This window comes from Colletotrichum chrysophilum, assembly GCF_026319265.1.
Source record: "Colletotrichum chrysophilum strain AFK26 chromosome Unknown scaffold_150, whole genome shotgun sequence".
Taxonomy (NCBI): Eukaryota; Fungi; Ascomycota; class Sordariomycetes; order Glomerellales; family Glomerellaceae; genus Colletotrichum; species Colletotrichum chrysophilum.
In genome coordinates, this window is record NW_026517437.1 from 1 (window position 1) to 112,862 (window position 112,862).

A 112,862-nucleotide genomic window follows, 5' to 3' on the forward strand; every position below is an offset into this window, starting at 1 on the left:
CCCCTTCCCCACCGCCGGCGTCGCAACCTACCACTCCCTCACCGGTCCCTCCATCTCCCTCACCCCCTTCCTCCTACGCCTCCACCGCCTCCTCTCCGACTACGAGTCCGCCCAGCCCCTCCTCTCGCCCACCGACCTCTCCCGCGACTGGGACGCCACCTTCAACCCCGCCGCCCTCCCGCGGCCACCCCATCAGCCCCTCCGCGTCGCGCAGGCCGACATTGACGCGGAGTGGGACCCGTGGAAGCTCCGCGCCATGATCGCCGCGACATGCCAGGATATAGAGAGATTACAGGCGCACCTGATCGAGGTAGAGAGACGTGTCCATGATGTGAACCGTGATATCGAGGATGCGAAGCGGCGTGAGAGGGGGCGATGGGGCGGCGTGGATGCCGGCGCGGGCTTTCTTGATTTGTATGCGCCGCGGGTTGATGGCTACCGGAGGCGAAGGAGGAAACTGTTGGAGGTTGACAAGTATGAAGTCTGCTCGGACTGGGATTTGTTCAAGCTCCGGGACGTGTTCTCTGAAGCTCAGACGGATATCGACAAGCTGCTGGATACGTTGGAGGACTTGGAGACTGAGATACGGGAAAAGAGGCGACTACTGGGCAGTCTGCGAAAGTATAGGTAAGTTCTCAGCAGATGAAGAAAGCTGACATTGTTTAGGAAATGAACGACAGGTTGATTCGATGCGTACAGAGGTAACCTCTGGGTTTCATTACAAGTGGTATCTATGTGCTCCTAGCAGAATGTGGTATCATAATCTCATGACCTGAGCAACACAACTCCGTGAGCTTTTCCTTCCGAGAACCGTGACCTACCTGCTGAAATTCATAGTCATAGTTCTTCCAAAGCCAATCAGTCCATGTTACTCCGTGCCATGATGTGCAAGTGTTCGCCCCGGTCGAGATCAGATACAACGCCCCCTTTTTCACCCAATCTTTCAAAGCTCGTCATCATCGTCGCCCTCCATCTCGAGAAGCTCCAACAAACTAGGATGGGGCTCTCCGCAGCAAGGGCAGACACCAAGCTCGTCGTCACTCATGTACTCCTCGACGTCCTCCATGGGGTAGCCGCTGCTACGACAGAACTCAGTCCACTGGCGCTCGTCTCCGTCTCTAGTCTTAGGGACTCGCTTCCAGATCGTGAGATCCTTGCGGCTAGGAGTTGACTTTGGGTGACCCGTTTCCCGTGGCGCAGGAGGCATGATGGGCTCACGGGGGTGATGGTGGTCGTCAAAGTCCAAGTCCGAGTCCGAGTCGTGATCGTCAGCGTCTCCTTCAGTCTTCTTGGGCTTCAGCGTCTTCCAAGCCCTCACAACACGCGCGCAGCTGGAGATGCCAGAGAGGGCCTTGAAGTTGTTCTTCAGCTGGACGAATGAAGGCAAGCCGGCCAAGAAAAGACCCTCGTCTCTGAGCAGTCCGGTAAGCTCCGCTGTCGCCTTGCTGCCCGCGTCATCTATCGGCAATCCAGTCACTTGCAACTCGTTGAGCGAGCATCCCAGCTCATGCGACGCCATGTCGTGGAGGTCGCTACCAGGCATTGGCAGAAAGTCGTCCATGAAGTTGACGAGGTCGATGCGGAGCGATTCGAGGTTGGGGAACAGCCGAGGTCGAACAAGCTTCTTGTCGTGCTTGGGGTCGTACGGGGCGCGAAGGGCACGCAAGAAATCTGTCACCTGGCCCCATGTGTAGCAGCGGAAGCCGGCACGGGCGTAGGTGTGCTCGTTGACACGGGGAATAGTCCGAAGAGTTACGTCATTCTTGAGAGACGGATGGTAGGACCGGTCGAGCTTATGCTTCCGCCTCTTGTCGTCAAAGTACTGTGCTATGATGCGGAAATTGACGTGCTTCACGTTCTTGCGGTAGGCGAAGTCGAGGTCTGCGAAGTTGCGGACTGCATCGGGGTTGGTGAAGACAAAGCTGTTTTGGTTCCACAGAATGCGGCTTCCCTCCTCGTACATGGCCTTACAGGTAGCCAAGAAGTGAATGGCGATTTGATTGTCGCGGGTACGCTCCACAGCAGTGAGGTTCTCGGGCTTGAGCTTGGACAAGGGATCAATGATGGGGTTGTTAGACGTCAAGGAGTACTTCAGAATTCGCAGCAGCACTTCGGTCGGCAGGTATGGATACGCGTGAGACTCGGAGCAGATGGAAGACCGGGTGCGCCGACCGTTGGGGCGGTGATGCTTCTGGTAGTTGGCTGAAACGGGCGACCAGGAGATTCCGTTCTCGCGAAGCAGCTTCTTGAGCCTGGCATTCTCGTCTGTAAGTGCCTTGTTCTTGCTGCGCAGGGGTGCATTGAAGTGAGCTTCGGCCTGGTCCTCCACATCACGACACTCCCAAGGCATGACGACATCCTGTAGCCAGGTCAATAAACTGCAGAATCATTGCAAAAATAGAGGATAAACTAACCATGTCGCGATGCGCCATCGTGAAGGGCTGGCGCAGTCACTGGTATGAAGTTGGAATGACGTTGAATTGGTTAGTCAGCTTGCGGGTCCAATGCAAGCGGAACTCGTCCGACAAAAGTGACGAATGAGACGTTTGTGGAAATTTGGCAGTTGATTGAGAGGAGCCGACGCAGGCAGGTTGGGCGTCGCTGCAGGTTTTCAGGTCAAATAAGCGGCGTCGAATTCAATCGCCGAAAAAGCTCATCGGGAAGTGAAAAAAATTCGCAGCGATGAAAGCTCGGGGCAGAGTTTCGATGAGGCAGGGTATGACCGCTGAATGAACAAAGTCGTGTTTGCGATACAACCGACGGCTCAATGAAGAAAGGTGAAACGAAGGTTTTGGGAGGGATGTGGGATGGGGCGTTCGTCCTGACGTTCGTGGAGGGGCCGATTGGGGGTCAGGGTCAGACAAGCAGAGTCAAGATGGAGGAAACGGAGAGGCGAGAGTGAAGGATAAGAAGGAAAGAAAGTCGAGACTAGGCGTATGAGTCGTGAAAATGGAAAAAAATCGAGCGGCAGTTGCGGATGACGATTCCAGGTGACCGACGACGGTCGTGGATGGAGTCGGACAAAAAGCCAACGGGAGGCAATTAGTGCGGAAAGATGGCGAGGAGAGAGCGGATTGAAGTGTGAGGTGCTCTCTCGCTCTCCTGAGTCGGCGCGGCGTCGTATCGGTCGTGGAATTTCCGTCAGCGCGCTGTCCCGGGTAAACTCCGTGAATCAGTCGACAGGGGCGAGAGATTGCGGGCAGAGCGAAGACGGACTGGGGCAGTTCAGTCCTGGACTTTTCTGCATCGAAAGGTGGGATGAGGTGGAAAAGATAAAGGTGGTGAGAAAGACAACGTTTGCTGCAAGGCGGGCAATCACGAGGAAAAAAAGACTGTGACTGACTGTTGGCAGAGGAGGGGAGGGAGGCAATGGAAGGCAGGAAGGCAGGAAGCGACAAGCGACGGAAGGTCTGGCTGCAGGCAATGAATGATGAATGGGCAGGTGGGCAGTGGACGGAACGGTGGGCAGTGGACGGTGGTGGTCAGTGGCAGGCGCTGGTGCTGGCCGGATCTGCATGCATGGGCAAAGAAAGAGCAAGAGCCCGCCCAATGCCTTCCTTCCTCCACTGGCTGAAGTGCTGGCACCTACCTGAAGTGTACAGTGCCCGTCCAGTGAAAAGCCGTCTCAGCTTTGACGGTGCCGACGTCCGCCGAAACCCCGACATGAGAGCTTCTTTCGCATTTAGGCTCCTTCCCTTGCTCTGCCGCTGGGAGGGAAGCTGCAAGCACTGGCGATGCGGGAGGGCAGGTGCAGGAGCTGGAGCAGGAGCAGGAGCATCTACCTCAGTCCTGCCGTCCACCTGCCTTGATGCTCCCTTCACCCACGGCATCTACGGCTAAGACTGTCTTCTCCTGCCTCATGGCTCCTGCCTTGTGCCTCCTGCCAATGCGTCCTGCCTGAGGTGCAAATGCAGATTCTGGTGCAGAGAGAAGGAACGAGCCTGGAGGGACTGCCACGAATTGACAATGCATCGGGGCAGGCAAGGGCAGCGGTGCACCAATTGTGTTGGCGACCTCCCGACAATGTGGGGCGGCTGCACCTGCCCGAAGATTACTCGCATCACAGCTGCATTGATGACTCTGAAGATTTCGATGCCCAGCGGGATGGGGGAATGACGATGCGTGTCCACGGATGCGCGAAGGGAAGGGGCCTGGACCTGGACCTGGCCGGGACCTGGAGCCCGGAGCGGGACAGTCTGGACGGATGGTGACGAGGGAGGGGGCGGGGAGGGGCAGCCCAGCCCGCCATCCATCAGGCAGGTCGGCAGGCAGGGGTGCGTGGGTGCGTGGGTGAGGCGTCTTATCTGACGACTTGTTGTTTGGTGCTGGTGTCTTCTCTCGCCTGTCGTCCTCACAGTCGGCGCCGGTCGTGTGGTACGTGGATGCTGCAGGATCGCGGAAGGCTCAATATAGTTGCACCTCTGCAAACTCTCCATATCAAAGGCTCCGGTCGCGTATTGGCGGACAGCGTGCCACTTCTGCTCGTTGGTCCAGCGGGAAGCTCCTTTTTAGACTCAAGTTGCTGCCGCGCCAGACTACTTACTACAAAGTGCGAGAGCTTGAACTGACCCTGGCACGCCTGGCATCCGAAATTCAATGGGCATGACAATTGCGGGGGAGAGACCCAATTATGTACAACCTCTTTTCTATGGATGTAGCTTCCCGTAATGCCTTACGATCGCTGTTTGATCGCAAGATCGGATCGCGGAGCTGTCACGGCGGACATGGGCGTCGCGTCCAGTCTGGTCTTCGCTTCGTCTGCGCTTCGTCTTCGCAGACGACCCCTCTCGTCCATAAAATCCGGAAGCTGAAGCTCGGCCGAATTGCCTAGCCTGCTGGCTGTCACTGTCTCTGGCTTGTCTTGTGTCTCATGTCCGTGCGAAGGCATGCACAAAATGATTGGCATGAGCAATGAGAGGGCAGAAAAAGAAACAGAAGGGAAAAAAAAAAACAAAAAAAGACGAGAGGCACAGACCCCGACAAGCTGAGTGTCACTCCCCCAAATGGGCAATTCCTGTACCACGCGACGGTGAACGGCTCCCTGTCATTGGGCACAGGAAAACTGCATCCATAGGAAGGTAGCTCAGACCTCTCAATGTGATGCTGCTTTCCCCTCAAAATCATCACCCCCAAATGTCACCCACTTGTGGCCACTGCCCAAACATCGACCGGCGCACGTTCTGGACCAGCGCCTAGAAGACGTACTACAGACGATCAATGATGAATTATCCCCATAAAATGCGTCCATCGCGGTGCCCCCATCGTGCCACGTCCCGCTACGATTTGTGCACGTTGTGCAGCTTGTGCAGGAACCGCAGGTGCTCCCTCCGCTCTTGACGTCATGATGTCTTGCCCATTGCAGCTCAAGCTCCCCAACGCCGGGGCAGCAGTCACGTAACGCGCGCCCTTCTATGATGAAATGGCCGTTCCTTCTGCAGCTATGGTAGCTATGGCAATGAGGTCAGCTTGGCCATTGGGGTTCAAATAGGAGGAGCTGTCCAAAGGGCGGCTTGTCAATCTTGCTCTCACATACAACCCTTCACGACACCAGCAAACGAAGCTTCATCTGCGAACGACTGTTCAATCGACCTCGTCTGCAAACAAATTCAACAAACACCACAAACTAGTCACAATGTCTTTCTCCAACACCTCCACTGGCGACAAGCCCGCCGACCCCTACAAGGCCACCAACAAGGACACCAATGTCTCTGTCAAGGATAAGGTCGAGGACCTCGTCAACTTCGCCAACAAGAGCAAGTTCGGCATGATGACGACCAGAGATGCGAAGTCGGGCGCCCTCGTCTCCCGCTGCATGGGTGTTGCAGCTACAGTAAGCTTATTTTTTCCCCATGCTCCTGCGTGGCGCCAGAAATACTAACGCCACCCAGGAAAACGGTGGCATCGACCTGCTCTTCTTCACCAACACAGAGTCCCACAAGACGGATGAGATTGACAGCGATCCCCATGTCAACATCGCCTTCTACAACAGCTCCGGCGACTGGGCCTCCATCTCAGGCGTCTCCAGCGTCCTCACCGACCGATCCATCGTCAAGAAGCACTACAGCTCTTCGCTGAAGGCATGGCTCGGTGACCTCGGCGATGGCAAGCACGACGGATCTGAGAACGACCCCCGTATCGGCGTCATCCGCGTCAAGACGGTCAGTGCCACGTATGCCATCAGCAACACCAACATCGTTGGCAAGGTTGCCCAGGTCGCCGAGGGCATCGTGACCGGTAGCCCTGCCCACGTCAACAAGCTTCGCGAGATCTCGTCCTCCGAGATCGAGCAGTACCGCTCGGCTTCCTCTTAATTGCGTTAATCAGGGTCAATGAAAAGCATGTACATTAGAAGCGTCATTTGGGGGAATGAGGGAAAAGAATCAGCACCAACCAACCCGTATAACGGGACATGAATGATGACTATTGCTTCCCATAATCCGCCTCCCAGCTCTTGTCAAAGGTCTCCTTGTTGAACGCAAACTCGCGAATGTAGTCCCTCTCAAGCTCATGCGCCCTCCTTCCAAGCAGGACCATGCTGTGCAGCGGTCCTCCCAGAATATCATCCGTGTCGCACAGCTCCTTCAGCGTGCCCGCCACAAACTTCTCCGTCTTGCCGCCTACCCTCGCCGCGCCGACTGCCAGACTATCCGGCCCGTACACGCCCTCGCCCTTCTCCTCCTCAATTTCAAGCATCTGCGCCGCGCACTGCCCGACCGTCATGTACCGCGGCGGCTCGTAGATCTTGCGGCCGCGCGCCATGTTCTCGAGGCTCTGCTCCTTGACCTTGATGTCGAGCAGCACGAGCGTGTGCAGGCCGATGCTGCGGTTCTCGCGGATGCGGTCGTAGAACGACGCCGGCTTCCAGTTGTCGAGGAAGAAGACCATGGAGACGGTCTGGCCGAAGTTGTAGAGCTGCAGGCCCGTGGCGCCGATGCCGGACATGATGGAGGCGTTGGGGACGGTCGAGACGGGGATGGCGAGCTCGCGCGCGCGCAGGACGAGGTCGGTGTGCGTGGTCGCGCCGAAGGGGTCGCCGACGACGAGGAAGGCGACGTCGACGGTCTGGGCGTCGCGGAGGATCTCGTCGCTGTTGGACTCGACCATTTCGCGGTCGGCGATGACGACTTCGCGGCCGTAGTAGCTCTCCTGTGCCGGTGATTGACGTGTTAGCCGGTCTGACGATCCCAAGGAGTGGAACATAGGTGAAATTGGAGTAGGACATACCAAGATGGCCTTGTCCACGAGCAGGATGCTAGTGTAGGCTTCCAGGTAGACCCTGGAGGCCTTCTTGACGACCTCGAGGCCCTTGACGGTGATGTCTGTCTCGTCAGAGAGACCGAGGCCGACGAGATACAGCATATTGGCGGTTGTATAAGGGTACGAAGCGGAAGGGATACAGCTGTGTTGCACTCGAAGTCGCAAAAGCAGAAGTATGAGTCGACGCCTTCTAGACCGAGCGCATGCCCATTTACTTTTTTTTTTCTCTGCGGCTTTGGAGGGGGAGGGGTTGGAGGGGTAGGTATTTTTTAGCGCTGTAACCCCACCACCGAGACGCCCCTGGACCATGTCTCGTCCGCCCCTCCCAATTTTCCCTGGCCTGAATCCCTGCAGCCTCGTCCGCTAATCAGGTCCCCAGTCAAGTCATATCTCCCAGACACCAAATTTCATCATCGACGCGTCTTGGGACTGTTGGCCGCGCTCTTCGAACTTCAGCCATCCTACATCGACCATCGAACACCATCGATCTCCCCACATCATTCCATCGAAACTTGCGACTGGCGAGGAGACAAAGTCCCGACCGAAACGACGCGTCCACGCACCAAAGCACCACAAACACACACAATGGCCGACAAGAACGGCAGCGCGTACGGCGCGCCCGCAGGCGACACCGACTTCCGCAAGACGTGGGACCTAGACGAGTACGCCGCCAAGGCCAAAGACCGCGAGGCCAAGGAGAAGGAGGAGTCCAAGGCGCGCTACGAGGCGAAGCTCGCGGGCAAGAAGTACCACAAGCCGCTGACGGGCAACGAGACGATGACCTCTGCGCGGCGGACCGTGCTGGACCTCAGCGCGCAGGTGGGCAAGACGCAGCTCGTCCCGGCGGGCGCGGGCGTGGGCAAGCGCGGGCGCGGCGCGGGCTTCTACTGCGAGGCGTGCGACCTGACGTTCAAGGACAACAAGCAGTTCGTGGAGCACCTCAACACGCCGCAGCACCTGGCGAACACGGGGCAGACGACGGAGGTGCGGCGCGCGACGGCGGAGGAGGTAAGGGAGCGGATTGAGATGCTGTGGCAGCGCAAGGTGGACTTTGAGAAGGAGAAGGCGACGAGTTTGGAGGAGAGGCTGGCGCTGCGGGAGGAGGAGAGCTTGAAGGAGGCGGAGGAGAGGAGGAGGAAGCGGAAGGAGGCGGATGAGAGGAGGAGGGTGAAGGCGGAGGAGGCGGAGAAGGTGAAGACGGAGTATGGGGAGGACGTGAGGATTGAGGGGGAGCACGACGAGGATGATATGATGGCTGCGATGGGGATTAGCGGGTTTGGGACGTCGAAGAAGAAGTGATTGGTGGTGGATGGTTGGTTCAGGATGCAACAAAAGAATGATACCCCCTCCCTCCAGTCTGGTAAGGGTTTAGAGTTGAGGATATGACAATGCAAGTAGGTGAAATCTGGTTATGGGTTCTGGAATTGGTGATGGCGGTATCGGTGGTCTGTCAGGCATTCGGGTGCCTTCACCGAAGCTACTCGGTGAGCATCGGTGAAGACGCCACCCCCGGCCCCCTGCAGTTCGGGTAACCCCACACGCATTGGCTCCGATTTCGACGACCTCACCACACGACAGCTGCGTTTGCCATCTTTCTCCTCCCCGCCATCCACAGCAAAGCTGTCGTCGAAACGCGTCCTCGAGCCTGCGAAAGCACGGGCAAACCCAACTTACTGCCAGAACTCCTCCCGTCGAGTCGTCCATTCTACGCGTTACCTCAGCTTCCTCTCCGATCGGACCAGAGTTCCTCGCCTGGCCCCGCGACACAAGCTACCTTACCTTGACGAATCGAGGTGAGAAACCCCGAAATCGGGTTTGCACACCAAACGAGCACACATACACAGACACGGCATTCTGCACCGATGGCCTCGTCGTCCGCAGCGGCGGCCTCGTTGCTGCGCCGCCAGCTCAAGGAGATGCAGACGGGGAAGGACATCCCCGGCATCTCGTGCGGCCTGGTCAACGACAACAACATTTTCGAGTGGGAGGTCATGCTCATGATCAGCGACGACTGCAAGTACTACGGTGGTACGTTCTCCTCTAGCCCTCTCCCCCAATCACTGCTGACGCATCCCGCCCCAACAGGAGGAAACTTCCGCGCCCGCCTCACCTTCCCGCAGACCTACCCCCTGATGCCGCCGTCCCTCACCTTCCAGACCCCGATCCCGTTCCACCCGAATATCTACTCGGACGGCCGGCTGTGCATCTCGATCCTGCACCCGCCGGAGGAGGACCAGTACGGCTACGAGGCGGCCTCGGAGCGCTGGAGCCCCGTGCAGAGCCCTGAGACGATCCTGCTGAGCACGATCAGCCTGTTCCACGGGCCTAATGACGAGTCGCCGGCCAATGTTGAGGCTGCGCGTATGTTCCGCGAGGAAAGGGAGGGCAAGAATAAGGATTTCCGCAGGAGGTGTAGGGCCTGTGTGCGGGAGAGTCTGGGTGAGGACTGATGACTCAAAGTCGGCTTGAGAGAAGTTTGCTACGTGATGGGGAAACACGGCTGCATCGTGGCGTTTGGTGGTGGTGAAAGCATTTTCTGAGCTGGGTTGGCACTGAAATTGACTCCTGTTTTTGCGCTCTTAGCCCGCTGTGATCCGTTCAAAGTAGACTCATGAGGCGCGCATGGCACATGCTCATGTTCATGGTTATGGTGAGCCTTATCTCTCTGGTGTACTCTTCCAGGCTTACTCGAAAGATCGAAGGATGCACATGGAGTGGTTTGTCCTCCAAGTCACAAGATCTAATGTAGTCAACAAGTCCATTCAGATGAACAGGAAGCCACGCCAATCTCTAGGTAAAGCCTGGTTGAAGCTTGAGAAAATGAAAAACTGATTGTAATATTCACAGTGCCCGTGACTGACGACCCCTACGAGATTACATGAAAAGTAAGTCACAACAACTTCTCTAAGGAGAACATTAGGTCTCCTATCCCATCGAGTGCTGAATGGCGCCAGTACATAGGTGTGCGGGGTAGCAGCAAGTCGATTATTTTTCCGAGAGATCGATAGTTTTTTTAGACTAATTAAGAAGTTCAATAAGGAGCTATTTAGAGAAATTGTGGGTACTATATGTACTGGCGTTATTCAGCACTCGATGGGATAGATTCTACTTTCTCCCCTTGCGAAACGCACGCTTTCTCCTTTTCTTCTTCGAAGACCCGTGACTGGCGGATATATCTAGCGGGAATAATGTTTCAAGTGTTCCTATCTTGTCCTCTGTGAATGTGTTGTTGTCCCTGAGGTACTGAATCACGTCAACATTTCCTTCGTCAGGGGCCATATCTGCGATCCTTTTGATAAAAGTCTTCCAAACGCTGTGCAGACGAGGAGTCTCACTATGCGGCGCTTGGATGATTTGTCTCTTGAATTTGTCCATCTGGAGTAACCTTCCTAGTAATTCCAAGTCGATAGAGTCTGACAGAACCTCCCGAGGGCGATCCCCGACTTCAATGTGGCCCGATCCTTGGAGAACGTGTCGCATGAGAAAATGTCCATAAAAGTCTGGATAGAACTCAAAGTAAGCCGAATGAGAATTCTCAAGTTTGGCCTGGCATTTTTGGACTAGTATGCGTGCCTGGGAAATTGCCAACAATCGAGTAATTGCGTTCTCATATTCAGGGCTGTTTCTAAAGAGCGATTTCTCTTGGGTTTCTTATGCAAGTATCTGTCTGATCTCGTTGCATCGATCGAAAAGCACATAGCCATCATCGTGAGGGAGATCACCGGCAGGAGCATGGGTTTCTTGAAGAACATACAAAAACCATAGTATGAGGCCCCTGTTGACAGCTTTGTCGGCTCTGTCGTAGAAAAGACCGCAAAGGCAAGATCTCGCGAAATAATATCGATCAAGGTAAATTTCATCATCAAACGAGAGTCGCTTCTCTTTGCGTTGGAGGAACTCGACGACTGTTCGGTGGAGATAGCCAATACGAATGTCGTCGGTGAATGGTCCGACTTGCCAATCCTGAATAAGATCACGACATCGTGACAGCAGCTGATCTTTGAACACTACGAGATGTTCTGGGGCAAAGTAAAGGCTGCTGGGGGCTTTGATCGCTTCCTTGATGCCAGGATCAACAGTGAGTAGCTCGTCATCATGGAGGATTGACTGCTGGTCCTTGGCTGCCTTAGAGGTTTCTCGCAGTCGCGTTTTCCTGTGCTCGGAGGATTTTAGTGCCGCAAGCGTCCTGAAGTTGACAGAGCTTTTAGACTCCATGTTCTTGATCAAGGCAGAGTTCCGAGCACTGAACATAATTAGAGGCAATGGTGCATCAACCATTAGTAACATCGAGAAAACTCGATAAACCTGGTCCTTGTACACATCTTCAATCGAGTCAACCATTCTTTTGAAGAATTGTTCAAGGTCTGGAGGAAACTCAAAGAGTCTTCTTTGCAGGATCTCGAGTCCGTCGTCGTTATTAAGGCCCCGCAAAAGTGACTTCACCACTAGCGATGTCCAGAAGAACACTTCTTCAGATTTCGTGCAAATAGATTTGATAAGTAAGTCGACTTGAGCCTCTTATGACGACAAAAGGCTTTTGAATCGTTCATGCTGCGTCAGGGTGCTGTGGACGTAGACCCGCATATCATCAGAAGTGAGATCATGCATGTGAATTCTGCCAGATGCATCACTGAATCCGTTGCGAAACTCCTGCCAAGGCCTACTTGCACAACAGATCTTAATCTCGGGCGAAGTCGTGATAGCTCGGAGAAATCCCGTTAACTCTGTACCCTGGCCACTGTACTCATCAAGTCTATCCACAAACATGAAGATGCGGCAAGGAATTTCCGGAAGGGCTTGAAGACGCTGAAATGCGTCAGAAAGTTCTTCTAAGCTCCATGATTCGAGGTATTTGAATTGTCCTAACATTCGACCAGGTAACACCTTGCTAATAAGCCTTGAGGCGTTAGACAAGATCTGAAATAATAACGTTCTCAGCAGGCCCTCCTGGGATTTTTGGAGTTTTATTCCCCCAAACCAAAAGAAGTGACTAGCGACGACGAGTAGTTTAGGGTTGGCCCAAGTACTTGCGAGGTTCTTCGTCATCTCATGGCCTAAGTTGAATTTCATCAACGTTGACTTTCCGGACCCGGGCTTTCCTGTGATCCAAAAGATGCTGCTTGACTCTTCAAGCCAAATCGAAAAGCTTCCTGGGGAGCTTTCACCAAATATACACTCGAAGGTGTCTTTGTGCGCTTTTGGAATCTCGTTCTGCCGCTCCTTGATCTAGGCAAAATGGAGACTTTCTAGAATGGCCCTGGTGATACTGTGACTGCTAGCGTCCTCGGCGAATGCTACCAAGCTTGGACTAGTTTATTGATCCCACCAGACACCGTTTTAGACTCCGATTTCAGGAGGTCCTTGACCTGCTGGGTCATCGTGTCTAACTTCTGTTCTGTGACACTATTCTACTCCTTTGACGTATCTCCCCAAACTTCCACTGATTTGACGAGGGATCTTTGATGTTCGCTGAAGAGCACTCAGATGAGATTACGGAATACTTGCCATATTAGAGACATCATGCGTACTGGATAAGCCCTTGAAGCCTGAAACAAATTTGCGCTGTGATGTCGGCCAAATCGGCTTGGAGGCCGTCTCTCGTGTTGCTCTTCCAGTCTTCAACCTAGAGCAATGCTCCTTGAAATCGGAGCATGTCAGGGCAATTTAAGCGTTGTGCTGAGATAGTCCGTCAATATCCGTGTTGCGATAGGTCGAAGCGATCGTCTGCGTGGCTTTGAAACCAAGTTCGAGAAATTGAAAGATATTGGCCGCGATACCGAGCGCTGCGAATGCCTCGGCCGTGACGGGGCCGACTGTGTGCGAAACTTAATGAAGTTTGATCGCAATTCACTAACGCTGTCCTCTACAATCAAGGACCTGTCGAGGTGTCGGGCATAAGACGAAGAGGTGCTGGGAGCGGTGACGAACAGGAGGAGTACGGCCAGGAAGAAAGAGGTAGAGCCTGATGGTGCGCACCGCATGATTGGTGATACAATTCGGTCAGCTGTTGAGGGCTTCTGTGCCACACGTCCCCTCGCCTTTGTATATAACATACAACCATTGGCTCGGTTATGAAGAGTCCGCACGAGGTAATTAGCGAGAAATTTCTCGTCGACAACCTAGATATTCACCGGTTAGGTGGCGGAAATTGCCGCCTGGTTTGTGCTTCGAGGAGATAGCTTCGCAAAGAAGATTATTCGCGCATGAGACGGAGGAATACTTTAAAGAAAATCATTGACACCACCAGCTCCGTAATTCCAGAGATCAATATGACAATCCATTAGCCTTCCACCTGTGACCCACCATTGAAAAGATACGCATTGTCCTCTCTAGCTCTCTCCAGGATCTTTCCAAGTCGATCGCACAATACCCTGGCTTCAACTCTATCTTGAACTTCAACCTTGATAAGATCGCATTCAACGATATCCAGTAAATGCCCGAATGCCGTGCCTTGGCTACACTGTGTGAGACCCCTCAGTCCTTTGATGACATTGTTTACTTCGTGGTGTACGACGGTCTTGTCCCCCACTTTCTCGTAGAAGTGTGGCCACGGCTGCATCCCTGGAGTCTTTGGCTTCCTTGCTGCATCGAAAATAATGACATTGTGATTGCTTTGTACGGTCCACACTGTAAACTCCAAAAGGATACACCCTAGTGACCAGATGTCGTATTTCCGAGATCTCGTGTTAGAGGAGTCACCTTCGGGAGCTTGGTAAGAAGGCGTTGTTGCTCTCGTTGTTGTTGGGTCCCGCCTCTGCAACGTTCCGAGACTGTGAATCTTGGAAATGCCAAAGTCAGCAATCTTCAAGGTGCCGTAGCCTTCAATTGTAAAATGAAGAATATTTCCCGGCTTGAGATCTCCGTGTCGGCAGTTTTCCTGGTCTCTCATCTCGTCGTGAAGGGCCTGAAGAGCCTGGGCGAGCCCGAGCATCTGTTCGAGAACCCATAGTGCCAGTTTGGGAGATCGTGCCTCGACATCCATCTTCTCCCAGAAGTTGACAAGATCTCCGCCATCTGCCCAAGGGAAGATGATGTAGTTTTTGCTCCCTCGCTTGAAAGAGTCGAGCTTCTGCGTAATGTGTTTAGATTGCTGCAAATTACGTATCTTCAGAAGATTCTCAAACTCCTGATCAAAGTCTTGTTTGAACTTGAATTCCTTGAGTGCAACCTTATAGGTGGGAGTTTCAACCTGCAAGTCTTGTTAGCTGCTTTTAAAGCAGAAAGCCATCATTGATGGCGGAGAGACCCACTGCAAACCCCTTTTGGTGAGATTCATGAATCATAGCCTGAAACACAACATTGTTCATACCATGTTGCTCCTCTTCTACCTTCAGGAAAGGAAGAGGGCACATTGTGTCAAGGCTTTGATGAGTGCCTGTGGCGCTGAAGATAGGCGCCAGAAATAACCACTGTTTATCGATGAACACGTCCAACTTTGGCAGCTCCCACGCTGCAGGCCAATCGAACTGCTTTTCGGAGCTCTTCAAGGACTTAGCATTCTTGGTCACAGGAAGATCATCGTCGGTAAAGTTGGCGTCGAGAAGAAGCTTGACATCCCAAGGCTGGCTGAGGTATACGCATGTCGCAAACAGCTTCTGTCCAGATTCCATCACTCTTTCCGCCAGATTCTCCCTTAATGATCTCTTTGCCCGGAACAAATTACGCACCCCCCTCTTTTGTGTTCGCCGAAGTTCCTGCTCCACGGTGTCTCTGGTGATGAGCCGCTCAAGCTCATTTCTCGGAATGTACTTACGATTCCCCAATTCGTCTTGGCTGTAGACGTTGTCCAACTGATCAAATAGAGCCATGAGAATTAATCTCAGTTTGACGTATTTACGCAGAGTTTGGTCCGATCTCTTGGCTCAACTGGGGATTGCTGAAATCCAATGTCCAAACTCTGTTAGTCGACTAGACGGAAGATATATTTGTAGTTCGTGCAATGCCAGAAAAGAAAGGCCTTTGAATCAAGTAAATCAGCTACATGACTGACACGCGAGAGGCGAGTTCCAAATACTCTTTACAATCTCGTCTCGCAGCCTTGCGTAGATAGAAGTGCCCCGACGGGAGTGGTATCGAGCGGTAAATGCCTCACCACAGTATCAGGCTGCGCCATATCAGTCTAGTGCAGTCCGTTGGGATCGAGAGTATGGTTGCCTACAAGTCGCTGCGCCATGTGACGGTCACTATGCATGCATAGGTCTGCATACTTGGGAACCACTGCATACACCCCCGCAGCCCAGACTGCGTTGGCATGCCGAGAGCCCCGAGGCCTCACGTAATGGTTGTTTCCTGCACGCGCAACCATTCAGAGCCCTCGCTTTTACTAATGCAAGTACAGGTCTGCAGTATGCATGCCATGATTCCCGTATCCCACATGATGGCTGAGTGTCATGCCACCAAGCCGCAATGATTACTTGCAGCGAGTTCCAATCGCTGGCAATCATATTTCAGACACCCTCCCTTGAATGGAGCCACGATAGAGTGCCTTGTTTCGCTTCTCGGACACGGTTCGCCCGCGCTTCAAAATCGGTGCAGCCTAGGTTATCTTCCACCAAATGAGCTCTTGGAAGTGGGCGCATGATTTGACATGTGGCTGCTTTGGAAAAGAGCCACATCAAGTCATATCATTTCATGGGGATCGGCCACAGGAGAAAGACCTAGCTCAGACTATATCTTTTGAACACTCTTCAATGACGGGCACCCAATCTATGACCTTGAATACGACTCCAAGCTGCATCAGAACACACTCTTCGACCAGCACATTTGGCGGACTCCTTCCCCACAGCCTGTCTCGGCCTTCACGCACATCTGGAATCCGGAGCTGGAGCATACTCCAGACGATGGACATCATGTCAATCAGCGATCTACAGGAGCATATATTCGATGTCATTGTCCGAAAGCAGAACCAAGAGAAGTCCATCCAGGAAGAGAGCCAACGGCACAGTGACTCGAAAGCGTACTTCACTCCGGGTAACCAGGGTCCAGAATACGAGTGGATTCCCCTGTCGGAAATTCAATCTGTTGTGGATGCAGCAAAGAATGTCTTAGAAAATCTTCCACTCTCGCGAGTGGATCGATTTAGATTGCAAACATTCGTCAAGAAGGCACAACGACTGTGCGCACTTCTCATCCACATCAACCGGTTGCACTGGATCGAAGACTTCTGCGAACAGGATTTCGGAGATAGAATGTTCCCTGTCAAAATTGAGAAGAAGGACAAACAGACTTGGACAGTTAGCTCATCAAGGCCAGCAGTCTCATCTGACTCGTCATCTGAACGATCAGTCGAGATACACACTGCAACGCTAGATGATAGAACAGCCATCCTTGCGATTGCTGATCCTCATCAGTGGCTGTTTTTCTCGCCTGTATTCACAAAAGATGGCTCTCCCTATGTATTCGATTATCCCTGTAGGTTGCCATTTCTCAAGGAGATCACGCGCAGAGAGTCGAACTTTAGTGCTGTGACCGAACGGGTCATTCACAAAAGCCACTTGGGAGAGGGGTTCAAAGTGTTCCCAGAAGATGAGCAAATTGTAAGTGGTGTCATCTCTTTTAGGCTTCTAAGCTGAGAGCTCACTTGTATGCAGGGCACCGTGGTCGACAAGAATGGGAATCCCCACGTTGCTGTCAAGGAAATCACTTCGGAAAAGTGGTTTGGGCCACGGTTTGCTGAAGTCGTCAAGAACGAAGAGACAGTTCTGCTTCACTTCCAAGAGAAGAACAAACACTTCATCAAAGCCATTGCGAGGTACACCCATGACAACAAGCATTTCTTCGTATTTCCATGGGCGAAAGCCGGGAATCTACACGAGTTCTGGATCAAGCAACCCAGCCTGGGGGATAATTGCCTCAGTTTCAGCTCTGGGAACTGGAACGAATACATCAAATGGTTCTTCCAGCAACTAATTGGTATTTCGGAGGCCATGGAAAGTCTTCATTTCTCGGACAAAGTTCCAGGCGGTTCATGCCGGCCTGGCGATCTGAAACCAGAGAACATTCTCTGCTTTTGCGACGAGATTCCCGGCCCGGGCAAGGTCCCGACTAACGTGACATTGGTGATTGCCGATGCGGGACATGCCAAAATCCATGTTCAAGCAACAGAATTCCGCCCTGACCCTACAAGGACCCCCCGTGGGACGCAAAGGTACACTCCTCCGGAGGCTGATGACCCAGTTGGAAACCACAAGCCAACATCTAGGAGATACGACATCTGGTCCCTCGGCTGTATGTATCTTGAGTTTCTCGTCTGGATTCTTTATGGTTACGAAGGACTACGAGCTTTCTCTCGCGACGTTGGCAATGAGTTCTTCACAGGTTCAGGTGCGGACGTTCAGGTGAAATCACAAGTGCGGGATTGGATCAAGGCCGTTAAGACTGATCCAAGATGTGCACCCATCACATCCACAGCGGTAGGAAGACTGGTTCACCTGATCGAAACGAGGCTATTGGTTGTCAATATTGAGGCTGAAACAACCGGCGAAACCGTCGCGCAAGACGACAACGAGTCTGTACGACCGGAAGGTGGGCTCAGACTTGTTGTTCGGGCCCCCACCATTAACATCAACGCAGAGCCAAAGCTGGTGAGGGCTGATGCAAAAGAAATGCTCGACGAGATTGTGACGATCAAAGCGGCAGCAGTGAGAGAGGGCCCAGGTTCTATTCTGTGGATCAAGTGGGATGGTATGGAGGAAGCATCCAAACTCGGAATACCGAACGTATCCGACAAGCTTCTCTCTGGGAGACAACCGGAACAAACGAAAGAGCGTCATCATATGTCAACGGCGGTCTGTAGATCTCTCTCTTAGACCTCTTACAATAATGATACGCATTAGCTGACGGCATGTGCAGATGCAGAAAAGTGAGGTACGGAACATTCCAACCGCGGCATCCCAATTAGATTAATTCTTGTTCCACGCTGACATCCATCTCTTGTAAAGAGAGTAAGTACTATTTCATCCAAAGTGTAAGCTGTGCTTCGTCGTGTTTCTAATAGGAAGTCTAGTACGTGCGTAAAAGACTCTGATGTGTAGCAAGCTGGCATTGGGCTGACGATTACTATTGAACCCAATATAGATGGTAATCATTGACCCCTATTGATCTTTTGCATTGACGTAGCTAATATCTTTGTCTACCGAACTGAAGTTTGTAAGTCACTCACATCTATATTTCAACCTTCACCTCTCTCAGCTAATTACAAGCTGACTGACGCACTTTCAGACGGTGGGTCCAAAAGCACCCTTGTGATTGGCATGTGGGGGAAAGTATGAAGAGCTGATATCTGACAATGCATGCATTCGCCAATAGCCGGTAAGAAGCATCTAATGGTGTTGGCATGTTCATGACACTCAGCCTTTCTGAATTTCTAGCTTAACAATAACTGGACGTACATTCCAGACGATGGGCTTGCCAGTTTCATTGTTCGTCAAAGTCCGGCCACGCTCCACCGTTACAAAGTTTCCAAGCTCTGCGAGAAGTGCCAGCAACATCAGCTTTGGCTCCCCGACTATGAGTTCTCCGTCAAATTACTTGACTTGGCGGGAAGATCTCAGGAGTGCGACTTTTGCCGACTGTTACACCGATCTATGAAGGAACGTGCAGCGCTCAGCCAGGACACAATCACGTTCTTGAGATCAGAGTCCAACTCCGCGTTGACTTTCTACGAGAGAAACCTTCGTCCAATCTTCTCCTTGTGTTCCACTTCGGGTAAGAAGGATCACGTAACCCTCGTAGAGTCTCTAAACCTATTATCAAAGAGTATGAACTTCGCTGATCTATGAAGTATCAGAAAGACTCTCGGGAAATGGAATCCAGATGGGCTTTCCCACTCTATTGGAGCCAGGTAGCGAGACGCATACTCAAATACTGGCCGAGTGGCTCAGAACTTGTGATGAAAAGCATGGACATCACTTTCCGACAGGCGACTTTGCGCCTTCGCGGCTGTTGGACGTTGGAGACAGGGAATCTAAGGGGGTTCGACTAATGTCGAGTTTCAAGCACAAGGCCCCTTTGCAGTATGCGGCTTTATCGCACAGGTGGGGATCGCCCAACGAAATGAAACCGGACGCAAAGACATTCTATCTTACTACAAGTGAGAATCGACACCTCATTGAGTGCACCCAGGGTTTAGATGACAAGCTACTACCCAAGACCTTCCAGGACGCAGTTCGGGTGACCAGAAAACTTGGTCTACGATATGTTTGGATCGATTCCTTGTGCATCCTTCAGAAGACTGGCAAGGGCGACGACTCGGAACATGTAAAGGATTGGAGAAGGGAGTCTCAACGCATGGAAAAGGTGTTCAGTTTCGCCTATTTCACGATTGCAGCAAGTTGTGCCGATCACATGTTTGATGGGTTTTTGAAAATGCGAAGGCCGAGAGAGGTTGTCACTATGACTACGGATGATGATGATGAGACATTCCATATCTGCGAAGACATCAACGATTTCGACCATGACGTGGAGCAAGGCGAACTTAACAAGAGGGGCTGGGTCTTGCAGGAACGCGCTCTATCACGCCGAACGGTTCACTTCACTAAGACCCAGACGTACTGGGAGTGCGGTAGTGGCATCAGATGTGAGACATTTGCTCGAACGACAAAGTAAGTTCGATGGACACCAAAATCTAAGGAAGCCAATTCCCCGTTAATCATCTCACTCAGCCGTAAATCAGCTTTCCTTGGTGATTCGGACTTTCCTAATGCTGTCAAGTCAGATAAGCAAGGCAAACAACTCGCGCTTTATCACGGGCTTTATGAACGATACTCTTCCTTGGGTCTTTCGAACCAAACGGACAGGCCTGTGGCAATTGCAGGACTCGAAAGGCGACTCGTCTCCGCTCTGAGATCTCCAGGTGGTTACGGCGTCATGCACCTGAACTTTTCGAGAGACCTGTTGTGGCAACGTCAAGATCAGAGCCGCTCCTTAGAGCGCATTAGCTACGATAATTTATCCACCGTGCCGTCGTGGTCATGGATGGCCTTCCATGGAGAAATAAGGTACTTGAACGTCCCGCTGGGAAATGTCATCTGGGAGGACAGAGTTGTATCTCCGTTTGAATCCAGCAACCAGGCGGCGAGCGGAGTCTTTGATATCCAGCATCCGCACGAGTTCGTTGCTCCGATATCAACCTTGAACACGGAAAGGATATCCTCCTTGACGACAGAAAGGCCAAGACTGCTCATACAAGATGATTTGAACGTACTACTACAAGCACCACTCAAGTGTGTTGTGGTCGCAAGGAACACAAAAGAGCCACAAATATACGCTATTCTTCTGAAACCGGTCAAGGAAGAAGATGGGGTTGAAACCTTTGAGAGATCAGGTGTGGCTTACTTGACGGAGGACGATCTCTTAGTTAACAACAGTGAAGGGGGGCCCCAAATTGGAAGAATTTGCTAGCGTCGGGTATGCCTGTTGTTTGGGGAGCGTTTACGTTGCGTCTCTATGTCGGAACATCTAAAGGGTCCATCGGAAGTGACTTTCAACAAGCCGCATTCCATCCACCCATTTTCTTGATTGATTTGGGAAGTGCTGGTGTTGATATTGACTTCACACAGATTGACTAGAAATTGGATTCCATTCTGCTGAGCAGCAAATTTAAGCTTTTTTTGGTCGTCTCCAATTCCATGCACCGCCTTCTCCAGATCCTTGCATATCATAGAGGGTCAGCTCTTTCTCGGAAGAACCCGTAATGGTACACACGCAATCGGTACAGTATCCCAGGTGACCTGGGCTTGAGATCTCTATGATTTCGGTCGTGACCTGTCACATGTACCCACTGTTGGTCTGTATTTCCTAAGGTATATGTGTCTCAACACCATGAACTTGACTTGGGACTACCTTTGGTTCATTATGATAATTTTGATATCCTTCTTCGCATGCTGCGCCTCGAATGCCTGTGCAGCATCTGTCAGAGGGTACGTTGATGTAACCAGAGGCTTGAGATCTACGAGCTTCCTCTCCAGAAGACTGATCGCGTCTGTGAAACAGCCTGGTGTATATCGCACGGTACCTATTTCACTATTAGAACAATTTGGGCGGCAGCGGAAGGTGTTGACTTACCCCTGATATTGAGCTCCTTGGCCGTGACCAAGAACAGAGGCACAGATGCAAGGGGCTTTCCTAACCCAGCCTGAATGCAAGTTCCACCCGATTTCAGCATGGCGACTGCCATTTGGATACAGGACTCTGCTCCACTGGCCTCAACTGTGACGTCGAAACCGTCGCCAAGTTCGTGTTTGGAGTTGAGTTCCTCGGCGTATTGCTGATAGAATGAGAGGGAATCTACAGATGGGTCTTCGTTCTTCGGAGGGACAATACCGACGGTCGCGCCGTACGTCTCTGCAAATTGCGTCCGAGATGATTCAATGTCAAACATGATGACCTTCTTGACACCGTATGCCTTTGCGACAGCAAGCACCAGGAGACCCAGAGGGCCACATCCACTGAAAGAGAAAAGCGTCAGCATGGCTAGCCCTCGTGTATACAGGCAGAAGACCATACAAGATAGCCATCGTTTGGTGAGCGTTTAGAGAGGCTCTCCTGGCAAGTTGAACCGCAATGGCGAGCGGTTGGATCGCGCCCGCCTCCTCCCAGGAGATTGAGTCCGGGATGGGCACCGTCATTGAGGCCGTGCAGGTGAAGTACTGGCAAAGTGTGCCATCGGTGGGGTCGAGGCCGCAGTACTTCAAGTTCGCGCAGATGTTCGGGTTCCCCTTGACACAAAACTCGCAACTATTTCAACTATCGTCAACACTCTTCGTAATTGAAAACTAAGACAGATGAAACCTGAAGCCATACTTCATGCACGCGAAACCCGGCTCTACAGCCACTCTCTGTCCGACAAACCGGTCCTTGACACTCTTTCCGGTTTGGATGATGACACCCGAAGACTCGTGCCCAAGGACGAGTTGGCGAGATACCTTGTCGCTTTCCCAGTTGTGGCAGTCTGAACCGCAGATACCTGTCGCAACTATTTCAACGAGCACTTCATTGTCGCCTGGTGGGCGTACAGGACGTTCTTGGATCTCTAGTTTCTTAGGTCCAGCCGAGACCACGGCCTTGTTGGATGTGGGAAGGCTTGTCTCCGTCATTCTTCCAGGTGATTCACTCTAAAATCAGAATGATGAAGCCTTCGTTGCGGTGCGCTGCTTGACGATGGGAATGAGGGTCTAGATGACGAAAAGAAGGGATGGCACTCAGATCGAGGCGGAAAATGGTTGGTCGAGCCTGGAAAAGCCCAACGACAGGGGGCCTTTGCTGATCTGTAGATTGCGGCTGAACTACTCTCTGAGAGCGGGATAAATCTTCACGCCTTCAACGTAGACCCGTCTTCCTGTCAACATATAACTTCCCCTCACCTTCGGCATGGATCCCGGGCCGAAAGTCGGTACGGAGCTCGGCGCTGCGGTACGGCTCCCGGGCCGCGAGGGATGCAATTAGTCAGCTGAAGGCTCTTTTGGCTTCATATGCCCTGCTATTCCCCGTGCCCGACAATCAAAGCCTTGTTGGGATGTGTTGTGCGACGCGAGATAGCCCAGGTGTTGGTGTAAGGACCCTTGCTCCGAGATATGAGGGGTAGCGTACCAGGCAAACATTAACCATTCTGCCGCTACATCGAGAGGTTGGCTGCAGATAGCAAGCAGAGTCTGGGCATCAACCTGCGATAACGTATCAGTCAGATATACTACCTAGCAAACGTCTAGGAATTCGAGTTTACCGTTCATCTTTTTAAGAGGCTAGAGCTCGCCGCCCTTTGTGACCTTGTTCCTCAATTTCATGTTTTCTGCCGTAGTTTCAAGGTCAAATTTCGACCAGAATGGCTTCCGATCCAAAGCAGTCAAGCCTCAGGGCGAATACTTCTACCATGATCCCAAATTGGGACCCAGCTACAGAGAAAGCCATCGTACGAAAGATCGACCTACGCATCTTCCCCGTCATGATCGTTCTCTTCATCCTCAATTTCATCGACCGCAACAACTTCGCCAACGCCCGCCTCAGCGGCCTCGAAAAGGACCTCAAGCTCACTGACGTCCAGTACCAGACCTGCATCTCTGTGCTGCTCAGCGGCTACGTCGCAATGCAGATCCCCTCCAACATGATTCTGAACAAGCTTAAGCGACCAAGCTGGTATCTATGCGGCTGCGTCGCCGTCTGGGGCGTCATATCGGCGGCAACCGGTGCCGTGAGAGGCTTCTCCAGTGCTGTGGCCTGCCGTTTTCTTTTGGGTTGCGTCGAAGCCAGCTTCTTCCCCGGGAGTTTGCTATTCCTGTCGCGTTGGTACAATCGGAGAGAAATGCAGCTCCGTGTCACGATATTGAACAGTGGAAACCTGGCAGCGCAAGGGTTCGGTGGATTGATCGCTGCTGGAATTCTTGCTGACCTGGAAGGTGCCGCTGGATTACGCGCCTGGAGGTGGCTCTTCATCGTCGAAGGTGCTGTCACCGTTGCTCTCGCTGGGGTCGCACTCTTCATTCTGCCGGACTACCCCAAAACAACAAGTTGGTTGACGGAAGAAGAGAGGCGAGTGGCGCAGGATCGTCTGGCTCTTGACGAGGGGTTGGCTGGAGGATCTGCCGAAGATGAAGATGTTACAGCCATACAAGGACTAATCATGGCGTGCAAGGATGTCAAGGTGTGGCTTTTGGGGCTGGCATACCATGCGACAATCATGGGTTTAAGCGTAAGATCAGCTTTCTTAGCCATGGGATATTTTCTTGACTTCAGAGAATGCTGATCGTGGTCCCTGTGCAGTTTGTCTTCTTCTTTCCGACCATCACGGAAGGACTTGGGTACGGCCAAACAGTGACACTGCTGCTGACAGCGCCGCCTTGGATTTTCGCTGTGTTGGTGTCGCTGCCAAATGCCTGGCATGCTGATAAGACGGGAGAACGATTCTTTCACTACTTTGTGCCGCTCTTGACGTGTATGGTCGGATACATCATATCTGCCACGACGACGACCACGGCCCCGCGCTATGTCTCTTTGTTTCTTATGACCGGTAGGTTTTTGATCTTTATGCCATGCTGAAGGTAGAGCGACTAACAAAACCTCTTACTCAGTGGGATTTGCATCCGGATTCGTCATTCTTGCGTGGATATCCAACACAATACCCCGCCCAGCAGCCAAGAAAGCCGCGGCGATCGCAATGGTCAACGCGATGGGCAACATCGGAAGCATTCCTGGTTCATATATCTGGCCGGCTAAGTACGGTCCGTACTACGTTGAGTCGTTTGGTGCAGAGATCGCATTGCTTGGCTTCGCTGCGATTGCTGCTCTTGGGCTACGGTTCTACCTCCGTGCGCAGAACAAGAAGCTTGATCGTGAAGAAGCAATGCAAGACTCTGTTGAGGCTGGTGCCAAGGACTTTGTGGGATATGATGGCATGACTGAGGTCAAGAGCTTTCGTTATTTGTATTAGGACGAATGCAATTTGATAGCAAGAGCGAGCACAAACTTTTGTAAGTGCGTCTTAGTCGGGTAATCTCTAGAAAAACACTTGGACATATGTTAGAATAAGACCGCTGTTGCGACAACTTTATCAATCTGGGCTACTCAAACTTCCCTCTGATCTGCAAAGCTCCGTACCGTCTGCTATCAATACCGAAAGCTGCAACGAGACAGAAAACATCGGCGATTGGTCATTTCTTCCACGTGCAGTACATATCTACTGCCGATATCTACTGCTGATAACGGGACATTTTGGACAAACTCGGCGAAGGCTCCCCATGCCGGATAATTCCTATCGTACCGCCCATTGTACAGTAAAAGGTGCAGCTTATCTGCCGCTCATCCAGCTCCCGATCGAACCAACAGGGGCCTTGAATGGCACAGTTACCCCTACGGACCCCTTTCCAACAACCGCCGGCCCGAGGTCCGTACCGCAGGCCAAGAGATGCACGACACCCACAATCGTGACTTTCATTGGATACGTGACATGCTGACTGGTTCCCTCTTCAAGCTCTACGTACAAATAATACAAAGCTCAGGTTATTGAAGTTGAAGGAAGTCTGTACTTGAGACGCAAACTGACAATTATTGGGTTTTTAAAGACATACCACTCAAGAACATTCGCGCAGGAAATCAATTGTGCAGCGAAGGAGAATCAAGTTCCTATAAACTAAATTCCCATTTGCCCGGCCTCAAGACTCGAGAGATCCTCTTGAACCGTATATCGACCTGGGTCCTGAATCTAACGATATAGCAAATGATTTTCTTAAGTCTATTTACCCATCTCAATTCGATACTAAACAGATCCATGTTATGGAAACCTTTTTCGTTTCCATCATGATTTCCTAAATCGATGGATGCCAGGAAGCTTTCCACGCGACCGGCGAGCGAAGCCCCACAATGCTCATGAGAACACGCCCTTTGGCACGAATTACCCCACATGGGCGCGCCTTTCGACATGATTACTTTGTCTTGAGCTTGACAAGAGCGGAATTAGGAAAGTCTCTCGAATCAGGCACATTTGTATCCCAGAATACAAACGTCGCAATGGTTCTCCCTCTTGGATAACTTACTTGGCCAAACATAACGTAGCGACACCACGCCGAACATGGAACGCCCCTCGGAACCCATTAAACTCCGAAACCACCGCCCAGGAGACATGACTTACATCGCCCACCGTCACGCAGTGGTGTATTATGCGGACTACGGTTTCGAAAACTTATTCGAGTCGCATATGTCTAGATATACGGCTCATTTTCTCGACAACTTTGACCCATCGTCAGAACGTTGCTGGATCGCTGAGAGAGAGGGGCAGTTTCTGGGCTGTATTATGCTTACCAAGGACCGAGAGGTGCCAGGGCGTGCGAGGGTTAGGTGTTTCTTTGTTGAAAAGACCACGCGAGGTCTTGGGATCGGCACAATGTTGGTCGAAACGTGTCTTGCCTTTGCTAGAGAAGTTGGGTACGAGCGCGTTGGGCTCCAGACGTACGAAGAACTCAGTAGTGCGAGGCGGCTGTACGCTAAATTTGGGTTTCGGATCATGAAGACGGAGGAAGAGCGTGAAGAATGGGGAAGAAAACAGGTTTCAGAGATTTGGGAGAGACTCCTGTAAATGTGTCGATTTCGCCGCGGTAAGCAGAACCACCTCCGTTTCAAGAAATTACATTGACCAAACGCCACAAAGAATTTCAACTGGACATCCATATTATCGGGGCTCATATGGCAAGCCATGCATGATGGTCATACCAGCAAGACTTTCAACGTAGTATGGTCGATGGAAACCAACCCATTCTCTCGTCCTCTTCCATTACCTCAAGTTATGAATAGAAGCGCGACATCACGCCCGAATCAGCCCGACGTACGGCTGCCATGTCTAAGCGTAGTGTGGACAAAGTTGAACGATCTTATAATTCACTAGTCTTAAGGTGGCCCGTGAGGCTTCCTTCCTGTGATGAAGCGATAACTTGTGATGAGCCTGTAGTCTTTGCTCCTGAACTCCCTCTTTACGCCTTCCATGAGAACTCGTGCTTGATCCTCACTGAATCCCAATACCCGCGTGAATAGGGCGGGTGTGTGTGATTCAACTGACATCTGCATGTGCGCCAGCTCATAACGACCCAGCTCTTTCAAAGCAGGGTCTTTTGCCCATGGGCCAATCGGTATCTGCAACGGAGTTAATAGGATCCCAATGAATAAGAAGAGTAGGTTGACTTACCCTGTAAACCAATTCTTGAACATCCTCAAAACCGGCGTCAATCATCCACTGCTTGTGAAACCTCGCAACGTTGATCTGTTTGCCGTATGTCTTGCTCGCGTCGTCGAGCTTCGTGACCCACTCCTTCGTCCAAATCGCCCGATCGAAGCTGTCGTCGTCACTAAAGATCCAAGCATCATACTCTTGCATCTCCACCCAACCACCTGGTTTCAACCCGCCCATGACCCTGTCATAGAATCTCGCCCAGTTTGATGATGTACCACTCAGCGCACGGCCATGAATGTAGTCGAATTTTTCATCCTCACGATACGTCCAGTCGTCCTCGTAGTCATCGACATGAAACTTGCAATTCGTGGGAACCCACTCAGGCTGGATCGGGGATAAGTCAACGCCAAAAACATCCGCCGTGGGAAACTCGTCCGCCAGATCGATCGCCCAAATTCCCGTGCCCGTGCCGAGGTCGAGCACCCTCAGCCCCTCAGCCGCTTCGCTCGCCGGATCCGGTAGAGGCGCCGTGTAGGTTCGGCCACCCAACAGCAGGCGCCAGATGTGATGCTGAAGGTCCAGGCGCTCCTGCTCCTGGTCGTCGTTCGGGAGGACATACTGCCCCTCGCGGTACGCGTGATACCGCCGGCCGTTCTCATACTGGTAATGATAGATGGACGATGTGATGGACGACGTGTACGCGGACCCAGCGTCGGAGCCGTAGGTCGAGTCATGGTCATCCCGGCGGATGTCGTTCTGTCCGATATTCACGTCAGCCTGCAAACGTCCTCTTCGGTCCGGTGGAAGTCTGGTGTGCGGCGTACGTCAACCTGCAGCGGCGCGACGGCCTCGTTCTCAACGGGGTTGAGAAGGAACTGGATGCTCGTCGGACCCGTGTTCCGCGGAGGCGAGGGTGTCCTCGGCGTCACAGTAGTCGCGGGTGTCGGCGTTCCAGTCGACGCTGGGTCGGCACTAGGGTGCAGTCGCTGACCCGGGCCCGAGTACCCGGAACTGGAACCGCCGGTACTTGAGTGATTCGACGTCATTGGAGCGGTGTCAAAAGATCGGCAGAGTGTTTTTGGCCTGTGCGACGCGCCGTGTTGCTTTTCCAATTCAGTTGCAGCTTCAAACAGCCGCGAAAAGCCTAAAAAGATCGCGGGCGGAAGCGTTGAGAACGAGATCAATCAAATCATCAGCCCACGTCAGAGTATCATTTGATTCCCCGGTTGCAGAGAAAGGATGAGAGGGAAGGGGGGAAGTGCGGATCGGCCGGGAACCCAGCTTGAAGAATTTCCTGGGAGGAGCCTTGCTCATAAACCCCTGGGCACCCCATCCCTGAGCCGACTTGAAAGCGTGGCAATGAGTCGAAAATATCCCCTAGTCCTCATTCAGCTCAACGTCCGTGCCTCCCCATGTTCAGCTCGCCAGTCGGTGTCCACTAGCGGAACTGTTCCATTGATATGCAATAAAGCAGATCAATATTTGCGAGAAATATCGCTTGAAGACTACCGACAGGAAAGTAACAATTGAGGGGGCCAAGTCTCTGTTGGTGGTAATAACATGAACCTCTGAACAGATCTAACCAGACTGGATTTGTCTCATGTCACAGAAGTTACTCATCCATCCGATTTGATACAAGCAAAGTTTCGATTTCCATTTACTAATATGGTTTTCGTTATGTTAATATATTATGTTTAAGTCATTCAAAGTATGATAAATTCATGTTTCTGGGACAGCATGTGGTCACTGACTCACTCAATGAAGGTCGTCTCATGAGGCTAATCCTCTGACGTGGTTCGTCCGACTTCTTAAGTTCTGCAACACAAGACCCTTGAGAATCTCGAAATTACAAACTGGAACTCAACGCAAGTTCTGTCCAAAGTTCTATCGCAACGTGAGACCTTGGCCGCTTTGCTCATTTTCGCTCTAACACAATTAACGATATCGTAAAGGTCGGAATTATATCCGATGTACAATAAGTGAGATTAAGCGAGGTCAATCTCTAAAGGCTAGAAACAAGATGTCATAACGTCGTGACTGAGCTCAGAAGTGAGATATCACCTGATTTTCCTCCGTCGGGGATTCTCAGCGTCGCCTAGCCGCCTTCCTCCATTGACCTCATCATCCAAGCAGGCGGCATGTCTATTTTCAAGGTCGTCTCTTCCGCCACATCGTGAAGACTCTCCGTTCGCGGGGGCACCGCAACACCGACAGCCTTCCAATAATCATTCAATATCCTCCAATCCAGCTCCATTCCTACTACAAGATCATCAGCCCACACAGGCTCTGCCTTTACGCCTTGAAAGATAACTTTCAGCTCGAGCCGAAAATAACGCTTCTTCCGATGCCCGAGTACGGCCAGCACCTTCCTGCAAAGCCGAGATAAACCTGGGCTGGCGGCGTCTATGGCTCCGTCACGACCACCGGGAAATTGGGACCAGTAGTTCCGCACCGCATCCAAGGCCAACCAGCTCAGCTCGAACTCCGTCTTCCAGCCTGACTTTGATGGGAGGTAGTTGATAGTTGGCGGTGCGTCGATGATTGCATACAGCTGAATGTTATAGACGCCACCACCGCTGTAAACGATGACGTGTTTTGTAATAGATAGTATAACTGGTGTCCAAGTGTTCAAAACTTCCTCTAAGCAACGCAACGGTTTTTGAGGCTGCGGGGCTGGACTCTCTGCAGACTACCAAAAATTAGCGCAACTCCGGGCGTGGGCAAGAATCAATTGGTACTCTTACACTAGGCGTCGGAGAATGAAATAGTGCTTTCTTGTCATCGGCATCGCTTTCGCTTGGTAAAACAGTTTCCAAATCGCTTTCAAAATCGGTGTCCAAGTCGCTGTCCCAGTCGTTCTCCGAGTCACTTTCCAACACGACACGCCGGTGCGATGGAGGTATTGGGATGATCTTGGGGCAGATCTTAGGACGCGGATAACGCAGGGTGACGATCAATCGCTCCGGTGGCTCCGGCGATCGACTTAATCTTGAATGAGGCTTCGTGCAAACATAGATGCAGTCTTCGGCTTCTTTGCGCAGTCTAATGGTCACGAGGAGTTGCTTCTGTTTGCTTCGGGGGTGACGCCGGCGATCCACGCGAACTCTCGGTAGCATCGGCGAGCAGTGTCGCTGCACTGCCATCGCGACGAATGAACATAACTTATGGCGGAATGAAAGTGCTATCAGATAATGGCAAGCCTACTAAGCTTATACATGGAGGCGAGGTGGCTGAGACTAAGTATGGTTGATGGGTGTTGCGGCGTCCTTCTTGTTGATGTTTGTCGCGTCGTTGTCGGGGTCCGTGTTGCGGACTTGTTGGCCTGATGCAAGCGAAATGAAGACAAACGGCTGCCGCGGAGAATTTTTTTCCAGTGTTCTGTTTGCTGCCAGCGCCGTTGTAAATGGCCCTCCGCTGTATTCATACGGCCCGTGCCGTGATACGCGTTTGTCAGCGGGTCCCTGCATTTCTTTTTTCTCAGCATGCAGCATTCATCATGTGGACGCTCTCGTCAACATCTAGCGCCTTTCGTTCACCGTTAGGCATCTACTGTCACGCAATCTTGTCTGTAGAGCGAGAATGAACCATGATATGAAAGCCTATATCGCGCCCTGACTGCTTAATGATGACCGTGCCGACGGAAGACCCGCCAGGACGCGTGGTGGCATCGAGGATGATGGATTGTTCAGAGAGAGAATTAGAGCCGCCCTGAGCAGCGACGTTGACGTACCAAAGGTTCTTTAGAGATGATTTAGTATGATCCTGACGTCTACCTCTTGCAAAGGCCGACCAAACATTTTCAATGTACCCTGGTCTGAACCCCCACTCCCTATCCCAATGCGCTAGTCGTATTCACCAGACGCAAAAGTATTGGTGTCTCCCGAAGGAGCCTCAGAGAAATCCGAAGTCCGACTACGTGAAGCCCCCAAAAGACCACTTAAATGCGAGAAACAAAGCACTCCTCTAAGTGCTTGCCTCCGTTGATCGACCTCTCAAAAAGCTTCCAAGCCTTATCCACAGAATAGAACGGGTCAGGCTAAAAGGGGCTTTTTCTGAACACCTAAAGGCAATTAATTAAGTTTAGCCTCTAAGATTGAGTTTAATTGACCGCTGATGGCTTTGTAATTACTTGATTAAACTTAGTAAGTTTGCTGCGGTGCTGCTTAGTGAAGGTATTGTACTGGATAGGGATGACGATGGTGTTCTAGTGCGAACGTGGGGTATTGACCTCGAGGGTAACATCTGCGAAAACTGATCGACGCGCGGTGGGTCGGGTGGATGGATAGATGGATCGAGCAGCGCAGGGCCGACTGTTTGCTTCTAAGCCGGAATATCACATCCCATAGTGTCTGCGGCTCCAGATAACACTAGCCATAAGTCTTTGAGCTGGTGTTGAGGTACTTTATTGTCGGTTCTCAGGTGAGGCCAGCGGTACTTGAGACGGTAAAGTCTTCACGTCCCTCAATCTCTGGGGTAAAGGAAGCGCCGCTTTCTCCTCCGAACAGATGCGCGTAGTACATACTAGCCTGGCCTCGACTTTCAATATCGATACGCCGCTGGTGCGAGGACGTAATTCGCTCAGTTCAAGTGCTACAGCACATGACTCATCACCGAACATGTTCACACCTGACTTGGCTTTTTCCCTTTAATACAGGCCGTACCGTTTCCTCTTCATACCGAGACTCGATATTCTGGTCGCAAACATGCACGCGCAGCTCCCAGATATCGATTACGCCACTGAGACTGAATACCGAATGCCGTGGTGGAAGTTTCATCTCCCTCCTGAGGTTTTGTTCACCTTGTTTCACGATGGCTTTAACACCTGGTTGAGTGCTGTGCAAAATCTTCAGGCATTCCATCATAACGTTGTTGAATATTCTAAAACCGCAGCTATAGAAAACGAGTCACACGATCGACTTGCTACGTGGAAGTATGAGCGTATTAACGAGATAAATGATACTTAGGCTGAAATTAGCTGTTTGCTTAGAGGAACACTGGCGATATGGTTATGCCCTCGCTTTGGAGGGCATCAGTAAGACTATAATATGGATAGAGACTCCTTGGCACTTTATTAAAAAGCGTTTTGCATTTCTGTTGGGGTATATTATTTGATTGCATAGTAACTTTCTTTGATGAGTATGCTAGGTAAGTATAAGCGAAAGTATCAGGATAGAGTGGGAGCAGAGGCATTAAGAAACCTGAATAAGTTGTGCCATCTGAGCCATGTGAACACAAGTGCATCCGTATATGACACCAAATTCATAGTTGGTACGGTGATTCATTTGGTGCTCAACGTCAGTCCAACAAGTACAGGCGATCACCCGACCATTGTCCACGCTGCTATATTGCGAATTCTCCTGGATGGTGTACCAGCGAGTTTAAGGTCACCTAAATCCATCTGCATCATCCATCTCGTCCAAAACTTTGTCGATAAGAGGGAGAAAGAGCAGAGCCGCGAAACTGCAAGTAGTTCGGTAGACAGGACTCGACTGTAGGAGGATGAGAAAGAGCACAACACAGAGCATACGGACACCGAACTCATTGACCTATGTTGGCTAGACAAGACGACCCCCGTCGAAACCAGGATCCTGCGTCCCCATCAACCCAGACTCTATCCATAACGAGGCTGTCCAAGAAGAAGAGGTTGCTGACTATAGAGGTGATGATACTCAACAGCATCCCAGATTTCGCGCATCCTCACGGGTTTTCAAAAGTTGACCTCCCCAGAGCGCCCCTGCTCTACTACCAGCAGCATCTTTGCCGAGTTTACTTTGCAACAACAGTGTCGTCGGAGAATCGATTCCTCTATCCTCGTCTGCTACCACTTCCCGCCCCTCTCCCCAGTTGACGAAGAGGAAGAGCCGAAACAACGAGAGAGACAATGGAGATCCTGTATCTCCATAGCAAATGATGAAGAGACGACGATTCATGTAGGGCTAAGTTCCAGCCTTCAGTGCTACAGCGCCGGAACTCGTCCGGTATTGCTCACCCACCTGAAGATGCTATTGCGGGAGGTTCAATTTACTGCTGAAGACGACGGGAGGGTCAGCAGCATCCACCATTGATGGTTTAAAAAACAGGAAAAAAAGTAGGAAACCAGAAGAATAGTGAGGCAGAACCAAGAGCCAGATGGTGGTCCTATGAGCGCAGTGTTGTTGTAAGCGACCGACAATTGCCACGCATTCGGTAGGGAGTTCAGCAACAAGGCTAAGAGCATCGAATGCACTCTGGATTGGCAGGTATCACTGAAGATTGACTACGACGCGTGGTTAGGCGAATTTGGCAGCCGTCTGAAGTCGGAAATAGCGCTCGAACAGAAAGCAGCAACCTTGAACAGTTTCATCGTGAAGGAATGGCGCATGCTGATCAATAATAACGAAGGAAAACTGATGGGAATTGGTAAACTTGAAGTATGAAGTGCAGAGGGGGGCAAGGATTGCGGTAGGCGGCATGTGGAAGGGCGGCTGCTGAGGTTGCGAGCGAGGGATGGAGAAGAGTGCAAGCACTCCTCCAACACAGGTCATTCCATGTGATGCAGGGCTTGCTGGTGAAGTGCAGCGACGAATGTTATCACGTTCCTGGCCAAGTACTAGACTCGAAAGCGATGCACTAAAATATGCTCCCTGCGCTCCGCCTACGGTTCACTCGCGCCACGGTAGAGATCTCGCTGGAGGGAGAAGCTTATGGCGAGACACAGCGTGGCGAACCAGGTCCACCATAATTCCTAGGCCCCTTCCTAGATTCCTTCCGAGATTCCTTTGCTGCTTCCTCACGCATTCTTTCCTTGATTTGAATGCGGGCCAGCTCTGAGTGGGCGTGATGTGATGAAGGGAGACACATCGCCACGGATAGACAATGTTAGCACGTATACTTCGTGCTGCACGCTTTCGCCGTGGCATTGATGTGCGAGTTGACGCCACTTTTGCTAAGGTGCGGAAAATGCCAATCAGTAGTTAACTAAAAAACGGCACTAACTCTTTTTTTAAGCCACTCAGCAGCAGTCCACATGGAATTTGGAGGAAAAGCGGGCTTGTATCTTTTGGCGTCAACTCGCACTCAATGGGATATAACATCCCGGGAACATCACTGTAGATTCCATGCTTTGGCTGAGGTTACTTCTCCTACTCTCCAGCAGGTGTTGAATCTGTATTTCTTACTTTAATCAATCCTCATTATGCACTTCTCAAACCCATTCTCGCACGCACCACAAGACACGTACGAACAATACTCTCTCATTGCGGAGCACAATGGCCAATTTTCACAATCAACAGAGCCGGTGGACGAGACCAGCGATAACACAAATCATAAATACGCCTCCTTCGTTTTGCTAAGATCTGCGAAAGACTCAGTTTTATCTTTCCTTGACAAGCATCAATACTCCACTGGTACCCTCACATGGAAAGATCGCTTTCTTTCCGCCTTGGAGCTCTCTGCCCTTCTCCTTCCTGCTTTCGTCGTCAGCCCATTCATATACTTCACCAGGGCCCCTAGCAACAGACCTCGGCGCCGAAAGCTTGGCCAAACAGCATATCTCGATGGCCTCCGCGGTGTCGCAGCATTTGTCGTTTACATCTTCCATTATTCTTACCTCTGGTTTCCAGACCTTCGCTGGGGATACGGCTTCGATGTTCATCACATGTTCTGGCAGTTGCCTATCATCCGGGCTCTGCACTCCGGACGAGCTAGTGTCACTGTCTTCTTCGTCATCTCGGGCTTCGTTCTCACCCTCAAGACCCTGGCGATGATCCACAACGGCAAGATGGACCAGGCTCTGAGTGCACTAGCTGGATCCGCGTTCCGCCGCCCTTTCCGACTGTACCTTCCCATCTTTGCTTCGACATTCATCATCGCTCTGCTGGTCTATGGGGGGGACTATGTGAGGGATCCGTCGGGAGCACCTGTCCCGCCGAGAGGGGAGACCTTGGACCAACAGCTGCAACACTGGTTCTGGAGCACGATCGATCTAATGAACCCGTTTCGACCCATTGTCAACAGAGAGAACATGAAAGGAAGCGAGTATGACGGGCATCTATGGACAATCCCTGTCGAGTTCAAAGGTTCGCTGCTCGTATTCTTCCTTCTCCTTATCTTTGCTCGGGCAAAACGGTGGATTCACATGGTCGGCGTCGTGGGCACAGCCTTCTGGCTGGTTCGCATCGGCGACTGGGACCAGGCTCTTTTTTGTGTAGGCCTGTTACTTGCAGAGATCTCCATCATCCTTCCCAACGGCAGCCCGCCGTCAGAGACACCCGAAGATGAGACCCTCGGCTACAGAAAAACGATCATTACGAATTTTGGTCCCACCATTGGCCATGTCTTTCGCCACGCGGGTACTTTGGCTCTCTTCTTCCTCGGCATGCACCTTTTCTCATACCCCGAGCTTTCCGGCTCGTCGACTCCGGGTTTCATTACACTTTCCCAGTGGGTGCCTGCCTACTATCAAGCTACGGCAGACCGGACTCAGCTCTTCTGGAACTCCGTTGGCGCCATTGCGTTCATCTTTGCCATGATGTACTCGCCGGCCGTATCTTTTGATCTCCAACTTCCGCTCCCGAAGCTTTGCAACTTCCGCCTGCCTTGGCACCAAACCAGTGCTAGCCTCAACGATGGAGACAAGGAAGAATTCGCAGCAGCAACGTTTTCGGATCGTGAGGCAGCCAGGCCCGAACCTCTTCTCCAGCGGCCTTTCACCACGAACTTCGCCCAATACCTAGGGCGCATCTCGTACTCTCTGTATCTATGGCATGGTGCCATAAACCACATGGTCGGAGTGAGATGGCTGTCTCCGGCGTTTGCCGCGCTGCAGCTAGCTCAAAGCCAGGCAAAGGAACTCACAGAGAGCGGCAACGACACCGCCGCATTAGACCTAACGCAATCAGCTTGGGGTACGTACAAGCTTGCGTTCTTCTACGGTACCCTGGTCAACACACTCGCGCTCTTATGGGCAAGCGATGTATTCAATGCATTGGTGGATGTAAACGCTGTCAAGTTGACTCGTTGGCTCGGTGAAAAGTCTTGGAGGAGGGATTGAGCAACCTTATTATCTTTTCCTTTGTTCCTGCATTACAAGCCTCAGAAGCGTGCACATTGTTTTTGAAAATGTCCCCGTTAGATGAAAACTGCAAATTACATCCTCCAAATGAAAGCCGGGAAGGCATCTGTCGTAGCACACAGTACACACCGCAAAGGTCGGCCCTCTTTCAGTATTCTTGACTCTACGACAGCACTAGTGAAAGCATGGTAATCATGCTCATAGACGTGTTCAAGGTTCGTCACCTAAAAAACCATAAACCGCTGTAACGCTATAAATACTATCATTCTCAAAAACATCATGGGAGTAACGCGCCCTCATCAATAGCTACCGGTCCTGAAATTCCGGTAAAGAGCTGAACAGAGAATAGTTGTAACAGATAGGATCAATGAAACTGGGGTCTAGCTCGGGCACTAGCTGAACTTGCGCAACCGCTGGTACGGCTTCCGCCGTGGGGCTGTTGTTCTCTTCAGACTCACGCGGCGTTGACTGTGTCAACACCGCAGACTTTGACAGAGGTTCAGAGTTGAGCTTGTCCATCAAGTCTGAGATCAACCTCGCGGCACATGATCGCACCCGGTGGTATGCAGGCTCGGCCAGGTGCCACGTCCGCTTCATCTTCTTCAAGCAGCCCAGTACTAATGTCACTCTGTTGTAGTGATGGTCGAAGCATTCTTCAGAGTGGTTTTTGGACGTGGCGAGTTGAGTGAGGCCAGCCATTGCGAGCGCCGGGATGATGAATGGTGTGTGTTTCTGAATGTTTGGACATAATGAGATGTAGTCCGATAGCCGTCTTGAAGCGTTCATAGCCTTGATGCTCTGTACGAGCCGCGTTGATGCTGATGAAGAGTGAAGATGCGTGTAGGGCATGAAGTCGTCTTGGGGGCTCGATAACAGAGGGTAGAAGCGGCTTCGTGGTAAGTGGAGAAGCATACTTGCATGAGCGATGATGACATGCGCCTGGAACATCATCTCATCCATGTTTCCGTATGGGTCCACGATTTCCATCTTCTCCATCGGCAGGTGATTTGACCAACTGACGAGCGCGTTTTCGATGGCCTGCAAATGGTCGCGGTGGTAATCTTTCAGGCGGTTGAGAACCAGCACCCGGCCAAGAATGGTTGCAGCTTCAATGCGGTAGCTGAACGAAGAGAACACAACGTCTTCTTCGAGCAAGATCCTCCTCTTGAACTCGAGAACTTTGCGTGGCTCAGGGAGCTCGCAATTTCCGGTATATAACGACTCTTCGCATGGCAAAGGAACCTCCGGCGACACAGCACTGCACCGAAAGGAGATAGTCTTCAGAGGGATCGCCATCAAAACATCCGCGACGAAGAGCTCCCACCATGTTCTCCTCAAGCTTTCGGCCTCGACTGAGTTCTCTGGGTGCCTCGAAGAAGCAAAATCTGCACGGTTCATGCCAATTTCCAGGGCGATTTCAGCACACCGGCCAAACGCGATGTGAGCATCCTCGATTTCATCTCGGGAGAACAAAACGATGGAGTAAATCAATAGCGCCTGGACTGCGCAGGTCGAAAGTTCTGTGTTGGCAGCCAGCGCTGCTTCAACGTCACTTCTCAAGTTTTCGCTGGGAGTCGTCTGAGAATAGTGGGAACCGGCAAAGTCGACGGCAAGGTGAAGATAGTGAGGGTAGGCTCGAGAAGCGTACATCGACGCGGGTACGAGAATTGGATGCGCAGTATGGAAGTTTTCGTAGTAGAGCCGGCGATATCGATCGCTTTCAGAAGAGGGCCGGTGTGAAGTGTTTGTGTGAGATCGGGTACCATTGGACGTATCCCTCGGAGTTGGCATAAACCACGATAAGTGATCGGTCGTCATGTCTGAGAGGTATGAAAGTAGATCACCATCGGGATTGACTGGAGGAGGCCCATCTCTTGAGTTAGGTGCCGCCGGATGAAATCCGATGTTTCGGCGTTCCGATGCTGGAGCCTGCAACTGTCCTCTCTCGGTCACCGCACTATCAGTAACAGCAGTCGTTGTTGGGGAGCCATCGCCAGATAAGGAAACACATGTTGAGGCTTCTCTGGATGTTGAGGTCGGCGCAACAGTTGCATTGATGCTCGACCCATCCCGCATCTGACGATCACCGGACATCAAGGTGCCTTGTCCCTCCGATGCAATTGATTGTGGGCGAGGTTTCCTTCGTCCGCCTCTCCTAGAGGGCTCATAGTAGCAAGTCTCTCCGTTCTGGATGCATCTCGAGCACACCGGCTTCTTCGCATCGCATTTCAGGTGCTGCTTTCTGCATCCAGTGCAAGCGAGAGCGGCCAGGCCTGTCTGCCTGGTGCTTCTCGCTGGAGGCACGGTCATGATAAAGAAAGACTTCAAGAAACGCAAGTCTCAGCAAAAGATGCGCACGTTTAGCTTGACCTCGGTCGGCGATGGCTAGACGTCGTCCTGACAAAGGAAAAAGAGTACAGATGAACTTCTCATTTTCTCCTGGACGTCGGCTGAGTCGCCGATTGACTGCTCATGGGGTCCATCCAGGTCATGACTCGACATCTGTGATTGGCTAGTAATCTTATCGCGCAGGCTAAGACCCTGTAGCGTCAGCCAAGCTGATGCTGTCCCTCGGGGATCGCCGGGCCACGTTGAGCGCGGTCGGGCTTTGATCGTGGTAACGGCTGCTTCGCTGTGTGATGTAAGGTGTTTATCATGGGACGTCCAGGTCCCATTTATGTGACACTAAAGCTTAATATTGTCTTATCATCTGACATTCATTTTCGTGCAGGTGGTCTTGTTAGTTATTGCGGTCTGTATGATGCTGCTTGTTACTTGGCTTGCGTTGATCGGCGATTGACTGGCGGTCGGCGAATGCGCCCCCAACAGACACAATCGACCGCGAGATAAGAGGTAGACACAGCGGCTCTTATATCAAACCCATCCAATTGCAATGACACCTATTGTTCAGAGGTGTTCACTTGGAAGTGAAACTCAATTTTCTCGTCATTCAATCCTCTTTTTAACAAGAAAGACAAACCAATTCTTTACGGAAGCAGCTCCACACATTCAACCCCTAAGCTTATTCTTAGCATCATGTCCGCTGCCACACTATTCGCCCCACTGCCTCTGATGCAGGCCGGTCCGCGAGATCAGCCATTATCACACCCAAGCCCCGAACCTGCTTACAGTCTTGAAGACCTTGTAAATGACATCAAAGAACATTTGGGAACTTCCTCTGGCATTGGTTCGGAAGATGTTGATGAAGATTACTTAATGTCTCTCGTCAAGAGATATGCGACAAACCCCAACGATTGGGCCCGATACTACTATAATTGCCCGGGAAAGAACTATACCCGCAATGCCATTGAGAATATTAACCACAAGGCAAATATAGTAAGTCTTAAATAACTTGATAAATTTCAATGCGTTTTCTTACCGAACTTGGCAGCTCCTGTTGGTGTGGAATCCTCTCAAGGGTTCTCCAATTCACGACCATGCCAATGCCCACTGCATCATGAAGGTCCTAGCCGGGGAATTGACGGAGACGGTCTATTATACCCCTTCAAGCACGGATAAAGAGAATGTCCCTCTCAAAGTCAAGAGTGAGAGGACATATCAAGCGGATCAAGTGACCTATATATCCGACGACATCGGTCTTCATCGCGTACACAACCCGCATCCCCAGAACGTTGCGGTTTCGCTGCACTGTAAGTTTCCTTCAAAGGCCAGGACAGTGACGATTTCTGACCGTTGATGCACAGTGTACACCCCACCTAATGCTGCGGACATTGGGTACAATATCTTCGACGAGTCGACAGGACGTGCAAGCTTTGTTTCGCAGGCCAAGGCTTTCAAGCCATCCTCATGAAGTCCAGATTTATTGTTCTTCACTTGTGGAGCATTTCGCGTGGAGAGTTTCTTGATTGCATTATTTTTACAGAGCATATAGCTAGCTGGCTGGGATTGTTTTTCAGTGATACCAAATCGAATTGATACATTTCGACTCATATCGAAAACGGGAAACGCTTGGACCTAATTATGTCGTCTTCAATCTTCTAGTCTACTCTGGACTTCAGATTGTTCAGACTACAACCTAAGGTTCGGTGCTGCTTGCATCTGCGTGACGGCTAGTGACTCTTAGGCTCTTGGACATCCACGTGTCAATTATCTGGGAACTCGTTAGGCGCCTTCCATGTCTGTTAGACCATGGCTCATGAGACTAAGTGTTATCAACCCGGTCATGAAGGGGACCAAGTTCAAACTTCAGACGCGCCAACCGTACCGGAGCTGCTATTAGCGGGAGAGCTTACCCAAGAAGGCAAGGTCAAGCCCAAAAATCATCGCACCGTGCATTGAATGTGTGCCAGCGAAGCCTTGAGCATCTCGTGAAAGCTGCGAATTCACATATTTTTGACGGATGACTAGACATGCAGCATGTCACGGAAGGCATCCAATGGTAGTGGGGTAATATTCGCAACATCGGAAGTACTAAGGTAGATACCCCACGTCAGCAAGCTCGCTGACCCCCATCCCACACGCCCTTCCTGTCGATGGAGCGGGGGCTCAGAGCGCAATTTAACTAGCTAGATCCCATGCAAGAATGGAGACATCAATCCCGACGCACTTAGTCTGTCCACTCTGCCATCGATTCTAACGATACTCAGTCACTTTCACAAGTGACAACATGCCAGAGCAACCATTGTCTCTATCGGGTTTCCCGAGCTACAGGCTTCGGTACGACACCCCGTCGCCGATTCATCAACTCACTACACTGTCAGCCACGGCAGCATCCAATGACAAGATCTCGATCCAGACATGGATCAAGCGCGACGATCAGTCGTCGCCTATGCTGTGCTGCGGTAACAAGTATCGCAAGCTGGAATACATCATCCCGGATATCCTCGCGAAGCCTGGCGTCACCACTATCGTCACCGAAGGTGGCCTGCAGAGTAATCATGCAGCCCAGACTGCTGTTGTGGCAGCAAAGCTCGGCCTCGAGTGCGTGCTTCTGCTGAACGAAGAAGCCGGCGGCCTGAAAACTGCCGAAAACCAGACAATCTTCAGATCGACAGGGAATGTGCCAGTGTTCGATCTCCTTGGCGTAAATGTTCATATTCAGCGTGATCCTCACGATAAAATTGCGGTTCTGCAGGCGCTCAAGGCTGAAGGCAAGGTGCCTTACTGGATACCGATGGGTTCTAGCCAACACCCCCTGGGCGGACTCGGGTATACCAACTGCGCGTTGGAGATACAAGAGCAAGAAAAGACCCTCAAACTCGGAGGCACGGGTCGTTATGATTACATTTTTGTCGCTTGCGGAAGTGGGAGTACACTTGCCGGCTTGGTCACTGGATTTAAACTCCTCGAATCGTCGCTGCCCGACCAGCTATCTGTGCCCGAAAGACAGCTGATCGGAGTCATGGTGGCACCCATAACAGGCCAGGAAGAAGTGGTGTTGCAGATTGCCAGGAATGCCGGCAAGTTGGTTGGGCTGGATCCGGAACGCGACATCGCGGCTGAGGATATCCGCCTTGACCATCGTTTCGCTGGTCCCGGATACGGTGTGCTGGATGAAGAGACCCGAAAGACTTTGAAGACTTTGGCTTGCCGCGAAGGAATCTTGATGGATCCTGTGTACTCCGGAAAGGCTGCCAAAGGGCTGATTCACTGGGTCAACAGTGGCGAACTTCAGAGCGACGCCACAAAAGTCGGACATCAACCGGGTGAAACGGTCAATGTTCTGTTCATTCATACTGGCGGCCAGAATGTTTCTTCTGCGTATGCTGCTTGATTTAAGAGGAGTATAATGTGTATGGTCAAGCTGTCCCCAGGTGTTCACGAAGAGTCCCGAGATTTATGTCCGTTGTCCAGCATACGAGATAGCGACATCTGTACTTTCCCTCACCAATTTCGGCAAGGTCTCAAAACATAGCGGCCACTACAAGATATTTCGAGGTCGTACAGCATAAGGTCTGTTTAGCGTGTAGACGACTGCTAGCCTTGCGCGCAAAAGGGCCTCTCTGAAGCGACACGCATGACCAGAAAGATATGGGTGTGGGTGGCATCCATCATGGTTGCTAAATTTTGTATTTGCTGGAGACGCAAGAAAAGCTCATGTGAAGTAATCAGCCGCAACAGGCTGGGCGTAATACGATAATTCCACTCTGCATTGTTACGAGCACAACCACCTTTACCAATTAACATAAAAAACCTCAGAGTGCTATTGTAGTATTTGACCACAAATGTGATAAATATTTCCATCGATGCCCTTTTCTGACTCTGATCTCTAATCATCAATTTGACCCTCCATCTTGGTAATACTCAAGTTTACCGCTCGTTTGAAATACTCCGAAGATGAAGGTTATAAGCATTCTCCAAGTCCTTTTCGTTGTTGCGTTGGCCATTTGTGTCAAAGCTGCTCGAGCTCAGAGTGAAGGCAAAGCTCCGTCGCCCGTGATTGAAACTTCCACCGACTCAGAAGTCGATAGCAGTATTGATCAGGGGTTTGGCGAGTCTGGCAATCAGAAGCGATGGAGGTTTAAGTACACGGGTGCCGCGCGTAAGATCGAGAGAGATGTCCCTGGTCAGTCTGAGGATTCTACCTAGTTGTTTAACTAATGCTGAAGACACATCTTCAGGTGCAAGGTTCTACTATCCGTCTATCAAGAAGCGACAAAATCTGAACAGCGACATGGATACGGAGACAGAAGATTCCTGGAAGATCTTCCAGCGATCCGAAGACAGGCAGATGGATTATTGCAAGTGGCATGTCCATCTTTGAGAGAATCGGAAACACTGACTTCTGTAGATTCAACTGGTCAGAAGGCTAATTCCAATGCGGAGGCTGGGAGCATTCGCGGTCGCAGTCGTGGTCGCGGTGGTCGCGGTAGTCCTCGGAGGGTGACCTGAGCCTACATATCAGGAACTGGCAGGACTGCTGAGATTCACCAGCAAGATTTGGAAACGATGGAGTAGTTGGAAATTTCGGTGGCAGCCAGTCTCGGAAATGGATGGCGAGAGTCGTGTCGTATGGAATTGAACTGGGGCATTTCCTTCTTGAATTCCTTTGTCACTCACTTTGCAACCATGAAATGGCCTGGACATTGAGCTTTTTGGCCGCATATATTATGTACGATGGCATACATGAAAAGCCACATCTTGATTGAATACACTCGTTTGCTACATCAAATCCGTCATCGGCGGAGCTGAATCTTTCAAGCGCCTCATGGTTAATCCTTCTTCGTGAAGTCAGCGAACGGTTTGTCTCTAGACTACCTTAATCCAAAGTAATCTCTTCAATCTGTCAGGCTCTTCTTCCGACCGATTCATCAACTACGGAATCATTCTGCTGGTGAAGACCGTGACCCTCGTAAATCGGACTGGGGGGGGGGGGCTCCCTTCAAGGCCTAAGCGAGAAATAAAAAATTCACTCCTTCTCCTAGCGTCTGGTTTATCCCAGCATGATCAAAGTGGCTGCCGGCGTCTGGAGCATCATCATGTTTATCGCTCAATCATCACCCAAGTTCACCAGTCTTCACACCCCTCCAAACACAGTGGTGCTAACTTATGCCAGACTTAGGCTGTACAGCCACCCTTCTAGGCGTAGTTGTCTCATTTACTTGGCAATTGCAGCTTTTGGAAAGTGGGCCAATAGGATCTTACAAAAGACTGCCCAATTTTCAGCTGTGTCTCTAGCTGCTTGTTCATCACAAAGCGCCTTCCCTGTCATTGGGCGAAACACAAGATCTATCGCCTCGGCTAATGCCGTAGCAAAGCATGAACGAGGCAACCACCAGAAACTTTGCCGTCTTCATCACAGCCTGATTTCTATTTTCTAGCTCTCACGCACTTGCGTGTTTTCTGTGTCACTCTCGCCCCTCTTTCCTACCCATCGAAGGATTAATTGCTTGTTGGTGTCTTGGCTGCGTCTGCAGACATTGGATACATTCAGCTGACAGCTTTTGTGCAGAATGTGCGTCTTGCTTCCCGTGATGAGTGAAATATGCATCACCTGAAAGGAGACTACATGTGGCATGAATGTTGCTATTCAGAATAATGAACTTTGACTTAATTCCTGGAGGTTGTGACGGCCTGAGTCTTGCGGCCTGTCTCCAAACCTCAGCTTGTAAATTTGAGGGTGTGATTAAGTTCTAAAGCGGGAGCTGGGCATGAGGTCTTCTTCTTTGTCTGTTTGGTGGTATCGACTGATGATTTGCAAAATCGTGAGCGTAGTTATGCAGGGGCTCGCCCGTGGTACTAGCGCTGAGAACACCAACGAATTATGAGAAGATATAAGACTATGCATGCGGGGACAGTATGGTATTTGTGCTGCTTGAGTGGTGACTTCTGCTTTCTCTTTTCAGCGAATCTGTGTGCCTGATGGTGAATATTGTGACTGCGCCCAGTATCGTCCCACGGTGCAGCCAAGGGGTTGTTTACTTCCAGACAACACACCCAAGTAGATATGCGCGCCGCATGCCTTGGTCGTTTTCGTCTCTGTGGATGCGACTTTCATGATGGATTTTGAAGACTGCGCCACGCCATAGTGGAACCGAAAGTCTGTACGGCATCATAATCGCAGCAATACTAGGCTAGTGAACACCTATTTCATGATAGTGCTTGATCATCGCTTATATCGAATTGGTGTGATTCTCCTTTGTATCTATTTTACGTCTTCAAACGTAACACACATCGCATTCAGGAGTTCTGACCACTCATTCCTGGAATCCCGGATTCGCCGAGGAGCCTTAAGTTCACCAACTAGGTGAAATCCAAACCGACGTGGGAGCAGTCGCTGATTAATCTGATAGATACGGTGGAGCTTGATGACTTGGGCCTTCTCAGGAGACAACACCCACCTGCAGGATTTGTGAATATAAATATGGAGTGTGATTTCTTCTCATTGACAGTTTTCATTCTCACCAACAAAAATCCGAAGCCATCTCAAGTCCTGTTTTAAGCTTCGATACCACCTTCACGAGCGAGCCAACTGATCGTTCGTAACAAACATGAAGTCTTTTCTTATCATCCATCTAATCTCCTTCATTTTCTGGTCGATCAATGTGGAAGCTGCTGCAATTAACCCCGGACACGTCCTTGCTGCATTTAAGGTCGATTCTCGAGACCTGCATTACCCCGTGAGACCTCCTCCTTGGCCATCTTCTCAGCTTTCAGAGGCGCCGTTGGATTCTGCAAAAGTCGAGCAGTCCACTTCCGACCTCGAAGCCAGACAGGCAAACCATTTGACCGGGCCAGAATACAGCGTTGCGTACAACTACAAAGAGCACGTAGCTAGGTCCACTGAGATAGACCCAGCCCCAGACAACTCAGCAGGCATACTAGTAGACGAAGTAACAAGAAGCCTATTGCAAGATGAGAAACGGGCTGAAGGTAAGAATTTCAAGGTTTTGCTCTCGATTCTCCGAGATATCATTGACCTGTTTTTCCAGATCTCTTGGAACGGAATTGGCTGCCTCCCAGTCGAAACCCGAGATCTATTTGTAATGGGAGGGTTTGCGTCCCAAACAGACCCACCAACAAGCCTCGTGCTATCGCCGTGTCCGACGGCGAAGTTTCAGTTCACAACAATGCCGAGCATTCGGTTGAGCCGTCTGATATTCACCCACTCCATGCTTCATGGGACAGTGACAAGGCACGAAGAACCGTTCCCAACGGGTGGAGTAGGTACTGTCACATCTGTTTGTCTGCTGAACTATGGATGCTAATAGAACAGTTGTCACATTGAGGAAAGGAAAGTCGCCTTGATTTTATTCCATTGCCGTCGGTAGCGGAGACTTTCTACACATCATGCTGTTCTGAAATTCCTGACGCTCGTTTGATCATATCATCACAGGTTTGCGAGGTTTACGCAGTCTATCTTTATTGAATTCCATCCATTACATATGTGGGAGCACACACAACTACTCATATTTAGAAACAATTACATTCTTTTAGCACATGTCATAATTTCGTATCGTCAAATAGGTTAATGAGTTGTCTTGAGAGTGAATCTTGAACACTACTCAAAATCCTTTCAAGGGGCACCTTCATCTTGGACTTACTTTGAGGGATGCGGTGGAAATCATAGGCGCCACATTCCACGTACGGACTTCTCAACCTATCGCTGGAGATCGTGGTGATCTGGGTCTGGTTGTCCAGCTTTGTTTCATCTCGGCAAAGTGCTGATGCAGCCCTATACAAGGTAGATATGAAGCCTCACAAGTTGTACATTCAAAGATCTAGTACGATCAGCAGACTTTGAAGAGCAAGTCAAGTGAAATGGAAGTTGATACGCCGAGCGATCTAAATCTTTCAAGGAGGTTGAAGATGGCATCATTTGTCGAAGACAGCAGAATCATGGCACTATGCCATGCAAGTAAGTCGCTCGATTAATTTCGTACCCATACGTAAAATGCAGGTGTACATGTATTACTTTGTAGCGGAGGTCGCCGCTTCAACCACCAGATTGACGACATCTGACTATCATGGCTGATGGAACAGCTCCCGGCCAATCACTACGGCGTGGAGCTATGTACGAATGCGATTCCATCAAACAACAAACCTGCAAACCCCCGCCGCGCAATTTAGACACTTGAAATAAATGCCTCGCCCTCTTTGCCACATCATCAAAGACAACGTTTGAGGGGCCACTGAAGCAAGAGACAACTGGTAAGGCAAACATCGGCCTTAGATTTCATCTGCAGGTGTGCAGCGTGTTGCCCCAAAACAGTGAGACATGCATCTGACTAAACTTGGACAATATCCTGGCATTATGAGACCCACGCGGCAGATCAGCCCTGATGATGTGTCGAAACTGATAAAAGTTTGATCCATGAAGAAGTGCTTGGAATATTTGCCGTCAATAACCGACCATCTTTGCCCTTCCCAGTTGCCCCCCAATGAGTTTTCTCTACGTCTTATCACACCTACTCATTTCAATTGCCATTGCTAGAACATAATGTGTCTTGGAGCGCACTGGGTGCATTGAACTTTGACAAATAACAACATCAGAAGGAACCCCTGGAAGCCACTTCATTATGCTGGACCTGTCTGCGTGGGAATCTGTTCTCCTTGAGCTTGATCCACTGGAGGTGCCTGAAATATGATTGTGACGAACGCTGAAGTATCTAAAAACATGGGAACAAGCGTTTGTCTTCTTGTTGCCCCCTCTGAAAGATCGTCCCCGTCCGAAGTACATCTTGAAGATTGGCAGGTTCTTGAGCCAGTCCCAGGATGACTTTGAGCCTTCGCACACAGGGGGGGCTGCTGCATTCGAAAAGACTGAAACACTTGGAACTTTGTGAGCGGCGTCCAAAATGATTGCTGGGGACCACTCGAAACAAACCAGGTCATCAAACAATGGTCTTCAGCCTAGCGCCCTCCCTCTCGCCTCCATTCTGTGAAAACACGGTCCGTGAATAGCTAATGGCGAAAGCCAGCACGCTCAAAGCTTGCCTTTCCAAGATAGTCTGACCACCCTTTCAAGATAAAATGGCCAGCCAGCCTGGGCCGGACCAGCGAATTCACTGCGCATATGACTGTGAACTGCAGATGACTCCTATCCTATGTTTAGCAAGAAAATGACGATGCTTACAGTGTCGATGAAGAGCTGGAAAAATCGATAGTTCTCATCTTCATGGCATGGAAAACTACAAAAGGCAAGAATTTGTCTCCTCCAATCCTGGCAAATTCTTGATTTAAAGATTACAACCGTGACAAAGGTGTCTTTTTTCACGTCTTTAATACACTCCTCGTATCAAGGACTTTGGCTTCATTGCGCTCTACTGAATATGAAGCTTGCAAAAATTCTCCACATTATCCTCACCGTTGCGGAGGCTGCTGCCTGGTGCACGAAGCCCGGCCAGCGTTGCTGGAAGCGCGCGGTCGAGACAACGGAGACGCGCCAGTCTGCTCCGGTCCCCACTGTCAACCAAGACTCCTGGTCACAGATGCAAGATAGTCAACATCAACGCAGGTGGAATACTTGGCCTCGCCAATCTGGCTTCTCGTCTCAGGAGCTGCCCGACTTCTCCGAGGTCTCTACGAGCCCAAATCAATTGCACGAGCTCCCGAACAACTGGAATCGCCGAAGCGGTCAATGTGAGCAGTGCAGCTGGATCAAAACTCGAAGCTTTCCGTCGGATACTCTTGATGAATCAGACGAGAAGCAACAACTCAAACAGCTCAAGCCGCAGCCATCAGCGGATGTTCTCACCCGGGTTTTCATAGACACGCCGAACACTCAAACTCCCGGCGTCCATGGTGAGTAATGACTATGGAAAATGGACTTTATCACGTTAACAAAAGAAGTCGAAGGTATGCCATACCAAGAGGCCAGTGGTGCTGGTTGGCGTGATTCTGCTCCAGCTCCTGCAGATTGTTTGTTAAAAAGTGCAAACTGGTGCGGAGTATCACACAGCTCCCGCTCTGTTCTTAGGCAGCGAGACTTCGATATAACTCCCCTTGAAACAGGAATCAAGAGTCATGTAACAGACATGCCAGTCGCAAATCCCGCTGCCGTTGAGCGCCGGGGAGATCGTAAGGTCAAAAAAACGTGTAAGCTGAGAATACCGCACGAAATAATTGATTGAAGTGTGCTGACGGCGTATTTGTAAAGATTGGTAAAGGAAGGGAGACACCACAGGGCAAGCAGACGAGAATATCACCATTCATGATAGTGATTGTTGATGTTGGATTACAAGTTCCCTTCGAAACTTGAATACAATGCCGCTCATTTGCTTATATACGTACATGCAAGGGGAATTGGGATGCTGATATGCGTTTTTCTTCTTCTTTCTTCTTATTATTTTTTACCTTCCTTCTTATCATGTCTTTCCTATCTGAATCCATACTTGATACGTGCACGATGGCATGTGCGGTCCATAGTTTTGATCAAGACTATCACGCTCTTTTGACTCACATTTTATCTCATCTCAATTATTGCGAGTGATCCTACAGCCATTCTTCAATATTATTCGAAACCATTCTAGGGGACATCCTTATCGTGGACTTGCAATAAAACAGAGATAAAACTTTAACCGAGGCGCCGGAAATCATACGCGCCCTATTCCGCGTACGGATTGGCGTCTGTGCCGCCCCCGTACTTCGGCGCTTTAGTGTCAACATGCTAAACCCACATAGGGATCCGCTCCCGATGCGTCTCTGCATCGATGGGCAGATGGTATGACGAGATCCACTCATATCACATTCCAGTATTTTTTCTCCCTTGGGCGCCACTGATACCGTCCACACTAGCAATTAGTGTTTCCGACGGAGGCGGCGTCCAGGCCTTGAGCATGTCGTGAAGCGGCGGGGACGGGACCGCAATGGAGGAGGGGCTTCCGCGAACTTTCTCCAGAAGTTGAAGAACTCTTCATCCGCCAGCGCGAACACTTCGTTCACACCTTTCCATCGGGTTCAAAAATAGCGGCAAATAAGAAAACCGTTTCTCAAATTCAGTTCTTGAACCTTCCCATTCCGACCCCATCCCAGCCGCCAGATCAGCCCACGATTTGCTCGAGCTCCTCGAACTCTTGGACCCCACCTCTCACCGCCTCACAACTCTGTTTCCCACCATCACGGACCTGTCGACGGGGTCGCACTGCAGACAATGCCCGAGAAGCTCATCGCCGTCGTCGGCGCCACTGGAAACCAAGGTGGCTCCGTCGCTCGCCGCTTCCTCGCCGCGGGGTACCGCGTCCGAGGGCTCACCCGCAACTTCTCCTCTCCCGCGGCCACGGCGCTAGCATCACTCGGTGTGGAGGTTGTGCAGGCGGATCTGGAAGATGTAGACTCGATGAAGGAGGCCCTTCGTGACGCCAACGTCATCTTCAGTGTGACGAACTACTGGGAACCCTTTTTCCGGCCGGACTGTCGCGCAAAGGCCCAGGAGCTTGGCATCTCGTGCCGCAAGTACGCGTATGATGTCGAGTATCGTCAGGGACGGAACATTGCTGATGCCGCGGCGGCAACGGTGGACACACTCGACGAGAACGGCTTCTTGGTGTCGACGCTGAGTCATGCGGAGAAGTGCAGCGGTGGAAAGTTCAAGGAGCTGTACCATTTCGATGCCAAGGCCGACATCTTCCCTGGCTACGTGAACGAAAAGTATCCTGGTCTGGCTGCAAAGATGTCGTGCATCCACACGGGCTATTTCTTCACGAGTTACAATATCCTGCCAAACTCCTACTTCGGAAAGGTGAGCCACTCTTGCGCGGCTATTATTATCTGAGTTTCCTGCTAATGCCTCATCAGAACCCTGACGGCACGTTCACAATGGCATTCACCACATCCCCGGAGAAGCCCGTGCCTCACTTCGACCCATCCGGAGATATGGGCAACTTCACGTACGCCGTCTCTCAAATACCACCCGGCAAAGCCTACATGGCTGAGGGATCAACCTGCACTTGGCCCGAGTTTCTTGAAACATGGGCTCAGGTGACGGGAAAGACGGCAACTTACAAGCAGATCACCCCTGAGGAGATGATTGAGGCCACAGGGGAGCGCGATACCGGCATCGAAGTTGCGTACATGTTCTCGTATTCCTCGGACCCTGGATACGATGGCGGCATGGACCTGTTGACGGCCGCTGATATCAGAAAGGTGAGATCTATCAGATTCTACATTAGTGATACATTCTTGTGGCTAACACTCTTTAGGCGGGCATCGACTGCCAGTTGACTAGTTGGCGAGACTGGGCAGCTAAGAACGACTGGTCTTCTGTATTAAACAAGTAACAGCTGTATCTGATAGGGGCTGTGAGTCACGTTGGTGGGTAACTTATGGCCAGTGTTAGGCGAGGTATTTCACCATATTTAGCTGAAGGACTTCAGGGAACGCTCAACACGGGCGTCTTACGGCTACAACATGAGCATGTTATGCGCGTATATCATTATATTTCAATCCCATTATGCGGGATCGTTGACTATACACGCCCTTTGGGATAGCGAGTCTCCCACGTTGGATAATAGTCCGTCCCATCTTTTCAATAACCGTAGGTACTCAAGAGTCTAGCCGATGGCCTCTTACTAGATGCCTAGCATGAACGTCACGAAGGCCGCGAACCCAAACGCAAATACCGCTTGCCCACTTCCTGGGCCCGTTGCAAAACTGCTGCTGTTTTTCGGCACCGGCTGGTTGGACAAGACCCCTCTTCCAGGCTCCATTGACTGCGGGAACATGATAACAGTTCCGTTTCCAACGTCACCGACGGGCATGGACGCGTTTTGGTCAATGGTCAGCGGAGTCGTCGATTCGAACCCGTCTCTCCTGCCAACCAACACCTCAACGCTACGGAATGCGACTGAGGGCATATCCGCGGCAACAAAGTGGCCTGCCTGGGAAACAGCGATGTATGTCAGTCCTCGTTCCGAGTGCACTGTACCCATGACACCAGCCCCAGCAATGTTCTCCGGATTGTCGTTGGAGTGGTAAGGAACGTAGAGCGGGGCTGTCGGCTTCATCTGGAATCCCATCTGCCCACCCCACGTGAGGTTCTGAATCGTCAACAACGTGCCGTCGTCGATGAGAACATAGTCCCTGGTGCCATGGGCGAGGATGACGTTGCGGGTTTTGTCAATGACGTTGGGAAGAACAGGCTGGCTTCCAGGCCCATCCAAGATTGAGTTGTCCGTGCTATTCTGGAACACTGGAACGTCGGTGCAGAATTTCCACTCCTTGTCCATTGGCGCGTTGATAGCTTTCTTAACATCATCGCGGTTGAAGTAGGGTTGTCCGGAGCCCCTGGGTCGGTAATTCGCACCATCACTGAAGCCGAGCGGGTCATACTTCAGTGGGCACCCATCAGTGATCGTGTACACGCTGAAGCAGGGGTTTGTCTGCTCCGCAGCTTCCCCGATCATTGTCCAAATGTCGCACTCCGTCTTGACCTCGCCGTTACCGTCGACGCCCGGAGGTACAGCAGGCTGTAGACCGGAGGGAGGGTAGACAAGGTACTTGCGCATGTAATCGGCGTAGCCACATTTATCGTTGACGTCTCGCAACGTCTTGCGGAAGGTGTCGTTGAAGGCGAAAACGTGCTCCCAACGGTCTGCAAAGGCTAGAGCGGGAATCTCCTCTCCGATGCTGTCAACTGAGTACGTCCCGTCGAAGATCTGCATACCGCCGACGTTGAAGTAGTCTTTGTCGTTGGAGTCGATCATGGCGCTGGCAATGTATGGGCAGTACATGCCGCTGTATGAAGATCCTGTAACATATATCTTGAATCCCTTCAAGTCAAAAGTATCGATGAAGTTACGCCACCAGCTGAGAAATTGGCGTGAGACGTCGAACTCGTCCTTTGCCGTGGGCGTGCCCGTTGAGAATCCAGCACCAACAGGTTGGTCTATCCAGACCACGTTCGTGATGCGATGCCAGCTCCATTTGTTCCTGATGGGCCTAAACATTCCTGGCTGCCAGAGCATAGGACCATTTTCCGAGAGAAGCTCGCCAGTCGAAGAGCAGCCGGGCTGTGACAACAGAGTCAGCACCATTAAATTTCCCGCGAACATCCTAACCTACACCACCAGTGAGCCAGATTACGATCTCCTTCTCGGTCTCTTGATTCTCAGACGGGAAGAACCAAAAGTACAACTTCTCGCTCGTGTCATTATTGGCGTGAATCGGAATCAATCCTGCGTAGGACTCGCCGACATCCCAGTCCACTTCGGGGATCTTGGTGCCGTTCACGACGAATTCTGTACGATGCGTCAGTATCTACGGCAATCATATCATGTCGTGAGTATTTACTTCGGGTCTTATCAGTGAGAAACTTCGGCTCCCTCGCCGCCTTAGAATTGGAAATGACATTTTGCACCACGTTCTGCTGGCCTCCCGCCGGTTCCGGAAACAGTTTCTTCGCCGCTGCAGGGCGGTACTGCTGCAGATTCAACGTCGCAGTGACGGCCGAAGGCAACAATAGAAGCGTCTGAAGCCAGTGCATCTTGGCGGATCTGTGGTTTCGTCGTTCAAGCTTCGTCGTGACTTCTTCCCGTGCTACATCAACATCTGCAACCCCCTTAACTATCTCACCCAAAAGACAAAGAAAGCCACTGGGGCTCCGCGGGGACTTTTATGAAAGGCAGCACCCCAGGAACCTTAATCATCTTCGGAAGGGTGCGATGCGCGTTTCAAAACAGCCGATGAAGGGTTTAAGCTCGGACGTAGGAGCCCGGAAGAGACACATATCAGTGTCACCTCAACTTGCGTTTCGACCGAGCTTATCTCACATGGCGTCGGATCGTCGAGCGGGGGTGCCTGCCAAGAGCCGTGATTTGGGTAAATACTTTCACTGTTTTCGGGAGCGATTTGATGGATCACCCTTGATCGCGGCCTTCGAAACGCCGTCATTCTGTGGGATTTGGCGGGCAGTTGGGCCCTGGGGGGCAACCATCACAATTTAGCTTATTTGGACCCCAAACCCGCAACGTTTCGATAGACGGCAGACGCCGCTTTTCACCGAGGGGACATTTGACAGAACTAGCGGACACGGGTTGCTCCCGGTGAAGTCGGGATGAAGGTTCGCGGGGATTTAGCGTGGAAGCCAATTGCCGCCGCCCGCAGTCCCGTAGTCTGAATTTCTCACGATAACCATCACGACGGGTTTCACTAACCCAAGCTTGCCTATCTTGGCTATGGGAATCAGCATTCTATTGCAAGTGCCGGCGGGAGGAGTCAAAGTTCGGTTCCGATGACCTCGACCAAAGCAAGCCTCGACAAGACTTGCAGCGACTGAGCTACCGTCCGATCGGGTTCTGCATAGTCGCCACCTGCGTTATCCGAGGGTGGACAACTCGTCCCATGATTCTTCCATGTGCACACCTTCCCATCCAACTCCCGATAACACGCTTTTCGGAATGCGAGATGTAAACCGCCTCGTTTTACTCTAATTGAAAGCACCTAGCCGCTGATCACGTATGCGATTCAAAAGGCAGAGGAAGTCTAGACTCAACACGATTTCTGTCCAATAACTTCACGATAGTACCTGCATGTCCTGTCTATCCCCACGTCACATCGAGATCGACCCAGGGGCTGTTGGTATCCGAGGCTGATTATTATTCAAGGCCCGAGCCGTTGGATCAACGAGCTTAATCATATTTGGGTTTCATCGCGTGCCTCAAGGAAGACGATCTGTGTGGACAGAAAACCTGATGAGAGAATGAAGCCCAACATAAGGTTTTGGCGATAGAAAGGCCGCAAGGGTGACTACTCTACCATACAACATGAAGATAATGCAGTGATTTTGATAGGTTGGCGCTTTTCGTACGATGATCACTAATTGAACCACATGACTCTATGCAAGCCGAGATCAGTATCAAGTAGAGTTTTACTACGCGGTAAACACCCCTTTTAGTGTCCCCGTTGGGCGTAAGACGTTCTTCTACGATTCGAGCTGGCCAATGACAGGGATTAAAGAAAGGTATTACAATATGTTTGCACCTATATGTACTTACAAACAGATTCCCCGAAACTTCAATCATTGGATAATGACCATGGGTGTAGGAGGGGGCTTTCGTGGTGTTAGACAACAGACACTGCTACCACAACACCACATGAATCAATGTGTCACCCAGCAACCGTAAAAGAAAATAGTCTGCAAGTTTCAAATGGCAAGATCAGTGGTCTGAGGATGTTTCGCGCATGAAAGGAAGAGAATGAAAGATGGATTCGTCATTCATATTTGCATTCTAGCCAAGTACTGTCAGTTGCATGGTTTTGCTAGTCAGGCCCTTCTAACAGTACCGGCCCTATTACCAGGCCAACACTGTCACAGCAACGAATACATAGCCTTCTCAAAGGTGTGTACAAGCCCCTCTTCGATAGGAGTGCTGTATGGCGAAGTCTGGAATGCCACGATGGTGCACAGTCCCGCTGCAGGGTCGATTTGCTGTTCGTCGATGTAAGCCTTCCAAACCTATGCTCACGAAAGGAAGAGCAGTACTTACCAGTCCAACGTTCCATCCGCAGTTGATGGACATAGACCCCTTACGGCGCCACTTGTCTCCGTCCAGATCCTGCATGATTACAATGGCTCCGAATCCGAAGTTGCGGCGCAGAGTAGGCCACTGCGGCAGCGGATAGCCATAGTTGATAAAGCGGATGACCTTGTTGAAGTGCTCATTCATCCCGCGCTCCATCTTCTCGTTGAGCGCAGGCACAAACATCTGGTCAACTGTTTCGGGCTTCAGGAGGACGCCGTCGCGCTTCAGAAGGGAGTGCATCACGGCCATGAAGGCGGCCGGGCTGGCGAACATACCCGAGCCGGCATAACACTCGTCCGGGAACTTGCGGAAGAAGATGGTGTCGTCGTAGTACAACTTGCCGTCCTCGGGGCTGCGCTTCGTTAGGTCCGCCCGTCTCGCGAGCATGTCGGGCCGCTGGTGGAGCTTGAACGTGATGTCGGTGATGCCCAGCGGCGCGCAGATGTTTTGCTGCATGTAGCTCTCCAGGTCCATTCCCGTTGCGCGCTCGACCAGCTTACCGGCCCAGTCGATGTTGGTGCCGTGGACCCACTCGGCGCCCGGGTCGCCGACGGGGGGCGCGGCCAACGGGTCGGGAATGTCGGTCTCACCACCGATAGGCAACGGGTACGTTGAGTACCCCTTGGCGCAGTACTCACGCAGGAGAGGGCTGATAGGCACGTGTGAGATGCCCGAGGTGTCTGTGAGCATGTGCCTTTTTGATCGCAAGAAGTCAGTAATGGTCGGGCGATGAGTATCAATCATGGGTGAATTCACCTGAGAGTGATGATTCCGTTCCTCTCCCTCATGATGGGCTTACCCTCAGCATCAAAGCCAGCCAAGACCTTCATGCTGGTCAGGTCGGGGAGGTACTTTTCCACGCTCTCATCTAAGCCAATGAGACCGCGCTCGACGCACTGCAGCGCCATGACCGTGCCGACGAGCACGCTAGCCTGACCCATTCTCATGATTGTGTCTGCTTGCATCGGGGGCAACGCCCCGTTCTCATCCGGCCGGACGGACCTGGCTCCGAAGGAGCGGACATAGTCAATTTTGCCTGAGAGCAACGACTCGATTGTCAGCTAACTTGCCATGGTCTCAGACTCTTGTCCACGAGTCGGGTGTGATAATTTCGCTAAGTGAGTACATTTATGGGGAGCCTACCGGTCACGTCCTTCGCAATCACCACAGCACCCGGAATCTTGCCTGATTCTACACTCGACTTGAAGGCTGACTCCATTTCTGAGACCATGTTCCCGCCTGCAGTTGCGGCAATTGCCTGGTCTGCAGGTAGGGTAGTTGTAGAAGCCATTCTGGAAACTGATCGCAGCAGCTACTCGCTTCTAGTCGATCAATGTGATAAGCCTGAGAATGACGGTGTTGAGTTGAGTTGCGTGTGCGACGGTTAGAGAGCTGCGGTTTGAGGCAATCGAGTTCCAAGCAATGCTAGTTGCTTTGACGCTCTTATGCGGGGAACTCGCAATACATCGTAAACCTCGCTCCACAGATCTACGAATACATTGAGCCTCTGACCGCACTTTCCGAGCCAAGGTTGCTGCCCGTCCCGATGCGCCCACCTTCTCCATGCCAATCTGTAGCAAATGAGGGCTTTGAACTCATGTAGATAGTAGTGAGTCAAGTCCCTTGCATGTGCTTGTAAATGCCTCTGTAACCCAGTGCGAGCCAAATGTCATAACTCAGTCGTACGGTTCCTCATACAGACCCAACGATACCCCTGATGTTTGTGGTTGTGGACTTACGAAAGCGAGGCTCTTGCACGTGCTTACACAGTGGCTGTCATTTGAACGAGTCAATCACAGAGACAGCTGTTGTACCGGTACATCTTTCGGGTTGTATGGGTCCTGGAGAGACTAAGTGCAGGGGACCCTCCGCACTTGAAGATCTGCAGTCGCTCTCCCCGGTGAGGGGCTCTTGGGGTACTGAATTTCTACCGACTATTTGTCCGTGCCTCAGTGCACCGCGAGGCAGTTCCCGATTTTTCATATCGAGGAATCTACTCCCGAGAAACATACTAGGTATTGTCAGCATGTACAAGTTTCTATGACGAGAAGGGATTTTCGAAAATTAAGACTGCTGATATCAATGTTTCAAGGCTTGTGGCCTTGACAGGAAAACATATTCCGCGAGGTTGACCCATAAGTTGACATGGGTGAATGATGTACTTCATTCTTTCTCGATGCAGTTTGGGTATGGCAGAACTCCTCGATAAAGACTTATATGTTATAGCCATTGAGCCCCTGACTCGCTGTGCACCACTACCTTGAACACATGGGGCCGGGGTCTCGGTCTCCGAGAAGACCGGGAAGGAAATACAAAGAAGTCGGCCAGCCTTGATAGAGGCCACTCACCGTATGTCTTACGATTAGTGTATCTCGACGCTGTTCTTGTTTCTTTGACCGTGAGATTCCTTGGTGTTTTCACGCAATTCATCACAAAATGGGCCAAGGTCACTCGAGGCCCAAGCCGGGCACAAAGTTCCGTGTCATTGGTGCCGGCATGTACGTATTTCATCTTCATTATCAATCTAAAAGATGCCATGGCCAGGAAAGATCATACATGAGCTAAGACGGTGAACTTGGTGATATCTCAGGTCACGAACTGGCACCAAGACCTTTGCACAAGCCCTGGAGACGCTCATCGGCCCTGTTCATGACGGCGGCGCCGAGGGACTCGTGGGCACCGCGGAGGTGCGGAAGCGGTGGCTCGAGGTCATGGAATTAGCGACCAAGAAGGATAAGACGCTGCCCGAGAAGAAGCGCCTGGAATGGCTGCTTGCCGAACTCATGGAAGGTTACTCCGCGGTAAGTTACTGCAAACTTGAGGCAAATCACTACTTAAGATGACTGAATCTTGCTGACCATTCCTCGGGGCCAAAAGACTGTTGATGCTCCATGCATCTGGCTTGTGCCGGAGATTCTCGAGCTGTATCCAGATGCCGTCGTAATCGCAACGACCCGAGACAAAGAGTCTTGGTGGAAGAGCGCTCAAACAATCTCCAGCCTGGTCGACTGGCCGTGGCTGCCCTTCTTCGCTCGGCCACTTCCAGTGCTGAACTCATTCGTCACGTATGTGCCTCTGTCCAACTAAGAGTCGAATCTTGCTGACCATTTCCGACAAGATGGGGCCCGCTCGTCGAGAAGACGTGTGTCTCCCGCCTGGGTTTTAAGGGCTTCCAGTGCGCTGAGGTACTCGAAACGCACGAAGCATTCTTGCGTAGGGTTGTGCCGCCGGAGAAGCTCTTCTTCTACCGCGTCCGCGACGGCTGGGGCCCGTTGTGCGAGATGCTCAAGCTGCCGGTGCCCGCGCAGCCGTTCCCGCATAATAACAAGCCCGAGGACGTCAAGATGGTTGGTCGCATCGTGGTTGCGGTCGGATCGGTGGCGTGGGGAGTTGTCCTCGGGGGTGCGTTAACATGCACCTGGGTTGCTTGGAGGTTAGGGTCGACACTGCTGAGCAAGATGGGGAACGGAGGGTTCCTGAAATTGCTTGACACGGTCCTATGACCACCTACTACTGCTCTATCTTCTAGAAAAGATTCCATATTGACAATTGACCTTTTTTGAAAATGCATACAACAAGCTGCTCTCTGCCACATCCGCATATTTACTGTCAATAATACCAAAATTGAATTACCGTTGAAAATTGCCAAACTTGATCAATGAAACATTTCAGAACAAAACAATCGTTAAAAGCTAACAAAAGAAATGCACCATTATCTAAACAAACTTCCTTACTGCTTATCTTGCTTCATTAAGCTGTTCATTAAGTTGAAGAGCTTTTCTTCCCAAGCACAAACCTGACACCCTTGTCCAGCGACTCCGCCAAGCGATGCGCCCCCGTAGGAGCAATAGCGTCATGATGGTCCCCCTCGATAGCCAAGCACACCATGTTCTTGCCCAACTCGCCGTTCTTACCGGCGCCTACATACTTATCCCAACCACCGGGGCCCAGGTCCGTTTCTGAATTCTTGTCCGGCAGGCTCCACGCCACGGCGCCCAGCTTCGGGTTCTCCATGAACCCCGGATACGGCTCGACAGGGTAGCCCATATCGGCGAGCTTGGCGACGAGCTCGGGCCGGCGCCGCCTCAGACGGCCCACCATGCCTCCCTTGCACCAGACGACAGCAGCAGGAATGCGAAGGACTGGTCCGGCGTCTGCTAGGGATGGCGGATGGTAGTCCAGGACGCACGTGAACATGGCGCGCAGGTGCTCCGTGATGTCGAACCCTGGGGTGTTACCGATGAAGTGCTCTCCTGAAGTGGTGAAGAAGATAGGCCAAGTCTCTTCGTCCGACCAAGTAGCTGCTGATGGCGGCGGCGGCGGGAGAGGGCAGCGCATGTCTAGTATCACGATGCCGGCCACGCGCCGCCCTTGTGCAAGGAGCTGGCGGCACATTTCGTAGCAGAAGAGAGACCCGCCGGAGAAGCCGCTGATGACTATCGAGTCCTCTTCGGCTTCGGAGAGGCCAGCATCGGGCTGTGTCTCGATGAGGGCTTCAACCATGATCTTGGCGACGCCGACAATGCCAACTTGTGTCGTCATCCGTGACGGGCAGCGCAGGAAGGGGGAGTCGATGCCGTAGACGGGTAGGGGGAACTGGCGGCGGAGCAGATGGATGTAGGTGGCGATGCTACCACCACCATCGCAGACCAAGTACAGGCGCCCCTTGCCGGCCTGTGGACGGCCTTGTAGCATGGCGATTCGGGCTTTTGGAAGAGGCTCGTCGCTGGTGGTCTTTTGATCAAGTACCGATGAAGAAGAAGACGAATCTGGCGTGCGCTCGGCTACAGGCGTCCCTCTGGAGGCCGTAGAGTCATCAGTTTGAACAGAGGGCGTGGTCGTCTTTGCCTTTTGTTGTTCCTCCTCTTCTTCTTGCTCGTCTAGTGTTTCTTCCTCTTGCGGCTTCGCTGGTTGTTCTAGCGGTTTTGTTGTACCAAACGAGCGGACAAGGTTACCTATCGTCGGATACTCCAGCATGAACAGCGGAGACAGAGGATAATCTGACTTCTCCTTAACCCGCGTACAAATCTCCACGGCCATGATAGAGTCCACGCCCAGGTCAGCCAGCGCGGCATCCTCTGTCAGCTCCGTCGTGTCCAAGCCTGTCTCTTCGGCAATACTGTCGAGGATGACTGGAAGCAAGCCGACCTTGATCTGGCTAGGGGCTTGTTGGCTGCTATCATCGTCAAGACGTGGATCTTGATCCCGGAACACGGACGGTTGCTCGACTCTCGTCTCATTATCCGTCTCTGTCACCATCTTATCGAAATTCTCTGCCGGCGGAGGCGTCTGTACCACCTTCGCGGCGCCTCCACCGATCTTCACTGACCGGTCCTGGTCCTGTTGCTGTCTCCCACCTGCGCCGGGAGCCAAGTTCTGCAGCAAAGCCGCGTTGGGAACCTCATGGAACCTCATTCGCCAGGTCCTCATGACCAACTTGTCAGCATTGTCAAAGACGACAACCTCGCAGACAGCCGAGTCAGATTCCCTCTCAGAGACTCGCGCATAAGTCCAGTAAGACCGACCAGGCTCGATCTTCGCCATCTGCTCGAACCGTTCGAGGCTATCCATGATGAAGCTCGAGCTCGCGCCCGCCTCAGAGGAGAACCGGCTAGGATGGCAGTTGACCAGGAAACCGGCGAGATGTGCCAGGGCCTCGCCGCAGTAAGGTGATCCCGCCACGAAAGTCACGTTAGCGGGGTCGTGGACAGGTACAACCTCGGCCACCGCCTCCGAAAAGTCATCTGAGACGAACGCCTCCCTGATGCAACGGTAGTTGTCAGACGTGTACTGTACAGCGCGCGAGAAAAGGGCATAGAAGATGCTCGCTGGCAGTCTGCTACTGCAAGACCGCTGCACCTCATGCATCCTCGCCCTGATATAGAAGGAGTCCGAGTCAGCGTTGGGCTGATTGCCGTTGTGGGCAATGACTTCGCAGCGGCCCAGGTCGAACGAGCGTGCTGATGACCCAGACAGCGCCTTGAATGAGACCTGGATTACACCTTCCGACGCGACGACAGCTGTGGCGTGAAGCTCACCATCCGGACCGGCGATGCTTGCCGTGAGAGGACGTCGCAGATTGGCTTTCTGGAGACTGAAGCGTTCCATGATGTTGAAGTTGTCGTCCATCTTCTGGCCGTTGCGGTGCTCGAGCGAGCACTTGGCTGCGACGAAGGCGGCCTCGCTGAAGACTGAACCGGGACAGAGACCAACGCCTTGCATACGGTGACCTTCCATCATGGCAAAGAGTCCTGGGACTGCAATGGAAGCGCCGACGGTGACGCGGGTCTTGCCATCCTTGTCTTTGGTCTTGTCCACGATGTACTGCGCACAAGTGGATATGATGGGTTGTTGGCGGGCCAGATGTCCCGGGGCACCATCATCACCAGCAGCAGATCCATCTACTAACTTTTTCTCCTTGTAGGCAATCCAAAAGTCCTTGGTATCCCAGGAATACGACGGCAATGTGAGTAGTTGGAGGTTCTTCTCGAACGGCGCGTGGAGCAAGAGCCAGTCCGGATCACAACCGTTCACGTACAGGCTGGCCAGACACTCGGAGATGCCCGCCCAAGGACTTGAACCGGTACCCTTCAACGTCGACACGACATGGCCGGTCGGCGGCAAGAGAGTCTCCTGAACAAATGCGCCGCACACCTGGCTCGGGCCGATCTCGAGCCAGACCGGGCTGCTGTCCTTGAACTTGGCCTTAACAGCATGGAGCGCGCCAACAAAGTCGACGGGGTTTCGAGCTTGCTTGGCAAGGTATTCAGGACCGAACTTCAGACTTCCTGCGGCAGCATCTCCGTCCACAATGGAGGCTAGGAGCGTCGAGGCTACGGGCACCTTTGGCGGCAGTGAGTAGGTGATGCCAGGACCAGACGCGAGCGCCATGAAGTCGTCTATGATGGCGTCGACCTGGAAGGAATGGAAGCCGAAAGGTAGCGGGAGGACCTTCGAGCGCGTCTTCTGCTTCATGAGCGCTCCCTGGAGCCGTGCTACGGCGTCGACTGTCCCGCTCACAACCGACGCGCTGGGACTGTTGACGCAAGCAACGGAGCACTTGTCCGCATCAATATCCAGATCCCTCAGAAGGTCTCGCACGACGTCTGCGGATGCCGCGACCGCCAGCATGGCGCAGACACCTTGGCTGTTGCACTTCTGCATGGCCAAGGTGGCGCGAGAACCGACGAGGTAGAGTGCGTCAGCGAGTGAGAGTACGCCGGCCACGTGAAGCGCAGCATACTCGCCCAAGGAGTGGCCCATCACCAGATCCGGCTCAACACCCAGCCGTCTCCAGAAGGTAGCGAGGCCGATCTCCAGTGCCAGTACGGCGAGCTGCGTCTGCGCCGTGGTCCAGGCCCCACCTCCGATTCCGGCTCCGGCTCGTGCCCCACTTCCGGTCCCGGTGATGATGTCCAAAAAGGGGGGAAATCCAAAGCCGTGGCATATGTGCTGGCAAAGGTCCACAGTGTCCTTGAAAACTGTGCTTGTGCGGTACAGCTCGGCGCCCATGCCGGCATAGTGTGAGCCCTGGCCGGTGAAGACGAAGATGACGGGCGATTTCCTGGTTGTTGTGGGTTTTGAGTCAGACTCCAGTGCCTGGATAAGTTCTTTCGTAGAAGAGGCGGCACAAGAGAAGCGGAAAGAAGGCTGATGGACCCTTCGGGCCGTGGTTGTGTAGGCGACATCCTCAAGACGAACGGACGGGTTCGCAGCAAGCCATTTTGCCAGCCGGGATTTGTTGGCTTGATGTGATGCGGCTGTGTGTGCCGAGAGCACCACAACGTGTGCTGGTCGCGGGTCATTTTCAGGGCCACAGGTTACGGTCTTTGTGTTCGGGCCTTGAAAGTCTTCTACCACCAACGCCGTGTTCCCGCCCGCAGCGTCGAAGTTGTTGATCAGAACACGCCTTCTCTTCCCACTCTCGGGGCGAAACGGGGCGGCCTTGCTCAAGATTCTGATCTTGTTTTCTTCCAATGATGGGAATTGCTTGTTGAGAGCGTGTGGCATGCCGGCCTGGGGCGGCAGCATCTGTTTCTGGAACATGAGGATGGCCTTGATTACCGAGGCAACTCCGGAAGAAGCCTCGCTGTGGCCGATATTTGCCTTCACAGATCCAACTGACAGGGGCTGTTCCACCTCTCCGCCATCGGCCTCCTCCTTACCACCGGCCGGCGTCCTACGTCTACGGCCCAAGACATTGGCAACGGCTGTCATCTCACACGGGTCACCTACAGGAGTCGCAGTGCCGTGCATCTCAGCGTAAGCAATATCTCTCGGACTGAGCCGTGCCTGTCTTAGCGTCTGGCGCAATACACGCTCCTCGGCTCCCGAATCCGACTGAGTGAGGAAGGCTGAGTTGCCGGCTTGATTGCGGGCTGATCCGGGGATGACGGAGAGGATGCGATCGTTGTGGGCGATGGCGTCAGCAAGGCGCTTCAACACCACAACGCCAACAAACTCGCCACGGCAGTATCCTTGAGCATCATCCCGGAAGGTCCGGCAGTTGCCCGTGTCCGAAAGGACACCGGCCTTGCTCAGGAGGCACCATCCATGTGGCGAGGCCAGCACGTTGGCGGCGCCGGCAACCACCATGTCATGCTCGCCTGCCAGTAGACCCCGGCAGGCCAGGTGGATCAGCGATAGCGAGGTTGAGCAAGCCTGGTCGATGGAATATGTTGCGCCCTCCCAGCCGTAGTGGAAGGCGACACGACCACCCGCAAAGGGTCGCGCGAGGGCTTGTAGTGTGTACGCGTCGCAGCCCTTCTCATGGTGTGCCGTCTCATATCCGTCCACGTTGCTCTGGCCAAAGAGGACAGAGATGCGACTCGGATCCACGGCCTTCGTTGTGCCGCATGAGTAACCCGCCGACTCGAGGGCCTCGTGGCACGCCATCTGGAATAACCGACTGCCTGGGTCCATGATAAGGGCCTCGCGCGGCGAGACGCGGAAGAAGCGCGAGTCGTAGTGTCCCGGCTTATCGAGGAAGCAGCCCATCTTGCAGGTTGACACGCATTTGGGGCCCTGCTTGGATTGAAAAAGGTCGTCGGCGTCGAACCGTCCTTGGGGGATCTCGCGCGCAACATCACGCCCGGATTCGATGATCTTCCAGTATTCCTCCAGGTCATCACACTCAGGGGCACGGGCGGCCATGCCCACCACGGCAATACGACCTTCGTAGTTGTCTACGGCACCCTGCGATTTCGGTTCATGACGCTCGTTTCCGAGCTCGGTGTACTGGGCGACTGAGACCCTTCTGCCCGTGGCTTTCAGCTTGCTGGTGAGAGAGCCGGCGAACCATGTTGGACCCATTATCAATAGTTGCACGCCTTGGCAAGACTCTGCGCCGAGACGATTGTTCAACCTCTTCACCATGTCCACCAAGTCAACCGGTCGTGAAAAAGCATAGTCTGCCACGCTTAGAAGCAGCTGGCCCCAATTTGCGTAGGTGGGAGGAACGGTATCGTTGTCTTCATCGGAAGCCCGAAGTCCCCAAAGTCGGAATCCCGGGTGGACAGAATTGGAATGAAGTGCAGATCTTCCGGCAATGTACTCGCGATGTGATTGTGAAAGCTCGTGGTTGTGCTGCATCGAGTAGATGGGAAGCCTCTGCGTCGCGACATCTCCCAATCTGTTGTCCTTCAAACACGCGTCAAGCACCGAGGGAGGGCCGACAACGGTGCCCCAGTGGTCCCCTCGGATGCCCACCCGCGCTCTCTTCAGGCTTGGGACTTTGCTGCTCTCCTGAATCTGGTGGAGGATGCCGTCCAGCTTCTCGGGAGTGATGCCCACGACCGCACAGCCCCATGAGGAGGAGCTGCCGCTGCCGCCGTCTTCCACGGCTCGTGAGACCTGCCCGGCAACCTCGCATAGGCGACACACGAACCCGGCAGTCACCACGCTGGCGTTGCGGAGAGACTCGAAGTCTTCTGAGATGGCCAGGACCGCGGCGTTGATCAGACCTCCTGAGATGCCCAGTCCCTCGGGCCTGGGATTTGCTTTCAAAGCGTCTGGTGAATCATGGACCCATCTGACTTACAGAATTAGCACCTGGACATGCAGAAGGACTCTCCTCTCGCATATATCGTACGCACCTTAACAGAATCACGGCCCGCACAATGTATGACATAATACACTGCACAAACCCAACATCGTCATCATGATCGCGATACAAGTCCGCGACCTCCTGAACGCTGGAAAAGATACCACTAGGACCCAGGCTGTCCCGGATCTTTGGGTGCATATGCCGCGTCTCCGCTCTCACGACTGCCGCCACGTCGTCGAGGAAGAGCCGCAGCCAGGCACATTTGCCGGCCTGTTCGTGGATGCGGTCGATCGACTCGAGCCACGGCTCCGTGTAGCCCCCAAAGAGGAGAATCGTTGGTGTTGGCGTCACCACCGTCATTGTGTGCTCACGTATGTGGTGATTCTTGTCGTGTGGAATCTGTCTATCCTCTCAGCAAGATAGGCTAAAACCCGTCGCTGGTCGAGAGTCGTCGATGTTGTTGGGGGAAGTGGCGGGCGGTCAAGATCGAAGCTCGTCTGCACGTGTTGCTCGTCGTGAAACCACCCCTGATCAGCACTACGACCCTTTTGCGAGTCCGAGACGTGCGAAGTCGTGATAACTGACAGTCGGGCTCTTCGGAACTCCGAAGTTGTCTTAACAAAAGAATAGATTAATATTCGAGTCGTATCATTTCAAGCATAATATTCAGGTTCACGTAAGACCCCCTTACGTTCTAAGGTATTGAATAGCCCCATGATCGACTCAAGACGTTCATGGGTTCAATATCAGTCTGCAGAACACGGCCGGTAAGTTGACTACGCGATCGTAGCTTAATTCGCTATCAGTTTTCACAAGAAAGAGGTTCCACATAACCACTGACTCTGACGGGCGTATCGTTACCGCTTGTGAACAGAGAGCATCTTGAGTTGTAAAACTAGCGCAGGACCCAATTTCAATGGAACCCACACGTGTTAGCTACAGCCAATTATCAGCACAGTATTACCCTATGCGTAGGGCGTAGTCGCAAGCAGATTGCAACCCCCCAGCTTTAGTTGTAGGGAGGAGAGCCAAGCACTCGGACTGGACCCGTAGCCGGCCCGAGCAGCCGAGTCAGGCACGCAGAACTTCTACTGCTCTAGGCCCGTGTACTTGCCGTATAGTGAGGCCGTGGGTTAGAAAGTCCGGGGTGCATTACTCGGCGAAACAGAGCCCCATTCGTCACGGACAGGCCGCTCAAAGGTTGCCCTGGTCGTTGTGGGGAGATGTTCCCGTTCACACTGTGGAATGTATGTGTACTTACACAGCTTCGTGAACCATGGGCCCTAGGAGAAAGAACAATCAACATCCACTTTCAATAACCCCCTCCTACCCGTAGTACTACCCCGTACAAACGCACTGTTGATCGTCTGAAACTCTATTTCCACCAGTTGCAAGAAAGAAAATTCTACCGATTGATTGCCCGTGCCCTGTACAGCTCTTCACCGAGGTGGGAGGTTGTCGGACCCCGAGAATCCATAGGGTTGAAAGAGATACTAGATACAGAACCTCCCGCCGGGACATCACAACGGTCGTCCCGAAGGTGGATAGCTGCCGGCTGGTATTCGCAGATCCCTCTCCCGAAACGGCGTGGTCTCTTGCCCCGTGCAGGTCGTCTACAATCTAAGTGGCCATGCTAACTCGGTGAGCCCCTCGGGATATAATCTCAGGATCGTGGGGTCTGGAAGTTTGACAATGAATCATGTTCGATGATAGAATGTGAGATTCCTGAAAGTCATCGTGGATGGAGACCCTCTGCTTCTGCTACGCACGTATGCAGTTCTGGTCACAGGGTCTACCCTCAGGATACCTGGCCGAGTTCATGTTGACATTATTCGCTCAAGATAGTCGGTCACCACGAGTGGGCATCGAGGGGGCCATGGAAAGCGTTCCCAGTTGCCGTGATAAGTGCTGCTGGTGCCCATCGACGCTGTTGGATTTAGGTAGCTTGAGAGAGTTGTTCGCGGTAGCCTCGTAAAGACCAATATACCATTTGACTTTTCAGAGTTCTTGTTTTCATTTTCATCATGGGGTCTCACAACGTTCGTCGGGATAACATCCCCATTGCTGTGGTCGGCCTAGCCTGCCGACTTCCCGGCGATGCCACCAGCGCGACAGAATACTGGAACATGTTGAAAGAGGGGAGAGGTTAGTAACTTCACAACTTTGCGCTTGGAACATGGAACGCCGCAAGCAACCGGCCAGCCAGACAGAAAGACAGATCACTGACACACATCACCAAACCGCAGATGGCTACTCACCCGAGACAAACCGCTACAACACATCAGCCTTCTACCACGCCAACCCCAAAGACAGGCAAAACGTGCTGCCGACCAAGGGTGGGCACTTCATCAAAGAGGACCCCTACGCCTTCGACTCGTCTTTCTTCAAGTTCTCCGCCGCCGAGGCCGCCGTCCTCGACCCCAAGCAGCGCATCCTGCTCGAGGTGACGTACGAGGCCCTCGAGAACGCCGGCCTGCCGCCGCCGCGCATGGCCGGCACGCGGACCGCCTGCATCATCGGCACCGCGTGGAGCGACTACCGCGACGCCCTCGTGCGCGACTTCGAGCAGTGGCCGCGCCTGTATTTGATGGGCGTCAGCGACGAGATGGTCAGCAACCGCCTGTCACACTTTTTCGACCTGCGCGGGCCGAGTTTGACGGTCGAGACGGCGTGTTCGTCTAGTTTGGTGGCTATTCACCAGGCGTGCGAGAGTCTGCGGTCTGGCCAGGCAGAGGTGCGTTCATGAATCTCTATCACACGTCTTGTTAGCTATCTTGTATCACTCACACGACACCCAGATGGCCGTCGCAGGCGGAATCAACATGATCCTCGGCCCCGAGGCAACCATGGAACTCAACAGTCTGGGCGTGCTCAACCCAGACGGCCGCTCCCTCTCCTTCGACGAGGGCGCCAACGGCTACGGCCGCGCCGAGGGCTGCGGCATCGTCATCCTCAAGCCGCTGGACCAGGCCGTCCGCGACGGCGACCACATCCGAGCCGTGGTCCGCGGCAGCGGCGTCAACTCGGACGGCTGGACCAAGACCATCTCCACGCCGTCTGCCTCGGCCCAGGCCGAGCTGATCAAGCTGGTCTATGAGTCCAACGGGCTCGACTACGACGCGACGCAGTACGTCGAGGCCCACGGGACCGGCACCAAAGTCGGAGACCCGATCGAGCTGGGCGCGATCCATGAGACGATTGGCCGCAATGCGAGCGAGTCGAGAAAGCTGTACGTGGGCAGCGTGAAGGCGAATATTGGACATCTTGAGCCTGCTGCCGGTGTGGCGGGCTTTATTAAGGGCGTTTTGGCCCTGGAGCACGGCAAGATCCCGCCCAACGTCCACTTTCACAAGGCCAATCCGAGAATTCCCTTTGATAAGTGGAATATGGTGGTACCAACGTCACTGACCCCTTGGCCTGAGGCCGAGACAAAACGCATGAGTGTCAGCAGTTTCGGCATGGGCGGAACCAACGCCCACGTCGTCCTCGAGGAGTTCAAGAAGACACCAAAGCAACTGACGAATGGGGTTCACATCAATGGTAATGCGTCCTCTAAAGACGTCGTTGTTGATAAGAAGAGACTCTTCGTTTTCAGCAGTCACGATCAAGCTGGCATCAAGCGCGTCTCAACCACGCTGGCGCAGCATCTCGACAAGGTTCGGAGTGAAAACCCAACCTGGACACCCGAGAAGGGTGAGCCCGAGTACCTGGCCAACTTCGCGCACACACTCGCCACCGCGCGCTCCAGTCTGGGATGGAAAGCCAGTTGCCTGGCAAGCAGCTTCTCACAACTGCAGTCCCAGCTGGCCGCCGCGCCTTCAGAGGACACCTGGAAGATCTCCCGCGCCTCATCCGATCCGAAGCCGTTGCGCGTAGGCTTCGTCTTCACCGGCCAGGGCGCCCAATGGGCCGGCATGGGCATCGAGCTCCTCTCGCGCCCCGTGTTCCGGGCCTCAGTCGCCCGGTCGGCCGCCATCCTCGAGAGCCTCGGCTGCACCTGGGACCCTGTGGCCGAGTTGTCGAAGACGGGCAAGGGGTCCCGGCTCGGCCAGCCCGAGATCAGCCAGCCCATCTGCAGCGTCCTGCAGATCGCCCTCGTTGACGAGATCCGCTCGTGGGGCTCCCCGGTCCTCAGCAAGCCGGCCAAGGTCGTCGGCCACTCGAGCGGAGAGATCGCGGCGGCTTACTGCATGGGGGCTCTGACACACCGGGACGCGCTCGTTGTGGCATACTCCCGCGGGACGACTTCGGCTCTACTGCCGACGGTTGCGCCCCATCTCAACGGCGCCATGATGGCGGCGGGATGCTCCCGCGAGACGGCCGAGGGCCTGATCGAAAAGCTCGGACTGTCTGGACAGGTCGGCGTGGGGTGCGTCAACTCCCCGTCCAGCATCACACTCTCGGGAGACTCGGCCGCGATGGACACGATAGCTGCTGCGTTGGACGAGCAAAAGACATTTTGCCGGCGGCTCAAGGTCCAAGTGGCCTACCACTCGTCCCATGTCGCGACCGTTTCCGGCGAATACTACCAGGCCATGGTCTCGGAGGGTGTCGAGCCCATCGCTGTCAGCGCAGACGAGGGAGCTCCTCGTATGATCTCCAGTGTGCTGGGCGACGAGGTGTCCTCAGAGCAGTTGGGACCCTTCTACTGGCTGCAGAACTTCACCTCACCAGTATTATTCTCCGACGCCCTGAAGAGGCTGGTCCTGCCGGAGACCGAGACCGAGAACGAGAACGAGCCTGACATCGACTTACTCGTCGAGATCGGGCCCCACAGCACCCTGGGCGGGCCCATCGAGCAGATCCTCTCGCACCACGGCGTGAAGAGCGGCGCCGTGGCCTACCAGGCGGTCCTCCGCCGCGGCGCCGACGCCACCGAGACGAGCCTGAGGATGGCTGAGCAGCTGTTCCACCTCGGTATCCCGCTGGATCTGGCCAAGGTCAACGGCGATGAGTCGCCGGCGGTCGACCTGCTCACGGACCTGCCCCCGTACCCCTGGATGCACGACAACAAGTACAATGCTTACCCAAGGGTGCAGAGAGAGCGTTGGTTCCGAGACCAGCCCGCTAAGGGCCTTCTAGGTGCTCCGACGCCAGTGATGCGGGAGAAGCAGCACGTCTGGCGCGGCTTCATCCGTCTCGATGACGAGCCGTGGCTGCGCGGGCACACCGTCGGCGACACGGTCGTCTTCCCCGCCGCCGGCATGATCAGCATGGTACTCGAGGCGGCGCAGCAGCTGGCCGAGCCTGGAAAGGCAATCCACGCCCTGCGCTTACGCGATGTGTCTGTCATGGCTGCAGTGTCGATTTCCGAGGGTGTGGCCACAGAGGCGGTGGTAAACATGACCCGTGCTGGGTCGGGCCAGGGACCTTGGTGGGAATTCACCTTGTCATCGGCCAACAACAACACCAACTCCAGCCAGCTGCGAGACAACTGCCGCGGTCTCATCGCCATCGACTACGCGGCCGCTAAGAGCGAGCACATGGAGCGTGAGGAGGCTCACGTTGTCGCGCAGCGGGCGGCACAGTACCAAGAGGCCGTTACCGAGCTCCATCAGACCGTTGCAAAGGACGACTTCTACTCGCAGATCGCGCAGGGCACTGGCTTCAAGTACGGCGAGCTCTTCCAGGGTGTTGAAGACCTATTTGTCGGGCCGGGCAAGACCCACTTCCGGCTCCGTGTCACGGACATCGGCAAGACGTTCAGCCAGGGACAGGTGGGCCCGGACTCGGCCCAGAACCGGGACTCGCACCGCGGCACGCGACCGTTCCTTATCCACGCGGCCACACTCGACGCCATCTTCCAGTGCTGGGTCGGCGCCACATACCGTGGCGGTGTGCTGGGCCTGAAGCCGTTCGCGCCTACGCGTCTCGGCGCGATGGAGATCAGGATGGACGTGCCTGGTGCACCAGACGATATCATGGCCGGCTTCAGCACCAACAAGCGCCACGGCTTCCATGAGCAGACAAACGACATGTTCCTTTTCGACCCGAAGCTCGACAAGATGTACATCGCGATTGAAGACTTCCGCATTTCGGAGCTCGACGTTGCCGGCGGCCAGGATGAGCAAGACGGCAGCCCTGACACCGTTCTCGACGGGCCCGGCGCATCCGTCACGGCCGAAGTACGATGGGATTACACCATGAGTCTGCTGGAGGAGTCTGACGTCGCAAAGGCCGTCGCAGCACCCCAGACTCAGCCTGGGGAGGGCATGGCCAGGCTGATCACCATGCTGCTCCACGAGAAGCCTTCAGCTGCGGTGATCGAACTGGTGCAGGACCGCAAGGCTCTTGCCGAGGGCCAGTCCATCGTGAACGGCGTCGTTGGCCAATCGCTGCCGAATGGCGCAGTGCCCCCCTCCAACATTCGCTACGCGCTGGCGCAGGGTGACGGTGTCACCGAGACCGAAGCCGCTGCTACACTGGTCGGTGAGGCACTGCCGCTGGATCAGGCCACCCAGGACGCTACATCTGCTGATATGTTGGTCGTTTCGCCGCCTCTCTCCCAGAACCTGGTGGGTGATGACAATACCCTCTTAGATTCTTTTGTCGGCCTGGCCAAGGCGGATGCTACCCTCGTCCTCTCCTCGAATAGTCGTCAGGCTCTCGCAGCAAACACGCTATTCCTCCAGTCCAAGGGTTGGCGAGTCGTATCAACACTTTTTACAGGTGATGACAATGCGGTTGTAGCCCTGTTCAGATATAGCCCGGACGCAGATCTGCAGAACGGCGAGACAACATCGGCTCACAACTTCGTCATTGTCCTACCCTCCGAACCATCGCCTGCCACTCAAGACTTCTCCAAGACGCTCGAAGACAAACTGATTTCCCAGGGAGAGACCGTGGTGGTGAAGTTCTGGGATCAAGTCGCTGGTTCTGCATCAGGAGTGAACGACAGCGACTCATCTTCTCCCGCCGCCGTCGTATCTCTGTTGGAACTCGAGCAGCCCATGCTAGCTGATCTTTCTGAGAGTGACTTCCAGGCCCTTCAAAGTCTCATCCTACAGAGCGAGCGAATCCTCTGGGTGACCGGAGGCGGCGATGACCCGTCCTTCTACGTCGTGGACGGCCTCGCACGAACCGTCGCCAACGAGAAGGCCAGCCTGCGGTTCCAGACACTCCATCTCAGCAGCCCGTCTGCAGCATGCGGACCGTCGCTCGCCGGCCGGATCCTCGCCAGCGATACTTCCGACAACGAGTTCCGCGAGGTACAAGGTTTGCTGCAGACGTCTCGCGTGTACAAGAGCGCGGTGGGTGAGCGGCGCATCGCCCGCCACCTCAAGGACGCCACGCGCATAGTGCCTCTGGCCCAGGAGAAGTCGCCCGTCCGCTTGGCCATTGGCCGTCCTGGTCTACTAGACACGCTCCACTTTGTCAAGGACGAGCGGACACTCGAGCCGCTTGCCGACACAGACGTCGAGATCAGCGTGCGCGCCTCAAGCATCAACTTCAAGGACATCATGGGCGCCATGGGCCTGGTCCCGGTGCCGATGCTGGGCTTGGAAGCCAGCGGTATCGTGACACGGACCGGTGCCGCGGTCAACAACGTCAAGGTCGGCGACCGTGTTGCCGCCCACGCGTACGGAAGCCACGCCACAGTTGTCAGAACACACCACGCCGTCGTCCACAAGCTGCCTGAGTCAATCACCTTCGAACAAGGTGCCGCCATCAACCTGGTGCACGTCACGGCGTACTACGCCCTTGTGCGTCTGGCCAAGCTGCGTAAGGGCCAGTCGGTCCTGATCCACGCCGCGGCTGGCGGAGTCGGACAAGCCGCCATCCAGCTCGCCAAGTACCTGGGCCTGGTCATCTACGTGACCGTCGGTTCCGAGAGCAAGCGACAGCTCATGCGGGAACGCTTCGAGATCCCGGGGGAGCACATTTTCCACTCTCGCGACCTGAGCTTCGTCAAGGGCGTCCAGCGCGTCACCGGTGGCCGCGGCGTCGACTGCATCCTCAACTCACTCGCCGACGAGCTGCTTCGCGCCTCGTGGGATTCCGGCTGCCTGGCGCCCTTCGGCACGTTTGTCGAGATCGGTCTGCGCGATATCACCAACAACTCACCGCTCGACATGCGGCCCTTTGTCAAGAACGCGACGTTTGCCTTCTGTGATATCCTCAACTACCCTGTTGATGACCTTGGCAGTGTCCTCGGTGAGGTCTACGGCCTCGTCGAGCAAGGCTATCTCTCGCCTGCCTATCCGCTCAAGGCATACCGCCCCAGCCAGGTCGAGGAAGTCTTCCGCGTCATGCAGCAGGGCAAGCACACCGGCAAGGCCGTCATCACCTTCAATGCCGAGGATGATAACGAGGGAGCTCCCGTCTTCCAGCGCGCTGCCGATCTGTTCCGTCTCGATCCGGACGTTACCTACCTCCTGGTCGGCGGCATGGGCGGCCTTGGCCGCAGTCTGGCGCGAAACCTCGCCGCCGCGGGCGCTCGCCATATTGCCTTCCTCTCACGCTCTGGTGATGCCTCGGCCTCGGCCCAGACCTTGCTCAATGAGCTGACCACGCGCTGGAATGTCAAGGCCCGCGCATACGCAGCAGACGCAGCCGATGCAGCATCCCTACAAGCAGCCATGGCGGTATGCGAGCGCGAGATGCCGCCAGTCCGCGGCGTCGTTCAACTAGCCATGGTGCTGCGCGACGTCGTTTTCGAGAAGATGCAGCCCGCGCAGTGGACGCAGCCACTCCAACCCAAGGTGGCCGGATCGCGCAACCTGCACGAGTACTTCGGCGCGGACCGCCCCCTCGACTTCTTCGTGCTGTGCTCATCCGTATCCGGTGTCGTCGGTAACCCGGGCCAGGCGGCATACGCGGCTGGAAACACATATCAGGACGCGCTGGCAGCATACCGCCGCAAGCGCGGACTCAAGGCCGTGGCCGTCGACCTGGGCGTCATGCGCGACGTCGGCGTGCTGGCCGAAGGCAACACCGAGAGCGGTGTGCTGGGCCGCTGGGAGGAGGCCGTCGGCATCCCGGAGCCCATCTTCCACGCGCTCATCAAGAGCGTCGTTCACGGCCAGAAACAGGAGCAGAACTCGGAAGAGGCTGTCCCTGCACAGGTAGTCACCGGCTTGGGCTCAGCCGACGTCTGGGCAGCCCACCGCCTCCCTCAGCCGTTCTACCTCTCGGACCCGCGCTTCAGCCCCATGGCCATAGCCACGTCAACCGGCTCGTCTTCTGATAACAACGCCGAGGCCGCTGCCATGGTGTCGATCGCTTCGCAGCTCGCGAGCGTGTCGTCGATGCAGCAGGCGGCCGAGATCGTGACCGACGCGCTCTCGAAGCGGACGGCCGAGATCCTGCAGATGCCGGCGTCCGAGGTAGACCCCGCGCAGCCGCTGTACCGTTACGGCGTCGACTCATTGACTGCCATTGAAGTCCGTAACTGGATCGCGCGAGAGCTCAAGGCGAACATGGCGCTGCTGGAGATCGTGTCGGCGGTGCCCATCCGCGAGTTCGCGGCCAAGATTGCTGAGAAGAGCCAGCTGGTCAAGATTACGGAGTAGAATGAAAAGAATGAAGGATATGAAGCTGTGTGTGTTTCAAATTAGCGAACTGAGCGTGTTTTACGCGTCAATTGGGTCTGGGAAGGCGTTGGTGGCTCAAATTGCTTTCGTGGAAGCATCGATGGTGTTGTGATTGACGGTGGTGTCGTCGAAAACTGGAGACAGGGTGGTCCAGGGGGGGAGAATCCATGCGTAAGGGCTGACAACATCTGGCAGCAGGTGGCCTCCAAAAGTCTCGTTATATGTCTGTTGTATTGTCCAACGCATGTTTACTATTGTTCTTGTACACCTTTGCACTCATCCTACTCGTTCTATCCTCAGGTTGAATTGAAGTGAAATCTAATCAAATGCTTTCCTATTTGGAGTACCTAGGTAGTCTCATGTCAGCAAACGAAGTATGTGTTGACATCCGCGTGCGATACAACGGAACCTGCGTCGTCCGATTTGCGATGTAAACCAAGCTCGGCATCGGTGCGAGTACGAGATTTGGGTGGCATCACATGGTTACCTATCCGCGAGGTCGTAGTCCTCATCGCGACTAATAAAGTGACGTCGTCGCATCGTGCATTGCCGCGGATACGCTCGTATTGCCATCCGTCAATACGATTGACCGGACTCACGGAGACTACACATCACCGTCGAATATCTTCGCCAGCAGCCTGTCCATCTAAATAGTTTAAAGGATGGACCTCTTCAAGCCCTCCCCGCCCATTCATCTCATCGACAATCTAATATTCGTCTTAAACCTATATCCTTCCCTAACCTGTAGGTATGTCCTCTAACGGCATTTTTATGAAGGCACCGGCAATGGTGCCGCAGTATGTTTTTGCCGGAGTGGGTATCCTGGCAGTCGTAAGTCTTCCTGTCCGCTCTTCCGTCCAACGTGTACGCTCTCTCAACGGTTCCGCAACGTCTTCTAGTTGATCTTATGGTTCTCTCTCAATGCCGCCTACAACATCTGGTTTCATCCACTCAGCAAATATCCGGGGCCGCGGTGGCAAGCGGCAAGCCGCCTTCCATACACGATTCAGATCTTCAGAGGAACAGCCACGCGAAATACAGCGCGTCTTCACGAGATCTACGGCCATGCTGTTCGAATAACCCCCAACACCTTATCTTTCACCAGCAGTCAAGCATGGGACGGTGAGTCGGAATAATCCTTCTCATACCGTTCCGCAGCTGAGCGCTAACGCTCTCGTGGAGACATATACGGTCTCAGACGACAAAATGGAAGAGCAAACTTCCCCAAGGATCCAAGCTTTTACATTACACCTCCCGGAGAGGCTGACACCATCGTGCGTGATAACTGTTCTCGCGTCGGCTCGAACACGAAAGCTGACTCGCGCCCCAATAGTCCACAGCAAAAGATGCTGACCATCGCCGACTGCGACGAATCCAAGCGCATGCCTTTTCTGAGAAAGCACTATCGCTACAGGAGGGCTTTCTCAAGCAGTATACTACCATGTTCATATCTCGATTACACGAGGGTATTAGCCAGCCAGGCGGAGATGTTGTCAATATCACCCGTTGGCTCAACCTTCTCACAACCGACATTATTGGTGAGCTTACATTCGCCGAGAGCTTCGAAGGCCTCAGCAAAGATCGGCTTCATCCCTGGCTCGAAATGGTCTTTTTGACTCTGAAAGCCTTCACCTTTATGCGGGAGCTGACTCGGCTGCCGCCTGTCTTCATGCGTCTTGCCATGGCATGCATTCCCGCAAACATGCTCAAGCATCAGCGGGCAGCTGTCGCTTTTGGTGCCAAGGCTGCGAAAAGGCGAATGGGGCTCGGTACCGAGCGGCCGGATTTCATGTCGTACATTCTTCGCCAGACGGGCGAACAACGGTACCTCGCTACCATGGGCTCATTGCATTCCTAGCCGTTTTGCTGACACGCGGACTCCTTAGCATGACGGAACCAGAGATTGAAGCAGCGGCAATCACATTCATCGTTGCGGGCAGCGAGACCAGTAAGTCTGCAGTACCGTCCTGTCTCCTGTACTTCCTTAGCACTCGTCGGCTGATCCTACCTGAGCGGCCACTATGCTTTCTGGCACCGTCTATCTCCTGTGCCAAAATCGACCTGTCATCGAAAGGTTGACGTCTCTTGTTCGGACCGACTTTCCCAACGAGTCTGACCTCACCTTGGTCAAGCTCCAGCAACACGAATACCTCAATGCCGTTCTTCAAGAGGGGCTGCGCCTCTATCCGCCTGCGCCTGACAACCTCTTCCGAGTGACTCCAAAAGCCGGAGGATATGTGATGGGTCATTTGCTGCCCCCAAAGACTAGCTTGACTATGAACCTTTGGGCGGCCAACCGGTCGGCGGAAAACTTTCATCGCCCCCTTGAATTTATCCCGGAAAGGTGGGTGAAAGATGCCCCAGTTGAGTTCCGCCAGGATGATAGGAACGCTATGAGACCGTTCAGCGTGGGACCTAGGGATTGTTTGGGGAAGAAGTAAGCTGCGATCCCACAAAGTCGCCTGAACTCATTCTGTGCCTCGCTTAACTAACCATTTCGACAGCCTTGCATGGGCGGAGATGCGCATGATTCTGGCATATTTGGTTTGGAACTTCGATCTCGAACTCCAATCGGATAGCCAAGATTGGATTGAAAGACAGAAGGTGTTCATGCTTTGGGAAAAGCCAGACCTGAACGTAAAGATTTCCCGGGGACATTGACGAGAACGCAGATCGGAGCATGGCTAGACAGCACTTGATGAGAACAATTAGCACTTTCTTTGGAAATAATCCTGGGCAAGATCGCTACCAATACACAACCCAGCAAATTTCATGAGTTCTACAGCTTGATGTTGAATCGATGAACGTGACAGCAAACAGCTCCCCTCCTCAAAAATACCAACGCATGGGTGTCCCAATCTGCTACCCAACAGCAGAGGTTTTCCGACAGATAATAGGGGCACCCGTGGGATGGCTGAATTGGGTTTCATTCCAGGAGAAACTTAGTGTAGCACCAACTGTCCAATGTATGATTTTCTCGGGACCATGAACTCATTCGAGCACAGTGAGGTATGAACCCGGCAGAGCGGTCCGATGCTAGCGGTAGATACCTCCCGGATGAGATTCCAGCCAGTAATTCATATCCACAGCACGATGCTTGCTTAGACACCAAAAGATTCGCCGAATCTCACACCGGCCGGATGCCGTGATTCCCCATGAAGTTATAGGTAGTCAGACGCTCACAAACTTCGCTTCCGGTTGGTGTTGAAGGTGACCCGGTCATCCCCGGAGGACGAAATTGCTACCATTCCCCCACCCCGGTCAGCCGGTACCCCCGCAAAGTGCCTGCTGATAGACGTCATGTTCCTGGCAGTATTCCCGGAAGCGCTCCCCGTCCCCCTCATCCTGCCCATTTCTCCTCACGATGTGGAGGCCCTGCGGAGGAACTCCGCACCTCAAACCTATCATTCATCGCAACTGCGCAACGTAGGATGAGGTTCCTGAAGTAAAGTTCGCAAGTCTTGATGTTCTGGGAAAAAATCCTTGGCTCGGCCGAGAAACGCACCGATTCGATCGTCGCACCAGCGGTGAGCCGGCTACTCTTCGGGGATTTATATAAGTCCGTGTTGTTACATAACGTATTAAACGGGGCTTCAGTGACCATACATAGATACATAGGTACTCACAGCCATCGTGGCCGACGCCTTGTCTCACCACCCGACTTTTCGAGAGTCAACCCGTTCGGAATGTGGTCGACTGGAAGCTTGGCTGCTCTTGCGCAGCTTCTCGCGCTTTCGACAGGCGTCGCAGCCGTCGCGCAGTCGCCAGAGGTTTACCCGTCACGTGAGTCTCGTTGCCCGTCCAACAACCCTGGGCGCGTCAACAAATCAACAACTGACGTAATTGCGAATTAGCATCTGGAAAGGGATCAGGAGTTTGGAAGGATGCGTACGCCAGCGTGCGCAAATTAGTAGACCAATTGACCTTGGAGGAAAAGGTCAACATTACTCGTGGATTTGCGAGCGATAATGTCTGCGCTGGCAATACGGGGTCAATCCCGCGGCTGGGGTGGCCTGGGATGTGCCTTCATGATGCAGGCAATGGCGTGAGAGCGACCGATCTTGTCAATTCGTATCCTTCAGCTCTGCACATCGGCGCCACTTGGGACAAGAACTTGACTTACCACCGTGGATACTGGATGGGAAAGGAGTTCAAGACTAAGGGAGGTGAGTGCAAGGTAATTGACAACTTCTAATTTGGGGAGGTCATTGACGGTTTACTCAGTAAATGTTCTACTGGGACCCAATGCAGGTCCTCTTGGAAGATCACCTCTGGGTGGCAGGAACTGGGGTAAGAAACACTCATCTCAGCTGCAAGTTTCGTAACGATACTAAACTCGTGCAAAGAGGGTTTCTCGGTTGACCCGTACTTGTCGGGACAGCTCAACGCGGAGACCATCATTGGTCACCAAGATGCCGGTGTCATTGCCAACCTGAAGGTGCGTATTTACGCTCAAATTGCGGAAAAAAAAGAAGACAAAAACTTGTTCCTGACCTTGCTCGATAGCACTTCATCGGAAACGAGCAAGAAACCTACAGAAGGCCATACTTTGGTGTCGAAGCCGCATCGTCCAACATCGACGACAAGACCCTGCATGAGTTCTACCTCTGGCCCTTTGTCGATGGTGTCAAGGCCGGTGCTGCATCCATCATGTGTTCCTACAACAGAATCAACAACACCTACGGCTGCGAAAACAGCAAACTCATGAACGGCGTCCTCAAGGGTGAGCTCGAGTTCGATGGGTTTGTGCTTCTCGACTGGAACGCGCAGCACAATCTCCAGAGTGCCAATTCTGGCCTGGACATGGTCATGCCTCTTGGGGGAAGTTTTGGTCAGAACTTGACCGATGCTGTCAACAATGGTGCCGTCGACGAGTCTCGAGTGACGGATATGGCTACAAGGTAATTCATCCCAATTCAAACAATCCACGAGACGTCATTAACCTCTTCCAGAATTCTTGCGGCCTGGTACCTTGTTGGCCAGGACTCAGACTTCCCCACTCCCGGGATTGGTATGAAGAATCTCACAGAGCCTCATGAGCAAGTCGATGCTCGCGACCCAGACTCGAGGTCAAACATTCTCGAGGGCGCAATTGCCGGACACGTCCTCGTGAAAAATGAGAACAATGCCCTCCCCTTCGCTAAAGCGCCCAACATGATCTCGGTCTTTGGGTATGATGCCACGGTACCCGGCACGAAGAACACTGACAAGCTGTTTGAGCTTGGCTACTACTCCTCTCCAGAGATGGGCCAGGCCGTGCTAGGCACCGAAAGACACTTCGACCAAGCGGCCAAGGGAGGAACCATCGTCAGTGGAGGCCGCGCTGCCGCCAATGCGCCGTCTTATATCCTCGATGTAAGTAAAAGCCCATTATTCATTTCCAGATTTGGCTAACCCATTGTAGCCCCTCAGCTCCATCCAGCACAGAGCAGCCAAAGACGGTAGCTGGGTAAACTGGGACCTCACATCTCCCAATCCCGACGTCAACGCCGCCAGTGACGTCTGCCTCGTCTTCATTAACGCCATGGCAACGGAAGGATGGGACCGTGACGGCCTCCACGACGATTTCAGCGACGGTCTCGTCCTCAGCGTGGCCTCCAAATGCCCCAACACCATCGTCATCATTCACGCCGCCGGCATCCGTCTCGTCGACCAGTGGATCGACCACCCCAATGTCACCGCCACCGTCCTCGCCCATCTTCCCGGCCAAGACAGTGGTGAAGCGCTCGTGCAGCTCCTCTACGGCGAGTCCTCCTTCTCCGGAAAGCTCCCCTACACCCTCGCCAAGAACGAGAGCGACTACTCTGTCTACAAGCCCTGCGGGCGCGGTGAGACGAACACGACGAGTCCGCAGTGCGACTTCACAGAGGGCGTTTACATTGACTACCGCGACTTCGATGCTAAGAACGTCACTCCGAGATACGAGTTTGGGTATGGGCTGAGTTACACCAGCTTCGAGTACTCGTCAATCTCAGTCAAGAAGCAGGATACGCAGGCAGGCTTTGCGGCAAACTCTGATGCCTTATGGTCTACCGTCGCAACCATCCACGCCACGCTGAACAACACGGGGTCCCGCGCGGGAGAGGAAGTCGCGCAGCTGTATGTTGCCATTCCGAACAGTCCGCCTAAACAGCTTCGTGGGTTTGAGAAGGTGGCCCTTGAGAGTGGACAGGGTGCGGACCTGCAGTTCGAGTTGACAAGGCGGGATTTGAGTGTGTGGGATGTCGTGGCTCAGAAATGGACTCTTCAGGAGGGCGATTATACCGTGTTTGTGGGTGCGAGCAGCCGAGACTTGCCTCTGTCGCAGGTCCTTTCGATCTGAGCCCGAGCATCTTCAGTTGAGGACTTTCCTTCCCTCTTGAATTCTTCATACTTAGTCTGATGATGAACTTATGGTCAAGTTGTTTCGTCCTCCGTGAGTTTGAGTACACAGATGTATACACATCTGCCCAATCAGACACTTCAAAGAGATAAAATACGGGGGAAGCGACTTCTCCGCTTTATCCGTGTACAAACCTTTGGAGGGCCCCGCTTCTCCTGAGACATCATCGTATGCACTAGAGAAGTTCAAAAAGCAAAAACAAGGTCCATCCAGGATTCGAACCTGGGCTTACGGAAGATCCTGAGATCATCAGAATCCGACGTCCTAACCAACTAGACTAATAGACCAATTGAGTTGATCCAGCCGTGATGGGCTGGTGTAAGCACTTCTGCAGAAAATGTGGAATATGTTGCGTGGGTTTAGCCCTTGTGGACCTCAAGTGGGGGCAAGTTTGACCAGGACCAGGATTGGCACAACACAAGCCCACCGCCATCAACACATTCAGGTCCCTTGTGAGATCTTCAATCTCTAAATATGACTATTTATTGTGAGCCTTGTGGCTTCAAAACGAATGTTGCCATGAACCTGCCCCATTGTATCAATACCCGAACCGCTCCAGGCACTCAATCAACTCCTTCTCACCAGCAGCCCGCATCTCCACAATCTGCTCCGCCGTCTTTCTCTTCAACATGACTGGGTGATGTAGCGTGAATGGAGCAAGAAGGCTTTCCAGCTTCCGAAGTTGTTCCAGCGCAGCCATGCCAGCAATTTCACTTGGTCTCAGCGCCCCTCTCTCAGCCAATGCGTCATCCCATGCCTTTGCTCTCGCAAGTTGCCCGACCGCCTCTTCTGGAAAATCGGGGATGTCGAAGTTGCCTGCCAGCATTGCGTTGGCAATTTTACCATCGCTCAAGTCGGGGTCCCTTGCAGTGCCGCCGTTGGTGCTGCCTCCAATGTCTCCAAAAGAGGTGAAGAACTCATGGGCTGGATGAGAGATGTAAGCCCAGTCAAAATCAAGAACTCCCGTGATCTGTTTTGTTGCAGGGTCGTATTGGATGTTGTTGGTAGCTGATGTTCATGTTAATAAACACACCTCGGGAGAGCAAGAGTCCCCCCTGACTTACTGAGGTCGCCGTGAATCAGCACGCGTTGCGTCTCATCGACGCCAGCTCCAGCAAGATACTGGTCAAGTCCACTCAGAATGAACTTGTCGATACGTTCGCGAACACCGTTCGGCTTCCAACCTTGCAGATTCGAGCTCCCTTCCGCATCGCGCAGGCCAAATTCCAACTTGGACTTCCAAAAGTCGGTGTACGAATTCCATGGTGCGCCTTCCAGAATTGTCATCTTGCCACCCACGATATTTCCAGACTCATCGATGGTCAATCCGCCATGCAACTTGATGCTCTCAGGCAACGGCGCTCGCTGAATACCTGTGAAGACATCTGCAATCTGACCAAGCACAGTCTTCTTCTCATCGTCTGATAGGTCCTTGAACTTGGTGTCAAGCGGCACGCCGTGCTTGAAATCCATCAAAGTCCAGTCATAGCCATCACCTGCGCCTTGAGCTGAACTCCACGCAAAGACGGCTGGAATGAGCCCGGCGGCATCAGGTTTGAAAGCTTGGAGGCCCTGGCGAGCGATGTACATCGCTGCGACCTCGTTCTCGACTCGGTTATCCTGGATGATGTCCATGGCTTTGGGATTAGCTAGCCGCATGACGAAGGTTGAGATGCCTCCCTCTGGCGGAAGCGTAGTGTACGAGCCAGCATGAAGGAAATTGTCCTTGGTGGCTGGCTTGGCCAAAGTGATTTTGTAGATGAAGTTATTGTAAGGAAATGGGACATCCTCTTGGTATTCCACAGGTGTGATCTCGGTGGGCTATATTTGGTATCAGTAAAGTGGGCTTTGAGAGTGAGTAGTGGTTATTACCTCGAGACCGAACCCAATCAACGTGCTCCTGGCGAAGTCAAGACGCTCTTGAAATTGTTCGTGATTCATGATGGGCAGAGACGACTTGTCAAAAATATCGTATATTGTTGTTGAAATAAGCGTGCGGGGTTTCGTGGTGAATGGATCTTAGGATTGTTTTAAATATGCCACAAGTGTGTTGTTATTGACCCTAGAGAGGTATCTTTCGGCCACGCTCCAGGTAGCTCTTACCAAGCCAGTAACCACAATCGAATTTGCACCTTCCCTTACACTATCTAGTTGAGTCATACCACCAATTTGGAAGGTGAACCCCAGAAAACTGCTCGTCCTCTAAATTGGGATGTTGCATGTTCACGATGTTGAAGCATGTGGTTTTAAAGTTGAAGCGAATCGGATCCCATCCGGTTTCTCCGGTGCTAATCAACAGCGCGCTTTTTGGCTGAGCCAAGGCTTTTCTGGTCGTTGACTGATGCCATTGTCAGCTGTGATCCTTGCCAAAAGCCCGTTGCTGCCTGAAAATACTGTTCAAACCACACGTAAATCAGCCATTTCTGCCTAAACTGTGCCGCACAGATGCATGTCGTCTTCAGAGTTCACCAAGAATTCACGTAGTTGAGCTTTGTGAATTACCGTTATTGGCTGTGTGACGTCTGTATTGCAGCATTATTTTGGGGTCACTATCTTGTCGTGCTCTTTTGTTCTCACCTATTCACATCAAACTACCATTTAATTATCTATCACAGTATTACGGATATGCTTTCCCGTATGCCATTGATTCAAGATTCCGTCAACTTGCTGCAAGCAGATTGACAGAATGAGCTTCTTGTTATTATTTGTACGGGTAGGGCCTGGAAGACTGTTGATACATGCAATTCCTGCCTATGGATGCTTCGATGAACCACATGTCTTAGGTTGTAACCTCAATTATGGCTGGAGTTGTCAGGGATACCTCGGATCAAGCTTCGAACCTCGTCAACTCATTTCTCCACCAATACAAATCCAATAAGGAATCAAGAGTGTTTGGATGTGCAAGTGGAACAACACATTTTTGTTCGCAAAAACTTTGGCCGAGTGTATACCGAGGACGGAAATAAAGAGGAACAATTGGCAATCAGTGAGATTCCACAATTTCCGCGAAGTCGCCAATCTCACTGTCCGGGGTATGAGTGGGCACTATCCCGGCGGCTCTTGTTGACCATCACGACGCGCCGGTCCTTTAAAGAGCCCTAAGAACTTGCGGCCTCCATGATTAATAAACAACTCTGTATCTCGAAGTGTTTAAGTAATTGCCTCTTCCCAAACACCACATTCGCAGTTTCCCGTGGTTCGGCCGCAATCGCTCAGTGGCCACCGGCAATAACGGCAGATACACGAGATACGGTGCGGGTCGCTGACGGCGGATATTGGCTGCGCTAGACAGCAATAGGAAGCTCAGTAGCATCGATTCATGAATGCTGATCCCCCCCACGTGCCCGGGCAATCTCATTCTCTGGATGATAGCCAATGCGACTTCGGCCGCCACATGGATGAGCGTTTATCGGCTCGCCGCGTCAGCGCGGAATGATGCGTGCAAAGATACCGGCGGGCGGCGGTCGCCAAGAAAAGCTTGTTTGCGCGGGAGCTGCATCCTCTTAAAAGCTTGGCTGCATGCAACACCCGCCTGTCGGGAAACGCTTGCATCTCCAGGTGGTCGTCGGTTTTCCTCTCGTTATTTTGCGCGGCCTGACTCGTTCTTTCATTGGATCGGTCGTTTTAGAGTTCTCAAGATGCGTTTTACGAATACCATCTTGGCGTCGCTTGGCTTTGCCATTTCCACCCCGGTCTTGGCTTGCGATAGCTGCGAACACCCCGAGAGGGATGTGGTGTTGACGAGACATGTTCGCAGGGCGCAACCTGATGCCCAGGCTGCTGCAGTCGCCCCTCGCGGCCCTCTTTCATGGGGTCAATTGAACTTTCTCCATACGACTGGTACGTTGCATTCAATGACACGAGATTGAGAACATACAGGCTGACAATGATGGTCCAGATACCCACGGCTGGTTAGTCCTTCATCGGAGACCCCAATGATCCCACACTGACTCAATCATGCAGGCTGGAAGGCCACATCCGTGAGCAAAACTATGGAGCCGACTGGGGTGACTTCGTGAGCTTCGTCAAACACATGCGCCAGAAGGCCGAAGACCTCGACGTTGATTTGTTGGTAGTCGACACTGGAGTATGTAGAAGCGATCTCATTCTCGGCGCAATGATATTGACAATATTAGGATTTGCATGATGGTGCAGGCCTCAGCGACGCCACTGGTGTTTCCACCTTCGCGAACGGCACCGGCGTTAACGGCCAAATTTCGAACCCCATTTTCGAGAACATCGACTACGATGTGCTGGCCATTGGTAACCACGAGCTGTACATTTCCAACATCGCATATGAGACTTTTAGCCAGTTCGCCAAGGTCTATGGTGACAGATATGTCACTAGCAATGTCCAAATCCGTAACCCCAGCACGGGCGCGCTTGAGTACATTGGCAAGCAATATCGTTACTTCACCACGCCGAAGGGTAAGTTGCGCTCACGAGATGTAATTGCAGTTTCGTCGAATTTAATGATCTTCCCAGGCCTCAGAATCATGGCGTTTGGCGTTCTCTTCGACTTCACCGGTAATTCAAATGCCTCGGTCGTTACTAAGGCCGCAACCATGGTCAAGCAGCCGTGGTTCTTGAGCGCTGTCGACTATAGCGAGCCTGTTGATCTTTACCTGGTCATCGGCCACAACCCTGTTCGCCCAACGCAGAGCAGCAGCACGCTCAAGACTGTTTTTGACGCGATCCGAGCCATCAAGCCCGACACGCCTGTTCAGTTCTTCGGTGGCCACACCCACATTCGTGACTTCGCCGTCTACGATGACAAGTCGACTGCTCTCGAGTCTGGAAGGTACTGCGAGACCCTGGGCTTCCTTTCCATGTCTGGCATCAAGTCCGACAACTACAAGGGTGCGGTATACCCAAAGGGCGTCCCTCACCCTGCCCAGAAGGCGGTTGCTGTGGCCACGACGACGTCCTCTAGCAGCCCTGCCTCTGCGACTGGCAACTCCACTATGACCTACTTCCGTCGCTACCTGGACTGGTAAGATCAAAGTGAGACTGACATTCTGCAGAATACTAACAGCTTTTCCAGGAACACCCTGACATTCGAGTATCACGCCGTTGGTAGCCAGGCTAAGGCCTTCAACACGTCCAAGGGCGTCAGTGTAACTCAAGAGATCACATCTGAGCGCAAGAATCTCAACCTGACGACTCTTTACGGCTGCGCTCCCCAGACTTGGTGTATCGATTGCGCGCCTTTCATGTCTGAAGGATCTATGTTCAACTTGACGACCACTGCTCTTGCAGCCACGATCATCACCGAGGAGCGAAAGGCCACTCCGAGAATCATTATCGCCAACACCGGCCATATCCGATTCGACCTCGCACAAGGCCCCTTCGACTACGACTCCTCATTCATTGTATCTCCCTTCACTGACGCTTTCGAGTACATTCCCGACGTTCCCTGGTCGTATGCCAGCCAGATTCTCAGTAACCTGGAGTCGGGAGCTTTCCCTTCAAAGAGGAAGCGTTCGTTGACGAAAGATTCTCTTGGCTTCAGCCAATTTAACCCTGCTCTGTCTTCTGTCGATAGCTGCATTGATCCGCCAGTCACCAACGACCACTTTGCGAAGCGATCTTATGCTGGGGGCCGTATCGTTCGTCGACAGGACATTACACCGGGATACACCACATCCGATGATTTCGGCACCGACGGCGACGACACTGTCCACAGCGAGATCCCGGTCTACAACTATCCCAACTTCTTCCAGGCCAACGGCAGCTTCCCTAGCGATGGATCGATTTCAGATGATACCAAGATTGACTTGATCTTCCTGGACTACATTGCCGGTTCAGTCGTGACTGTTTTGCAGTCTTTGGGAGCCAACTACACTTCTGCTGATGTTTCCTACTATCTTCCAAGCGTAAGTTCACTCTCACGGCGTAAATGAGTTTTGGTGTAGCAACTGAAGACTAACATATTACTACCTTAGACATTCACGACCAACTCCTACTTGCCCAAGTATGCAAAGGAGAGTGCTGCCTGGCAGGCCAATGTGCCCAATTGCCCTGTCGGACTTGGAATCGGATATAACACTACAACCGCTTGAGAAAGGCGACTGGAACTGTGATTGGAATTCGTTGACGGCAGGCTTTCCGTTCGTTCACGGAGTCTGGATTAGTCCCAACTTAAGAAAGCACTCGCAGAAGTACACATGGATGACTGCATGAACCAACGGGACGCGTACATATCTCCAAGAATTATACGTATAGAACTATTTTTTGGGAAACAAACGGAGCGATAATCCATTCTCTCTCTTGTGTTGTTGAGATCTATTTGCGGCCCCACAAAGTTCAGCATGGAATCGTCCGCAACTTGAATAGTCGCTTCCACACTAAAGGGGAGATTAGCGGTAGACACATCAGAGCAATTCTGGTCCTTCTCGGCCGCAACAACACGCATTCCTCTTGGCACCACATTTGCTCGCCAATAAGAGCATTCGACGGCGACCTACATCTCCACATCGGTAATTCATCTCACGATTAGGTAGTAGACGGCTATGTAGCATGATAGGTCGCCTGATCTTTTGTCGCCGCATTTTATCGTCCACTTTGTGAGGCATTTTGAATTTGGTGCGGGGCTGTAAACTGACCTTCCACATCACAGTGCAGTCTTCGCAAGTTCAATTTCCCTCACCACAACTTTTTTGACTTGCCTGCGACTTTGTTTTTGGTTCGCTGCCTTCTCAACCTGACCGATAACGCGCCATTGCGATGATGCTGAATCTCGGAGACTACACTATCAGCTGGATCTGTGCCCTCAAAACGGAATTCGTAGCCGCCCAGGCTTTTTTGGACGAGGGACATGATGAACCAGAAGGAATAGCCCAAGGCGATGACAATAATTACGCTCTTGGCAGAATGGGGAAGCATAATGTCGTGATTGCTATTCTTCCAAAAGGAGAATATGGCACTACAAGTGCTGCAACGGTTGCGAGGAACATGGTGCATAGTTTTCCGAACGTCCGCATCGGCCTTATGGTTGGCATTGCCGGCGGTGCTCCAAGCCAAAAGCATGACATTCGCCTTGGCGATATCGTTGTCAGCGGTCGTGGCAGTGGGGAAGGTGGCGTTTTTCAATACGACTACGGAAAGACAGTTCAAAATGGGTTATTTGAAGAAACGGGGCGTCTGAATCAACCACCACAAGCACTCCTAGGCGCAGTCCACGGCCTCGAGGCTGATTACGAGCTAAATGGTAACCAACTTGACTCCAAGGTTGAAGAGGCACTGGATCGCCGGCCCCGGCTACGCAGGCTTTACTCTCGTCCAAACCCGACAACCGGCAGGCTTTATCTACCGACTTATACGCACCCTTCTCATTCGAAATTAGACTGCATTGAGGTATGCAGCGATGATCCGGCTAGCCTGATCGTTCGGCGAGCACGAAGCGAAGATGACGATAACATAACTGTTCACATTGGACTGATAGCCTCTGGAAACCAAGTCATAAAAGATGCATACGTCAGGGATAGGCTGGCTGCTGAGAGAGACGTTCTTTGTTTCGAAATGGAAGCTGCAGGTCTGATGAATCATTTCCCGTGCTTGATTGTGCGTGGTATATGCGACTACTGCGACACCCATAAGAACAAGGCTTGGCAAGGTTCCGCCGCGATGGGTGCTGCCGCTTATACAAAGGACCTGCTACGTCGGATTTCCTTGACAAGAGTCGAGATGAAAACAAAATTTGCGGAAAAGCTTCGGTCAAGTCAGCAATCAAGTCGCATTTCTGAACTCAATCTTCTAACTTATTCCCAGTTGAAATGAATCAAGCACACCATCTTCACGTTTTAAATGAAATAAAAGCAGACACCAAGGGAGTTAGATTTACTCAGCATGTGGAAGCTGTCAAGACCTGGCTGACTCCTCCGGATTCATCTACAAATGCGAATCGTGCTAGAGAGCTTCGTCACGAAGGAACCGGCAAATGGTTTCTTGAATTACCCGTTTTCAGAGAGTGGGAATTTGGACCCCGTCCATCGCTATGGCTGCACGGACTACCTGGGTGCGGCAAAACTATTCTAGTTACAACAGCGTACGATTACATCGCAAGAGAGCCTGGTCGAACTGTACTTCAATTTTCCTTCGACTTCGCTGATACAGGCAAACAAACTCTCGACAACATGTTGCGCGGACTGATCTTCCAGCTATATACCCGGCAAGCTCAACCAACTGGGGAACTCAGCGATATTTTCAAGCGTTATAACAACGGCCGAGACCAACCTGATAGCAAGACTTTGTCTCACTGTCTACTAAAGATGCTCAGGGAGCGCAGAGATTCAGGCCCGGCCTACCTCTTTATCGATGCCCTTAATGAGTGCTCTGAACTATCGAAATTGCTCGCGTGGGTAGAGCGTTTTCTGGCTATTCCCGATTCTAGCCATGTCAAGCTCATCATGACTGGTCGAGTTGAGGCGGATTCAGATCAACGAATTACTTCCTTGATAAAAGCAAGTAACTGTGTGTCACTCGAAACGATGCTTGTGAACACCGACATCCAGTCATATGTTCACAATAGCCTGAGGACGAGAGCCAGATTTAGGAAATGGCTCTCAACTCCCTCGATAGTACATCGAATTAGCTCTGAAGTCGGAGGCAGAGCTGGCGGAATGTAAGTGGCTATTTCGTAATAAAACGTCTATGTAAAACCGATTTATTGACTGTGTTTTAGGTTTAGATGGGCAGCATGCCAGCTTGACAGCCTCGAAACCTGCATCGATCAAGAGGAAATAGAAGCAGCTCTGAGATGTTTGCCAGAAAGTCTCAACGAAACATATGAACGAATCCTTCCGAAGGTTCCGGAACATCGAAGGGAGAGGTCAATCCTACTCCTCCAATTCCTTGTTTTTGCACCACAGCCTTTTACCCTTGAAGAAGCTGTGGATATCATGACTGTTCATTCTGAAGGCTTCGAGGCTGAAAAAAGGATGCCCGATCCTGAGCTTATCTTGGACTTCTGTCCTGGCATGATTTCGATCGCGCACAGCACTCGAGCTTCGTATGACCGTTCTGGCATTTCCCTACATGTACCAACTAGGGAGGTTCACCTTGCTCATTTTTCAGTGAAGGAGTTCCTTCTAAGATGCCATAAGCGCTTCCACCCAGTCCAAGCTTCAATTTGTATCTTGCACACATGCTTCACCTATTACTGGAGCGTCAAAAAGACCGCAGTTGAGCACGCAATCGAAATGTGGTCCGGTACCGCAAGGCACTCACGAGATCGTAAGGAGACTGATATCAAAACCAAATTTCCTCTGTTGGAATTTGTTGTTTTGAGATGGATGGATTTTGTTTCTCGCGCCGAAGAACCCGAAGACATTGTGGAGAAGGCAGCTGATATTTTGCAAGATTCACGAAGTTTTGCGCTGTGGAGAGATTGGCAAAATCCTTTACAGCTCAGAAGACCGGCCTACTGGGAAAAGTGTGGTGTGTACTATGCATGCCGAAAAAAACTACCGAAGACAATGAAAGCCCTGATACTTCGAGACACGGATGTCGACACACATAATGGCGGGATAGCCGTTTTACGAGGGGCATCCTACTCTGGCCTCCGAGATATTGTCCAGCAACTCTTGGATATGATGCCTAAGTCTGAGAATCAACGGGACAAATACGCAGGTGCTCTGCGAATCGCTGCTAAAGAGGGACATTACGAGATTGTAGAACTGCTCTTGGACCATGGAGCGGACGTTCACGGCTGGCAGTGATCTGGTGACGTTCCCGCCCTAATAGGCGCCGCTGAAGAGGGGCATCTCGAGATTGTCAGATTATTATTGTCCAATGGTGCAGACGTTGACGCACAACATGATTGGAACGATGCTTTATCAGCGGCATCAAAAAACGGATCCCAAGAAATGGTTACACTTCTTTTGGAGTACGGGGCAGACGTCAAAACCCACGGGCGGGCTCTCGTTTGCGCCTCAGAGATGGGTCATGGCGAGATCGTCCAAATCCTGCTTAAGTACGGAGCCGATGCAAGCGCGATTGATGCCAATTTAGGAGACAGCGCCCTTTTGGGTGCTTTAAGACACGGGCACATACATATTGCAAAACTACTTGTGAGCCATGGAGCCGACGTCAGCGCCCGTAGTCACGGTATCATTGCAAAGTTTTCTGCGTGGAATATGCCGCTCTCGATTGCCTCTGACCGTGGTTACGTCGACTTCGCACGATTGCTGCTACAACATGGAGCCGATGTGAATGCACAGGATGGAGATGGAAAATTCACATATTCTTGCTGGACTACGGCCCTTCAAAATGCATCAAGTAGGGGTCACTTGGGTCTGGTTCAACTTCTTCTGGAATACGGAGCAGACGTCAACGTGCAGAATCCTCACGGAAACGCTCTAACAGCTGCCATACGCGCAAACCGAAATCAAAAGGAAACTTTGCAGCTTCTTCTGGAACATGGCATAAATGTCAATGCACAAAATATTTCAGGTAACAGAGGATTGAGCAAGGCGTGGCGTATGACGAATGCAGCCCACTCTCGACTGCAGTTTACGTTAACCGTCCAGATCTTGTGCAGCTATTACTGGAGCATGGGTCAGACGTTAATGGTCCAAGCGGAATGGCAGAACCTCTGATTCTGGCTTTCTCAATGAAAGGACGCGATGAAATCAAACAAATTCTCGTTGATAGTGGAGCTAATCTCAACCAACTAGACATACAAGATTCACCGGCCATCCATACCGCCGTGGAGCAAGACTATTATGTGACAAAGTTGTATCTATTGTTTGTGGACATGGCAGGATATGATGAGATCCCAGATGTAACGGAGTAAAGTAAGGAAATATCGAGGTAATTTTGGCTTGGATGTCCGTCCCAATTTGAAGAGAGACAGACCACTTAGCGCGTTGAGAATCTACACTCATGATGTCTTTCAATAGCCTACCTATCGGAAATCTCTGTGATTCAATAAAGTATTTGTGTCTGTTCAATCTTTTTGTTTCGTTTCGCTTTTAGTCTCTTCATATCAGCAACGCGAAACATTGACTTGGCAATAGGATGAGGTACTTAGGTCTGGAAATAGCTAAGCAGGCACCTCAAACAGGTTTGCATCCAGCTTGGGCAAATCAGCTGATACATCGACACTATTGGGACTGTTACAGACGAAAACGCAGGCTGTATGATTATAGCCACATATTCGAGGCATGGTAATATTGACAAAGCCTTGCTGGATGAAGCGGGCAGTCTAAGTTAGTCACTCAGCGGAACTAAAGTCCTATCCCTTGAAGAATCTGCTAAAGTGGGAGGTCTTGGCTTTTGCTACAGCCGGTTCCTTCTTCTCTATCATCCCCTTTTTCGCTTCATCTGTGCGTCGTCTATCAGGGCGGTTGAGGGGGTAACTATACAGCTTTTCCATCGTCCGATCACTGACCTCGCCGCGGGCACATGCCGACGGTGCCAACTTCGAGCCCTGTGGATTCATCCCCACAACAAAGCCGTTGCTCCCAAATGTCAACGATGCTTTCATCACTCGCCCATCCATGTAGGTGGCCATGACCGGGCGCGGTGTAGGGTGATCTTCGCTCTGGTAGCCGATATGCCTCCCAGCTGTCGTCATGGCCTCGCACATAACCGGCAGCTTCTCCCGCTGCTGTTTGACCGGGATTCCCACGCCTTCAAAAGCCGATTTCTTATCCGGTACTTGCATGTGCTTGAAGCCAGCTTTCTTATTGCCTTCCTCCAGCCACAGATTGCCTGGACGGACGCTCGCGTCGGCTGGGATAGGAAGTTCGCTAGTTGCAGGAAGATGCCATGCCCGCATGGTCTTCTTGGGGGTAATTTTGTGACCATCTCGTTGAATATTGTCGATCACTCGCTTAGTGGACTCCGATTGCCTAAAGGAACGGGGTCAGTGAGTTGGTCGTGCTGCAGTCCTTGAATGGACTCACTGATAAGACATGGTGAATCGATGATAACATCAACTGTGTCGAAGAAACGTAGGTGATGTTTGGAAAAGTAGAGATGAATGAATGTGTGAGGATTGCCTTGCTTCCTTTATTTCATCTCCATAATGTCATTAGTCTGGGATTCCTGCAAGATATACTTCTATTAACGCACACCGAGCTTGTCAATCTTCTTTGGAAGACCGTTTGAAATCGTAGTGACAACTCTAACCGCCTGCAGCAACTTGTTGGGGCCACCGGTTTAACGCCAGTCGATGGCGGCCCAGGCCATCACTTTCCAGCGGATACGCGCTGCTGGCGCGGTGGGTTTCATCGACACAAGCCCTTGTCATTACCAAAATGTTCTGTTGGAACTTAGCGCCGGTATCGTTGTGGGTGGGGAATTCTGGTCGGACCGGGTCTTTGTTGGCCTGGCTTTCGTCCAGGTTCCTGAAGAATCTCCTCTCCGAGAGGCTCATTACTGTCTCTGATGGGTTCTGTTGGAACTTGCCGCTTATGATCGGGAGGATTTATGTTGGCGCGCGCCCTTCACTTTATCCCAGGGTATCTCAAAATATCAGAAACCTTTCCTTTCGTCGTTGTTGAAGTTGGAATAATCCCGGCTGGTGAGCTACCCCTGTCAGTGAAAAGAAGAGTCGTTGGCGCTTAAATGATTCCACAGCCACGCCTCAGCCCCAATGACCGAATATTAATACATACCACACTCCCCGCAGGAGGAGGTGTTTTCAGATCTGCATCTTTCGTATCAGTCAATTCATCATCAGTTGTCACAATGGCTGACATCGCCTCACTCAAAGCTCTTATGCTACTTGCTCGATCTCAATCTACGACAATTCACTTCTCTTTAAGAACATCTTACGGCTTGGTGTTAGAGTATCAATCCGGCAAACAGCTGTGCCTCCGCCTTAAAGACTCCACAACAGCATCAAATACGCAACTACCAACCCAGTCTCACTTGGAGGGTCTGGAACACGAGGCCTCGTCCGGATCTAAGCCGCTAGGTGTACCAGATTCACGCCACGACGATTTGTCCAAAGGCCAACTCGATTCTGTTGTTCCAGGCCAACAGCCCCTCCAGTCAGGCTACCGCTACCTGATTGACCCAGACTATGGCACTTCCGCTTTGTGGTATCGTCCAAAATGGCCTGGTAACCCCGAGGGCGAGTTTCACATTGACCTTCGGAGTCTAAAACATCGATATTCATCTGCTTGGATTGAGGCCTTTGAGAAGTGGGAAAGGCGATGGACTGAAGCTTTCAAGGCCCAGGAGTGCCATCTCGGTTCTTACAAGGAGCCGTTTCCGGACCTAGAGGAGCGAAAGACTTGGTTCGTGGAGGGTGCGCTGCTAGCGGCTTGGCTTGTACTGCAGGACGATGTTGACCAAGTGGCTTACGACCCGGATGATGGAATATTTGAGCTGCGGCGTGACGGCCTGGAGGAGACTTTGGCAGGGATGCTTTACGATTTGACCGATGGTTTGAAGATTAAAGAGGAGTCGGATTCCGACTAGATCCTAGCCGCTGTTTCTTCACGCAACAATATCGCACTGCCTGGTTCCAAGGTTTGCTGGCGAGGAACGATGTGCTTCTTTCGTGGCTGGACTTATGCGAAGACTAGGAACGAAGTTTATGGTCAAGCTTTACGATGAGCAGACATCCAAAAGTCCCATCACCAGTCGAGACTTTTCAAAATAATAGGCAAACAGAATATTGTGAAATTTCCAATCAATCGAACTCTTATACATACTCAGTGATAAACTCGACTCCTTTACTCTCAAAAAGCTCCCGTGCCTCTTCCAAATCGTCTAGAATAGAAACACGCACCGATGTCAAGTGCGGGAACTCGACTTGACAAACCCTCCCGAGTTCCAGAATTGCCGGCAGAAGGGTCCTCGTGCTACATGTAGAATAACCGCACTCGATTCCCACAAGTCTTATTGAGTCAGGCAACATGTTCACCAGCATCCGCGGTTCCATGTCTGTCTCATCTTCCTCGTAACAGGGGACAACGAGATATTGCGCGTCGAGACGCAGCTCTTGCAACTGTTCCAACCCCCTCAATGATCTCATCATATTTTCATCGGTAATACCATCGTCTCGATAATACGAATTATCGTCTTCGAGCATCAAGAGCTTTAAGAACTTCAACTTCGGCGCATGCTTCAGGATGGCTTCTTGCACATCGCGCGCCCTTGGAGGTGTTTCCCCATCCATAATGCCGGCGTCTCCACCATAATAAGTAAGCTTTTCCAGGCTCGGGAGTTGTTTCAGTAGTCGATTGAACGCGTCAATTTGGAGGAAGCTGTTCCGAAGGGTGATTTCTGTGACGTTCGCCATTTTCAAGCCCATACCGACCTCGATCACGGCGTATGCAAAAACTGATGTAATGTTCGGTGCAGCAAGGAAGATCTCCGTCGCATAAGCGAGATCAAAACCACCGCTATCATCCCAGTGTGATAGGGAGAGTCTCTTCAGATTCCGCAGAGATCCTGGAGGGCAGAATGGTACGGGGTCGTAGTATCCGTTCCAGGTGACAGTGAGACATAGGTCCTCGATATTGGTGCACTTGCCGATGAGCAGGCTCAGAAGCATTGTTTCATCCTCCTTGGGCTCGTCTTGTGATATGCGCAGGTGATCGAGCTGGGTCGTCACTTCTTTGAGTACCAGTGCATCGTTTCCAGATGTGAAGGTGAGCTCATCGTCCGAGCCCAGGTGCAGCGACTTCACATGCTGTGTGAGATCCGGACGCCATTTGAATAGTGTTCTCGCAAACGCGATCTCGTTCCCCCGGTGGAATCGATGATACAAAATCGGAGTGGCAACCGAGTTCAGCGGTTTGTTCGTCAGGCAGAGGTTGACAAGTGCAAGACGTCTCTCATGCTCCGGTCTTCCGATTGGGCAGCTGTCGTTGCAGTACATGCCCCAATAAGTTGATGAAGAACGAGGAGGATGGCAATGCGGGCAGAATAGCGTGAAGATTTTCTCTAGAATGGAAGCTGGTAACCCAGAAAAAGGAGACATGATGGGATGGTATCGTTGGAATAGCTGGCTGAGTCAAGGGTGTCGAGAGATGTGTACCAATTGTCAAGATACAGGTTTCAAGAGAATGATGGATAGATCGCAGCTAAAACCTGCAGTATTTGAGGCGCGGTATTGAATGCAAAATCTACGATGTACTACCAGCTGCCTCAGCTGTGACTTTCACATCGTGATGTTGTCCTTGTGTGTCGTCTGGTGCAAAATGGTATCCCCTGACGCACGGTACCTATGCCGCATAGGCAACAGGCCGGCGTCGGCTGAACGGGAGAATTATGAGTGGTATAAAACTGTGGGATTATAGGGCTGCTTGACCGCATTTAGAACAACTGGAATGTCTCAAGTAGTGACAGAAGCTGCGAGAGTTAGGCCGGTTGGTTGAACCAGATCGCTTGTCGGTCTGGCTAATGTGCATCTACAAACTCTAAATTACAGAGTGGCTTCCCGGACCAGGCAGCCGCTCAAGGGATTCGTCTCTTTCGAGCAGTCCTGACGGTTCCCGTACCCTGGGTGCGCGAGTCAAGCCAGCAGGACATACGACCACCAAGTGGAGCGCCTTAGCATCCACCCACACAGGCTGTTGCTTCGATGGATGAAGAACTTTGTCCTGGCCATGATATGCGGCTTATCTCCTCGTTCTCACTTGCGCAATGAAGAACCGCAGAATCACCAACTACCTTACTCTGCTGTACTTTCCTATCAAGAGACTGCACAGATCCAAAAGCCACCGGTTCCTTGCGTCTGGTGGACTTGATGTCACGGATAGCGGCAAACAATAAGTACACAAAGAGATTTCTCTCAAATATTTCGGCTTGTTTCGACAATCCACGTTCAAGAGGCTAAGGCCAGAGAAGCTGTAGAGACGCTTCATGCTTTATAATACATCTCTGAACCACTTCAATTGTTTGCATCCCCAGGAAACTCGGTGGAGCGAGCCATAACCGTCCATGCCCACCGTATTCTTCCCCGCTTCGCCTCTCGGTCTGGCCTCCGAGCTTTGAAGGCCTTTCGGCGTCTGCACTCCGAGCCCCGACCGTCGTCGCCCACGCACGCACTAGAACCGGCGCCAAAGGGCCGAATCGCGAGAACGCCGCGTTGTGCTCCGACTTTTTCCCCAACCCCTCCCCCCCAATGATCGTCCAGTGGTCGAGCAAGCGTCGATTGATTGCTTTGGATGGTATCATTGAAGGTGCGTCTTGACGGTCGACAAGCCTCGGACGTTATTTGACCTGGAAATAGCTAAATTGGACTTGTACAATAATTGCAAGAGCAGGAGGTTGATCACGACATGGTGTACAACCTGAGGTGACGAGAGTTGCGGAACTAGGTATGGGCGACCGTTCAAGGCTTACATTCATGACTTCTGAACTGGACGTATGTTCGCCTCGGCCTTCTTCGCAATAATATCAGCCAACATTTCCTTGAAGCCCTCTTCAGACAATGGCTGTATCCCCAACAATTGGTTATCAGTCTCTCCATACTGGTTGCCAAGCCCGTCACCAAATGCGCCCTTCACAGCGTACACATGGAAAACGCCCATCTTGGACCCGTCCACAGTTGCCTGTGCGGCAAGATGCTTCTCAAGTTCCTCCAGGTGAACCTGTTCCTCGTGCCATTCTCCCTCCGAGATGACTTCTTTCGCATGACCGAGTATTTGCTTCTGGGACATTCGTCCTTCGTGGATAAAAACAGGTCGATTCTTGGTTTCTGCCGAGTGCTTAAGGACGGCGACAACTGCTCGTGCCGCCGTCGGCATCGTGATCATAGAGACCGCCCGTTCCCCTCCGTTGTACAAACGCGCTTTTCGCTCTTTGAGGTCAAGGAAAACTCCGGTCTCGATTGACAAGTCGATGAACACGTTGTTGTAGATGTAAGTGTAAGTTATGCCGTGAGACCTTGCCTTCTGTTCCAAGTATTCTTCCACTTGAACCTTGTGTTTGTAGTTCGGAAACGTTCGTATTTGAGGATCTTGTAGGTTCGATCCGAATTCGGATGGAACGAATCTCTTGACGCCGGCGGTAGCGGCTGCGTCAATCAATGGGATTTGAAGCGGAATTGCCTCTCTTGAGAGTGCGCTCACGACAGCATCCTGGCCCGCTAGTGCCTTGACAAGACTCTCTTCATTGTTGTAGTCGACAATGGCTAGATTTGCACCGAGGCCGGCGTAAACTCCCTGTCCCCTACACAGAATAGTGACATTGAATAAACCAGATTGAATGAGTTCTTTCGAAATCAAAGATCCGAGTAGACCGGAACCCTATTCCTGGTTAGTCATAAGCCCTACAGCATATTCGTTCCGGTGTTCGAACACTGACACCGACGACTGCAACGTTTCGGATTTCCTGGCTTACGGAAGCCATCTTCGCTACTCCAGACAAACTGTGATGTGATTGGGCAAGCAATCCTCTGTGCGATCTTGTGTATTCAAGGAGCCGCCATCAGTATTTGAGGCATTCCTTGTCGTGCACACCCTTTAATGGAAGCCGAAGGCTAAGCCGGCCGTCGGTCTGAAATGCCCGAGTACGGTGTCCGCTTCGGCAAACTCGCCAGGCCCGTCCGAAAGGCAGTCCATAACATCACAAGCCGCTGGTCGCTGAATTAAGGGTTCCTTGGCGTTGTAAGAATGTCATGTGGGAAGGCAAGTATTTCGTCAAGTGAAAGAACATATCAGTCTTGTCAGGGAGAACCTATAGAACCATCTACCTCATTTGAACACAACCTTGTTCGAAATGGATCCAATTTCGCTGATTTCAACATCAACTACGTCCCCGTGGCCCAGCAAGCCGTTTGAAAACCAGCCAACGCCGTTGGGTGTGCCGGTCATGACCACTGTCCCTTGTTTGAGAGTGCGGTTCTTCGAAGCGTAAGCAATTAGCTGCTTGACGCTAAAGATCATTTCCCTTGTCTGAGTATCCTGTCTCTTTTCTCCATTTACCGTAGTTACCAGATGGAGTGCTTGGGGGTCGGGAATTAGCTTTGTAGAAGTGATACAAGGGCCAATCGGGCCAAAGGTATCAAACGACTTGGAATGACCCATCTGGTTTCCTGAGATCTCCACTGGGACCAGACTTCTCGCAGAAACGTCGTTGCCGATAGTGTACCCTAACGCCCTCTTCCTTCACATCCTTCGCATCTTTAGACAACACGAAGACTAGCTCGCCTTCGTAGTCCAACATCGGCTGCGCATCATCGTGGGCAACAATGTCGTGGTGAGCCTTTCAGCTGGCGTCATGAAAATGACGGGCTTTGTCGGGATAACGAACTGTCTGAACATGTCAGTGGTGCTTGCCGTCTCGAAATTACCGTCGGAGGTCATTCGTACGTTTGTCTCATTGGAGTGGAGCTTGTAGTTGAGGCCAGCACATAGTACGGAAGGTGCATCGGGAACTGGGTTAAGCAACTATCACAGCGTTAACCTCGCACAACCTCAATTGGTGAAAGCGCACTTCTGACCTTTGCTACTGTGCGTTTCTCGTTTGTCCTGGTAAATCCGTACTGTAAGGTTCCGACCACGACAGTGACCTGGGTCCCAATTATCTCCTTAGCCGCCAGGGGCTTGGCCAAGTCGCCGTACGACGTCCTGCCTTCCTCATCCACAAAACGAATCAAACGGTCAAATGACATGTTGGAATATTGTTGTGGTTATTAGGTGAGCTTGAGAATTAAGGGTAACACTTGTGTTTGTAGATTACTCTGGAGATGAGCCAAAATAATTATTGCAGCTTTTGAAGAGTACTCTTCAAGGGTACTTGTTCATATGCCACTGTCAATCGATCATTCCGGAGTCCTAAATGAAAACCCGAAAGCCCTTCGGAAAGGAGATCGCGTTCTCGGAGAGTTTGAGCGACGGCTCCAGCGCTCCAGCGGGTGCCGGGCTTTGGGGACGGAGAGACCGAGACCGATCAACGCGTGCAGGGGCTAGTCTGCTCGGCATCCGTCTCCCTGTTTCGACGCCGTCGAGACGAGTTATATCCTGTGCGATCATGGAGGAACTTCACCAAAAGCCGCCCATGGGCTCCGGACCTCTTTTCCAATTGCCACTTCAAGAACCTTCTCCACTATCTCTCGTTGTCGTGGCCATGGCGTCTCCAATTCCTGAGAGAATCAACCTCAAGAGCCTGATGTATGTATGGTACACACATACGGACATCGACGCAGCGGACAAATTTCTGACCGACTTTGGCCTCATACGAGTGAAGGCAACACCAGACAAGATTTGGTATCGCGGCTTCGGTGAAAGCCCGGCCTGCTACATATCCGAGAAGTCCGCGGATGGCAAGCCAGCATTACTTGGCGGTGGATGGAGTGTTGACACGTATGACGACCTGAAGGCTGCAGCTGAACTACCGGGCGCTTCCCCCATTTCCAAGGCCAAGATGTCATAGGAGGCAACAAGGTCACCCTGACCGACCCTGCGGGGGGCTTGGTCCACCTTCACTGGGGTCATCACGAACGCAAGATCGCCCAAGACGAGGTGCCAAAGAAGCTGACCTACAACACTTGGGATACGAAGTCTCGGAAGGGGGAATTCCAACGCTTCGACGACGGGCCCAGCGACGTCCACAAGTTGGGACACTACGGTTATGAAGTCAGCCATGACGATTTCGAGAAAGTCCGTCAATGGTACTTCGATACTCTCACCCTGACAGCAACAGATTCCCTGTTCAATCCTCAAAACGGAAAGGATGTCATGACATTTATGCACCTTGACAAAGGTGAACAATATGTCGATCATCACGTAAGTTCCAATCATACATCTTCGACATACTGGCATTGACTATTTTCTAGAGCTTCTTCGTCTCTGCTGGGGATGTCACGGCCTGCACTGCAAACCACTGCAGCTTTGAGGTTGACGACTTCGACAGCGAGATGAAGGGTCATAACTTCCTCCTGAAAAAGGGATGGTCACTCGTTTGGGGCATAGGCAGACACTTGCTTGGAAGCCAAATCTTTGACTACTGGTTCGACAACGACGGATTCGTACTGGAGCATTACGCGGACGGAGATCTTGTGAATTGCAACAACCCACCCCAGCGAGAGCCAGCTTCCCCCAACAACATCGCAATGTGGGCGCCTATGTTGCCGCTTGCATTTCTTACTCGAAGCAAGGAGGACATGGGAAAGACTCTTGGGCCACCATCGGGTGCAGAGGGGCCCCCAGCTACAGTCCCATCAGGATAGCTACCTTAGATCACAAGTACAGACGCTCATCCCACCCTCCGCTCAATTTTATTTGTTTTGACTAGCCACCTCTGCTGTTCGTCATCGCTCAGAAGTCTTTACCATACACTTATGCTTTGTGACCTTGAACCTCACCTGATGCCCGTCAGCCACTACCTGGACGGAATGCAACGAAGCTTGTAAGCTCAGGGTTCGGAGTTTTGATCATGGTATTCAGGTTCCAGAACTTTGTCATACAGCGCGTGCAACTTACCAAGCGTACCTATTCTCTTTCGTTCAATCTATTACCTCATGAGTTTCATTGATCACGAAAGTTGAATCAGCATTGCAAGCTGTCGCATTGCTTCGTGCGAGGCAGGGAAGCTTCCATCAAATCAATGAGGTTGATGACCTCCGAACATTTCACGAATCTCTTGTCACCTCTTCGGATGAACATTGGAAGGCAGTTTTGACTGAATTTGTGGGGGTAATGCAAAATATATATATCTAACGAAATAATACAAATGAGAGAATGCATGTCTCATCTTTATTGCTACTGAACGTATATGCGCGCGCAAGGGCCCTATTACTCTTGCATCAAAGCATCGCGACGATTAGCGGTAAGGAAGGGAATGAAATGCTTCAGTTATCATATTACTGCGCGCGCAGTACTTCCTCCAAAGGATCCAGATCCATGTTCCCCTAACGTCGAGACAATGTCAGTAGATACTCGACTCATGTGACATGCACGAACGCTTTCACCTACGTAGACCTTCCATTCGGCCAACTCTTTCTTCCACGCCTGCTCGATCAATGACTTTCTCTCCGATCTGACCTTCAAGCTCAGCGGAAGTTTGCTCCCAGGGACTCCCGGAAGTTCTTTCTCCACGTAGTCGTCAGGGTTTAACGGCATTTGGGTGCCGGGACGAACCCCAATGTCAAAAGCCCATAGCGTTCGCATGATAGCCACTGCAAATGATCTTTCGGCAACTTGGACACCTGGGCCTGGGAAACGTCATAAGTTTGTGAGCCTGAAGGGAACATATGGGGATGCAAGGGCCCAAAAGGTAAGTGCTCACAAAACCGGCGGCCAACTCCGAATCTCAATAGATGTGATGTCGAAGAGCAATGAGACTAGATCAACTCACTGACAACTCGTCGCCCTCCCAGCGTTCGGGTCTGAATGTATCGGGATCCGGATGACGCTTGGGGTCTCGACCAATCGCCCTGGTGACGGAAAGTCAGCATCAAGACTTTCTGCCTTGACGTTCCAAGGTATTTCTGACAATCGAAGACGGAAGTAACTCAACATACCAAATATTCGGTCGAACAGTAGAGCCTGCAGGGATGACATAGTCTTCGTAGGCAATGTCGGCGGTGATACGATGAGCGAGGGCATTTCCAACCGGCGGGCGCATTCGCCACGTCTCCTTCATGAGATATCGCACGTATGGTATCCGTTCGATGTCTCCCCAAACTGGCAGTCTGTCTCCTACGGCATCGTCTATGATGGATAGTCAGTCAAGACTCGCAGTAACTCCACAATCACGGAGTTCTGAACTTCCTGCTCTTCGGAAAGTACGAACCTATCAACTTTCTGGCGTGCAGCTGAACGCGAGGATTCATCATCATCTGCTCGAGAAACACCCATGTGCTCACGCGGCTCTAGAAACAATTATCGTTCTGCGTGACAGTGACCTAATTGTCGGCAATAATACTTACCGTGTCTGATGCGGCCGCTATCAGTTTGAGGGCGACATAGGCAGCCTCAGTCTCACTAGCACCAGACTTATCTGAACTGGTGAGAACGCGTGTCATGAAGGAGTCCGGAGCTGATCCGGAATTTACAAGCTTCTTCGCGTACTGGTTTATTCATCAGTATTGCACAAAACAGGGACCGAGAGAATCACAGAGGAACGTGTGGTCTTACATTCATCCGGTTCTGAACAAATTCAACGTCAGAATTGTGTCGTTTGATGTCATTCTTGGCCCATGGCTTTAAAGCCAGTGGCAGGTAATCGAGCGCCGTAAATATGTCGGCAATATAGAAACCAGAGATTGTCGCTGTTGGGGTCTAAGTGAGCATTTGTGAAGCTGCAGATGGATGGCAGTTGACTGTACACGTTATCTCATCGATAGCACTTTCTGACAAGGGGTGAATTAGTGTCTGAAAGTTAACCAAGTTGGGCGTTGAGTAACGATTTACCAAAAATGTATTTGCTGGCTGCGCTATCAGGTTTTGTTATCTGTGATGAACCGCCATTAGTGTCAAGGTAGCTCCTTGCATCTTGCTCTGACTGACCTCGAGCCCGTAAAGCTGGGATGTGAAAATGCTATAAACGTAGCGCCCAATGCTATCCCACAGATTCGTCTGTTTCTCTGTGCCTGCATTCGGATCTTGGGCAACATGATGCAGAAACTTCAGCGTTTCGTGATATAAAAATGGCAGACCAGCATCGGCACGCTGGACGCTGGTGAGATTCTGGAGCGCTATTTTCCGTTGTAACTGTGGAGATATGTCACATCAGCAAATACGTTGTATCAATTACCAGAGTCATGAATATCTAACCTTCCATCGGGGATTGCTGGCATCCAAAAGATCCATGCTTTCATAGTTGGTGATGTATTTCTGTCCAATAAGCCATGCGGGCCGCTCGGATGAAATCGCTGCATTCTTTTGAAATATCGCGGCACAAGCGCGGTCAGAATTGATGACATACTCGGTATTGGGTCCAAGAACGACTCGAATGATCTCTCCATGCTCTCGAGCCCACGCAATCATCTTGAGATGTAGCAGGCCACCCGCGCTCACAACGTCCATGAGATTTCCCAGAAATGGGTATCATTTTGGAACTGGAGGGAGGTGCTGCATTGCCGATCCCTTCGCTGTCCACAAGTAAAACGCCAGAGCCAGAATAGCAAGGGCGACAGTACTCGTGGTTCCCGAGGCGACACCTGTGATCGCCGCGGTGTCAAGTTGTAGCAATCCCATCTTGAATAGATAGCAATAAGGGATGTGATCGAAGGGCTATGATGTTGCTGAGAAATTGTAGGCACTATTTTCGAGAGGAGATTCTTTTACCCGTAGGAAACAAAACCTGGAGGTGAGGGAGCAAGAAAACACAAGGAACTGAGTTACTCATCTTCCTTTGAAAGTGTCATGCAACCACCGTCAGAGCGATTCAAAGCTTGATTGCTCGAAGGATAGAGGTGCCTAATTGATAGGAGTCGGTGTCCGAGACCCCGAATTGTAGACACTCGGACTCATCGGTGAAGAAAAGCCGAAAACGTTTGTTCTACGCACAGTCGGCATCGGAATGCCGGAGAAGGATGCAGTTGAGTTTGATAATCGTTGCTCCCCGAAGGACCTCGTCAGAGCCGAGATACTCGAGAGTTACGCGCTGGTGTGTACCTATGCTGTACTATGTGGTTTTCTTGGCTAGGCCAGTTGAGAATCTCCTACCGCCAATACGGAATCAGTGGAAGCCTCTATAAGTGGTTTGATATCGAATTCCTATCCTCATTTCATGCTGATCGCCAACTTATCTTTGAATTTGCCTGCAAACCCTCTGATTCTCGCGTTGCTGATTGAAACAAAGCCATCGAACCATGGACACTCTATCATCGTATGCGGCCAAATCGCCGTCGATCGTATCGCCGTTCCTTACCTACTTCTCGAGGACCAATGGAAATAATTATGTCTTCGTTGCCTTATTTGCGCTGCTGGCACTACTTGCCGTGTTCTTCGTGGCGCGTAGCTGGGGTCGGTTCCGCCCCAACGTACCCTTCGCTCTCGAGGACGAGTTCCCCAGTCGGAAAGAAAGGGTACAGCAATATGTGCGGAATTCTCGAGAAGTTCTAGCCAAAGGGTATTTCAAGGTAAGTAGTTGTAAATCAGTATCGAAATCGAGTTTCCATATTCTAACTAGAATTAGTTCAAAAACGAAATATTTGCCATTGATACCCCACTAGGTTGATATTGCTTCCCACTCATCTCACGCCCAAATACTGTACGTCTCGGGTGCTAAAGGAAGATTTAGGCTGCAACATTGTTCTTCCCATTCGATTCATGGATGAACTGAAAAGCAATCCCAACCTCAGCTTCAGCGCCGCCTTAAACGAGGTTCGAACACCCAAACTATCCCCGATGATTTGAATATGAGAAACTGACGACACTTAGTTCACTCTTGAACGGTACACCAAAGTTGGTGCCCTCCCAGCCTGGTCAATCAAGCTATTCTCGGCAAAGTTCAATCCGGCCTTGGGTGAGATCATTATTTCAGGCATTCCTATTCAATAATCCTAAGTCTCGTGTCATTAGATTCCTACGCCGAAATATTCCAGAACATGGTTGGCGAACACATTGCGAATCTGTTACCTCCGGCTCACGGAAAAGGTACGCCATCGCCAACGGTCTGATAGGTAGCAATATTGCACACTTTCTGACTCGTCACTTGTCACACAGACTGGGCCTCCATAAATGTGTGGTCATCCATCATTCCCCTCATAACGAAATCAAACGTTCGAGGCTTTCTCGGTTCCGATGCCGCCGAGGATGAGGTCTTTCTTGATGTTGCAGGCACATTCATCATCAACCAAATTGTCTACTCAATAGGTGCAAAGCAGTGGCCGTCGTTTCTCTTGCCAATCGTACACAAGTACCTCCCTGGTTTCCCAGGTCTCGCCGAACAGTACAGCAACGGCGCAAAGGTGGTCTTGAGGCAGATGAAAAACAAGAAGGCCAATGGTCTCAAACCTCTGTCCGATCCCCCGAGCGTCTTCGATTACGTCAATGACGACGGTCAGTATCTGGACGATTTGCAACTTCAAATGAATATCCAAATGCCTCTGTGTGCTGCAAGCATCCACACTACAACATCAACAGTCGTTCAGTGTCTTTACGACCTGGCCAGTCGCCCAGAATATCTGCCAGCTCTCCGCCAGGAAATACAAGAGGTCACAAACGAGCATGGAGATATACTTACAAGACGCGTAGCTTCCAAACTGGAAAAGATGGACAGCTTCATTAAGGAAGTACAGCGGTTTTGCTCTCCTGACTTGAGTACGTCCCTGCCATGACTCCTTCCCCACACGTTAAGACTTAAGCTGATGCCATCATCATAGCGACGTTCCAGCGCAAAGCCACCGGCCCGGTCACTCTGTCTAATGGTTTTCACCTCCCAAAGGGTGCAAGAATTGAGGTCGCCACCGGTGCCATCAATGCTGATGCCGCGCTCTACGATAATCCCTCTGAGTTTGACCGCTTGCGATTCTACAAGAAGCGACATACAGAGGAAGCCCGTTCAAAGTATCAAGTTTTGAGTGTGAGCAAAGAGGATTTGGCTTGGGGCTATGGGCGAGCTGCGTGCCCTGGGATGTTCCTCGCGGACATGCTGATCAAGATGATCCTCGTGGAGGTCTTGAAGCGATACGATATCAAGATGCCCGACGGTCAAGGCAGGTATGAGAACATGGAGGTTCAAGGCCAGGTAAGATGACCCAAATCAATATTAGAAAGACACATGCGGCGTCAGCTGACATTTCCCACTTCAATAGACACTGCCAAATGAACAGGGCGAGATTTTGATACGGGAGAGGGATGTGAATGAATAAACTTTCGTAGCCGCCGTGGTTAAAGACAATCGCAAGGATCAACCCAGTAGGAGCACACCTCCCAGTAGCACTCCCGCAGCGGACGTCAACCTTAAATAGCAATCTTAATCGAACTTGGAGTCGCATGAGAGCTGTTCACGTCATCCGTCTGCGTCTTCCCATTTTCTTTTGGCCGTTCCAGTACCATATGTGACGGGTAAATTTTGGTGCTATCCACCTTGAACACATTGAATCTGAAGAAGTGACCTTTCTTATATTGAGACACAGCAGGTGGCAAAAACTCGGTCAATGCACTGCCGCTTCAGACTCCAGTGCAGCCCAAATACTGAGAGGAAAGAAAGTTCACTGATGCGGATGGTCTAAAGATGCAGGCTTACACAGACTCGCGAAAATTTGGATATCTTGCGGCACGTATACACCCAGCTATGCGTTCTATTTACACCTTTGCCATCTTCATTGCTTCCTCCAGAAACTCTCCAATGAGGCTGTTAACATTCTTGTCGCCGGGAGGCAACATTTGAGTACCAAACGCGCCAGCCAAGCCCTTTTCCCTGTTGATGAACCATGCCATTCCGGGCATGGCGCCCCAGCTCAATGTATGTCGAGGCAGAAGGGGAGTTTCATCGAGGGTGACGAGCCCACCAATGCCAAACGACAGCTTTCCAAGCGTCTTCTCGCCTCCAGTCAGATTTTCATGCATGAACTAAGATGCAATCGATCAGCTTAGTGCTTTATGGAGGCTTCAATGCGAAGAGGCTGGGTGGTGAAGATATGCTTACCGGCATGTTCATCAAACCCACAGCTTGAGGACCGGTCTTCGAGAACTGTGGTGTAAACATGGCATCCACGGAAGTTCGCTTCAAGACTGTAGGATTGTCCTTCAAAAGGTCCGCCAGGACTTTGGCGTGGTCTGCGACGCTGGTAACAATTCCGATCCCGCCTGCATCGGTCACGGCGTCTGCGGGATACCACGGAGCCGTCGGAACCAGCTTCCCTTCCGGGGTTCTCATTGCCGTATCCATCAGCTTTGCTTTGATCTCAGGACGAGCATTCAGATGGAATGTCGTGTGTCGCATTCCCAGAGGATCAAAAATGTTCTTTTGCATATACTCTCCCAGCTTCATATGGTTCAATCGCTCAATGATGACGCCGGCCCAGTCTAGGCCGCCACCGTACGCCCAACTCTCGCCCGGCTCGAAGACCAGCGGAGTGGAGAATGCCTTTATGACGTCTCCGCTGAAGGAGAGTGCGCTCTCGCCTCTGGACTGTCGCCACTTCATCAACAGAGGGGTTCTCCCATCGTATACGATTCCGCTTTGGTGGGTAAGTAGATGTCTGAGAGTAATTTTGTTCGCAGCCGGCGTAAGAACAAGATCACCTTCTGCACCCTCGGAGAGAATATCGGGGTTCTTGAGCTCTGGCAGCAGCGAATCAACCTCATCATCCAAGGCAATCTGTCCTCGCTCAACAACTTGCAATGCAGCTACTGTGGTCAATAGCTTTGTCCACGAGAAAGCCCAGTATGTGGTATCCTCATCGGAGACTTCATCGGTGTCGAACTTGACGCGACCGGCGCCTTTGCTGTAGAGAGTCTCCCCTGGTAATATTCACTGATTAGATCCACACACCGACGTAACATTCTAGCCATGGCATACCATTTTTGTCGACAATGGTCGCGAAAACACCGAACACGTCATCAGCATCCTTGGCGGTTCGGGCGGTGAGAATGTCGTCCAATGTCGAATCCATGATACGAATCTGATGTAATTGTGTCCAAGCGCGAAGTTGCCTCTCAGAAGGATGTTTACGAGCATTCTGGTCATTGAACATGTCCCTTTTTATCTGTTGGCTGGGCAGAAGAATGTCCACTCGCCACGACCATGGTGGCCGCGCACCCCGCAGACGGACTCAGCGGACAATTGTGTAAGTGACAACTCCGAACCAGCCCATGCCAAGTATGCCAAACCGGCTCCCAACGGCTTCGGGCTCCGAACTACACACTTGCATGAAAGAGCTGGTTTTCGAAGCGCTCGGCTATGATGCCCCGAGACCCCTGGAAGCAGATTGATAAGGAACCTGAGTTATCTCGGTTCGCCCCTGGTCGTGCTTAGTGATAGGCCTAGATCGATTGGCTCGACACCGAGATAAATCGTAATTTCTAGGTGCCTTCAGAATGAATCACCTTGCAACCTGTGTGTCTGTGTTTACCAAGTAGATTTCACCTTGACATATTGCTTCTGGAAAGATTAAATAAAAGAACATGCCCCCTCCGCAACATGACCCGGAGGAGATGGAAGACACCATCGTAATCGCCCAACAATCTGATCTCGGCTCAGGCGCATCTGCGCAGACCACCGCTGTGCGGTCATGTTTACTCTGCCGTCAGTCCATTTTCGTTATTTGAGTCGGATTTTCCTCCAAGTGATCTAGCATAAATATTTCTGACACACTGAGCCAATCTAGGTCGGAGAAAGGTCAAATGTGACAAGAAGAAGCCTTGCGACGGCTGCTCCAAGGCCGGCGTGGAATGCGTCTATCCTATGGGCCGCGCAAGTCGACGACAAGGCACTCCCGATCCTGAGCTGACCAACAGATTGAAAAGGCTTGAAGACGTGGTCAGGAGGCTTGGGTCATTTATCGGAGAAGAAGGCATACAACAGGCCCTTCAAACCGCCCCTCCGCAGTCGCCCCACGAACCCCAGCAATCCGCTTCCGCTTCCGATAATAATCCCTCTGCCACTCCGCCGCCTGTGTCTATGGAACAGGATCGATATGAGAAGCCTCAAAAGGTAGCGGCGAGTCCAGAGACAGGAAGACTGATAAGGGAGGAGGGGAAAAGTCGTTATATCAGCGGTTCATCTTGGGCGTCTTTGGGAGTTGAGGTAGGATGAACCTGGTTCAGCAACTGGCGGCAGCAACGCTATGAGATCAAGAGACTAACGAATCCCAGCTCGGCGGCGAACACGATACAGCTGAAGACCCAGGGTACGATGCTGATTTTGAATCTCTCGAGTCTCATGTCTTGGCCCACAACTTCGATTCCATCTTCGGGAACAGCACCGCGCAACCTGTGGATATTTGCACGTTGCACCCCACCTCTGGAGCATATCGTTGGAAGATGTGGTCTTTATACAAGCAAAATGTTCACCCGGTCGTCAGTTTGTTTCATCTCCCCTCCTTGGAGCAATGGTTCCACGAATCAACTGAAGTGGCATTTGGCATACCACGAAACATGGAACTCGCCATGTTCTGCATATACTACGGAGCTGTTACCAGTATAGACGACGAGGACTGTCAATCTTTGTTCGATATCGAACGCAGCCATCTCCTCGCAAAATATAGGCTCGGTGTGGAGAAGTGTTTGGTCAGGGCTGGCTTCATGGATACAGATGATCGACTAGTCCTGGAGGCGCTCTGCGCTTTCCTGATCATCCTCCGCCGTCATGATGCGAGGCTATCTTGGAAATTATCCGGACTCACTATCAGGCTGTCCCAGTCTGTAGGGATCCATCGTGATGGCTGCACACTCCATCTTCCCTTTTTCGAGGCCGAGATGCGGCGGAGGCTCGCATGGCAACTGTGCAACATTGACGCACCGGCTCAGGAAGATTACGCTTGTGATCCATCCATGTAAGTTCCAAACATACTGGCCATTCGTTGTAACGGGTATAAATGCTGACACATATGTGCATGCGCAGGCTCGAGATGAGCAGCTTCGATGCTGGGATGCCCATCAACATAAATGATTGCGATCTTACTCCCGATCTGCTAGAGAGACCGCCGGAGAGAGTTGGCTTCACTGACAGCACATTTCTTAGGGTGCATGTTGAGATTACACGTCTCTGGCGGTATGTCTTCGACTCTCGACGGCCTCGAGACCGAGGCGAGAAATCAGTAGAATACATGACGGATACCGAGAAGGATGAATGGCTCGAACAATGTCATCAACGTCTCCACCAAGGTTATCTGAAGTGTCTGTCACTATCGGATCCATTGCAATGGGTGAAAACTTATTCTCTTTCTCTACTCTCCTGTCCCTTCACGCTATCGCGATGATCTGGCTCCGACATTGACTCTAACAAATACAGGTTTCGGCATTGTATGTGCGGTGCATGCTTCTTGAACTGAAGGTCAATGTGTTCAAGCCGTTGCAAAACCCAGCGAGATTCAATACCGCGAGGCGAAACGAGCTTTTTCTTTGCTCTCTCGAATGTATCGAAGCATCTTACCGACTTGAACATGACCGTCGCAGTGAAAAGTGGGCATGGTTTTTCAAGTCTTACAACCAGTGGCATGCTCTCGCCTTTGTACTTCACGAACTACGCGAACGGAGGGCCGGCAGCAGTGCCGGTAATGCATGGCGCGCGGTAGAGCGGGTCATGGCATCTAGATGGGAAACGCCGTGCGAGAATTACCGAGGTGGGCATCAGTGGAACACTATTTTGCGCATGTGGGAGGCTGCTAGGGCGGAGAATCGCAAGGTCATGCGGTCTCCTCACCAAGACACCGAGACTTCTATGGGCGGCCTACGCCCTTTGTCAGCGGCATTGACTGAGACCAGTATGAGCCGAGCACCTCTTAAGGCTCCTGCATTTACGACGGCATCTTCCGACCCAGCAAATGCAATGTCCCTATCAGGTGGTACAAGATGCAGTGGCGTCGACTTTCAAGAGTATGCTTCTTCTGAAGAGATGCCATCATTCCCGAAACAGGCCAACTTCTCAATGATTGATATAGAAGAGTCCCCTGAAGACAGATACAGCACCGTGTTTAGTGATAAGACTCTGGTAATACCGGGAGTAGACGACTGGACGGAAGGTTTTGAAATAGACTTCGAGCTATAATTGGCCTGATGGGTATCTTGTCCTTGGTGCCTTTTTGTTCATGGCTAAAGTAGTCGACTACCAGACAACTTCTCAGGCGCCTCACAGTCGTGTCATGTGTGCCACCAATATCGCGCCGCTTCGCTCTCGAACCATAGCCCACGACGCTGTACAACTCATAACCGGTCGTGATAAAGGAATTTCCTTTGTTTCAACGCACATTGTTGACGAAGCGGAGAAAAGAGGAGCTGATCTCACCCGAGTAGGAAGGTGGCAGCAATGAATCTAGAAAATTGCAGTCTCGGACTCCTCGGCGTGGGGTCTCCGAGCTCGTTCGGACAAAAACAGCGACAGCTGATTATCACAGCAACTGCCCCAGAGACGCCTTCGGACTTTTTCGGTCAATACCCGCGAACACTGCTTGCCACAAAACAATGCTAGAAATGCCACAAGTTCGTTCACTATGATACTACCTCACCAACCTGGTGAGCTAGCATATCACACGTAGAGATAAGCGTCCCGGGGCAAATGATATCGGGGCAAAGAATGGCGAGGATGCACGAGCGAACTGGACGAGATAAGAGATTTCAAACGAATGGCCTCTTAAGTAAAGCAAGCCTAGCTAGATAAAATCAAAAATTGTTGTCCTTCCTCCATTTTGGGTTCTGCTAAGCACGCAAGGAAGTATTGAATTCAACAGCTTTTCCAGCCCGATCGTTACTTGTAGAACTGCCCACTAATGGATTTACGAAACAAGAGCGAAATCATCGAAGACCCTGCGGCAGAACACCGTCCCCGCGACTCTGTTGAGGGCACCGCAATCATGGATCCATCTTCCAACCTCAGACAGCCGCAACAATTTCAGCAACGGTTTAATCTTTGGTCAGCTGTTGCCATGGGAGTTTGCATTGCCGGGACTGTAAGTTGACGAAAGCTACAAAAGAAATTGGAGAGGCGCTGAGTTTCGTTCGATTGGTGCTGACAAGCTTGCTTTCCAAGTGGGAGGGCATAGGATCGGTCATACTGCAGGGATTTAGTCTGGGAGGCGCCCCAACCGTCATCTGGGGCTATTTGCTCGCAGCGGTTGGCTTTACATGTGTTGCTGCATCCTTGGCAGAGTTGGCGAGGTAAGATGTCTTGGAACAGGCAGTTGCACTGCCCTGCCGGCCTTAGGCTGTGGCTTCGAAACATTGGCTTACAGCCCGTTGTGGACAGTATCTGGCCGACGGCTGGGGCCCAGTATTATTGGACAGCAAGACTGTGTTCAGAGAAGTGGCGGCCGTTGGTGGTAGGTTGTTGCGGGCATACGCCGTCTACTATAGCTTACTGTAAGGGGCTGGCCCCTAGGCTTGTTCAGCGTAGAGGTGCCGTCGATTGACTATTCTAAGCTGAAGAAGGAAGAAAGGACTTTACAAGGGTAGGCACCTAACAGCGGTGAAGCAGGCCGGGTTAGGCGGCGTACTGCGG

The 112,862-nt window shown here is 52.1% G+C and overlaps 30 protein-coding genes and 1 non-coding gene across 31 annotated transcripts; 17 read left to right on the forward strand and 14 right to left on the reverse strand.

Annotated features, from left to right (window-relative positions):
* Positions 1 to 115: 115 nt before the first annotated feature.
* COL26b_011748 (uncharacterized protein) lies at positions 116 to 776 on the forward strand (the record flags this gene model as incomplete). The annotated part of the gene is made up of 2 exons (XM_053184409.1): positions 116 to 627; positions 749 to 776. Coding segments are annotated over 2 exons (540 nt in total), but the record flags the coding sequence as incomplete, so codon positions are not given.
* A 167-nt stretch (positions 777 to 943) lies between these two features.
* On the reverse strand, positions 944 to 2,432 carry COL26b_011749 (uncharacterized protein; the record flags this gene model as incomplete). Its single annotated transcript, XM_053184410.1, has 2 exons — positions 944 to 2,359; positions 2,415 to 2,432. 2 exons carry the CDS (start codon positions 2,430 to 2,432, stop codon positions 944 to 946), a joined length of 1,434 nt encoding a protein of 477 aa, XP_053031618.1.
* Positions 2,433 to 5,632: 3,200 nt separating this feature from the next.
* Positions 5,633 to 6,311, forward strand: BLI3 (BLI-3 blue-light-inducible Bli-3 protein; the record flags this gene model as incomplete). The annotated part of the gene is made up of 2 exons (XM_053184411.1): positions 5,633 to 5,830; positions 5,889 to 6,311. The coding sequence occupies 2 exons, from the start codon at positions 5,633 to 5,635 to the stop codon at positions 6,309 to 6,311; spliced, it is 621 nt and encodes a 206-aa protein (XP_053031619.1).
* Positions 6,312 to 6,420: 109 nt separating this feature from the next.
* DPH5 (diphthine synthase) lies at positions 6,421 to 7,359 on the reverse strand (the record flags this gene model as incomplete). Its single annotated transcript, XM_053184412.1, has 2 exons — positions 6,421 to 7,146; positions 7,225 to 7,359. 2 exons carry the CDS (start codon positions 7,357 to 7,359, stop codon positions 6,421 to 6,423), a joined length of 861 nt encoding a protein of 286 aa, XP_053031620.1.
* Positions 7,360 to 7,842: 483 nt separating this feature from the next.
* Positions 7,843 to 8,556, forward strand: COL26b_011752 (uncharacterized protein; the record flags this gene model as incomplete). Its single annotated transcript, XM_053184413.1, has 1 exon — positions 7,843 to 8,556. The coding sequence occupies one exon, from the start codon at positions 7,843 to 7,845 to the stop codon at positions 8,554 to 8,556; it is 714 nt and encodes a 237-aa protein (XP_053031621.1).
* Positions 8,557 to 9,119: 563 nt separating this feature from the next.
* COL26b_011753 (uncharacterized protein) lies at positions 9,120 to 9,707 on the forward strand (the record flags this gene model as incomplete). Its single annotated transcript, XM_053184414.1, has 2 exons — positions 9,120 to 9,285; positions 9,343 to 9,707. The coding sequence occupies 2 exons, from the start codon at positions 9,120 to 9,122 to the stop codon at positions 9,705 to 9,707; spliced, it is 531 nt and encodes a 176-aa protein (XP_053031622.1).
* Positions 9,708 to 13,752: 4,045 nt separating this feature from the next.
* COL26b_011754 (uncharacterized protein) lies at positions 13,753 to 14,609 on the reverse strand (the record flags this gene model as incomplete). The annotated part of the gene is made up of 3 exons (XM_053184415.1): positions 13,753 to 13,810; positions 13,908 to 14,454; positions 14,567 to 14,609. 3 exons carry the CDS (start codon positions 14,607 to 14,609, stop codon positions 13,753 to 13,755), a joined length of 648 nt encoding a protein of 215 aa, XP_053031623.1.
* A 2,232-nt stretch (positions 14,610 to 16,841) lies between these two features.
* On the forward strand, positions 16,842 to 18,065 carry COL26b_011755 (uncharacterized protein; the record flags this gene model as incomplete). Its single annotated transcript, XM_053184416.1, has 1 exon — positions 16,842 to 18,065. One exon carries the CDS (start codon positions 16,842 to 16,844, stop codon positions 18,063 to 18,065), a length of 1,224 nt encoding a protein of 407 aa, XP_053031624.1.
* A 3,030-nt stretch (positions 18,066 to 21,095) lies between these two features.
* COL26b_011756 (uncharacterized protein) lies at positions 21,096 to 22,352 on the reverse strand (the record flags this gene model as incomplete). The annotated part of the gene is made up of 4 exons (XM_053184417.1): positions 21,096 to 21,238; positions 21,322 to 21,704; positions 21,763 to 21,974; positions 22,104 to 22,352. 4 exons carry the CDS (start codon positions 22,350 to 22,352, stop codon positions 21,096 to 21,098), a joined length of 987 nt encoding a protein of 328 aa, XP_053031625.1.
* A 725-nt stretch (positions 22,353 to 23,077) lies between these two features.
* Positions 23,078 to 24,679, forward strand: COL26b_011757 (uncharacterized protein; the record flags this gene model as incomplete). Its single annotated transcript, XM_053184418.1, has 3 exons — positions 23,078 to 23,941; positions 24,013 to 24,259; positions 24,321 to 24,679. The coding sequence occupies 3 exons, from the start codon at positions 23,078 to 23,080 to the stop codon at positions 24,677 to 24,679; spliced, it is 1,470 nt and encodes a 489-aa protein (XP_053031626.1).
* Positions 24,680 to 26,628: 1,949 nt separating this feature from the next.
* COL26b_011758 (uncharacterized protein) lies at positions 26,629 to 27,954 on the reverse strand (the record flags this gene model as incomplete). Its single annotated transcript, XM_053184419.1, has 3 exons — positions 26,629 to 26,871; positions 26,924 to 27,664; positions 27,733 to 27,954. 3 exons carry the CDS (start codon positions 27,952 to 27,954, stop codon positions 26,629 to 26,631), a joined length of 1,206 nt encoding a protein of 401 aa, XP_053031627.1.
* A 6,590-nt stretch (positions 27,955 to 34,544) lies between these two features.
* Positions 34,545 to 35,939, forward strand: COL26b_011759 (uncharacterized protein; the record flags this gene model as incomplete). Its single annotated transcript, XM_053184420.1, has 1 exon — positions 34,545 to 35,939. One exon carries the CDS (start codon positions 34,545 to 34,547, stop codon positions 35,937 to 35,939), a length of 1,395 nt encoding a protein of 464 aa, XP_053031628.1.
* A 327-nt stretch (positions 35,940 to 36,266) lies between these two features.
* COL26b_011760 (uncharacterized protein) lies at positions 36,267 to 37,610 on the reverse strand (the record flags this gene model as incomplete). The annotated part of the gene is made up of 1 exon (XM_053184421.1): positions 36,267 to 37,610. One exon carries the CDS (start codon positions 37,608 to 37,610, stop codon positions 36,267 to 36,269), a length of 1,344 nt encoding a protein of 447 aa, XP_053031629.1.
* A 2,977-nt stretch (positions 37,611 to 40,587) lies between these two features.
* On the forward strand, positions 40,588 to 41,694 carry COL26b_011761 (uncharacterized protein; the record flags this gene model as incomplete). Its single annotated transcript, XM_053184422.1, has 1 exon — positions 40,588 to 41,694. One exon carries the CDS (start codon positions 40,588 to 40,590, stop codon positions 41,692 to 41,694), a length of 1,107 nt encoding a protein of 368 aa, XP_053031630.1.
* A 563-nt stretch (positions 41,695 to 42,257) lies between these two features.
* COL26b_011762 (uncharacterized protein) lies at positions 42,258 to 42,733 on the forward strand (the record flags this gene model as incomplete). The annotated part of the gene is made up of 3 exons (XM_053184423.1): positions 42,258 to 42,486; positions 42,542 to 42,665; positions 42,712 to 42,733. The coding sequence occupies 3 exons, from the start codon at positions 42,258 to 42,260 to the stop codon at positions 42,731 to 42,733; spliced, it is 375 nt and encodes a 124-aa protein (XP_053031631.1).
* A 6,779-nt stretch (positions 42,734 to 49,512) lies between these two features.
* On the forward strand, positions 49,513 to 50,638 carry COL26b_011763 (uncharacterized protein; the record flags this gene model as incomplete). The annotated part of the gene is made up of 3 exons (XM_053184424.1): positions 49,513 to 50,100; positions 50,157 to 50,504; positions 50,561 to 50,638. The coding sequence occupies 3 exons, from the start codon at positions 49,513 to 49,515 to the stop codon at positions 50,636 to 50,638; spliced, it is 1,014 nt and encodes a 337-aa protein (XP_053031632.1).
* Positions 50,639 to 50,929: 291 nt separating this feature from the next.
* On the reverse strand, positions 50,930 to 52,842 carry COL26b_011764 (uncharacterized protein; the record flags this gene model as incomplete). Its single annotated transcript, XM_053184425.1, has 3 exons — positions 50,930 to 52,369; positions 52,422 to 52,597; positions 52,650 to 52,842. The coding sequence occupies 3 exons, from the start codon at positions 52,840 to 52,842 to the stop codon at positions 50,930 to 50,932; spliced, it is 1,809 nt and encodes a 602-aa protein (XP_053031633.1).
* A 1,824-nt stretch (positions 52,843 to 54,666) lies between these two features.
* Positions 54,667 to 56,099, reverse strand: COL26b_011765 (uncharacterized protein; the record flags this gene model as incomplete). Its single annotated transcript, XM_053184426.1, has 4 exons — positions 54,667 to 54,813; positions 54,845 to 55,560; positions 55,680 to 55,916; positions 56,024 to 56,099. The coding sequence occupies 4 exons, from the start codon at positions 56,097 to 56,099 to the stop codon at positions 54,667 to 54,669; spliced, it is 1,176 nt and encodes a 391-aa protein (XP_053031634.1).
* A 1,217-nt stretch (positions 56,100 to 57,316) lies between these two features.
* Positions 57,317 to 58,383, forward strand: COL26b_011766 (uncharacterized protein; the record flags this gene model as incomplete). Its single annotated transcript, XM_053184427.1, has 4 exons — positions 57,317 to 57,378; positions 57,471 to 57,681; positions 57,758 to 57,945; positions 57,999 to 58,383. 4 exons carry the CDS (start codon positions 57,317 to 57,319, stop codon positions 58,381 to 58,383), a joined length of 846 nt encoding a protein of 281 aa, XP_053031635.1.
* A 259-nt stretch (positions 58,384 to 58,642) lies between these two features.
* COL26b_011767 (Type I Iterative PKS) lies at positions 58,643 to 65,285 on the reverse strand (the record flags this gene model as incomplete). The annotated part of the gene is made up of 2 exons (XM_053184428.1): positions 58,643 to 64,910; positions 64,975 to 65,285. The coding sequence occupies 2 exons, from the start codon at positions 65,283 to 65,285 to the stop codon at positions 58,643 to 58,645; spliced, it is 6,579 nt and encodes a 2,192-aa protein (XP_053031636.1).
* Positions 65,286 to 66,949: 1,664 nt separating this feature from the next.
* Positions 66,950 to 74,437, forward strand: COL26b_011768 (Type I Iterative PKS; the record flags this gene model as incomplete). The annotated part of the gene is made up of 3 exons (XM_053184429.1): positions 66,950 to 67,070; positions 67,172 to 67,659; positions 67,724 to 74,437. The coding sequence occupies 3 exons, from the start codon at positions 66,950 to 66,952 to the stop codon at positions 74,435 to 74,437; spliced, it is 7,323 nt and encodes a 2,440-aa protein (XP_053031637.1).
* Positions 74,438 to 78,476: 4,039 nt separating this feature from the next.
* CEL3B (glycoside hydrolase 3) lies at positions 78,477 to 80,780 on the forward strand (the record flags this gene model as incomplete). Its single annotated transcript, XM_053184430.1, has 5 exons — positions 78,477 to 78,624; positions 78,805 to 78,896; positions 78,965 to 79,359; positions 79,411 to 79,813; positions 79,863 to 80,780. 5 exons carry the CDS (start codon positions 78,477 to 78,479, stop codon positions 80,778 to 80,780), a joined length of 1,956 nt encoding a protein of 651 aa, XP_053031638.1.
* Positions 80,781 to 81,041: 261 nt separating this feature from the next.
* COL26b_011770 lies at positions 81,042 to 81,127 on the reverse strand. The gene has a single exon. It is a non-coding gene; the product is annotated as a tRNA-Gln (tRNA).
* Positions 81,128 to 81,378: 251 nt separating this feature from the next.
* Positions 81,379 to 82,781, reverse strand: COL26b_011771 (uncharacterized protein; the record flags this gene model as incomplete). Its single annotated transcript, XM_053184431.1, has 3 exons — positions 81,379 to 81,848; positions 81,905 to 82,661; positions 82,713 to 82,781. 3 exons carry the CDS (start codon positions 82,779 to 82,781, stop codon positions 81,379 to 81,381), a joined length of 1,296 nt encoding a protein of 431 aa, XP_053031639.1.
* Positions 82,782 to 84,648: 1,867 nt separating this feature from the next.
* On the forward strand, positions 84,649 to 86,902 carry COL26b_011772 (uncharacterized protein; the record flags this gene model as incomplete). Its single annotated transcript, XM_053184432.1, has 6 exons — positions 84,649 to 84,680; positions 84,804 to 84,927; positions 84,977 to 85,268; positions 85,326 to 85,833; positions 85,885 to 86,716; positions 86,786 to 86,902. The coding sequence occupies 6 exons, from the start codon at positions 84,649 to 84,651 to the stop codon at positions 86,900 to 86,902; spliced, it is 1,905 nt and encodes a 634-aa protein (XP_053031640.1).
* A 6,634-nt stretch (positions 86,903 to 93,536) lies between these two features.
* On the forward strand, positions 93,537 to 94,274 carry COL26b_011773 (uncharacterized protein; the record flags this gene model as incomplete). The annotated part of the gene is made up of 2 exons (XM_053184433.1): positions 93,537 to 93,765; positions 93,826 to 94,274. 2 exons carry the CDS (start codon positions 93,537 to 93,539, stop codon positions 94,272 to 94,274), a joined length of 678 nt encoding a protein of 225 aa, XP_053031641.1.
* A 226-nt stretch (positions 94,275 to 94,500) lies between these two features.
* Positions 94,501 to 95,682, reverse strand: COL26b_011774 (uncharacterized protein; the record flags this gene model as incomplete). The annotated part of the gene is made up of 1 exon (XM_053184434.1): positions 94,501 to 95,682. One exon carries the CDS (start codon positions 95,680 to 95,682, stop codon positions 94,501 to 94,503), a length of 1,182 nt encoding a protein of 393 aa, XP_053031642.1.
* A 1,471-nt stretch (positions 95,683 to 97,153) lies between these two features.
* COL26b_011775 (uncharacterized protein) lies at positions 97,154 to 98,159 on the reverse strand (the record flags this gene model as incomplete). Its single annotated transcript, XM_053184435.1, has 2 exons — positions 97,154 to 98,056; positions 98,115 to 98,159. 2 exons carry the CDS (start codon positions 98,157 to 98,159, stop codon positions 97,154 to 97,156), a joined length of 948 nt encoding a protein of 315 aa, XP_053031643.1.
* A 1,623-nt stretch (positions 98,160 to 99,782) lies between these two features.
* COL26b_011776 (uncharacterized protein) lies at positions 99,783 to 100,184 on the forward strand (the record flags this gene model as incomplete). The annotated part of the gene is made up of 1 exon (XM_053184436.1): positions 99,783 to 100,184. One exon carries the CDS (start codon positions 99,783 to 99,785, stop codon positions 100,182 to 100,184), a length of 402 nt encoding a protein of 133 aa, XP_053031644.1.
* Positions 100,185 to 105,028: 4,844 nt separating this feature from the next.
* Positions 105,029 to 106,572, forward strand: COL26b_011777 (uncharacterized protein; the record flags this gene model as incomplete). The annotated part of the gene is made up of 7 exons (XM_053184437.1): positions 105,029 to 105,082; positions 105,140 to 105,224; positions 105,281 to 105,355; positions 105,425 to 105,760; positions 105,956 to 106,021; positions 106,084 to 106,448; positions 106,534 to 106,572. 7 exons carry the CDS (start codon positions 105,029 to 105,031, stop codon positions 106,570 to 106,572), a joined length of 1,020 nt encoding a protein of 339 aa, XP_053031645.1.
* A 436-nt stretch (positions 106,573 to 107,008) lies between these two features.
* On the reverse strand, positions 107,009 to 108,321 carry COL26b_011778 (uncharacterized protein; the record flags this gene model as incomplete). The annotated part of the gene is made up of 3 exons (XM_053184438.1): positions 107,009 to 107,275; positions 107,352 to 108,169; positions 108,228 to 108,321. 3 exons carry the CDS (start codon positions 108,319 to 108,321, stop codon positions 107,009 to 107,011), a joined length of 1,179 nt encoding a protein of 392 aa, XP_053031646.1.
* Positions 108,322 to 112,862: the final 4,541 nt, after the last annotated feature.